Source organism: Oryzias latipes, chromosome 24 (genome assembly GCF_053564925.1).
Source record: "Oryzias latipes strain Hd-rR chromosome 24, Olatipes_Hd-rR_3.1".
NCBI lineage: Eukaryota > Metazoa > Chordata > Actinopteri > Beloniformes > Adrianichthyidae > Oryzias > Oryzias latipes.
Genome location: NC_136260.1, coordinates 18,959,607 through 19,100,041, shown reverse-complemented (window position 1 = coordinate 19,100,041; position 140,435 = coordinate 18,959,607). Strand labels below are relative to the sequence as shown.

The 140,435-nt window shown below is 38.7% G+C and overlaps 9 protein-coding genes and 3 long non-coding RNA genes across 29 annotated transcripts in view; 6 read left to right on the top strand and 6 right to left on the bottom strand.

Annotated features, from left to right (window-relative positions):
- Positions 1-226, bottom strand: part of slc35b2 (solute carrier family 35 member B2) — a 5,032-nt gene extending 4,806 nt beyond the window's left edge. Inside the window, exon 1 of the mRNA XM_004083432.5 lies at positions 1-226. This exon is cut by the window's left edge and continues 87 nt beyond it. The gene's annotated coding sequence lies outside the window, so the exon portion shown is untranslated.
- Positions 227-2,765: 2,539 nt separating this feature from the next.
- On the bottom strand, positions 2,766-9,926 carry nfkbie (nuclear factor of kappa light polypeptide gene enhancer in B-cells inhibitor, epsilon). The gene is made up of 6 exons (XM_023952786.2): positions 9,116-9,926; positions 7,149-7,251; positions 6,219-6,429; positions 5,906-5,994; positions 5,098-5,346; positions 2,766-3,431 (listed from the first exon to the last, which is right to left on the bottom strand). Exons 1-6 carry the CDS (start codon positions 9,433-9,435, stop codon positions 3,369-3,371), a joined length of 1,035 nt encoding a protein of 344 aa, XP_023808554.1. The 5' UTR covers positions 9,436-9,926; the 3' UTR covers positions 2,766-3,368.
- Positions 9,927-12,117: 2,191 nt separating this feature from the next.
- tmem151ba (transmembrane protein 151Ba) lies at positions 12,118-20,302 on the top strand. Its single transcript, XM_004083553.5, has 2 exons — positions 12,118-12,665; positions 15,708-20,302. The coding sequence occupies exons 1-2, from the start codon at positions 12,582-12,584 to the stop codon at positions 17,142-17,144; spliced, it is 1,521 nt and encodes a 506-aa protein (XP_004083601.1). The 5' UTR covers positions 12,118-12,581; the 3' UTR covers positions 17,145-20,302.
- On the bottom strand, positions 17,764-24,043 carry drc5 (dynein regulatory complex subunit 5). 3 transcript variants are annotated; one of them, XR_013654021.1, is made up of 7 exons: positions 23,702-24,043; positions 23,336-23,480; positions 22,696-23,258; positions 22,045-22,494; positions 20,923-21,135; positions 20,100-20,154; positions 17,764-17,926 (listed from the first exon to the last, which is right to left on the bottom strand). XR_013654021.1 is itself a non-coding variant. In XM_020714587.3 (6 exons), the coding sequence occupies exons 2-5, from the start codon at positions 23,433-23,435 to the stop codon at positions 20,947-20,949; spliced, it is 1,302 nt and encodes a 433-aa protein (XP_020570246.1). In that variant the 5' UTR covers positions 23,436-23,480; positions 23,702-24,043; the 3' UTR covers positions 19,994-20,154; positions 20,923-20,946. The 3 variants fall into 3 exon arrangements, 2 of the variants coding, with proteins under 2 accessions (XP_020570246.1, XP_004083482.1); XM_020714587.3 differs by lacking the exon at positions 17,764-17,926 and having other exon boundaries at positions 19,994-20,154; XM_004083434.5 differs by lacking the exons at positions 17,764-17,926; positions 20,100-20,154 and having other exon boundaries at positions 20,829-21,135.
- Positions 24,044-26,475: 2,432 nt separating this feature from the next.
- rnf8 (ring finger protein 8, E3 ubiquitin protein ligase) lies at positions 26,476-35,877 on the bottom strand. 5 transcript variants are annotated; one of them, XM_023953061.2, is made up of 10 exons: positions 35,744-35,877; positions 32,580-32,708; positions 31,380-31,822; positions 29,551-29,755; positions 29,406-29,465; positions 29,217-29,306; positions 29,012-29,119; positions 28,714-28,918; positions 28,588-28,620; positions 26,476-26,860 (listed from the first exon to the last, which is right to left on the bottom strand). In XM_023953061.2, exons 2-10 carry the CDS (start codon positions 32,646-32,648, stop codon positions 26,673-26,675), a joined length of 1,401 nt encoding a protein of 466 aa, XP_023808829.1. In that variant the 5' UTR covers positions 32,649-32,708; positions 35,744-35,877; the 3' UTR covers positions 26,476-26,672. The 5 variants fall into 5 exon arrangements, with proteins under 5 accessions (XP_023808829.1, XP_011489850.1, XP_004083483.1 ...); XM_011491548.4 differs by lacking the exon at positions 35,744-35,877 and adding an exon at positions 32,832-33,086 and having other exon boundaries at positions 28,707-28,918; XM_004083435.4 differs by lacking the exon at positions 35,744-35,877 and adding an exon at positions 32,832-33,086.
- On the top strand, positions 33,802-41,605 carry aida (axin interactor, dorsalization associated). 3 transcript variants are annotated; one of them, XM_011491549.4, is made up of 11 exons: positions 33,802-34,113; positions 36,427-36,493; positions 36,578-36,631; positions 37,073-37,127; positions 37,217-37,280; positions 37,356-37,453; positions 37,612-37,620; positions 37,945-38,067; positions 38,152-38,274; positions 39,781-39,898; positions 39,983-41,605. In XM_011491549.4, the coding sequence occupies exons 1-11, from the start codon at positions 34,007-34,009 to the stop codon at positions 40,080-40,082; spliced, it is 918 nt and encodes a 305-aa protein (XP_011489851.1). In that variant the 5' UTR covers positions 33,802-34,006; the 3' UTR covers positions 40,083-41,605. The 3 variants fall into 3 exon arrangements, with proteins under 3 accessions (XP_011489851.1, XP_004083602.1, XP_078798770.1); XM_004083554.5 differs by lacking the exon at positions 37,612-37,620; XM_078942644.1 differs by lacking the exons at positions 33,802-34,113; positions 37,612-37,620 and adding an exon at positions 35,949-36,061 and having other exon boundaries at positions 36,131-36,493.
- A 168-nt stretch (positions 41,606-41,773) lies between these two features.
- mia3 (MIA SH3 domain ER export factor 3) lies at positions 41,774-57,792 on the bottom strand. Of its 6 annotated transcripts, XM_023953058.2 has the most exons (29): positions 57,446-57,579; positions 56,307-56,440; positions 56,135-56,221; positions 54,033-56,049; positions 53,362-53,480; positions 52,836-53,301; positions 52,289-52,422; positions 49,959-50,090; positions 49,785-49,806; positions 49,608-49,696; positions 49,449-49,526; positions 49,260-49,370; positions 49,088-49,159; positions 48,902-49,006; positions 48,687-48,809; positions 48,522-48,609; positions 48,361-48,413; positions 48,197-48,287; positions 47,967-48,105; positions 47,662-47,824; positions 46,785-46,820; positions 46,635-46,702; positions 46,343-46,428; positions 46,026-46,139; positions 44,310-44,372; positions 44,192-44,238; positions 44,042-44,110; positions 43,021-43,399; positions 41,774-42,482 (listed from the first exon to the last, which is right to left on the bottom strand). In XM_023953058.2, exons 1-29 carry the CDS (start codon positions 57,567-57,569, stop codon positions 42,268-42,270), a joined length of 5,424 nt encoding a protein of 1,807 aa, XP_023808826.1. In that variant the 5' UTR covers positions 57,570-57,579; the 3' UTR covers positions 41,774-42,267. The 6 variants fall into 6 exon arrangements, with proteins under 6 accessions (XP_023808826.1, XP_078798767.1, XP_023808825.1 ...); XM_078942641.1 differs by lacking the exon at positions 57,446-57,579 and adding an exon at positions 57,715-57,792 and having other exon boundaries at positions 52,836-53,480; XM_023953057.2 differs by having other exon boundaries at positions 52,836-53,480.
- On the top strand, positions 57,570-65,242 carry taf1a (TATA box binding protein (TBP)-associated factor, RNA polymerase I, A). Of its 2 annotated transcripts, none has more exons than XM_078942643.1 (11): positions 57,570-57,710; positions 60,387-60,553; positions 60,853-61,016; positions 61,089-61,202; positions 61,284-61,482; positions 61,594-61,712; positions 61,900-62,058; positions 63,170-63,236; positions 63,348-63,471; positions 63,546-63,700; positions 64,456-65,242. In XM_078942643.1, the coding sequence occupies exons 2-11, from the start codon at positions 60,415-60,417 to the stop codon at positions 64,500-64,502; spliced, it is 1,287 nt and encodes a 428-aa protein (XP_078798769.1). In that variant the 5' UTR covers positions 57,570-57,710; positions 60,387-60,414; the 3' UTR covers positions 64,503-65,242. The 2 variants fall into 2 exon arrangements, with proteins under 2 accessions (XP_078798769.1, XP_004083604.1); XM_004083556.5 differs by lacking the exon at positions 57,570-57,710 and adding an exon at positions 58,528-58,774.
- Positions 65,243-84,393: 19,151 nt separating this feature from the next.
- Positions 84,394-85,838, top strand: LOC144990080 (uncharacterized). Its single transcript, XR_013654017.1, has 3 exons — positions 84,394-84,819; positions 85,251-85,365; positions 85,447-85,838. It is a non-coding gene; the product is annotated as an uncharacterized LOC144990080 (long non-coding RNA).
- A 61-nt stretch (positions 85,839-85,899) lies between these two features.
- Positions 85,900-87,515, bottom strand: LOC144990081 (uncharacterized). 2 transcript variants are annotated; one of them, XR_013654019.1, is made up of 2 exons: positions 86,627-87,515; positions 85,900-86,193 (listed from the first exon to the last, which is right to left on the bottom strand). It is a non-coding gene; the product is annotated as an uncharacterized LOC144990081 (long non-coding RNA). The 2 variants fall into 2 exon arrangements; XR_013654018.1 differs by having other exon boundaries at positions 86,820-87,515.
- Positions 87,516-92,560: 5,045 nt separating this feature from the next.
- On the top strand, positions 92,561-101,554 carry dusp10 (dual specificity phosphatase 10). The gene is made up of 4 exons (XM_004083436.5): positions 92,561-92,727; positions 93,466-94,295; positions 97,226-97,594; positions 98,230-101,554. The coding sequence occupies exons 2-4, from the start codon at positions 93,512-93,514 to the stop codon at positions 98,493-98,495; spliced, it is 1,419 nt and encodes a 472-aa protein (XP_004083484.1). The 5' UTR covers positions 92,561-92,727; positions 93,466-93,511; the 3' UTR covers positions 98,496-101,554.
- Positions 101,555-109,907: 8,353 nt separating this feature from the next.
- Positions 109,908-116,908, top strand: LOC144990059 (uncharacterized). 3 transcript variants are annotated; one of them, XR_013653990.1, is made up of 4 exons: positions 109,913-110,274; positions 110,536-111,384; positions 112,818-113,001; positions 113,937-116,908. It is a non-coding gene; the product is annotated as an uncharacterized LOC144990059 (long non-coding RNA). The 3 variants fall into 3 exon arrangements; XR_013653991.1 differs by having other exon boundaries at positions 109,936-110,274; positions 110,536-110,822; XR_013653989.1 differs by having other exon boundaries at positions 109,908-110,274; positions 110,536-113,001.
- Positions 116,909-140,435: the final 23,527 nt, after the last annotated feature.

Sequence of the window (140,435 nt, the reverse complement as noted above, 5' to 3'; positions counted from 1 at the left end):
GACACAGCATGAAGCCGCGCGGGTCCGGCAGGTAGGCAGATTCCGGCACGCGCTCGCGTCTTGCTTCTGAACAGAACTTCTTTTATCCTCGATATTCTCCACTCTAAGCTAACAACCGATGTGTTCACTAGTAAAAGAGAGTCCTCCTCCTTTTTTTTTTTTTTTTTTTTTTTTGAAGGATGCCAGAGAGTGGAAACGTGATTCGCTCCTGAGACACCGCCACCGAGCGGTGTGGAGGTGTAACTGTAAGAAGTTCAAAGTCAGTACAAAATAATGATAATAACAATAATAATAATAATAATAATAATACATTTTATTTGTTAAGACGCCTTTCAAGGAACCCAGGGTTGCCGTACATAAAAGTGAAAATAAAATTAAAAGCAATAGAATATATAATAAAATATACATTTAAGATGGGCAGGAATAACAAGTAATGGGGGGAAATAGGCAAGTTGGAAAAGGTGAGTTTTTAGTTTCTTGGTGAATTGTGAGAGAAAGCCAATGTTTCTGAGGTCAGGATGTAGTGAGTTCCAGAGCCGGGGGGCGGAGCAGCTGAAAGCTCTGCTCCCCATAGTGACAAGGCGGGCAGTGGGGACATCCAGATGAAGGGAGGAGGAGGATCTGAGGGTCTTTGGTACAAGAAGTCTTTTGTGTTTGTTTGCACATTGGAAAGAATTGATTGGGGGGGGGGGGGGCAGGTTAAAAAAAATAGAAGTAATTTATCAATAGTATTCTTTTTAACTGAAAATTGTTGAATTGCATACATATAAAACAAGTATACATGTGATAGTATGTGATTTATGGTCCGAGAGAGATGCATATTTTAGAGGGCATATCTTTTCTAAACCGAATGCTAACATTTCATATAACTAGGAAAGTCAAACACATACTGAAACATATCAGAAGGTAACATCTCAAGAAGATTATTTCCTCTAACTGCACTTTGGTTGTTCTATAGATTTACGGTCAGTTTGCAGGACCAGACTGAAAATTATTAGGTTCAGCCATGAGCCCAGACTCTATTTACACCAGCAAATAAAGCTGAATCATACCATCAGGGTGGAGAACTGTAGAAAATGACATCTCTTTTTTGTTCACATCAAATTTCACAATAAATGCTTGGTTTGTTTTTCTCAAATTGTTTCTTGCAAATGTGTCGCCACTCACAAGGGAAATAAACAGGTTTGCCAACATTTTATGATTTATTTCCATGAACATTCTTTAAAAACCAAGTAATAATATACTAAACATTAATGGCTTTACAATTTGTATGTTTATTGGTATAAAGAATAAAAAGCCTACCCTTAGGTAAGCTCCACTATGTCATAATGTTGCATAAAACTAGTTTTTAAGCAACAAACATTCATTATATCTTAAAAAAAAAAGTAAAAGTACAAAAAAAAATGGAGAGTTGACTGATAGTGTTTATTTTTTTAAATATTCTTAAGAATACATAATGCTTTAACTGAATTGCGGTGTAACAACACTATTTTTCTTCATCTTGCATCTATCATTGACAATACAGAACAGCACATTTTATTTAATCATTCTGAAAACATTTTTATTTTACAATCTAATGCTCTTAGAAAAAGTTTTAATGAAACTTTTTATTCAATACTTTATTGGATGAGAAAGGGGGAAAAAACGTGAATATAATATTTTATTCTTCTATTGTTGTCTTTAAAATAGAATCTGCTCCAGAATGCCTTCCACCACAACTCAGACTCAATTTGTTGCATCTTCTCTTGATCAAAAATTATCGAAACAAAAATCGCAGCCTAATTAATCTTGATAGTTTTGTTAGACAACTAAACAACCAACACGTGTGTTAATGAGGCTTCTTGTTTGGAAAATGCACTGTACCTTTAACAGTCTCTACTTCATTAAAGTGCGTTAAGCCACCTTTTTTCAATCAAATTACTTTAAAAGAAAACCGGTTTTTTAATGCATTACAGTGAACTTTTTGAAATTATTTGTAGGATTTCCTTTTAACTCAAAATCCACAGAAAAGTATTTTTATCCACAAATTTAACATCAATTTACTGAATGTTCTAGAATTTTTATACTTTATACTATATATTTTAATTTCTACTGAAAAGGAGAAATAATATTTCATACACATTTTAAATGTGTATAAAGTAAAAGAATTCCTTGAATGTAGTAATGAAGCATTCCCCGCTAACCATCAATTGAACAATACAGGTTTTCTCTAGAGGCAAATAACACATCTGATTGCTCTTTGGCAGCCGTGCACAGCAGGAGACAGAAGTCACTGCAGAGTTTCCCAGGCCACACTTGAATAGAGAAGTGGGAACAGTTTTGCAACGGTGTGCTCAACTTGTTGGCTGCATGTTTTTTTTTTTTCCTAGAATAATCTCGTTTCTGCATCCAAACTTGCCATTATCACAAAATGAATAAATGAAAAAAATCCACTCTGCCCACATGAAAGCATTATTTAACCTTTACCTTAAAGGATGCAGGTAATAAACCCTGAACCAGTTTTACAGAGACTGTTCACAAGCCATCAATCAAGGTGGAATTCCCAGCAGCCCCGGGGCTCCTATTGTGAAGTGATAAGAAGGAAGACGCAGGAAAAAAAAAGATGCACCAAAATAAAAGCAGAACCGATTAAATCAAAAGCAGGATGTTGTCGTGAGAAAGCTAACTTCAAGGTTGGTTCACATGTGTGCAGGTTAAACCTGAAAACTTCAAACATGCTTTTCAAAATGTTATCAAACCCTTTTGTCCCAGAAGAGAACACAACATGCAATGAGCTTTTTATTATCACAAAATAAACAAACTGCCAGTGTAATTACAAAAAAAGAAGACATTTTTGCAGATGGATAACATAGTAACATTAGTAAAGCAACAACAAAAAAAAAGAAATGACACGTGAAGCTGAAAAACTACTTTCTAACAAAGCAGGGAGAATATTTGCAGACAAATGATAAAAAATATACATATTTTCCTATATTTGCATTTATTAATCTTTTAAGGCAACAAGAATGTTTCCAGGAAAAAGCATTAATAATAAAAACTGAGACGATGCAGTTTGAAACTTTCAAAATAAATTCAATAAAAGAGGTAGAATTTTGATGGGGGGGGGTTGGCACTCGATCAGGTGGGCTTTGTGGTTCATATAATTTCCACAGCATGCACCCACAAACACACACGCACGCACGCACACCAGTGTGTGCGTTCAATCAAGCTAAATTGACAGATTCATCCAATGCACATATTTCTTTGAATATTAGAGTCAACTAAATATAAAGGCGCTATCGATCTATAAGGTGGTTATTTCTATCTGGTGTAACTGTTCAAATAAAAGGTGTCAGAGGCAGCGAGGTTCCACGCTCTGAAGGTCTGATTCAGCTCAAAACCACAGACCTCCCGGAGATCTGGATGTCATCAAAGGGGAACACTGCCAGAATCTGAACACAAAGGGCACAGAAAAGTCACATTTTACCTCAACTTTCCACCAACAGGTCTCTCCAAACAGCAAAAGGAAAAACATTTGTCAGACAGAAGCTGCTTTAGAAGCTATTCCTGTAAAAAATCAAACAGTGAAGAAAGATTTGTTTGCTCTGATTTTTTACTTTTGTCGTTTGTATGATGGAGTATTAGGGCCACCATAAAAAAAAACAATTTTATAGGAATAAAATGAGAATAAAAAGTCAAACATTTACAATAATAAACTCAAAATGAGGAAAAAAAGTTAAAATAAACTTGTAGAATTTAGAATTTATAAATTGAGAATTTATGCGATTAAAACAATAAATTTATAGGAAAAATATAAAAAAAACAAAGAGCCAGTATGAGGGACAGAATGCATTGTAAGCAGTTACTTCAGCATTCATTTCACAAATAATGAAACACTAATACATTGTTTTAATATAAATATAAGAACATTAAAAAAAGTTTGCAGGAAACTGGGCTCTTTCAGAAGAAGATTCTTGACCCACAATGAGTGGATTTCGGGCGGGCGTACCGTTTACGTCATTGGTAGTATAGCTGCAGCGGTCCAAATGCATTATGGCCCACAGATTTCAATGATGAACGCCTGAACACCCCCATAAATGGCTGCATTGATGATCGTAATGTTAATGGAGGCTTACACAACTGACTTTATTTTGGTAAAAGCATGGCGTTACCACTTCACCCTCATTTATTTGTTATTTTAAATGGTGGCTCTAATACTGCATTGTAGGAAATTGTCTCTTCTCATTCAGTCTTTTTCACTAAATACTATTGAGTTTGTTGAATAATCAAATTCATTTAACATTTTTGTGCCGCGATAACGGAAAGAAGGAGTCAACTTGATCTTTCTCAATGAAATAAAGTGGGAAACTGAGCTGGCTTTGACCATGAATAGAGCAGAAAAATGATGCGTTTGATAAATGTTTGTGTTGTAAACCTTTAAAAGTTGTAATGAGGAGAAAAGTGGGGTGATCTGTGAGAACAAAGTTAAAAGAAAAATGTATTTTGCAACAGTAACATGTTTTTTAAAAAGGTAGGAAATGAAATCACCCAAACAATATTGCAATAAGAAGGATAAATTAAAGAATAATAGGTTTAATTCTTCTTATTATAACCACAGATTTGTGATTTTATTGCAAACTGCACCAATTGGATCTCTCCAAAGAAGTTTTCCAGCCATTTAAATACCTAAAAAAATATATATAAAACTTTATCAATTTATTCATTTTGGATTTTAATTGAATTATCTTTGGATATTTTTTGGCCATAAAATTACTTTTTTTTTAATTCAAAGATAACTTCATTTCTTGAAACAAAGGCAAGTAAAAAAACTAGCTAGGCTGCCAGATTCTAAAAAATCTTCTTTGTTTTCATTCTACATTACTGGACCTATTTGTCTATTAGGTTTCAAACGTTGAGAGTAGAAACAAAAACAGAGAAAAGTGATCAAATGTTCATGTCTATCTGAGAGAAGTGAACAAAGAGTGCGGCGCAGAGTTTACAGCTTTAATGGAACATAACTTCCACGATAAACGAAGGACCCCTGTAGTTTTAGAAGCAGTTCCAATAATTTTGTAACAGCTAGACAAAATCATTCCCGTTAGAAAATGAACTGCTTACATCATCGTTGCCGTCAGCCAGATCCAGCGCCGTCTCGTCCTCCATGTTCCGCAGCATCGTGTCGGCGCCGGCCTGGAACAGGAGGTTGGCGATGGCGATGTCTTGCCTCCCCACTGCCAGATGCAGGGGCGTGCAGCCGTTAAACATGGCAGCATCCACATTGGCCCCCCTGTTGAGCAGAAGTCTCACTGATGCGATGTCGTGCATCTCCACCGCCAGGTGAAGGGCCGTTTTGCCACTCGTTCCTTCCTGCAAGAAAACGGACGTTCATGTCATAATTATGCCAGATCACTGAGCTGCACTGACAGGCATCAAAATAGCAGGGTGATAATTACAAAAATGATTCATGGCTGCAGACGCAGACTGATATGTTGGGACGGTGATTCAAACAGAGAGGAATGTCTGGGGTAGTTAGGGGAATGACCGCAGCGTTCCCTTCCATCTATAGAAAGTTAAGACAGACCGGCTGACCGGCCTAATCATATCTCATATCTAATTATGTCTCCATGAATTCTGCGGGAAATCCAAAGCTCAGCCTGTGTCAATATCAGCGTCGCGCAGGTGCAGGACGCTTTAAACGGGAACCAAAGATGCTGCAAACGGCACTTGAAGGGAACAAAAGTGGTAAATATATACTCAGATTATTTGTTTTTTGAGAAAATACATCATTATTTTTGTACGTTTATGCAGGAATTGGTTTCATGGAGCTCCAGACTAAAAATAGTGTCCGGTTTTGGAGGGGGTAAATTTCATTTGGTTTTATCAGCTGTGTTATAAAAATGAACCGTAGAGGAGGCGTTGGACTAACCTGAATGTTCAGATCTGCTCCTTTTTTCACCAGGAGGTTCATAATTTGGTGTTTCCTGTTAAGTGCAGCCAGGTGAAGACAAGCGAGACCTGCAAGCACAATCATCTTTATTTAAAGGTTTGGAAAAATAAATATATATATATATATATATATCTAGATCTATATAGATATATATCACATATGTATCACATTTTACCCTAAAGTGTTAACACAACAGAAAATGTTGCATTTCAGACAAAAAAAAAAAAACTTCTTTTAGATACAGAAACTGAGATAGAACGAAGGCTATTTTTTTGACGGGCATTCTTCTGACCTCTCCAGTTTTGAATCTTGAGGACCGGCTCTAGCGTGCTGGGACAAAAGTCCTGGGTCATCTCCGAGGCGCACTCCTTCTGCCCGTGCTGGCAGGCCACGTGGAGCGCCGTGTTCCCGTCCTGGTCCTGCAGCTCCAGGCTGGCCCCTTTCCTTGTCAGGTCCCTCACCACGTCTGTCAGGTTTAGGTAGGTGGCAAGGTGGAGAGGACTCTGCAGAACACCAGCAGGGTTCAAACAAAGCAGCGAAAACATACGTGTAATCAGACACAAGCAAGAAGAGAGAGTGAAAAGGAAAAAAACAGATCGGAGAAACTGAAAGTTGAACTATCGAAGCAAACGGCTGCTCTGACCGGGCTGCAGATGCAGAGCGTGACGCCTCTGCTACTTTCCTTTCGTAATTACTTTTTTTATTTTTTTTTAAATATCAGTTTTGCGTAAGACACATGATGAGAAGCATTGAGTCTTTACAAGATTCTTAAGCAATAAAAGAAAAATTCTTAGTAAGGAGAGATCTAAGAATGACTGAAAGGAAATGTGAGGCAACCGAGAGCTGAGTCAGTGCACAAAGTGCTGACTCCACACTTCAGATGTTTCCAAATGACAGCTCCGTCCGTCACTTCAACTGAAGCCTTCGTCGAGCTTCTTGAAGGACTGGAACGACTCCTGTGCCCGCATCCCCACCATGTCGCAGCTCCCTGCCATTCTATTTTCTACACCAGCTAGAAGAGGGAGTTTCCAGTGTCAGTCCCTCGTGAGCTAACTCAAAAACCAGCCACAGTGACAGCCGTCGGGGAGGACGGACTGCAAATAAAGAGGAACAACACTTCTGTGGAACTGCACAGACACGGGCAAACGCCACTGCTCACACAACCAAGACATCAGTAATGAGGAAGTCCTCCAGGCTGAAAAATTCCCAGCTCGGAGCTCACCTGGTATAAATTGTTCTGGATGTCCAGGACTTCTTTGGGGAAGAGCTGTATCAGCTCCTGAGCGATGTGCGTGTCTTCATGGATGATTGCGAGGTGCAAGAGTCTGCATGAGGAATGGAAGAAAAAAAAAAAGCCCAACTGTCACAGTTTGCATAATCCCGCAGCTTTAACTTAAAAGTGTTAAGAGGGGATGTGTGAACGTATGCACAAACCTGCAGACCCACTTTACATTGAGGAAGTACAAAATGAACGGGGTAAAACCACTTTTGCATCAGAAGTTCTCATCTAAAGGAGATTGACTGGTAAACCTGGGCGGTCGGGCTACTGCAAATGACAAAACTAAAGCGGATATAAAAGGTTACGATAAAAATGGGGCCCTTTTAGGTTTTTTTCCCCCTCCTTCCTCAGTCTAAATTAAGCACCGATCCTGAGCTTCATTTCCTGCTTCGTGCAAACATTTAATTGTTACAAGTTCCCACTACGGTTTTGAGGTTAGTTTGTTTTTGCTTCACATTAAACCTCCAAATCATGTTATCATTCCAGAGAATGAATTTCCCACAAACAGCTGGACATTACAGTTAAACCCTGAAAAGTTTGAATCAAATCCCTCCCAAAAAAACCCTCATGCTTTTATGAATAAACAGTGAAACCAGAAGTGATCCGTCTGCTACCAACGGTTCCCACAAAAATCACAATGAAAACCTTTAATCTAACCTGCTAAAATGTCAAATGTCTCATGTTTCTGAAGACAACACAACAAAAATCCTCATTTTTAAATATTCTTCCAAAATGAATCAAAAGCTTTCCTGAATAGCTGCAGTGAAATGCATTAACTAATTTCATCTAAATTCAAAGAAAAAACCCCTTTAAACTAAGTAATTCCTGACATTTTCTGACCTGGCCACCTTAAATATATCAGTATTAAAATATGTGATCAAACCAATAAGTATTTGTGGTCGAAATGCACAAACACTATTTATTAAACCTGCTCCATCAGAGAGAAGGGATTTAAATGCCTGCAGGCTCAGATGAACCAAAGTCATGGCTGGAAGCAAATATTCTGGCATGCAAGTAACTTCCTTTGAGTTTGAGACGGCCTTAAATGAATAAGACCAAAAAAGAAAGGGAGAAAGAAAAAAAGAAAACTCCCACGGGGGAGAATGAGTGTTTGGAGTGATGTGTTGAAGGTGTTTTTTTTCCCCCTCTTTCTGAGCAGGTATCTATAGTTCTGGTGTGAGAATGAAACCATGTGGTTCTACCAACGGAAATGAAAAGAGGTCAGACACACAGCAAAACTTCTGCCATGCTCCGTTTCTGGCTGCAAGAGTCGAATTTTTTTTTTATCAGAACGGCGTGGCGGGACAAGGTGAGGCAGACCTTACAGAGAAAAGAAAAAGAAAAAAAACAAAGAAAAAGCTGCATCATTTAGTCAAACGGAGAAGGAAGAAGCTGCAAAAATCCACTGACATTTGATCTGTTTTTTTTTTTTTTTTTGGGAAATTCACAGGCTTGTGTTTGACTTGGTGGCGAGGGAAATGCAGACTTGAGTTGTCCTGATCAACAAGTTTCTTGGATGAAAAGCAAACTATCCAGCTACCTCACAGCATGTGCTTTGTCTGAACTGCAGGGGAAGTCCAGGCCTATCTGTTTCACTTCTGTTTTCTTACTGAGTAACGCCTTACAGCAGACCATCCACATTCATAATATGGAGCAGAGTTTTTTTTATAATAATAGAAAAAGAAGAGAAAATCTTCTATTGGTGCTGAATTTCATGGGAAAACGGACTGACAAGTCCCCTCAATGTATGCATCTCCATAAACATCTGTGTGAAACTTCTTTGATGCATTCACCTAAAATAATCCAGATTATAATAAAAGGTATAACAGCTGTAAAGTGAAGGAGCCTCCAAAGTCATTGGAGGATGCTTTTTATTTTTATATTTACATTTAACAAAATAAAAGCCTTACGTGTCTCCATCTTCCGTGATGGACGTGAGAATGTTCTCCTCTGAGAGTTCATCAGGACTTTGCGGCTGCTGCTCCTCGCCGTCTCTAAGACTCCAGTCGTGCACCATCTCTGACAGGCTGTCCGTGGTCATGGACGAGGATCCGTAAGCCGAGTCCACGCGCTCATCCGCGGTGGAAAACTTGTCCCTCGGGCCGCCGAAGTCCACGCTCGGCTCGCGGCGCTCCTCTGAGTGTAGCGTGGCGCGGTACGACGAGTCGATGCCCGAGTCTATGCGCGTGTCCTCCAGCGAGTCATCTTTGCAACGGTCGACGCGCGACATGGCAAAAGCTGCTGGCCTTGTCGGGGCTCCCCCCCCCTCCAGCCGTTTACCAGAGGAGTTAACTAGCGCGTGCCGCCGCCGATAGCTCGGTGTCCGGGCAGCCCGCTACTGCTGCAGCTGCGAGAGGAAACCACCGCTCTTTTGTGAAGCCGGAGGAATGAGCCGCTACGTCTCATAACACAAACCCACCGCGCTTCAGCTCGTAACAGTAACACCGGGCCCGACGGACACTCGTCAACTTTCCGAGGCTTTTTTTTTTTTTAAGAGGAGTTCGGGAAACTTAATCCACTCGGAGGAAAGGACGCGAAAACAAGCGAACACCAGCGGGGAGATATCCGGTTACGGCGCGAGCTCGAAGCAGAGTGCACCGAGCGACGAAAGACGAGAAGGGAAGAACTTTTGAGGGGGGAATCCCCCCTGCGCACAAATCACACACATACGCACGCATGCCCACAAACGCGCGTACATATAAAGTTCAAAAAAAGAACGTCAACAGGCTGACGTCATCACGGCGGATGTGCCACCGTTTCATAATAAAAGTTCTCATACAGCGACAGGAAGTCAAAGAATAGATGTATTTTACTTTTGTAATACATAAATACATTTTCATTGATTTGATAGTAAACCTTAATTTTTTTCATATATGTCCTCCATCATCAGAAAAATGCCAAGAACATGTTATAAAACACCAAAAACACAATTTTCTTTAAAGTGAGTTTGAGTTCAAACAATCTAAAACCAAATGTCTGAAACGAAATTGTTGCCCTTTAACGTTTTTTTCTTGTGTTTTCTTTCTATTTGTCAAAAGCAGTTCCACGTCATATGTGACACAAAAACTTTGTCCTATATTTAGTTATTTTTACAGACCTTTAAAATAAACACATGGGTCATTTAGTAAGTCTTTGTACCTGAAAGTTCAATTTAGCTGGCCGCTTTGGACAAACACAAAAATCTGCAAGGTTTCAGAAAATGCATTAACTGAATAATCTTATTTTCACTCATATATGTATTCCTAAAATTCCATAGAAGGTACTTATTTTTATGGGACTAAAGTGTTTTTTGAGTTCTTGAGAAATGTGATCCATGTAGGTTTTGTATTCACACGATACAAATGATACAAATTATGCAATGAGCGGGTTGATCATCACCTCAACATGGATCATTCATTTCAGTTATCCTTTGTAGTTTCATATAAAGTAGACTTTTTTGTGCATATTTGGCACAATCGTATAATATACTCATAAGTACTGCCATGTAAAAAAGCTAGTATGTAGGTAATGACTGTAAATGTAAGGAGATTTAAATATTGGTGTCTTTTTTCATGTGTAGTAACACTTTTTCTTACATTTTAATAAAAGCATCTTTTGTTTTGCCTTTCAAAGCTGATGTTTTTCTTTTAAGAGGTTGCATTAATCTATAAATACTAACCTCGTTAAACTGTGTGCACATCTTTTTTGCCTTTCTGCAACACAATACCTGACTTTTTAAAAATAATGCAATCCGAATGAGCCCGGGTCTCAAGAGGATAAATAAAATATAGAAGACATATTGTGGAAAAATTAGTGTTTCCAAGTGTATATTGCTCCTAACCCACTGCTTTTAACGCTGTTATGCTTTCTCAGTCCACTTTATTCAAGTCAACAATCGATACTATATTAAAAAAAAAAACATGCATTCTGTGCAGGATTATGGAGACACAAACACAGTGAGGCACAAATCGAGAATGAAAAATGTTATTTCATACATGCTAAACATTTCTTTATCTTTTTTAGAGCTTATTACTCAACTTGTGCTTTCTTTTAACACCGTCACTGAATGACCAATTCCTTTTTTTTGTTTAAATTTCTGTTTCACAGGATTGTAAAAGGGTTACATTTTTTGAGTGTTTGTAAAGCCTAATAATCCAAAACTTCTATTTTCTAATCAAAAGCATAATCCGTAATATATCAGTAACATAATGAAATACAATATTAGGGAAAATGCATAAAAACAATGTTTATAACCCTTGTGCTATCTTAGATGACCCCACCCTTGCATTGACGTGTTCTCCCTACCATGACAAAGGTGGATAAAGGTGGAAAGATTTCATGTAATCCATGGACACCAGTGAAGATCACAAATCATTGAAGAAAAAAGGTTCAGCGCACTGTCTAGTGGGTCTAGATGACCCAACTCCCAATGTTAAAGTGCATAGCACAAGGGTTAATATTAAAAATACAGACATTCTCTGGAATAATAATAATAATAATAATAATAATAATAATAATAATAATAATAATAATAATAATAATAATAATAAATCATTGGCAGCAGTTAGAACATGGTGAAAATACATCTTTATATTGGAATTTCATGTACTATAATGCAACCAAACAAAGGGAAATATTTTTGAGGACGAGGTACACTGATTTGAGTTTGATTATTTGTGGTTAATTGGTGAATTTCAAGCATTACAAATAATGGAATAATGCAACAAAAATTACAAAGCACAAAAAACCATGTCAGATATTAAATACCAAATACACTGATTAGAAATAAAAAGGAAAAAATAACGAAGATGATAGGATTCCATCTTTTTGACAGTGTTTTTCATTTATTATCATAAATTTTCAGCCATAATGAAGTCGCTCTGACATGTTCTCTAAAGGGAATGTCATTATCTTTGCAACAGAGGCCTTCCTTTGTGTAATAATCTGCATGCAAACTTCAGGGGGAGCTCATGTCTGCATGTCTGGGCTCCAGACTCGGTTGCTTGGATGCAGAGGGCGGTTTCCCGCAGCAGCAGAGCAGCGCCGCTCTGCGTTGCTGTCATTTCCGTGAACAATGAGCGCGTCTTGTTTACGCGGAGGTGTCGGAGCGGAGCGCACGTGTCTCCATCTGGATTCTTTGTCCTGCTCCACCGTCTGCTGGGAGAGGAGCAGACCGCTTTTCTCCGCATCTTCTGCAGCCTTCATCTTCATTTGAGCCTGCTCATCCCGGGAGGGGGCTCAGGTTTGGGTTCCAGTCGTCTCCAGATGCAACATGATCGGAGGTCTGCGCACCTGAGCTGAAGGAGCTGCTTTCTTCTGGATGATGCTAAATGGGGGTTTAGATCTCCAGCTCCCATCCCTAAAGGAGACCCATGCACGCCTGTTTGAGTCTTCACCATGTCCCCAGCATCAGCAGCACCAGCCAGTGAAAGCTGCACCACCACAGTCCCAGAGGTGGAGGTTGACAGCCCCAGGGAGGAGGTAAGGAGCATGGATGCCAGATAAAACATGAAGAATTTCTTGGTTGGCATGGAACAAAGAAATGACTTTAAAGCAATCAGATTTGACCTGATTGAAACACCATTTGATTTTCTGCATCCTCTTAAGACAAAGAATGAGGTTTATGCACCATTTAAGATAAGATAAAAGCTTTATTGTCATTTTACAGTCACACTTGGTACAACAGTACAACGAAATTGCAAACTGCCCCAAATTGGTGCAAAGAGAAAGAAGAAAACAACATAATGATAAAAAAATAATAAAAAATTTGGGTCCAACCAAAAACACAGAATGACACATATATAAAATGAATCAACAAAGATTTGTTTTCTCACTGAAAAATGTCTGCTTGTATGTTCAAGATCCAGACATTTTGAGGACAGAAATATTAAATCCCATTAAAACCCACAACTTCTTTTACTTTTCTCCTTAATATGCATGTTTTTTTTCTTCATCACATGTAATTACTCCAGTTTTTGACACTGTCAAACACTCTATAGCTGGAAAAGTTGCTCATCCTTACACAAGAGCCATTTTTATGTAACCCAGCTGGTCTTATTATGTCAAACTATATTACTTGTGAGTATAACAGGGAATTCTTCAGCCTCTCCATCCTCTTACAGCTTCATATGTCATGAGGAAGCTGTCTGAAGATTTTAAAATCTGACATAGTTTTTTCTCATCTATTTATTTACTAATTTGCTCGTTTGTTTGGATATTTGGTGATCTGTAATTAGCTTTTTTTTGTTTTGAGCTGCCATAAAGGGTGAATTTCTCCTCTGTAAGATCAATTAAGTTCTATTCAAATTTTTTAAAAATAATTTTGAATTGCAAAACTGGAAAATTAGCTAGTCCAGAAAGTTTTTTTTAAGGTTATTTTCAATAGATTTTAAGCAAGTTTGCCCCTGCAAAAATAAGGTGCCTAAACTAATTTTTTATATTTAAACAAATGGTGTTTTGTACCCAAAGTTAAACCCCTTTCCTGCTTTAGAAAAGAAAGCAGACTTTTATTTGTGAAATGTATCACTAATTATTCATAGTGGTGAGTCACTTTTATTGTGAAAAGCTCTCTAAATGATGTCGGAGAGGGAAAGCTTTAGATATTTCTTTTAAGTTGATATTGAAGCAGTCTTTTCACAGCAGAAGCTGTTGTCTTAAGTTTGTTTTTAAAGCTGCAGACTGAACACGCAAAAGCTTCTGTTGCTGCTAAAACACAGCAAGTGGAACATGAGGCACAAAGTATGTCAGGTTGCATCGATTCTAGCTGTGGAGCAGGCGGAGGGTGCTGCTGGTTAAATGTTTCTCCTGCAGGATCTCAGAGGGGACTACGCTCCTCCAAACTCCCTCAGGGGGGCACCTCAGAACCATGCATCTCATGTGGGGTTTTTTTTATGAAGAAGGAGTATCTATTATGCATGTTTGTTAGGGAGTACTGACATGTTGGATCAATGCGGCGATGGGGTTTGTCCAACTGCTGAGTCTGGCGCCAAATGAAGAAGGGATGTGGTGGTTACTCCAAGGCACACTCTGCAGCATTTATGGCAAATTACTATTTTATGATCCATCTTTGGGTTTTTGCAGATCACTGTTTCTGCAGGGCGTGACCAGCTCTTGAGCTGCTGATGCATCCATTGGGGCATGCAGCGCCCTGAGGTGATAAACAATAGCATCGGCTTTATGCTGCCAGAGTTTAATGCCTGTTTTTTCTGGCTCACTTGGCATTAATTCAGGAGAGAATCCCTACTTGTCATTTCTGCAGAAAAAGAAAAGTAAACCTAAAAAAGTTGAAGCACCAGATTGCTTTGTCCTATAAATGTAACAAAATTATGCAATTAAAATGTTTACATAATAAAAATAAAAGTAAAATATTAAAAAAAGGATTTTTTTACAAGACAGATAGTGAAGATTTAACGCTCTTGTATTTTAGCTTCTGAATAACCAGAACAAAAACGTACTAAAAGTTAAAAAATTGCCCTTCACTTTTTAATTATTTTACATTAAAAACAGATTCCTAAAGACTATTGCTTGACATTTTCTCCTCTTGTTGTTGTGATGCAAATTTACTTGCCAGAAATGTTTAACCATTAAAGTTTTCCTGCTTTTCAGAGCTAAAGTAAATGCTTTCTTTGTCAGATGGTGCTTACAGAAAACATCTATGTCTGTAGTTTCATAAACTAAAATATTCCTTTCTGATCTTTTTTTTGTTTTTTTTGCAAGTGTGCTTGAGTCTTTTACATGAAGAAACAGCCTACAGCTCATACATAAAAAATGAAAATACATTTACAAAGCAGAAATCTCTTTAAATTATTCAAATGTACGAGCAGCTCTTTTTTATATGTCTATCACTTCTGGTTGTCCACTTATGAACTTTATTTCAATTCTAAAAATGCCACATTATGTCAATTTAGATGCATTATAGATGAAAAGGCATTGAAAGATGGTTGACAGCTATTGACCAGACTTTTATTTTTTGGCACTTTTCATGCTACAAAAGTGCTTTTCCCAATGCAAGTTTTGTACAATTATTCTTTACCAAACATTTGTTGTTGTTTATTTTAATTTAACATGTCTTACAACAGCCTTAATAAAATCAATACGTTACACAGAAAAAAACAAAATTTGTGTGTATCAGTTCTGCCAAATCTAGCACTGAAGAGAAAAATACAAAACAAATAATCAAAAGTTTTCCCATGGGGCACCGTATAGCCATGAGGTCTAACTACTGTTTTTGAAATAGTTGCCAGGATGTTTCTGATGCTCAGGTCTGTCCAACTGTCTGCCTTGCTGCTGCTAACATGCTTTTTGGAAGTTGTCCCAGTTGCAGACTAATGCTACAGTATCTTGGCGATAAACTATTGTAAAGTCACATTTAGAGACTCGGATTTAAATCTGAAGACAACGTGCTTTTTCTGAAATATGACATTATAATTAAGATTTAATAAACGTGAAAATTACACCAAATTTTGACCTGAAATGGTTTTTATTTTTACTGACTAGCTGCTTTATTTCTCATCTTGTTTGCAGCAAAAACCTCAAAAACAGTCTCTGACCAAATCCTTGTGTCAAGAAACCCACTGGAAATGCCTTCTGCTGTCCCTGCTGATGTACAGCTGTGTCGGGGTCACAGTGTGGTGCCAGGTGACCAAGGTAACCCACCTTTCCTTTGACAGCGCTTACAAAGGAAAGTCCATGATGTACAGCGACAGTCCCTGCACCAGTGGCTACATCTACATCCCCCTGGCCTTTCTGGTCATGCTGTATGTGGTCTACTTGGTGGAGTGCTGGCACTGCTACGCCAGGAACGAGCTGCAGTACAAAGTGGACTTGGAGAGTGTGGCGGAGCGCATTCAGCGAATGCAGCAGGCGACGCCCTGCATCTGGTGGAAGGCCATAAGCTACCACTACGTCAGGAGGACACGGCACGTGACGCGGTATCGCAACGGAGATGCCTACACCTCTACTCAGGTCTACCACGAGAGAGTGAACACGCATGTGGCCGAGGCGGAGTTTGACTATGGGAATTGCGGTGTTAAGGATGTCTCAAAAATCCTGTTAGGCCTGGAGGGCTTCCCAATCACCAGGGTGAGGTTCACTAAGTGCTTCAGCTTTGCCAATGTGGAGTCCGAAAACTCCTATCTTACCCAGCGAGCCAGGTTCTTCACGGAAAACGAAGGTCTAGATGATTACATGGAGGCCCGTGAGGGGATGCACCTAAAGAATGTAGACTTTAAGGAGTATATGGTTGTCTTCTCGGATCCCAATCACCCTCCTTGGTATGCGTCCAACTCCATTTTCTGGGTGGCAGCTGCTTTCACCCTCTCCTGGCCTTTGCGGGTGCTGACGGAGTACTGCACCGCCTGTGTGCACTACCACGTGGAGAAGCTGTTTGGTTTTGACTATGTGCCAGTAACACCATCTGAGGAGCGTCCACACTGCAGCCACATCCCTCGAGTTAACACCATTGACAGTACTGAGCTTGAGTGGCACATCCGCTCCAACCAGCAGCTGGTGCCCAGCTACTCGGAGGCGGTTCTTATGGATTTGGCTCAGCTCTCAGGGGGCTGCAACAGCTACTCCATGAGTGGAAGTTATGGTAGCTACAGGCAGAACTGTGAACGTTGCCATCGGGCCATCAGCAGCTCCTCCATCTTCTCCCGCAGCGCCCTCAGCATCTGCAACAGCCCCCGCATCCCCTTCAGCAGCAGCCGCTTCTCCCTGAGCCGGCTGTACGGCTCCAGGCGGAGCTGCCTGTGGAGGAGCAGCGGGAGCCTGAACGAGCAGTCGGGCCCCAGCGAGAGCACCCGCTGCCTGTCAGGCCAGCAGAGCAGCGAGGAGAACCCTCCTGGCTATCAGGACGCTCTGTGCTTCCCGGTTCTTATCGTACATCGCAACGAGGGATGCCTGAATCATGACCACCGCTCGCTGCACAGAAATGGCTCCTGTGTGGAGACTTCACTGTAAGCCAGAACCACAACACTCCATGAAATTAACTTCTTTATGAGCTACTACAATTGAATCAAACCAACCTATCCAACCAAGTTATGAGGTAAATATAATAACAAGAACTTTAAAAACATTACACTGCTATGAAGAACTGTTCTGCCTGAGTGTCAAACCCCTTAAAGGCTCCAATCGTCTTTTGATCCATTTTAGCGTTCCCAGTGGTGTTTTAACGATAATTATGCAGTTTTTAGCCAAAAACTTAAATGCCTGTGTCCTTTTCCTAGGACACAGTTTCTGCAGAGCAGCAGTAGTTCATTAGAAATCCACCTTTGAGGTGTGGGTGGGACTGTTGGTGAGAGCTTACAGCCTCTCACAACCAACCAAACAGACTTCAGATTTCAGCTCGGACGAGGAAAACCAAGATGTACATGGACCTAGTCCTCTACAAGTAGGGAGCCTCAGGCCTGCCCAGCGTATTTTCTATGTCACAAATATGCTCTTTTAAAGCATTTTTTTCATCTGCTCCTGATTCACGTTGATTTGAATAAGGGGAAACTCAGAAATGCTGTGTTAAGATTAATTTTCTTTATATATCTTGTCCATCATTACAAAAAGTAAAAACAACATGATAAAAACCTGATTTTCATAGGAGAGGGTCTTTAATCATCTTTTTACTGTAGGACAGACCAAGAAAACGGGACGAGTCACTCAGTGAGCCTTCAGTTTTTACAGTTCGGTGTCAGCTTGACTCAGCAGCAATCTGAGAAGCAGCCAACTCCCCGAAGAACAACAAAAAACAGCTGCAAATAATTAAATTAGTTACTGTTAAACGTGTGGACATGACAAGTCACGAAACTCATTAAAAAAAGCAAAATAAACACGATTCAAAATTGAATTTATCGAATAAAGTCTTGTTGAAACTGGCTTAAGTAAAAAAAAGTGCTGTAAATGTCATGTGTTGATAAAATATTCAGTCTGTCTGTTTGCACAGAGATTTTACTGCCTTCCTTGTTAAATATAGCACAGGGGAGTGTGAATAATTTAGCACGAGAGGGCTAAAGGACACCAGAACTTAAACACAATTATAAACTCACCTCTACAAGCTGAAAAAAACATCATGTCATTTAGCTGATTAGATCTTTTTCAAATTGTCTTCAATATTTTGATTTAGTCTACCTCTTTCTTTAAGTGCCTTCTCTTCTTAACAAGCAGAACTAGTAAAAAAAAAAAAGGATTCTGTTTGATGTCTTTGGGGTTGCATCTGCTTTTGAAAATAAAGATATACATTTTGGTTCAGATGATTCTCCTGTGAGCTCGAAGCTGGTCGGATCTGATTTTCCTCAGAATGTATCTCAGATCTTGTGCAGTCGGTTCTGTGCAGCTGCTGCACATCAAAGCCACTCAGAAATGGGTGGAGGCCTGGACTCACTGCTTATAGTGTCACATTTGATAACATGACTGGAACTAAATAAGGGACTTCCTGTCATTTGAGCAAATGCAGTCTCGTCCTGTAATTGAAGATTCAAATTGTAGTTGAAACTAATAAAATTAGGTTAACGTAAGTTTGTTTTTTGAGGGGTAAAGTAAATCTTATTTGATCATGTTTTAGTTTATCTAATTTTTCAATCACTCATCTGTTGTGATCAGATTTTCAGTATTTAGATATCCTAATTTGTGATGCATTTTGCTGTTTTTGGTATTAAAAGTAGTGCTCAATCATTTTGTCTGTGAATTCAAAATACTGTATATGAACTTTTGAGAACACAATAAGCCATACTTCCACATTCCAGGTTAGTGTCAGGTTTGAACTAAGCTACGCTTGTACCGCTGTATTATGTCTCATCAAATGGCCGATTATATGATTATAAAATGGATTTCTTAAAATAATTAAATTATCAGTCAGCTCCTATGCAAGCCCCAAACTCAGGACACAATCTGACTGCAACATTTCATTTCTTACACTAGAATGGAGGGTTTCTAAGTACAAGATTGAATGAAACAGATCTTTTTTGAAACAAGAGTTTGTTTCCTGCCAAAATAAGATGCATGGAAAAATCACAAAATCTCTTAAAAAGTAAGTTAAAGCCAATTACTCATAATTGTAAGGGATAAAATATTCTCTGGTCTCATTTGTTTCCTAATAAAAGTGTTTCTTTTCTGTGTTTTTGCGGTGAATAGCAACTGTTTTGTAATTACACTGGCCTAAAACGTTTTAGAATTTATTAGGTTTTAGTATTTCATTTATTTATAAAGGGAAAATGTTGTGTTTCCTGATATTTGTCAGCTAGAAATCATTTCATGAAGTTTATGGTGCTGGATGTACAAAACATGTAAATTATAATTAATTATAGGAAGATCAAAACCAGAAAGTCAATCAAATTGTTTTCAGTGTAGAAACAGCAGTAATATTTAATTGAAGGTTAAAGAAAAATTACGTTTTTTATTTTTTGAGATGGCAGGTGGTGGATTATGGGGGGGGGGCGTGGACTGCTCAGAAACCGAAGACTCTAGAGGGTCCGGACGGGACGGAGGACACTAAAAACAAAACCTTTAAAACTTTTTCTTTTAGTCACTTTCTGTTGAGTCTTTTTCAGAAGCGGATGTGCAAATGGGAGGTTTTCTCTGTAGTTGACTGTCAGAGTAAATGATTTTGTCATGACTTCCTATTTAGTCAAATAGATTAGTTCATCATAGATATTTGTGCTCATTTCTTTCGATCTATTGGCTCGTGTTTGTGAGGCCACAAAAGTTTAGTGCTGTAAATAATTGAAGGTTTTGGGTGAATTTTGATGAATGTCTTTTCTTCTGTCACACACAAACAAGCAGGCAACATGTTGAAGATCTCAAATGAAAAGCTTAAAGATGTCTTGTTGGCCTTCTTCAGAACACATTTCAAGGTTTTTAATGGTTTATTTTACTGTCAAAATGTTTTTTTTTGAAGTAGAAATAGATATAGACAGTTTTTTTTTTTACCTGTTATGATCTGCAACAGCTTTTTCTGAGAAACATTAAGGGTTGAGAGCAAAATCTGCAAAGACATGACAAAAATGACTGATACTAAATGTGATCAAATGTCTGTATGCGTTCCAGTTCCATCACAATGCTGCCTTTATGAGGACTCATTACCAAATATCTTCAGATTAAAAGCACTCAATAAACAGAAATGCTCACTAAAATGTCTGATTCCATGTAAAAAAAAGAGAAAAATGTTCTTATTTGAAGCCAAAGGTTTGCAAATCGATGTATTTGTTCATTTTTCTCAACAGTAACATCTCTTTTTTTTTAGCATTTATAAAGATTAAAGTTTGATGATGCTTACAAAACACTGGGATGTGACAGTAGGGAGGTCATGAGTCTCAGACAGAGTATTAAAATGTTTTCTTTGTTTCCAATACCAGCCATAAATCATCAACAGCTTGATCCTCTCTCAAGAGGAAAGCTCCCAAAGGAAAGTTAAGAACTCCAACAGGCTTATTTTATCCACAGATATGCATCAGAATATTTATTAAAATATGGAAATGATAAAATTTCATAGAGTGTCAGATGATTGTTTATTATTCTAGAGTTGAATCAGCACTAGAATTAGCTTATATCTTATATGCTTATATTTTTTCATTATTAGAAAACTGCTGACTTAGAATTTAAAAAATATGTTCATAAGATGAATTTGTGGTTATCTTTTAACAGCAAAACACTGTTAGATTGTGAAGCAGTTTTTTTTGTTTATTAGGAATAAATCAAAAGAGGGCCTTGAAGAGGAATGGGTGGGAATAAAGAAAACAAAGTCATGTCTAACCTTAGATCTTGGTGTTCAAAAACTTCAGTTAAGAGCAAAGGTTTTTTTGGGGGCGTCCCCCTTTCGTTGTGTTTTTAACTGTGACATCTGGTTGGCCCAAAGCAGCTTGTTGATGAGGAAAGATCTCTGATCATCAACTTGGGTCAGGTGGACGTCACATTCTTTTATAGTGGAGTTCTGTGACAACGCAGCCACCAAAGCCTCACCTCCAACCTGCAGACATGGGGTTAGAATACAAAAATATAAAACATAAGAAGACTAAAATTCACCTTTTGGTCATTTTTTCAGCTTAGTAAGTTTTAAAACTCGTCAACAGAACTTGTTTTTCTTTAAGCTGGAGTGGACCGAGGTCAGAAGTATTGATGGTTTCATTTCTGCTGTGTGAATGATTTTTGATCCACCAGATCACTTCAGTCACAGATACCACGAACTGTGGCAGCAGAGCTGCAGGGGATAGTTGTAAATCTATTTTTATGGGGGGAAAAAAACCCACTTCCTACTCTTTCCATTACTGCCTGTGTTCTGCAGACATCGATAAATAATTGAGAATCCTTGCAGCAACCCTGACTGTGTCAACAAAGGGAGCAGCAGAGTTTTGGGATGAACAAATTGAATCGTTTAGTTCAAAAGGGGTCCAAGTCCACAATTTTTCATAATAGAGATATTATATGTTCTACGGGCTTCAAAGAAAAAGTTATCTGAATTTTGTGCAAAAAAGTCCCAAGTCTGTTGTAATGTATGCTTGACATTTAAAATGCATTAAGTGCAAAATTCCTGGACTTGGGCCTCTCCTGCATGGGTTTTGTTTTATCCCATAGATGGCAGCACTAGTTATCCAATATGGCAGCGCCCCTGTTTAATTCAAGAAGAGCCAAAGTCCAGAGACTTTAGTTTGCTAGTCTTCTGAAATTATAAAAGTGAGGTGCTTCATATTATAGCATTTGAAGCTATGAACTGGTGCTTAATCTGGGTAAAATGTTAATCATTTGGTGTAGCCCCCCTTTAAGATATGCAATTCAAATCATTTCCTGGAAAAACAAACCTCTTGGACTTGGGCCCCTTTTGAACTAACCGATTCATTTATGTTCCAGTTAAAAGAAACAAACGTGGACATGTCCTTACCTCACAGAGCTGGTTGCAGGACAGATTAAGGCTTTGCAGAGTTGTATTCTCTGTGAGCACTTTAGACACAGCCTCAGCAGTGACTGAAGTCAGATAATTTCCTCCCAGGTTCAGATTGTGTAGAGTTGTGTTGTTCAGCAAAGCTTCGGCAATGGCCTGACCCCCTTCATCCTTTATCATATTCAGAAGCAGATTAAGGGACTCAAGAGTGCAGTTCTTAGATAAGGCCAGAGCTATGGCTTTGGCCCCCTGGCAGCTAATAAGGTTGTTGCACAAGTTAAGAGTCTGCAGTTTATTCCTGGTGAGCAGCTTGCTGATGGCCCTGGCTCCAACGTCTCCAATCTTGTTGTGACAAAAGTCGAGTTCTTCCAGGGAAGGGTGGTCCATGAGGTGTTTCACCAGCAGCTGACACTTTCTGTCATCCATGTGGCTTTGGTGGAGCCTGAAAAGCTTAATATTGAGGATAAATGACGACGGAATACAGAGGGAAACTTTTAGAGCCATCAAAATAAAAGCTTTAAAGTTAAGGATAAAAAGGATAATGACCAGATTTAAAGGATTAACACATTAAATCATTCAACTACGCAACAAGTTCATTCCAACAAACCTTTAAGATAGTAAAATTTGTAAAACACAAAGAATAACTGATACCTTCAGTGTCTTACAGGACTGAAGAGCCTTGGCGAGGGTCTCACAGTCTCTGTATGTCATCTCAAACATATTCCATGCAAAGTTCATGCCACATTGTTTGATTCTATAAACCAGGTGGAGCTCTTCCAGGTTTGTCAGCCTCTGAAGCAGGATGTTAAAGTCAAAGTGGTCCATGGGAGGCACATACCTCTTCCAATGAAAGTCATGATCATTCTCCTTGCTCTTCTTCTGAGGCTCCACGACAGGAACCAGGAGCTGTGAGATGTCCAGACGCTTGACGTATTTTTCACAAACTGATACGACATCAAGAACGGTCTGCGGGTCGGTTACATTTGGGATGAAAAGTTCAATGATCTTCTCCAAGTGCTTCTCCAAAAACATTCGTTTCCAGCTGTGGCCGTGAACAGAGACATCACAGAAGGCCAACTTCTGCTGGCAACAGCGCCTCCAGTAGGGCCCCTCAGGGAGCACGCTGGCTGTGACTTGGACAGGAAGGGAAAGGGACAGTCTCTCCTGCAGGAACTCCTTCTGGGCAGCTGTGAGCATCTCAAATATTGGGTTTCCTGTAACAAAGAGGAACTGTGCAGTCAAGTGGCTCCACTTTTTGCAAAAACCGAAGCTGCAGGAAAATTATACATACTTTCAAAGTTGTTCACAATGATTTGCAGGCAGAGAATGGATAAACTGGGCACTGTGGTGATAGACCAGTCTGGATCTTCAGCAATGATCCTCCTCCTCATGTTTATCTTTTATTTTTGTAGCTTTCAAACTGTCTCATACAAATCCTGTTAACAAACAATAAACATTTAAGAAGTAAACATCTTGGAAACTGGAGAAAGTAGCTAGCTAACGCTAAATAAATGGTCTATTGAATACTTCAGTTCAAAGAAGTAATTTGCGTAAATATGTCAAAAAGTATATTGACAAAAACCGCAAAGAATTATCTGAAGTGCATTTCAGTAAGATTAAAAAGATATTTAATCAAAAAGAAGACAAATAAACTCACGTTTACGAACGTAAACAAAGCCCCCCGTGTCCTGTTATGGAAACTTCCAGTCGTTGCCATGGAAATCGAATCATTCGTGTGTAGTTTGAGGCTTCAAGGAAATCTTAGCTTCAGCGTCACTAACTACAAACATAAAAATAATTCCCGTCGCTACTTTAAAATTATCAAGCAATTTACACAAAACATACCTTAAACGAGTCTATTAGCTGAAGATAATGAGAGTAGACTGAGATCATTCGAACTAGACTCACAACATTCGTTGTTATGGGATTTAAAAGTCGAATATGAACACCACAAACTAAAAGAAAAAGAACAACTCCGCCATACTTGAGGGTTCTCAAACCTCTGACGCGAGAACAGTAACTTCAAGTACTGCTGCTACAAGTGCTTTTAGCGTTATTGTTTTTCCTTTAAAATACACCAATTATTTTCTAATTCATTAATGGATTTAATTGATAAATATAGATTCACTTAAATATGTCAATTATACTTTGCACGGAATTGGCTCTTGGTTGATTAAAAATGTTTAAATATAATTCTGAAAGTTTTGAATTATTTTATATAATGTATTTTTGCTCAGAAAGAATAATTGCATAATCATTGTGCATCATTTTGTGTTCTTCAAACTGATGGCATGTTGTTTGGACTAAAACAGGTATGAAATATATAATAATAATAAAATATAAAAATGATCAAATATCAAATGTTGCCATTTAAATAAAAAAACAGCTACAACATTTATTCAGTTTTGAATGTTACACAAAATGATTTTAACTTTGTTTTAATCGTAAGAAGCACTTTAAATAATATAAATTGCATATGTATAGGAAAAAATATGTATTAACACATTATGTTCATATGAATCAAGTCGTGCACAAATTGATTAAATTTCAAATAATTACTGAATTCAGTTTTTATTTATAGATGTAATAAAACTAAAATAAATAAATTATGTACATAAATGAATCCTTAGTCATTTGAAAAGCAAAAACTGGTAATATTGACAATAGGGAGGGCTTGCATTAGGCCAAAATGAGATGATCTCAGAGAAAAGCACAGACTAATAAACTACCAGATGGGCCTTGGAAATGGATCATGTGCCTTTTGGATGAGAAATCACTTGAGTGAATCCATCTGTCATGTAAACAACAACATGAAGCAGGTGCTTAGCTCCATTTCAGGCGGGGAAAAATGCATACATGCTGAGTTTGTTCATAGAAAATACAGCTTTTTTTCTCATAAGAATTATTTATACACATAAACAAAGTTGGCAAAAAATGTTTTTGTTGTAGTCAAACAGTTCGAGAAAAGAGAATAACATTTGTAATTGCGAGAAATTATCCGGATAAAAATCAGGGGAAATTAAGGGTTAAGAAAAGAATGAAAATATCCACAAACATTAAAAGTTATCGTAAATAAACATTTTCTTAAAAATATAAAATTTCTTAAAACCTAATGGAAGATTTTTGGCTTTAGCACCCAAAGTTTCTTTTACAATAAAACTAGGGATGCCTTTTTAAATACAGACTGCTTTTCAAAGCGGAGAGAAATGAGGTGAATGCAGGATGCATCATGTGTATTTCTCATATTCAGGCACAGCAGTTGAGCCTGTTATTGGCATCATGAGCGCATGCAGAACTGATGCTGGGTCAGACGGAGTAATGAAGGGCTCCAACTGTAGCCTTGAGGCAGTCCATCACTGTCCTCCATGGGATATCAGGGGGGGCAGGAACGGCCTCCCCAGCACTGCAGCTTTAATGGCAGGGCATGACATCAAGAGGCAAACTCACACGGTGACGGCCGTCTTTGTGCGCTCAAATCAGTGAGTGGACTCACGTTTGTGTATCATTTTGTAACTTTAAAATTTGATTTATTTTTTCTGCTAGAATACATAAAAAATTAACCATTTTCGTATCAAGAACTGTTCTGAAAAATCTACTTTAGCGTAAATAGTGGGGTTTAAAATATGAGTCCCCCCCCCCACCATTCTGGCAATAAAATCTACTTTTCTAAATTCAGAAATGCACCACTTTAATATATATATATATATGTTTTTTTTCTTTATTTACTTTTTAAGCCTAGAAACGGAACCAGCTTGATTATAATAAAATAAATATAAATTAAAGATCTTGTTAAAGGACTAAAATATAAAAACTGTGTTTTTAAGCTATGTTTAAAGTTAAAATGAAAGCATTAAGTGGAATTAAAAACATGCCCATATGGAGGGATTATAATGCCATTATTGTGAGCGCAACAGCCACTGTTTTGATCATAAAATTTAAAAGTTTTGTGTGCTCAAAACAATAGTTTGCAATTGAAACAGAAAAATACACTTGAAACTTTAAACTATGTTCCAAATGTGCCACAAAAGCCAGCCAATCACAGACATGGGCGTGAAAGGGTGATGTCTGTGATTGGCTGGCTTTTGTGGCACGTATGTCAGACGGTGCTCTGGATTGAGAATTGTCCCCCCCCCATATTTTTGAGTTTCTAGTTCGTTTTTCTGTTTCAAGTGCGAAATATTTTTTTTTTAGCACAATTTTTTTTAAGTTTTACGCTAAAAAATGTGAAAGTTACAGTTGGAATAATGGCACAAAAACCACTCCATACGCCCATGCTGTGTCTGTTAGTTGGGAACATTTCTAGTAGAAAAATCACAAAGTCTGTGTGTTTGAATACTTTAAGCTACTAATCGAAGCGAAGATTTTAAATATCAACCCAGAACACGTAGAAAAAAGCAACATGAAAGAGTTGAAAACTTGTAAAGATAATGGTAAAAGTAATCAGGAAGAAACTTTAATCTTTTCACTGAAAAACAAGTACACTACACAAATAATAACTTTACAAAAAGAAAACATAAGGAAGTTTTCCTCATGATGAGACCAAAGTGTTCTTAGTGTAAACTAAAGATCCCGAGGGCTTTTCTTGTTGGAGGGCTTTGCGAGTCCGTTTTTTGCCTTCCGATTGAGAGTTAATCTTCAAGGTCATCTGAGATCTCAAACTCTAAATGGTCGCTGCTTTCTGTGTCCACAGTGAACACAGAGCTGAGGCTGCTAAAAATGGACAGCATGCTTCCATCGCTCTCGACGGTGCTGCTGCTGCTGCCGTCGCTGCTGCTGTCGTCATCGTGGATCACCATCACCTCTGCGGCGTTGGCGGCTGGAAAACAGAAACGCAGAGTGAGCCGCCCTTTCTTCCTGGAGAAACTCCACTGACATACGCAGCACTAATACGCCCGGCTAACAGAACAGAAGATGAAACATATTGTATTGTCATCTTGTGTAACGGAGGGTCTCTCGGCAGATCCCCTCTGGTGACACCATGACATGTTATTAGAAAGCCTCCCAGCAGCTTCCCAGCATTCCCTGAGGTTTGGACCCTTCAGCACTTTCTGCTGCTTTTGAGCAAAGGGTCACTGAATGGACTCTAGTCACAAAAGTTGATATTTTTAGACATTAAACCCTAAAACCAGGAGATAGTCCACTCGTGACAGAATGAAGGGAATGATTTCCAAGTTGTTTCAGGAACTTGTGCTCTTTAACACATCTGAATAGATCAATACATTTGAGTTTCTACCTGGGATGCACTCCGGTGAAAATCATGTTTGTAGTGTTTTTAACATGTTATTGAGGCATTTTTCTCATGAGGGAGGACATACACTAAGAAAATCAATTTTGAGCTGGCATTGGTTCTAAACTGTACGGCTGGGTAGCTCCGATATTGCTGCAAGGTACCAGGAGAGTGTGTTAACAGATGAAAGTGCGGGCGGGGTTACTCTGCGCTGATGGTCCCTCCCACATCTCTAATTTCTAATGAAAACAACAGATTTATTTTTTTATTTGGCTAAAAATGACCGTCATGATTAAAGACCAATAGGAATTCTTTGAAACTAGATGAAAAGATGATCAAAGCCTAAGTCACATGACCCGTACGGGTGCTGCAGGTCTTTGGGTTGTCTGGGCCCGTGGGGGGTCGTAGAGAGGCGTGGCTGCCTCTTAAGGGGGGGGTACAGGTGTGGGTTGTAGTTCCCTTAAAACTCATAGGGTCCCCTCAAGAGACGTCATGAAAATGGAACGTACCAATGTCGTGCTTGTGGTAAGTGTTTTGTGGGAATAATGTAGTGTAAGATGAACACTTGTATTTTTAGGATTTGACCAAATCTCTTCTCACGATGAGCTATTTTCCTTCATGGCGTCATAAGGAAAGGCTCCATTCACACAACGCTGTTACTGTGACCCCGCCCACCTATATCAGTACTGTCACTTTTCCACTTGGTGATGGCACAGTTGTTGAAGAGGATATTTCAAATTGGCTTTTCTCGTCATAAAGGTTGCTGTCCCCTACTGTAGTCCTTAGTAATAATAATACATTTTATTTATATGGTGCCTTTCTAGACACTCAAGGTCGCCTCACAGTACAAAATTATGTAAAATCATAAAAATATAACAACAAAACGCCACAAAACACAAAATAAGTTAACAGTTAAATCAGCAGTTTAAATATTATGAATCCAAGGCAAAAAGGTGAGTTTTGAGATGTTTGGAAAACAGAGAGATGGTCCATATTTTGTAGATCAGAGGGGAGGGAGTTCCAGAATTGCGGGGCTGAGCTGTTAGCAAGGATCGAGGACTGGCTCCTTACTGAGCGTGTGCAAATGTTGCACGGATGAGATGTGCATATGATACACAAGTGCCCGTTAGATGTCCACACAAACTACGCTCTGACGGTTTAATTTCCTCATTTCTAACAGTCAGGATCCGTGCGAGGAGCGCGCATTTATCACTTAACAGCACTAACGAACCTCTTGTGCAAAAATCTGAACGAAACGCACAAATTCCTCTCCTGATCATGTGACATTGAAAGATCAGTCCAATTTCCCCACTTACCTGATTGGACACTGCTTTCACAGACCTGCTCACCTGAAGACAGCAAAAATAAAAGTCTTTTAACAGCTCTGGGTTAACACTCGAAAGCTTTTCGGTCCAGTCGAGCATCACAAACGCACCTCTCACCTTTCCTCTCGTTGATGACGCTTTGCCTCTTCTCCTTGACGTCCAGGCTCAGGTTCTCCATCATGCGCTCGATGAAGTTGTCCAGGGCCAGGCAGCGGCTTTGGGACGTGATGGCCTGTCGGCAGATGGGACACTCTTCTTTCTTTTTGCGCCACTGGGTGATGCAGTAGGAGCAGAAGCTGTGAGCGCAGTTCAGGGTGACTGCCTGCAGAAGACGACCATAAGACGATCCAAAAAATGTCACTCTAACGGTCGGTGGTTCTCATTTGCAGGTGAAGCTAATCTGATAAGAGCCCACCTCGATGAAGAGTTCTGAGCAGATGATGCACTGAAGCTCGTTCTCCAGAACTTCAGTCATTTGTGTAACCACTTCATCTTTCTGGGCACGGGCCCTTTCCTTTTCCTCCTGAGGATTTATTGTGATTATTATTAATTATATATATTGTGATTTATTGTGGCATTCAGGGGCAGAAGATGAATAAAACTAAGGATTTTGAACAGACCTTCGTGGCTTCCAGCTCTTTGTTTTTGGCTGAGAGAATCTTTTCGAAGGCTTGTCGAGAGAGGGCGTGTTCAACGATCACTTTCTTTTGCTGAGAATAGATAAAAACAATACTTATCCTCAATAATGTCACTTCATAATCTCATAAATGCTGTCCGTCTACGGAAAGAAAACTCCTTTATTTTCTTACTTCTTGCAAGGCATCGTTCAACTGCTTTCTCATTTGCTCTTCCTGCTGTGTTTTCTGATGCTAAACACACACACAAAAATGCTTCTTTATCCCCACAAAACTCACTTCACATCCTGCTTGTAAAACAGACTGAAGCCACCCTCACCTCTGGCCACCTCCGTTCACTGAAGGACTTCTTTAAGGTCTCCATCTGGTGCATTTTGCCTCGGAGAGTCCCCAGCTGACTCTGCAGCTCCTGGACCCGCTCCCGGACCAGCGGGTCACCCTGCTGATCTTCTCCCTCCAGAGATGCTACCCGTCTCTGGGTGTCATCCACCTGCTCCCGCAGCAACAGAATGTTCTGACTGTACCTGCAAACGGTTTTGGGAAAGAAAAATGATGACGCACCAACACAAGCATCATGTTGAGCTGAAGTCACTGCAAAAACATAAATAAATAAAAAAGGCAGATTCAGATGAACACAGTCTATCAACATATTTCTAGATACAGGAGATAAATGCAACTGAATCTGAATGAAATAAAAGATCAGGACAAACTTGTTATTAGAGCTCCACAGCAGCTTTTTCAGAGGACAGAAGATTATATAACAATGTAAGATGTAATAGAGGAGGAATCATTATCATATAAGTTTGATTCTCCCGACTTCCTTTCAAGCAATTGATCAAAAATATATTTGACAATCATCATATTTAATTAATAAATAGAGCATTTTTCCTGTTGTAAAACACCTTAAGAGTGCTTTACATAAAATAAAAATAGTGATTAGGAAAGCCCCCAATACACATACGCATTATGCAATACACAAAAACAGTCCATAAAAATCAAATGAAAACACTAGGAAATGTAAGAGTTAATTAAAAGCTAAGCAAAAAAGACGATTTATACGATTTTTTCTTAAAAACCTCCAGGGTGGATGAAGCCCTCACGTCCTCAGCCAAGCGGTTCCACAGGTGAGGCCCCTAATACTGGAAGGTGGCTTTTGTTCTGAATGTGTCTATGTTTTATAATGTCAAGAAGATGGTATCGCTTTATGTTATTTATTTTCTAATCAATTGATGATTTAGTATCTTAAATAGATTTGATTAATCTGTTTCCTTTTATTATTTAATATGTTTAAAATGAAAGAAACAAATCAGTCTGAGGAGCCACTCCTACCTAGTTGAATTCATGCTCACAGTGGGGCAGGACAGTGAGCAGAGTCCTCTCTGAGACCCTGCATGATTAGAGAACAGTACTGGGAAAAGCCACTTCCGTCTGGGAGGGGGTTTGACGCAGGCCTTATTGATGGAATGGCATCAATATTACATCTGTGGTGCTTGTAGTTTGGTCTTTTCCTAAGCTTATTGTAGTCGGTCTATGATATTTCTAAAATAAAAGGTGGTGTTGTGGGGAACTATTTTAGTTTGATGTGAAACACAGATGTTTGAAGGCTCAGCCTGATGTATTTCTTCTGGGTTTCTAGTGAAATACAGTGGTCCCTCATTTATCGCCTGGAGATCCGTTCTAAAAAAACAAAACAACCTTGCAATCTGTTGAATCTGCGACGTTTCAAGGGTGTAAACTCCATTGCTACACACTTTTCTCAGACAGACATGAACATTTGTACACTTTTCTCTCTTGTTTAAACTTTCAAAGTTCAAACCTTTTAAGAAAAGATCGTCCAGTGTTATAGAATGAAAACAAGGTGTGACCGCGATGGAAGATTCATGCAGGTTTGCCAAACTGAACGCATTCAGTGCAGAAGACATGGCACGGAGTCTGAAGTCTGACAATCTCTACAAGATGCAGAACAGTGTGCTGCGTATGTACATTTTTAAATTCAAAATAATTGAACATAGTCAAATTAATAAATAAAAACATGCAAAATTGCACTAAAAAACAGAAAAAGGTGAACTGCAAATAAAGTTTATTTGAACTTTTTCCCTTTTGCGTGTTCACTTGTGTATTCTACAATGGAAGTGAAAGTTGGCTTACATCTGTAGGTTGTCACAGGGAGGTTGGGAGCCATCAGAACGTTGCCTCGACTCCTGGACACGTCTGCCGGATGCGGTCTCCTCCGGCTGGGAGCGACTCTGTTGCAGCTGGCATTTCTTTAGAGGCGGAGGGCAGGCTTTTGCTAAAGACTTGTCCGAGGAAGAGCGGCGGTACAGCTTCGGCTTTGAGGTAGAAGGCTCATCTTCTTCCATGGTCATCTTCCTCTTGGAACTCTCAGTGATGGCGGCTGCTGTGGCTCCCTCTTTATGCGTTTTTGCCAGGTGGAGTTTAATGTCTTTCAGGGGCTGCTGGACCAGGACGTAGTCGAACTCCACTTTGGACCCCATTACAGGAACTCCCAGCTGTATGGAGTCTCCAGGCCTGAGGAGATGGGCTTCATCAGCCGGTATACGGTTTCCGTTGACCCAGACACCATTGAGACTCTGTATAAGAAATCAGCTGTTACTTTCATATTTATGTACATTTTTTAATTGAAAATCATCAAACCATTTAGGATTTTTAGGCCATTCACAGGCTGCACGCAAAGAGTGCACAATTGAACTTGAACAGCACTAAGGGGCCCCTTGTGCAGGATACCAGAGATACAACCTGTCGCTGTCAGCAGAAAAGTATAAGCATGAACGTTTTTCTCTAACTGGTCTCACCATGACTAAAGCAAAAACATGAATGGTTACCAAGGAGCACTGTGACTATTTCAAGGGCAGCTACTTTAATTAAGCCACAGATATTATTTTTTTTAATAGCAAAATAAATAAACGCAGCCAAGAAAGAAAGTATAGCCACACATATTTGAAAAATTACGTGCGAATAGTCATTTTTTAAATTTAAATAGCCAGAATTCTAATTTTTATGCAACATTTCAAATGGAAAACTTGCCTTTAAAGCAAACAATGAAGCACACAAATATAATAAGGGGTACGATAACATAAAATCGCTTCCTCCCACCCCCTTTTGAAAATATTAATTAAACTTCATTTGACAAAATTAATATTTAATGGACTCCATGTCTTGTATTGTATGTATTACTGTGCATGTCTATCCAATTAAGTAATTAAATGACCTCCTAGAAAGTGCATGTATATCTTTATGTGCTTATGTCTTCTTTTACGTTTTAATTTTCCAATCATTTCATAAATAATTATCCTAAGTCTGACATATCTATGGTGAACGTCATTTCACCTTCTTGTCCGTCACCGTCCACTGTCCGTCTTCTTTTCTCTTGAAGGTGCAGTGCAGCCTGGAGATCATCAGAGGACAACTCGCTGACAGGAGCTGGTACGTCACGTTCACCCCGCGTCCAACGGTGACCTGCAGTCGAAACCAATTTAACCACAGTTCAAACTGCTGAAAACACAGGGGGGGAAATGGACCAGAAACACAGAAAAGTATGCGATTATTTAGCTAATTTAGCTAGTTAGCGAACATTAGCACCTCTGTGTTTCCGAACAAGCGAAGCCACTCGGATTTTTTCCCCACTCTCATGAGACACGCCACCTCCGAGTCCGAGCTGTCCTCCTCTTCTGCCGAACAAGATTCCGTGGTTGTACTCTCCATATTATCTCATTTTTTAAAGGTATAGAAACGATATAACGCCGCCGCAACAGTTACTTTGCTCAGTCACATAACGCTCCCATGCTAGCTCTGGGATAATTTTACTAGACCGGAAATCACCGGAAGTGTTCATGTGATGTTTCAAAATAAGGCACCCAACGGTGCTTTCTTACCAAAGAGACTATAATTATATTTTTTATAATAATAAAAATAAAATACATATATATTAAATTGAACGATGATTACATTACACTCTGAAGAGGCTTTTTTTTACTTTAATTGTTGTAAAGTGGTTAAAATGGTTTAAATATATTCTAAAGAACAATTAATGGCTGAACTTATTGCTAACATTTATACTATTTATTAAGTTTAAAACAGCTTGTTTGAAAATATGTCTATACTTTAGTTAAATTGTTTTTTAATAACTCAATAAAGTAATATCAAGCACCACTCTAAAAAATAATGAGTTTGATTGTAAAACACGTGAGAGTTCAAAATATTCCCGATGTATTAAAAGGAAACAACTACAAGGTGCATGTGATTGTTATGTAAGTTACGTTAAAGACTGGAACCTATGTTTGTTTACTTGTTTTTTTTGTGTTATAAACAGGATGAATATTTTTGTTTTGTTTGTTTTGTGTGTGAATTTTCTCATTTTAACAATTATTATTATTATTATTATTATTATTATTATTATTATTATTATTATTATTATTATTAATAATAATAATAATAATAATAATAATAATAATAATAATAATAATAATAATAATAATAATAATAATAATGTAATAGTAACACGAGGCTTCAGATCTTCCGGGCGACCCCGCGCTTCAAATCGAGCAAACCCAAGGCTTTCGGGCGGGACTTCCTTTCGCCCGCGGATGTCACATCAGGGTCGGCCAGGCTGAAAGGGCTTGGTCGGGGTGTCACCGGTTTGTGCGCCAAACTCTGGACCGGACGAGCAGGCAAACTGGCCGACGCTGGAGCCCCGCAGATGAGCCTCCTCCTCGGATATGCTGTCCTGAGAGCGCCGCACGAATCCTCCCGACAAAATGTCTGATGTAAACAAGACTATCCAGAAATGGCACGCCAGTTTTAGGAAAGGCTCAGACTTTGACTCGTGGGGGCAGTTGGTGGAGGCGATAGATGAATACCAAATGTAAGTCTACAACATGCGTGTTTGCTCCGCCTGTGGTAAAAGCTGCGGGGATAAGGACCGTGGGAGACAGAAGTTGCCCCGGCAGCTGTCAGCAGTAAATACATCCCTGCCCTCCATGATGACGGGATGTGGCAGCAGAGCTCCGTGCGGTTGCTGCATCCCGGTTTCAGTTTCGTCTTGGGTGTTGTGTTGTGTTTGTGTGCGTGTGTGTGTGTTTTCTGCTCTAAAGGAGCCAGCAGCTGCTCCGCGGAGAATTGAGAAACAGTCAGCCACACCCTCTCGTTGTTCTGGGCGGGTTCTTTGTGTTCAGAGAGAAACGCCATTTTTTAACTTTTCAAAAATCACATTTTTCATGAAGTGATCTGCTTTATTACTTAATTATTATGATTATCTGCTGTAATTGTCTTTATTATATTAATATCGGGTTTACCTGGTAGTGCTTTTGTTGGCCACAAGAGGGCGTGAATACACAGACTGCAATTTAATATGTACAAACTTCAAATGTATGGAACGCCGTTAGGGACATTTTCTGCAATATTTCTGCATAAAATGGGTGACCACATGCATTTCCCCCCAAAAAAGAAATAATATCTGGGTTAAAACTGACATTTAAATTGAAAGTTCCCACTCAGATGAATTTTTAACATGCTTTTGTGGCATTTTTCTCACGATGAAGGACAAACATTAAGAACATAAAGTTAACATTTTCCTCTCTAATTTCTTTTTTCCTTATTCAAGAGCAGAAGAAAAAAAATCTGTTTGTAAAAGATTGTATTTGTGACGTAGAAAACAAGCTCCCTGTTCCATTCTTATGCATCCATTTGTAGACAACTAGACTGGACAGCTCGCCATTTTTGTTGCATAATCATAACTAAAAGAGCACTGGGAACACTTTGACAAAAGATCAAAAGATGATCGGAAGGGGACTTTTAAAAATAATTTCAGTTGTGATGGAAACATTTTAACATGTCCTTCATAAAAGCATTTTATTTTCAGTTTTTTTAAGTAAACGATAAGAACTTAACATGTCTGTGAAGAAACTGGATTTTCTAGAAAGGACTGTATTGTATTAATTCGTAACCCCGTCAGTTTCTTGCACACAGAAATAATGAATAATGACTCAGAGACAGTTACTTATCTTTGTTTTATAAGGAGTCATTACTCAAAGCGAGCACACACCACAGGGGCCGTCGAAAAAGGGCAAACTCAGACACAGACAGAGAGATATAAAAAGCGTTACACACACATAGTTTCCCCGGAGCTCCGTTTCGTCTCAAAAGTCACACTCAGCCTCCCAAGGCTCTATTTCTTCGGCTCACTCGCCGCGGCTGCTCCTACACTTATGCCTACACTTCCATCCCTACACTGCCATTCCCACCGAGGAGGGAAGGCGCCTACACTAGCAGCCTCGCGCGCCGCCCACACTTTTCCCGTCCGCGCAGGATGACTCGTGCACGCGCAGCACCTTGCCTGCAAGCGGTGCTCTGTTCAGCGTGCTCGCGCAGCGGACTGCAGCCGTTTCTCTATTCTTCCCCCAACGTTGATGCACGCACACACAAGGACACAGACACAGTCAACATAAAGCCCTAATAAGTAAAGAGAGGACAGACTTTCTGTGTGGCGTACTCACTTCAAGCAATGAACCTCGCCATTTGATGAGGGTCCGAAGTCGCCGAGGGCACCACCGGATCCAAGGGCAAGGGCCGCCGATCCTGAAGGCGGATGTTTCAATGCTGAGGATGTGGCTAGCGGTTTTCGGGCAACCCCCCCCAGGGGTTCCAGCGATGTCCAGGGCGTGCCGGCCGGCTCAGAAGGAGCAAATGTGAAGAAACTGGATTTGTCGACAGTTACTTATCTTTTGTGGAGGTTTTACTTCGTACAAACACGAAGGGGACAGACAGATGAACATGGTGCATTCAAAGTCCGAACCAACGAGCTCAGGGATGGGGTTGGTATAAATGCATTTGCATATTCAGAAGATCGTCCGATGGACCCCGTGTGAAAAACACGCCCACAGGTTACTGCTGGAGAGCAGTTCCAAGGCTAAAGTGAAGATAAGTCTGAGGCCTGCTCAGGAGATCACACATGCACAGAAAAAGGGAGTATGAGAAGAAACTGTTAGAACAATAGCTTGGCTGTGCTGTCTTCAAATGTAATACAATTTTGAGATGACAATACATGCTCAGTGAATTAAGTTTAAACCATTAGTGTAATAAAAGTTAAAGGCAGTTTCTAACTATTCTTCACAATGTCTGATTTATTGTGTTTTGTAAGAACTAACGATGTTCTGTGTTTATTTGTGGTTTTATTTAGTCTAGCGAGGCAAATGCAAAAAGAGATCCACACAACAAGTTCCACAGATTTCACAGAAGAGCAGAAGGTGATCTTATTGATTTACTGCAAATTTATGCAGCGCTCCTATCCTTTTCTGCAGCTAAAAACAACGTTTCTTTTTTCTGTCCAGAAAACTTTAGGGAAGATTGCAACATGCCTGGAGATGAGAAGTGCGAGTCTGCAGGTTTGTGTCACTTTTATTGTCTTTGTGTTTGTGTGTGTAAGGGCAGACATAAAGAAAGTCCACTTGGATGTCACTTTTGGATGTATTTGTGTCAGTTTTGTTGTCCGTTTGCATCTGTAAAATGTTTTTGGTACTTTAAGTCATTTGTATTTCTGTTTCAAATTTTTGGTTTTTGTTGTTGCCTTTTGCTAATTCTGTTAAACATTAATGGTTTTACTTGCATTTTTTGTTCAAGTTTTTTGCTTCCTTTAGGATTTATTTAAGTATTTGTTTAGCTTTTTTGGTTGCTGGGACTGACTTTAAAATTGATCTGTTCCATTTTTTTCTATTATTTTGGCATTTTAAAAATGTTTCTGTGTCTTTGAATAAATAAACCAGTTTATTAGAAAGATCCTGATTTAATTATCTGAGCTCAAATGTCCCTTAAATGCATTTCCTCAGTGCACACAGTCAATGGAAGAATTCAAATTAGAGGACCTGAAAAAATTAGAAACCAGTAAGTAAACAACAAAACATTTGTATGAATTATTGGAACCTTTGGGTTTTTTTAACAATATCTTTTCTCTTATTTGTTTTTGTTTGCAGTAATAGAGAATATCCTCACCTATAATAAAGAATTTCCTTTTGATGTCCAGCCCGTTCCCTCGAGGTAAAGAATTGAGTTTGTTTATTGTACGGGAGTAAGCATTGCTTTAGTTTTAAAGCTCTTCTTCTTGTTGGTCAGAAAAATCCTGGCTCCAGGAGAGGAGGAGGATCTCGATCTGGACGATGATGAGGATGCGGGGGCGTGTGCGTCTGAGGCTTTCGCGTCGCGAGCTCCTGGTACGGTAAACCCCACCCGCCCGGCCGCCGTTTCGTTGATCCGTTTCGTTCACGTCTCCTCATCTGTGAGGGCCATTTGACCATGCACGTCTTTGCTCTCTTTGTCGGAGTCATGCATGTCTTCATCGCTCATCCCTGCCTGCCCGATTCATTTCCAGCTTCTCAAGGTACGGCGTTTTGTCTTTTAGTGCCCGTTTTTCTCATCAGAGCTTCTTTTGTTTCGTTCCCTCAAAAGTGACATTATGTTTTGAGGAACTCCTTAGGTTTTCTGTTAAACATTCAACAAAGACGTGTCAGTCTGCAGGTAACCTCAGAGATGGTTTGAAATAATTAACTATCTGGTATGCGGCTTCAAAACACTTCAGGGAGATGAATAAATCCGTAATTCTGCAAATATTTTCATTTATGTTTAACCTTAAAGTGAAGAATGTCCTTAAATAAAAACTGAATCTGATCACAAGGCACTGATGGTAATGTCAAACTTTCCACAGGCACCTTGTTACCACGGTTACCCTCTGAGCCTGGAATAACACTACTCACAGTAAGAATTGAGAAAATCGGGTTAAAGGATGCTGGGCAGTGCATCGACCCCTACATAACCGTCAGCGTTAAAGGTACGGAGACGACGCAACGGAGAGGTTAAAAAAAGCTTCTTTCTCGAGTCTCGATGATGGCGTTCGATGTTCCTCCACCTACAGATGTGAACGGCGTTGACCTGAATCCGGTGCAGGAAACGCCCGTAGCCACCAGAAAGGAGGACAACTACATTCACTTCTGCGTGGATGTGGAGATCCAGAGACACGTGGAGAAACTACCAAAAGGTAACAGCCATCATTGGCCTCCAGCTTTCAGCCGACAAAAGCTGGGCACAAATATGTAAGAGCTCTTTAGATGCTGTTTTCTAATGTCAAGCAGGGGGGTGGGAGTATCATGTTCGGTACTGCTGAGAAGGAAATGATGACAATTTATAGGGAAACAAAAGGTTTTTTGTGAGCAGTTGGAGTCACAAAATGGCAAGGAAACAGGCAAGTTGAGGAAAAAAAATCAGAAATTGGGGAGGTGGAATGAGAATTCAACCAAAAACATAAAGTAAAATAAAAAAACAAGAGCATTTTAAGCTGGCTCAAGACACCTAAAAGGGATTTTCCCTGTAAAAGAAATCTAAAGGAGGGGTTGGAAATATGAGAACGGACAGGAGCTGAGGCACTAAGAGGCTGAATGAGGCCCTAAAACCAGAGGTAACCTTAGCATTTTGAACACAATTCTCGTTTGTTTGTCTCTCTTGGGACATATTTCAAGTTTGAAACTGTCATCATCTCCTTTTGTAGTTTATATCAGTTAGAATTTATAAAAAAAAAAGTTGTCATTGTTGAATGTTTTAGGCTGAACCTGTTGGTGAAAATGCAAAAGCAGTTTGCATTCTGCTAAAATAGCTGAAGAAAAGCATAAAAAGAAAATGGACAAACTCAAGGAAGAAGCTGATACCTTCATGTTTCTTGATAAATTAGTTGTTCCCATTCAGTCTATCCAGCCACCTGATGGAATTAATGGGAAACAAAAGTTTCTCCAAAATATACTTTATCTGTGAAGTTAAAGCAAAGGTTCTTTAGATATCTTGAACAGCACTGGAACCTTCATCTGGGTCAAGCCTGCGGACTCTCCAGCTGTTAATTAAAGACCCACTATGATGAAAATCATGATGTTCTTGTGGCATTTTTCTGATGATGGAGGCCAAATATAAAGAAAATGAAGCTCAAAATTGCATTTCTGAGTTTTTTTTAAAATTCATAATTGTTGTGAATCAAAAGCAGGTGGAAAAAATTGCTGTGTGAAAATCAACAGCTTAAACAGAGATCTCTCAGTATCGGGAAGAGGGGGCGGGGTTGCTCTGCAATTCACTTAAAGAGGTGAATTTCTAATGAACTACTGCCGTTTTTTTTATTATTATGGCTAATCATAATTAAGAGACCACATGGAATAGTTTTAAAAAGCATCAAAAGATAATCGGAGTGGAACTTTACAGACAAGCAGGTAGGAGGAAGAGGAGAGAAATCTGCACTTTCTGATGGTGGAGATGAAGATTCTGTTAACATCTGATGGGGAAGCATTGGAGAATTCAATGCCTCTGTTCAGTTTACGCCTCAATTATCCAAAATCTGAAGAGCGAGGCTCAGAAACTGAAGTTTTCAAACCTACACAGACTATTTAGACACCTTTAAATTCTCATCATGAACGATGGAAGACGGTTCATCTCTCTTTTTATCTCACATTTCTTTTAACAAGCTCTAAATCATTTTAAAAGAATGATCTGTCTTCACATATTCCAGGAGCAGCTATCTTCTTTGAATTCAAACACTACAAGCCTAAAAAGAAGTTCACCAGCACGAAATGTTACGCTTTCCTGGAGATGGACGAGATCAAACCCGGACCGCTTGTGATTGAGCTGTGAGTGTTTTTCACCGCTGACTTTTCTGTTCCTTCCTCTCTGTGATCTGAAGGTAAAACCCCGCTGCTCTTTTTGAATTTCAGGTACAAGAAGCCTACGGACTTTAAGAGGAAGAAGCTGCAGCTCCTCACCAAGAAACCACTTTTCCTCCACCTTCATCAGACGTTACACAAAGACAGCTAAGCCTCGGCTGGAAGGACGCCGAGATCGCGTCTCATCATCACGTCCAGCAATATCCAAGAGGTCCAGCGTTTTCCATGAATGTGAAGACAGAAACAGAGCCGGTTGTTAAATCAGCTCCTATTTTTTGCATTCTTAATTTGTTTTGAAGTGAAGTGCATTTTCTTTATTTTCTTCTGCTGAAAATCTCAAAAAAATGGGAGATTTTTATTGCAAAAAATGCATTTTCTTTATAGTTTGAAAACATCCTGACACTTTCAAGTAAATGTGCTGCAGAGGAGCTCAGAAAATTTTGGTTGCACTTAAATAATCACCAAACTTGTGTTTGCAGTTATTTGAAACGGTAAGGAGCACAACAACAAATGTTTGATTCCAACGTTCGGAACCGAAGTCCAAAAGTGACGTTATTTTGAAATAAAGTTAGAAGCAAAAGTGAATCAACCACAAACCCATGTTTCCCACCTGTTTTCCAAAACTTTAGGACTTGAACGTCATTTTGGTTCATGAGTACGATAGCAAAAAGTCCTGAAAGCAACATTTTTATGTATATTCTCTATTGTTTCTGTTTATTTCCTGGAACATTTGAGGCCAGTGAAATTCATCCGCGATGCCAGAAGGAGCCTCACGATGGCGTTCTTTGACATCCCACACAAAACCAAGGATAAAAGGTTGAATGGCGTCCCTGTCTGTGCTTCATAGTCGACAAAGTGTAAATAAATTTGACAGCGGATGGAATCTCCTAGCCTGACAGTGTGAAGTGAGTTTCTGTGTTTAGAGAGTAAGTTTACAGAAAAAGAAAACATTTTTGGAGATGTTGGAGCATAATTTGTCAAAATAAAAGGTTTATATGTCTTGTATTTTATTATTTTTTTTATTATTTGGCTTTTCTGTAAAAGAAGTTCAATAAATCTGGAGAAAAGTTTATTTTTTATTAAATTACGAGGTTGGAAGAAAGCTGCAGCAAACAGTAACAGTGCTTCCAACTTTACTTTTTATTAAAATAACATTTAAAATTCACTAAAATGAAAACTTTTTTCCCCCCAGTTATTTTGTTGCTTTAATTCCAGATGAAGTATTTAATCTTCAGTTTCATCAGAATAAAATGTGAACCTGTGTAATCACATTACCTAAACTGATCAACTTTTCTGTCACAGAAATATCTTTGTAAGATTTGCTTTGAGATTTTATTTTTGTAACAAACTGTGAGCCGCACTAACGGACGAACTAACCGGGATGGATGAAGCAGGAAAAAGCATCAGGACTGAAATGTTTTTGTTGACATGCTGAAGGGAAGTTGATCATTCATCCGTTTTATTTGTAATAAACCAAAAAATGTTTTTTTTTTGAGTCATAGAATGCATTGTTTTTAAATGTGTTTTCGGTGCAGATTATACCTTAAATGTTTGAAAACACAAACTGAAATGTGATTTTATTTTATTGTCCCATCATCCTTTGAGCTATTTTAAAAGTACAACAGCATCTTTGCTCCTGATTCACAGTAATCTGAATAAAGAAATATTCAGAAATGCTATTTTTAAGGGGAATTTTCCTAATATATGCTCTCCATCATGAGAAAAATGTTTTTAAAAAAAACAGTTTTCATTGACGCAGGACAAATGTAGCATTTCCTCCTAAAACTAAAAAGATGCCCCTAAAGAATCCAGAAAAACCAAACTGCTTTCAGAACAGAACACTGAGAGATCTGACATTCTTTATTAAAATTTCTACCAAAGTAGTAAAATATGTGATACATTTTCCTTTAAAACGACACGTTTGCTGTTTACACTGATGGAATCATTTTTGGAAACTGGTTTTCCTGAAATGTTAGAAGCTGGACCCCCCCTTCCCCACCCACCCAATACTGGTTTTCTCCTTAAAAACAAAAACAAAACAAAAAAATCAACAGAAAACTAAAAAGGAATGCCCCGTAAAGATCATCACATTCAAGGACAGATTCTACGTTATTGCACAGAAGGTTCCAAGTGGCAAACTTCAAGTCATGAATTTAGACGCCGATTTTTCTTCATCCTAAAGACGTTGTTTTAATAAAGAAATGTAAAGTCTAACAGAAACATGAAAATCACCATGTTGGACTGCACCTTGGATGCATTTCAGAGTTTTTTCTTTATTGGGGGGGGGGGTGATGAGTTTAAATCCTCTCCTGGGGCGTTTTTTTTCAAGGTTTTTCTCAAGGTTGGACCGATGCTGGCCTCGAGTCCTGAGGGGGCTCCTGCTTCCCCTGCTGGCCCGGTCCAGGGCCTCCCTGAGCCCCCGCCGAGTTCTGGGGGGGGTAAGAGTCACCAACAGGGGCAGAGTGGGGAGGCAGGTCCATCGGGGGGCCGTACGCGTCTCGGGGACCTGGGAACCGCAGGTCAGGACGAGGTCCCAGCGGGCCGCGGAGAACTGGAAAAATAATTTTAGAGGGAAAGTCATGAGTTCAGCTCGTCGTTTCATCATGTCTGAAGCAGAAGCTGAAGGATGGAAAGCTGCTTTTACGCCCATGGGGCTCACATCAGACCGTCCATCCTAGCGCACGTCCACCACCTACAGTAGGAAGAGGCTTGATGCCAAAGCAGAGCAAGTCTTTTTCTTTTTCAGACTTTTTCTTTCACAGCTCTATTCCGATGTATGAAAAAACACTTTGTGCCATAATTCCGGTCGAGGAAATGATTCATTTCTTCCCCATGATCAATTTTCAACAACGGTTGGCATTTCTACGAGGGAATGACGTCCATACAATCAGTCTAATTGGACGCTCTTTTCGTAAGTAGAGATCAAAAAGGCTCCTAAAAATAAGCATAGAGATGCATGAACGTGCATTTATAGGCGTTTACACAGACTTTTCATTGAAAGTAGATGGTTATATGCGCGTTTCTGAAGGTGGTGTAAAGGTTTACCAACCCCTCAAAATGAAAGCACACAAGTTAAAACCTTGGTTTACCGTGTGGTGGGGGCATTGGTCCAAACGGGTGGTGTGGTGGTGGAGGACGGAAGTGTGGAGGTGGAGGACCCCGTGGATCCATCACAGGCCCGTGGCCCGTTCTGGGCATGTATGCGTGTCCATTGGCAGGCGGAGGTCCAAAATCTCCCCCTATAGGTCCAGGCAGGGGTTTTCCTGGGTGCCCATTGGCTGGGGGAGGAAGACCGCGCACATTTGGCGGGAAAGGCCCCGGTGGGAACTGGTACGGGCCCGGTCGTGGCGGCCTGTAAGGCCCTGGTGGAGGGAGACGTGGATCATAGGGTCCGGGGCCGGGCGGCGGTCCTGGAACCATGGGACCGGGCGAGTCTCTGATGGGTGATACCATGAAGGAGCCAGGCCCCTAAAAAGGAAGACAGACAGATCAAAATCAACCTTTTTCCACCGTTTGGGATGGATTCAAATGGTAATTTGGTGGTTAATTAACCCTTTAACACCGGAGCGTTGGCGCCACCCGACATTTTTTTCAACTACTGTAACTCTTCCACTTCAACTCTTCTTTTACGCAATTCCAGTGGATTCTGAAGCGGACAACAGTTGATGCAACTTATGTAAACTAGGCGATTCCGATGGCTAAGCTGCTTTTCTCCACATCAGAGTCGCCTAATTTATGCGTAAACGGTCGGAGAGTTACAGAACGTCAAGGAGCCAGTGTCATGTTCAAGTCGCCGGTGTTAAAGGGTTAAGAAAACGAATCCCCAAAACCAGTTTTCAGCCAGAGCTACAGATCACACCAACCACAGACCGGCATTTGGTTTAAAGATAAGTGACACAAACCCAGACACTTTGCAGGTCAAAGCTTTGTTTCTGTGTGAGTAAACCAAACCAAACAAACACCACACCAGCCCACAGAGGCCCATTATTGTGCCGTGTCGCCGGCAGGGGTGAGGGGGGGGGGGGGGGGGGGGGGGGGTAGTGGTGAGGGACAGAGTGCTTCTAGATGCCTCCACACCAAGTATCGGGAGCAGGCAGCCTGCATACTCACTGGCTCTGGACTCTCTGTGGAAGCCACAGCCTGACTGTCTGTTTCTACCTGAGCTTCTACTGGCTGTGTCTGCGTCAGAGCAAGGACACACAGCTGAGGCGAGGAACAGTCGGAGTCTACAATCAGAGAGAGCGGAGGACGGAGACTTACGGATGAGTCCAGCTGTGCTGGTGATGAGCTGCGAGGGCCCACCATGTCTGAAAGAAGAGAAGCAACGATTGAGAGGGAAGTTTGAAGACCTGAGAGGCGAGGAGCGCAGGAGACGTACCCATCCCAGGAGCGGGTCTGCTCTCCGAGAAACGACCGTGTGGATCCGATGGAGGACGAGGACCTAGAAAAAGAAGGAAAGGGAAAATTCATTTCAAGACAGAGACTTTTTAGAAACAAACTTAAAGACAATAAGTGGGAAAAGAACAAGTGAAAACATACAGATTACTCAGAAAAAAGGTTACGCCATTCACGCCATTCAGAAAACAATATTTTGTCAGCAAACAAAAACTAGCATGAAATAAAACAATACAAACAAATAGGGATGCCGCAATCAGATATTTTTGGCTCCAATCAATTCAGTCATTTGATTTTGAGAATTGGCTAAAAAAAGAGTCCTGATCCCATATTTGGTACAACTTAAAAAAATGAACACATTTAATAAACAGATCCAGGTTGTGCCCTATTTTTATTTTTTTATTTTATCATTTAACACTTAAAATTACATTTTTTCTCATTTATTCCCACATGATGCCATTTTTAGCCAAAAACTTTTTTTTTCTGTAGTTTTCTTGGACATAGTTTCAGCTGAGCGGCAGGAAATCAATCGAAATTCACCTCTGAGTTGTGGGCGGGACCGTTTGCGAAGAGCAAGCCCGCCCTACTTCTCGTTACCCATTTGTTTACATGCTCTCCTGCAAACTTACAGCCCCTCACACCTCCAACCTAACATTCGCGGTGCAGCATGAATGGCCACCAACATTGGTCGAGGAAAGCGACGGCAGCTTGGATCTATTTATCTGCAAGTGGAGAAGGGAGCTGGTGGCGTTTGTCCCTAAGAACTACAAGCTTTTTTCCAAACTGCATTTTGACATCTGCTCCTGATTCAGCACAATTTGAGTAAAAAAAACCTCAAACGCAGCTTTTATCTTCATTTTCTTTACATATTTCCTCCATCATCAGAAAAATGCTGCAAGAACATGTTAAAAACATCAAAAACACATTTTTTGGAGCAGGTCTGTAAAAATTAAAAATTAAAAATGATTTTCTTCCAAAATAACAGTTGTAGCATGAAAACGATGATGAGTATTCATGACCAGCTCACATCAATGTAACCATTTAGAGGTTTCAGCTGTTTTTGAGTCATTATTGATTTTATTTTTTCACTCTTCCTCAGAGCTTGAAATTTGTAGACGATCCCTTGGCAGCTGCGTCTCTCCCTCCCTGTTTAATTCTATTTAAAAAGAAACAAAAACCTAATATTTTCTCTATTAAAATGCATTTGAATGTCTTATTTAAGAGTAGATCCCGGAGGTCTGAATCTATGAATATCTTGCTGACTTATCCAAACTGTTTTTGAGCGTTTCCTGCTCCCACTAGTGCCGTACAACAATAAAATGTGGCCATCTGTTCATGAGATACAGACTAACAGAACAGCTGTAATAGTCTACAACTACGTGATTGGGCAGAATTTATGCTCACGAGCAGATCGGGGCATCCCTAAAAACTAACTTTTGTCTTCATACGCAAACAGGAGTCTTCTGCCACAAGGACATCTGCTGATGGGCAAACGCAAAAAAAACGAAAGGTTCCAGGAAGAAAACAAGAGCGGGAATCAAACACCAGCACAAAGAAAAGGAGGGAATCGAGGTGAAAAGAGCTGAAAAGAAAAATAAATAAAGTCAGGAGTGAAAGAGGAGAAATTAAAAGAGATGGAAGTTGTGCAGAACAGATGAAGTCCAGATGAAAGTAGGTGAACGGATCCACGTGGACTCACCGTACGGATCAATTCTTCGCCCCACTGGGGCAGAAGGAGGGCGCCTGGGGCCCTCGATCATTATAGGAGGGGATGGAGCACCCCCACTCACAGGAGAGGGCCCATAAGAATCACCTGTTACAACCAAACCAACACCTCAGTGCAGGAACAACACCCCCCCCCCTCATTTCCAGGCTGTCCATGCAGAAAAGGCCCGTAAACACAACGACATGCATTCACGCAAACACCAGCAGAGATCCTCTCCTGCTGTTCACTGGAACCCAAATGTCCTAAAAGAAGAAAAAGGAGGCGCATATGGGATTTTTTTTTTTTTTTACCTTGGCGGGGGCCTGCAGCCTGACCCGAGTTTGGCCTGAAGAGAGGAGCGCGGCGTTCGTTAAGCTGGGAGGTGATAACAGCAAGTCTGTGGACAAACAGTCATAAGTTACACAACTCAAACATTCAGGAAACGGAAGTCTGATTAGGTTCATCAGCTAAATATTTTTTTCAATGAGGAATCGTTTCGATTTTAAATCACAAGAATGTCCTAAAATGCACAACAAGTGGCCAGAAAACAACATAAAAATGTTTCTGAGGAAAATAAACTGCAATAATTCTGCAAGGACTCACTTTTCTCGCAATTTGGATGATTCGATCTTCTCCTGACTTAGAGCACGCTCTGCATTCCGAGCGTTCACCTAGAAAATAACAACATTTACATATTTCAGGCAGCTGGATTTCATGGAATAAAGCCTAAAAACCTTAAAAAAGCAAACATACCCAGTTGGAATGAGTCTTGTTTTCCTGTTCTTTTATCTACAAACAAAAATACATTCAAAGTTTAAACTTCAGCAACATTTTTCCCCCGTTTGTTTACTACGAGCAAACTTAACGAGTATCAGAATACTCGAATATTTAGGAACAGATCGCAAATATTCGAGTATTCTGATACAAATTGCTGTGACGTCCGTTTCAGTGATTGCGTATTCTATGAAAATAATAAAGTGTTTTTTGTGGTTGAAAAAATTGAGACTGAGGTTCAGAGAACTGAAAGCTATGAAAAAACGATTGTTTTAAATATAGTCGACAGTTTGAATTAAAAAATATAATGAATATGAAATTAAAAGCAGGAAAATGCTGTGATCAAGGGATGAAGGGGTCTGCTAGCATAGCAGAGGAGTCGTACTGGAACGCGTCTGTCCCTAAAGTCTGGGAGTTCTTTGGTTTTTACCACAAAAGATGAAAGAAGTCCGTTTCTAAAAAATGCCTGTTGGAAACACTGTTAATTTAGATTAAAAGGCTCCGAGTGTTTCCCAGTTGTTCCATTTAATTGTTGATTTACTATCTTCTTGTCATCCATCATTAGGAACTGTAGTCAGAAAAATCGAATGAAAAAGTTGTAAAATAATCCAAGACAACATTTGTTTGTTTTCTTTCCTCCTGAGAAAACTAACAAATACACCTTTGACATTGGTTTAAGTGACATATTCCATTTTTTCCTTTAAAATCTTTTTTATCCATCATGTTGTCGAGTCCCATTCATGATAATAATGATGGTGATTAAATAGGTGTTATTATAATTTTATCCATCCAGTAAAGTGTGGTTTGATGTGTGACTCGCTGAAGTACCGATCCGTGGCCTTACAGGAGACCCTACCTGCTCCTTGTAGACGTGCTCCGTCTTCTTCATCTGCTCCTCCATCTCGCTGATCCGCTGTCTTAAGACTTTGACCTGCTCCTCTGCTTCCAGGGCTTTATCTCCCACCTCCGTTAGCAGATTCTCTTTGCTGCGGCGCTCCAGTTCCTCCTTTGTTAACCTCCTGTAACACAGAACAAAAAAAGCAACAGCCTCCTTACACCTCAATTCAGCTGAAAACTTCTACCATTCGACCTAAAAATGATGAAACATCAGAAAGGAGACATGATGTTGAGGTTCCTGATGAGCCAGAAGGCCTCACTTACTGCTGTAGAGCGTTTTCTTTCTGCTGGTACATCTCAACCATGATTTCATTTTTCTGCTTAAGGATCTTAAGCTGGTTTTCAATGTGGCTCTTATCGCTTTTTAGGGCTCCGATGGTGTGTTCCAGCTCCTGGTGCTTTTCTGATAAAACAAAACATTACCGTGACATTAATCAATCAGTGATGAGACTCTCATTTACCATCCTCGCTATATTCCTTTTTGTCTGACGGACCTTCCAGCTCCTTCCTGGACTTTTCTTCATTCAGGAGTTTTGCCATGAAGCGATCTCGCTCCTCTTCAATGACGGTGAGAGTGGTCTGGACCTGGGAGGAAACACCAAAATAAAAGCTTCGCTCCACAGCAACTCTTCTGAGCTTTTAAACTGAAAAATCTTACCCTGGAAACATCCAACATTTGTTTGATTCTGTTTTTTATAACTGTCTTCTTATCTGTAATTAAAAGTAAACACAAAACCATGATTTTAGTAAGTTTAAAAAATGATTTATTTTGATTTTTTTTTTTATTGGATGTTGCATGTTCTTAAATGTTGGACTGACCAGCTGTCATCTCCCCATTGGCTAAAACAGAAATCTCCCCTTTTTGTGGATCACAAGCATCTAGATCTGCCAGAAGCTGGGACAGAACCTGAAAGGAGACGGTTTGGATCCGTTATTAACCCAAACTTTAACATCTAACTTCACAGACAACATGATGAGACCGACCTCTACGTTATGATCTTTGAGCACTACAGAGTCTTCCAGTTCTTTTTGGGACTTTTGGTAGACTTTGATCTTCTCATTCAGCTCCTTGTGTTTGTCCTCCCAGTTTTTAATAGTAGCCTTGAGCTGAAAAGGAGAGCAGAAATAAGACCGGGAAACCCATCCAGTCATTGATTTATGGTGGTAAAAACCCCCAGAGAAAACCACTTTTATCTTACAGTTTTGTTCTCTTCCTTCAATGCTGCATATTCTTTCTGCACACATTTGTGCTGAGCGCTTCGTGCATCTTCTCGAATCTTAACTTCATCCAGGAGGACGGTAGTCTAATGGACAGAAACGGTTCAGCACAAACCCAAAACTGAAGGCCGGGTAAAAACCATCATGTGCACAAAAAAGGAAAGTACCTTAGCGAGCGCTTCTTGAATCTTCTTCCTGCTAATTTGCAACTTCTCGTTTGACTTCTCCAATTTTTCAATCTTTAAAAAAACAAAAAAAAAATAATCAAATGAAATGATTAGGCACAGTCAGAAACACAAAGGGAGATTAAAAAAAAGCAACTCTGAAGAGTTCAGTTACCCTGGTTTCATTTTGCAGACTGGTTGTCCGTTCTTCCTGGAGGAGTTCTGCATATTTCTTTCTTTCTTCTGCAAGTCTTTCATTACGTTTTTCCATTTCTGAAACCTTGCCCTGTAAAAAAAATAAAAATCTAATAAATAAAAGCATTTTTTTTTTAAAAAAAGGTAAAAAAACTTTCCATTTACTCACCTCCAAGTCCTGCACTTTTTTTTTCGTGCAACTAGAAGTTTCTTTAGTCTGTTTCTGTTGTTCTTTAAATTCTTTGGCCTTATTAAAACAAAGAAACATACATTTCTAACACTTCAATGCTAATCCTAATTAAATATTAGCATTTGTGTTGTGACTTACTTGCTTCTGGAGCTCAGATATTTTAGCCAGAGCATCCGTCTTCTCTTTTTTGAGAGCCTGAATTTGATCTTTGAGCTTCTGTTCATCCACTTTCATTTAAAAACATAAATGACTGCTTTAGAAACGACTTATATATTTAGATTTTGTGATAAATGTGGGGAAAAAAGGGAAACTTACATAGATATTCTCTTTTCTTCACCTAAAAAGAAAAAAGAAAAACAAACATTTTAATACCTTGTGCGAATTTATAATAAGCGTCACGGGACTTTATAAGCTGTAAAACTCCTGAGTCAAAACCCCAACAAATAAAAACGATGCCATCCCATATTTCGGCAGCTGTATCACACTCACTGCTAGTATGGTTCTCCAGAAGAAGATCGTGAAGGTCAGCACTCCAACCAAAGCTGTGATAACAACAGCCTGCCAGGGACAGCCAAACAGCGTTTCCCCCGGCTTCCACTCTTCTGGTAGTAATGAGATGATCTGAAAAATGAGCACAAATTAAAATGGAGCAAAAGCAAACAAACATTTGACCGAAAACCCAGTTTTTAATCATGCAGCAACAACAAACTCCGCTCAACAAAATGAGAATTTAATGGTCCCCCCATTATCATACACCTAAAGCATTCGCACACAATAAAACAACCATGTGCTTTACCGTTCTGTAAAGAAAAAAATGCAGAAAAAAATGACAGGATCTAGACCAGAGGTCTGCAACATCCATGATAAACACCAGCAAGAGCTGCAAAATCCCACCTCACCGTTAAGAAAGTTTAGAAGTGCTTTATTTTTTCCATATAAAACCATTTTCCTACTTTTGACAGCAACAAATACAGATTTGTTTCAAAATAAAACACACCCCATTACAAATTAGATCCTCCTGCTACAGCAGATTTACTTGAATTAAAACTGAACACTGATGTAGAATCCACATTTATTTTAATCTATCATGTAAAAGCAATTATTTTCTTATAGAACTGTAACTCTGGAGAGTAACTGTGCAGGAGAAGATAAGAATATGTGCTTTACGCTTTTTCTAATAAAACACTGACAGTCGATTAAACCTTTCCCATCATTTTGCTCAGCCGTTTGACATGTTAAAAATCTAAAAATAAAGGACAAAATGCAATTAACTAAAACATTAACTCAGACTGCAAACCTAATATTCATTTAAAACAAAGGGCCACAATGCAGTGATAAAAAAGCCACATGTTGCAGAAATGAAGTCAACTTATCAAATCCATCCTATTTAGCTTGATTGGTTTCAGGCAAAACAAAAAATCTAGAAGTTTAATGCAACAGTCTCTTAATGAAAGATATACCTTTAAATCACTAGTTATGTGCAAAGTTTCACATAACCAAACAAAATGAAGTAAAAGTTATTTTGACTTTAATTTGTGCAACATCTAAATCAAAATAAAAACATAACCCTAAAATCTGATGATCATATCTAGACAGCTTCAGCCTATATATTCTTGCTAAAAATAACGTTCAGTTTAGGTTATCTGCATGTGCAATGGCTAAAAAGATCAGAATTTCTAAAATAGTAACTTAGGACAGTTATTGGCTCACAAGGAGAGCAGTTCTCTTTGTTTCAACCACAAACAAACCTTTGAACTATAGTAGCAGGACTAAATACACACGACAGTTCTGATGAAATCAGACACTTTCAACACATTTCCAGCTAAATGCACCATCGTTTTGTTCATTCATCTGCATGTTAAGGGGCTGATCGTCTAGTCTGAGACAGGCGGAGAATAAACCTCGTCAACAGTCAATAACATTAATGCCAGCGATAAATGGTCCTTTTCTTTTCCTTTCCTTTAAACAATGGTTTTACTCACCCGTTGTAATGCATTTACAAACAAAACATACATGTGATCTGGTTCCGCTACAGGTTGCTGGGAAAAAGTATCCGCGGCCATGATCTTTTTTTTTTAAACAAAAAAAAAAATAATAAAAAATTAAGAGCTTATAGGTGCTGTCAAATAATGAGGCCGACTTGCTAGCAGGTTAGCGAACCAAAATAATACAGAGAGTTATGCTAACGTCAGCCACTACACCAACACTACTCAGAAAGTGGCAGAGATCGTTGAATGTTAGCTGACAGGTGGTAAACAAGATTTGATTACAGAAATCTGCTAACGGTCGATGATGATCCGACATTCAATACCGATATCAAAACAAAATGGATTTTAGCGTCGTTTTTAGCTTGAAGATGGCTAACCGCTGCTATAATGAATATTATTATAAAAACATGTTGAAAAAGAAATTATAGCTCAGACTCGGCTATTTGATGGTCTGTCAAAATGAGGCCCGCTGTGTAGCAGCTAGAGCCAGCTCAGCACCGGCTGTGTTGGTTGAACTTTAGCCTTCACCGTGAAAGCACACGCAACAAAGGGGAGGGGCGTGGGGCGTTCACGAAAAAACAGACATTTCACTGACAACGTTTGATGAGAGACGTGATGCTTTCAAGGAAATAGGACATTATCCCACGCTATGTTTAATACAGTACAGCCACGTAATTTCTACTTATGACATTCATAAAGTCTGAAGAAACCTGGAGTCATCATATTAAAAGTTTTTGAAGAAATTAAATTGAGACATAGAAAAAATAAAGCTGGAAAACGTGTGTATATAGTGGATTTATTATTATGTTAATTTAATACTACTAGACTCACCACAGTGGTCCACTCTTCAGTTTTATTCCGGATTACTGAGACAACGACACCTACAAAAACAACTCCAGTGGTGAATGATCCCACTCCTTCCTCTTGTTTTTCTGCTTTTGGCTCTTCTGTCTCCATGGATCCCTCTGAAACAACATTTATAATTTATTTACACTTTTATCTTTTATGAATAGAGACAGTAATAGTAAAACGCTGAATTTCTTTAGAAATTGAAACAACCCAAGAATAATAAAACTCAACTACCTGGTACTGTTAAAATACTTAACTATGGACATTACAGCATGACTGTAGATTAGTTTTACATTGTGTAGCAACACAACTATCGTATTAAAAGTGAATTTTAAGCAAACGTTTATGTTTTGCTTGTTTATGCAAGTTGTTAAGTTTATGTTTAATTCATTTGGACTTAAAAATGAAGATAGCGTGGGGTTCATCATTGTGCTTAAAGACGCGACAATCAACCCAAACAGAGATGAACCCCTGACCAACGGACATCGCAAAATGAGCATTTTTCATCTAATGTTTTAGGAGAACCAACCTGTAAATGAAGGCTCAAGCTCAGGTATGAGGCTCACGTCTGGAGGACTTTCCAGAGTGTTTTGAGAGGCCCTCTGCATCTTATCCGTCGGACTGAAACTCTGCAGATCGCCTTTGGTTTCATTGTAGTGTTCGCTGTCCTCCTTTGAGCTAATGTCTGACACAACCATCACCTCCTCCACAAAGACCTCCTTCTCTTCAGCCTTTATTGGAGTGTCCTTCTCTCTAACCTCTTCTGGGATGTCCTTCTTTTCATCCTTTACTGGAGAGTCCTCCTTCTCTTCATCCTTTACTGAGATGTCTTCCTTCTCTTCAGCCTCTTCTGGGATATTCTCCTTCTCTTCAGCCTCTTCTGGGATGTTCTCCTTCTCTTCAGCCTCTTCTGGGATGTTTTCCTTCTCTTCAGCCTCTTCTGGGATCTCCTCCTTCTCTTCAGCCTCTTCTGGGATGTCCTCCTTCTCTTCAGCCTCTTCTGGGATGTTTTCCTTCTCTTCAGCCTCTTCTGGGATCTCCTCCTTCTCTTCAGCCTTTACCAGGACACCCTCTTGATGGGCGCCTGTTGGGTCTCGATAGCTCTCTGACATGGTTTCAGGTTTTTTCTCCTCAACATAGACTATAGGTTCTTCAGTATTTACCAGTGGTTCATCTGTAACGCAAACATACGTATACATGATACACCTGCAACATGAGAAAATGTTGGACAACTATTGCTTTGCCAAAAAACTGGACCAACAACTAAAACTTTATTTTTCTTACACCTGATCCTAATGCAGCAATGGCCATGTGGTTCTTTGGTCTTCTGATAAATATCTCAATAGCTAACATGGAATTAAATTTAAGAGGCTTTCTATGAATGAATATCCTATTTTGTGAGTCTGCACACAAGGTTTCAGACAAATAAAAGTGGATTACACTTGAAAGGACGAATGAGAACTAAACATTGCTGACAGAGAAGAGCCAAATCCAGCAGGTCATTTCAGGAACAAAACAATTCTCAGCATATTTCTAGAAACTAAACATCATTCTGAATTAAAATCGACATTCCCTTTACATTTTCATTAGAATTAAATGCAATATTTTGCACTTTTCTGTGAAACCAGTAATGATTGAACTTCAGATTAAATCCTATTGAGCAAAGTGGACAACATCAAGACACTGATAACATTTTAATTAAAAAAATAAAATAAATAAATCTTACCCCGATTGTTGGCTGGTGGCTTTTCGTCCGCTAAAGGCGTGCTGTCACTCACTGTTGAGTACTTTTGTCGCAGGCTAAAAGCAAGCTCCTGAAAATCATCCAACAGCTCAGCCTCCTCATCGAAACTGTCTGGGTCCACGTGGATGTTCTGGTCTCGCTCTTTGTCTCGGTTATCCATCATCTTCTCAATCTCATCCAAGATGGAATTCTCAGATGCTTCCAGGATGTTCTCCAGGACATTTTCGATGTCCTGTGTGGTGCCACCGTCGGACAAGCGGGTCGCCTGCAACTCTGTGTCCAGATCAGAGAACATGGCTTCCACTTTGAAGAGATTTTTAAGACCCAGAAGTTTGTGTAGGCGCTCCAATTTGTCCTCAGTGAAGTGTTCTCTCAGCAACGTAAGTCTCATGATGCTTTCACTGTATTCTGGTTCTGGAGTTGACACAAGGGACTCTGTTGTTTCAGGTGACGGTTCGTCTGAGGGTCCTCCGTTCATGTGTGAGAAGGAAAGTGCATTTTCGTCCTCGAGTAGCTGTTCCTCCTCAGTTTCTTCAGTCTCTGGTTGGTTTTTATCTTCATCTTGCTGCTTGTGGGTCTCTGGTTTTTCTGCAGCTAATTCTGCAGAACTGCTATTAATTTCCTCATCCATCACTGACTGATCTTCTCTGCGATCAGGTGATGTGTCACTAACGACATTGTGACCTTGAACATTGGAGTCGTTATATTCCCCTCCGTCAGTAGGAACTTCTAGATCCTTCTCGTGTTTTGGGTCGACTGACTCTTGATCATTCACAGTGTTGCTTTCGATTGAAGTACCAAGTGGAACCTGGTCTGTAACACGGTCTTGAACATTTGATTCGTTCTCTGGATGCGTTGAAACTTCATTTTCGTCTTCAATCGGTTTAGTAAGCTCAATATTATGCTTTTCAACATCTGTGCTGCTGAAAACATCTTCTCCCAACACTTGATTGACCATTTGATGATGTGCAGGTTCCTCTGGTGGTTCTTCTACTTCAGCCCGTCTCTCCTCATCCTTCTCAGACAATAGATTATTAGAATCGCTGCTAATTTCGCCCAGATTCAACAGTTTGGACTCAGGAAAAGAATCAGGCATTGGCTCCATGTGCTCTGGATTGTTTTGGGATTCTGGTGAAGGTGGTTCTTTTTCCTTAAAACTTTGTAGGGTTTCTACAGCCTCTTCCTCATCATCTTCTTCCTCTGAATCCACATCTTCAGATGTAGTTTCCACACCAGTGACAGCTGAAAACACAGCATCTCCAAGTGATGTCCACATGTTTTTCTCCGGTGTTGGAGTTGGGTCATCTATCTGGGCTGTAGGCTCCGTAACAGTCTCTGGGGCTGGAGTGGCCACCGTCTCCTCTGAGAAAGACAGCAGAGGGGTTTCTTTTTGATCTTCTATGACCTCTTCTGGAGGATCATCAACATCTTCAGTGTCCTCCTCTACATGAGGGGTAACCTTATTGGTGGTCTCGTCATCAGAAGTCACTGCGTCAAAAGTTGTACCGAGGGTAGTTTTTAACTCAGGGATCTGCACCGTTTCGGACACAGATGCTGGTTTGTCAACAACTTCCTCTTCAGGCACAGACTCCACTTCTGCTTTAGTGGACAAATCTTTGGTTTCATTTTCTTGAGAAGGCTCAAGGGCAAAGTTGTTCCTTTCAGTAGCATTTGGCACCAACTCTGAATTAGACTCTACATCAGCCCTTAACGTGGACTCAGTAAATGTGTCCAGTTGTGGTAAAGACGTCAATACTTCTTGTGGTACTTCTGTGTTTCTGATGACTTCTGTGGTGCTGTGGTGCTCTGGCTCCTTTTTGATTTCCACCAAGTCTTCTGAAGGCTGCATTTCCTTCTGAGCAACATCTTCTTCGTGGATTTGATCAGAAGTTGCATTATATTCAACATTCTTTATTTCTGCAGAGAAACCTAACAATTTATCTATGTCATAGGTTTCAAACTTATCATATCCTGTTTCAAAACAGACAAAATCTGTTTCCTAAAAAAAACCACAAGACATGAAGAAAATCATAAATATTGTTAGCTACTATAATTATAATTTTGGAGGCTCTATTTCACCATACCTCTGTGGGAACTTCAAGTTCTTTATCAGTGTAAAGGTGGTTTACTGCAAGAAGGTCTTTTGGAAAATAGCCAAAGTTGCTTCCAATCTAGGACAAGAAATCAATTTGAGAATTAGACAGAAACAAAAAATCCAAAACCGATTGTTTTGCATGTAACCTCAAGCATACTTACACTTCCTGCCCAAAGGTCAGCCCTCCTTCCTGATAACTTGTAATAAACAAATACAGTTTCTGATTTTTTGAAGGAAAGGAACCGACAATCAGGTCCTGAGAAATCTGTAACCGCTTTCCCCCGACAGAGAAGCACTGAGAGAGAAAAACAGAAATTTATTTTTTTCACTACATAAATCTTAAAATCATCTAATCAGAAATCTGTCTTTTCATTAAAAAATGTGGACAATTGATTTTCCTATTTGAATAAATTGTAAAACAGTGATTGTTGTCTTTCAGAAGTGGGGAAAATAGTTTAAAAACACTTTCAAGATAAAAGTGCGCACAAAAACAAGAAAATTAGTAAAATGTTGATGATAAACAACAGAAATAAATTGTTGATATCAATTTGCTTATTTTTCCTATTCAAATAAATACTAAAACAGTAATTGTCAGTCATTTAGAAGTGGAAAAAGGTAAGTATAAAATACCTTCAAAATAAATTCCACAACAAAACAAGAAAATGAATAAAATGTAATTGATAAATAACAAAACGAATGCCTTTATTGTTGATAGCTGCAGGTTGTATTTTACTGATAAGTAAGTATGCATTTCAGTCAATAATCACAGATTTGTGGGTTGAAGATGCTTAAAAAAAAGATACATAATTTCTTGCCTGGAGAGTCACTAAAATCCTGTATCTGCTAAGCTAATAACATAAACAAGGAATGTTTGTAACAAAAGACGCAGAAAACCAGATAAGATTTAGATAAGAGAACAAAAGTAAATTGATTTTGATCATTTTTGTGTTGGTTTTTTTTATTATTATCTTTTCTTTCACCACTGTCTTGTCTGGTCAGACCGGTAGCTAACTTTCTTTTAGCTATCAATAGCTTTCGCCTTTCCCTCCATAGGCAGGCCGGGGCTGCCGGGCAGTTTGGCCCTGCTATTCCCCCGTTTAGCTGAGGTTAGCATCGACTACCCCGCTGTATCTGAGCATCCTTCCACCATAACAAGACCAGAGTCAAGGTCGCGAGTATCGACGGGCAACAGGTCAAGAGATAAGCCGTGGTTTATGGCTAGCTCCCGTATCAGGATCAACGGAAGGGAACGCCGCATCCATGAAGCCGCGTCCCTCCCCAGCTCTGCAGGCAAACTTACTGCTGCACTCCTCGTCTGCGCATCTTTTAAAGTCAGAGAATCTCCTCTCCAAGGCTGCAGTTGGTATTAAATAAAATAAAACTAATAATAAAAAGCCTAGACGGTAAAAATGTTTTGCTGCCATGTTGGCAGTTAGTGTAGCCGGACTTGACTCCGCCGCCGCCGGAGCATGAGCAGTGGGACGCAGGAGCTGACACGTCAGCAGTTAAGATCCGGCTGGGTGGAGGCCCGGACGGGTTCGCATCGATGGATGAGGCGGATTCAGGTACCTGAGAATCAGCCTCAGGTCCACACCAGAATAAACACGAAGACTGGAAAGCACGACCTCATTCTCTAATGTGTTTGTGTGTGTGGCCACATTCAAATTACTCACTTAGCTCCAATAACAAACCACTGAACATTATTTTCTGAGCAAAAGTAACGCAATTACGAGGAAATAGTAAAATAACTCACTGAAAAACATTGTAGAAGACTTCCTTATATTGAAAGTAAAGATAAATAATTACTACTAGGTTTAAAAAATGACATGGTTAAAAATAAGCTTCATACCGTGACATTGTAAAAATATCAACTCAAAATAATTTTTACGTGTTCTATTAATATTAGTTTTATTTATTTTTTTTTAGAAAACTTACATGTATATGTTTCTTCAATTTCAAAATAATAAAAATTTCAGTAAAACAAAACATTGACTAAAATAAAAAATAGGTTTTGAGAGAATAAATAAATCTTGCTAACACTGTAGCTTTCTTACTTTGTGATTTAAAATGCATTTTTTGCTCTTAGCACAAGTAGTGGATACATTTACAAATACTGTCAACAAGTACACACTACTGTATTTCCGAAGAGAGAAGAGGGAAAAAGAGATCGAAGCCCATTTACTTCTTCAAAAAAAATATTTGGCAAATCTTTTTGCAGTAGTTACAATTTTGGCTCTTTCTTTGCCTTATATTTTAGTAAGTAGTTTATTATTATTGATTAAGTAAGGAACTCTGAGACCGTGAAAAGTCACGTGGAGGAAACCCCCTGCTCCGCCCCGCCTCCTTGGGTTGATTCAGCCAATAGCAAGACAGATTCACAATCTACTTCCTGAGCTGCACCGGAAGTGTGGTGGCTACAAACATCTCACATGTGTAGCAAGAATTACGTTTTTTTTTGTTATTTAAATCAGAAATATCAATTTAGTGCCAAGCATACTCTTTTATTTAGACACCATTTAGGTAAAACCTATTTCCGTAAGATAAGACCTTAATTTCATCCTAATTTGACGCTTATTTTCGAGTAGGGTAACTTCAACACAGTGAGCCTCAGTGGGGCTAGTCTGGCCAGGTAAGCAAATCAAATGTCAGCTACTAGTTCAGGGCTCGACATAGCCATTTGTCCGCTGGCCCGGTCCTGTTTTTCGAGCAGTGCGGACCACAAGACTTTACTTTTCACTTGTCCGCTCGGGCCACTAAAATATCTAACTGTTTATATATTCTTCACCTTTTTCAATAAAGTAAATTTTGCGAAAACGTGTAGATTTACCTCGTCTTCATAATTTAGTTTTTCTGCTAGTCCTGTGTTCAGACTTCAAAGGTTTCTATGGGAAACCTTTGATCACTTCTCCTTCTCTCCCGCCTGCGCGCGCGCGGCTTTCACTGCGGAGCACCACGCGGCACGCGCTCACTACTTTTTTTTTCAAACTTTATTGAATGTAACAATTCAATACAAAACAATGTTAAACAGCAACAACGAAGGCACAAGCCAGTGGGTTATTATTACATTTGATTATAAATCCGACACCGTCACTGAAGAGAGACTGAAGCATGTCAGAGATGTGGAAGACATGGCAGGAATAGATAGGAATATGTTAGATGGAGTAATGGGTGGAATTAGTACTATGGACAGCAAGATATTTAATGAATGCATTGAAGATGAAACTGTATGCACTAAGCTTTAAGCTGAATGTCAAAGAATCAAAGGCAACTCCAAATACCTGAATCTCAGACTCAAATGCAGTAGAATGTTAAACTACTTAATTTTACTTAAAGTAGAAATACTTACTGTAAGCAGTAAGTATTTCTAGTTAGCTGAATGATCTCAGTTAGACCTGCACAATATGAGGAAAACTCGCGATATGCGATATCAGAGATTAAAATTGCGATAACGATATAATTTGCGGTATATAAACAAACAGAAAAATAACCAAATAACCATTCCCAGTTTAAAAATTATACTCCAAATGACCCACGTTGACATAGGTTACAAACATCTAACATAACAGGGCTCCATCTGATTGGTCAACAATGTGAAGGCGTCCATCCGATTGGTCAAATGCATTAAGGGATTTACTTGATTCGTTAAATGGTTCAAGCTGCCATTAGATTGTTTTAACACATTTAAGGTTTATGATTTATTGTGATATTTGCCGTTAGAAGCACCATGAAAACTTCTGAACTAGTGTTACCTACTACACTGCAGTGCTCTCTTCAAAACATCTGAAACAGACTAGAGCAGATTTAAGTTTGATATGGTCTATTTTCAGTCATTGAAAAGTGTAGAAATAAGTGATGTCACCAGAATGCACCAAATTGCACCATATTAAAAGTTTCCGGGGGGGCATGCCCCCGGACCCCCCTAAAGTTGCAAGCACCTGCGGAGCGGCGGGTCCCGCTATGCGCGGTGTCGGGCCAGTAACTTTCAGGCAGGGCCAGTAAGTTTCAAAAACTACTGGCCCTGTGGGCCAGTGCAAATTTCTGGGCTATGTCAACCCCTGTAGTTATGATTGTGTTGTACACCTAAAAATCTGCAGACAGTTGGTCATAAGTGACACGTTATTTAGTTCTAGAAGAGCATCTTTGTGATTTTTAAAATGTTCATAAAACAGAAAAATTGTAATGTCAAAGGACCTGTTTGCTACTTTTTGCTTTACTGTCTCTCATTGTTTTTCTCCTCGTAGGTTGAAGAGCCATAACTTTTAGCCAAACATGGACGACCTGGAGAAAGAACTGAACCCTCGTGAAGACATGGAGAATGATGATGATGATGCTGATGACTCCTGTGACAACAGCTCTAGAAAAGAAGGAAGCTCATTCAAGTTAGATTTGATCCAACCAATTTGTCAAAGTAAGACACACTTTATATTCCATAAAAGTGCGTTTTCCCCTCTAATTCTCTTTAAAAAAATATGGGTTTATGAGCATATGTCAGATAACACCATACAGATTGTCATTAAAACGGTATTTTTTAAGTAAACATCTTCAGAAATCACTGAAAAGATTATACTTATCATGAAAACATATGTCATCTACATTTTATTGCAATAATAAACAAACCCTAATTGGCTGAATTATTCTACATTAGCCAAAAAATGATATTTTTGTTTGGAACTCATTAATTTGTAAGTTTTACTTAAATAATTTCAGAGACTCTGCACGAAAATGGATTTCACCAGAGCGTCAGACTGTGCCTGGAGTACATCAGAGAAGCCATGCTTCATCACAGGTGGCTGGAGGCAGCAGAGTACATGGCCAGCTATGCACAAATATTAGAGGACAGAGTTAATCTCACAGCACAGCAATACAAAGAGGCAAGTTTGCTTTTGCGTCTTCACCAAATGTGTGTATCTTAAAAAGAAGGTAAATTTAATATCTTCTTGTAGCTTGTTTGGAGAATCAGCACTGAGATCCTTCACCATCATCCCAAATCTACGATGGATGACTACAATGTCATATATGAACGGATGAAGCATTCAGGATTTAAACATTATCTAAAGGTGTGTTAAAACGAGCCCTTGTCCTCTTTTGAACATAATTTTTCCTCTAAATTCTGCAATTTTCTTCTTCTTTTTTTTTAGATTTCTCTGGAACATTCATTCCACTTAATGCTTCATGGTCAGATAGAAGCTGCTAAACAGAAACTGTCTGAAGCTGAAAGCTGGAGGCATGGGAAGGAGACCACATCCCAGTATCAGATGACTAAACTGATTCAGGCCTACAGGAGTTTGTTGGATTACATCATCTGGAATGAGAAAAAATCCATGCTGTCAGGAAACGGTGAGGCTGCAAGAACCCTTTTTTTGGTGTTATACTGACACCTACAGGCAAATCGGGGACACTGCAGCAATGCCAACGTTATCACTTAGTTTTTGCTTTTATTCTCTTTAGATTCCTTTGAATCTGACAGCCAAGGCATGCAGAATTACTATCGACAAGCCTCGATTAATCTTAAGGAGATTTTAAGTAACCCAGGTGTTTGGGATCCTTTCATCTTGAGTTATGTTACGGTAAGTACTCCTTTATTTTTAGATGAATCGATTAAAAAAATCCAGGAGCCCTTCTGCCGCTCTCCTTCTTCCTTCTGCCACACACCAAAGAAGCTGGCTTTAATGTGAAGCCAGTGACCTGCTCTGCTTTGTCTTAATCAAAGAGCATCAATTAACCAAAGAGTCTTTTGATCTTTTTTCGATGCAGATGCTGGAGTTCAAAGAGGATCAAGAGGAGGCTCTGGAAGTCCTAAATAAATACGCGTATGACGACAGCTTCCCACCCAATCCTAATGCGCACGTCTTTTTGTATCAATATTTGAAGCGGCACGATGCTTCGCAAAAGAAACTGAAAAGAGTGTTAAAGGTAACGCTGAGAGTGACCAGTCTAGTTGACATAGTCATTGCCTTTGACTGTACTGTACATCCTTTATGGCAGGTTATAGAGCTTAATAGAAATAACCATTTTTAATAATAAAGATTTTTATGATAATATTTTACAGTTCAGAAATGATCAATTCTGTCTTTCTTTTAAATTATATTTTACAAATATTTTTTAGTATTAACCAACAAGAACCAAACCCATTTAACAAATATATATGTTAGGGCTGCACGATATGAGGAAAACTCGCGATATGCAATATTGGTGATTAATATTGCGATAACGATATAATTTGCGGTATATAAACAAATAGCAAAACAACCAAAAACATAATTTCCATTTCACTGCAACAGTTTAAAAATTCTACTCCAAATGACCCTTGTCGACATAGGAGGCAAACATCAAACATAAAAGGGCTCATCTGATTGATCAACAACGTAAACGGGTCCTTCCGATTGGTTAAATGCATAAAGGGATTTATTTCAATTGTTCAATATTTCAAGCTGCCATGAGTTTGTTTTAGCAAACTTAAGGTAATCATTTATTGCGATTTTTGCCGTCTTTTGCGGTATGCATATTGCACAGCTTGATGTTGCGATAACGATAAATTTGCGGTATATTGTGCAGGTCTAATATATGTGTATTTTACCACAAACCAAGTCAGCCACAGAATCCATTTTCCATCCATTTTCATGAAATTACAACAGGATTTTTGAAACACAACACATTTTTGAACACCTTTTCCTTGTAAAAGCACAACTTTTCAGATTAATGATTTTATTCTCGTAAAATGTAGACTTGTTCCCCCAAATGTTACGACTTTATAATACGCCGTCTTACACTTCTCTGTTAAATTTAAATTTAAAAACTTTGCCACATTCTTGTTTTTCCACAAGTTACTTTATTATTTCGTATTGTTTTAAATTATTATTGCACTTGGTCTTATTTGAATGTTGCTTTACTACTAATATTTTTTAACAGTACTTTTTGGATTTATTTTTTGTTTAAGCCATAGAGAACTTTAGAAGGTGTTCTCTGCTTCTATTGCGCTCGATCATTTTGTCTTAATCTAAAAGCAGTTTTAAAAATTCCATAGACCCTACATTTTTTGGTTCCAAGCCACGAGTTGATGTTGGAGTACTTCTCTCTTCTGCTTCAGTCAGGTAATAACGGTATTTTTTCTTCAGTTTTAGCCAAATAAAATGCTAACTACTCTGAATATTTTTGTCATTTTATTTTGCCATAGCTTAAGTTATCAATGTGTTTGATTCGAGGGAGTAAGAAAGATCACCAGAAAGCTGTGGAGGTCGTTTTGGACATGCTGGACTTTGCCTGCTGGAGGAGCAACCTGGATGTGTGGAAATGTTTGCAGAACAGCATCCAGAATCTGCAGACGGGGTATGTGTGACGTGGGGGGATAATTCAGATGCGTTTCTGATTTAAAGCTTCTGTTGGTACGTTTGTTGTGACAGAGAAGACTGGAAAAGCTTCATCGAGGAGAAGATGGCTGTGAGAAAGGAATGGTGGCCTGCGCTGCACTACACAAAATTCCATGCCATGAAGGACTCTGAGGAGAACCCAGAACTTCTGAAAGTAAAGGCATCTCTGATTTCAGTCCTTTGTCCAGGTATGTGTTTTTAAAGGATCAACTGATAATACACTTTTGCAGCACTGCACCGTTTGTTTTGTCAGTAAGAGCAGCTTTTTTGCATTTTGTTTTTAATAGTTTGTAGACTTTCAGAACAAATCCAATTCCCACTTTTAGAAAGCTGACTACCTTCAAAACGCAAAAGGCCCAAGAAAATAAATGTCTGTCTTACAATCAAATTAAAATAAAAGCTGCAGCTGTTTACACATCTGTACTAGAAAGTCCCACTCCAAACATCTTTTGATCTAATTTCAAAGTATTCCCAGTGGTCTTTTAATTACAATGATGCTATTTTTTAGCTAAAATAAAAAAACCTGTGTTGTTTTCCAGGACATAGTTTCTACAGAGCGGCAGGAGTTCATTAGAAAATTGCCTCTGAGTTGTGGGTGGGACATTTGGTGTTAAGCCCCCCGCCCCCCTTCCCCTCCCCATTGCAGAGAGCTCTCTGTTTTACACTCACGCAAGCATCACAATGATTTGAATAAAGAAATACTCAGAATTGTAAATTTGACCTTCATTTTGTTTATACACGTCCTCCATCATCAGAAAAATGTTAAAAACACTAAAAACACAATTTTTGTCCAAAGAAAGCCCAACAAATAAATAATAAGTCTGTCTTACAACAAAACTCCAAAATGAAAGGTGCAACTGTTGACGTGTTTGGATTTTAAAGAGTAAAAAGTTAATGCTGTTGAGCTTATTTTGTAATATTTTGCTTTTCTTTTTCTTTTTAGACCGAACTCTCAAGTACTCTGTGGAGCTGGAAAGCTGTCAAGAATAATCTAAAATAAAGACTACCTGAAAAGCCTGAAAATATCCATAAATGATGCTTTTCTTTGGCACGTTTATTACAGTAATAAAGCAGGGGGATTGGGAACCATTTGTGCCGTCAGTTTTCACCACTATGTGGAGATCTTGCTTCATGTTTTATTGGGACTTTGCAGCCAGAAAAGCCTGTTCATGACTTCAGTCAACATTTTAATGAAAGCTGATACCCACAGACAAACCTTACTGATTATTGGAATGTTTTTTTAAATTAAACTGCCTCTGGTGCAGAATCACTTTAGAAAAAAAAAGATCTTTTTCTGTTTGCTTATTAAAACATGATGTAAGAATATTTTTCCTTGCAAAGCACAGTCCTGACTTCCAAACACTTCAATCCTGTCTTTTTCTCATCCAGCTGCTTCCCAGTTTGATAAGTGAACATGTCGGTGCTGCTTGAGCTGCCCTGCAGTTATTGCATAAACCAGAGCCCAAAGCTTGTCCTGTCACAGGAGCAGCTGGCGGAGATGGGGGCTGGGGCCGCACAACACATGTTTGAAAATGTAAAATGCGGGGACATGAAGGGATGGAGCAGCCAGGAGCTGGTTTATTGCGTTTAACAGTCCTGTGTGTCCTGCTTGTGATGTTTTAGGTATTTTATTTGCTTTGCATCCTCCTTAGGTTTAAGCCATCAATGCAGCTAAATGGTTTTCATTCTACAAATTAAAATTCTTTTTAAATAAAGCTTGTTGAGGAAGAGACGCGGCTCATTTTGGCTTTCATTTTCCTCCTTGCAATTTTCCTCTGTCTTTAGGAGGTTAAATAATCGCCTGTTTAGATCTCAGGGAGTCAGAAACAATAGAAAGTGTCCACAGAGCCTTTTGCTGCTTCCTGAAGCAGCTGTCGACGTCTGCGGCGGTACCCTAATTATAGAGTTTAAAATCAAAGTGCAGGTTTGATCTTAGCTGTGAGAAGCAGGAAGCAGCAGACTTTCAGCCATCTACCCTAAGCATTTCTATTATGGAGGATATATTATATAAAAATCATTTATTTACATATAATGTGGATTTGTGTTTAGTGACACTTGTGTTTTTATTCTCTAAAAAGTCAAATCGTCTAAAAAAAAAGTAAAAAACAAACAAACAGGAAATGTAGTTTTATTTAGCACTGGAACGCCTCACTGTTGCACAGATGGAATTACAAAATTGTTAAAGTTTAGTTGTATTCATGGATAAAAGTCTTCACAAAAGTAGAATAAAAGTTTGATTATAGAGATAAATAAAAAAATATATATATGAGTGCATTCATTTTAAAACAATTATACCACAGACATAACTAAAAATAACACTAAAGATAAGTGTTTCAAATCAAGTTAACTAAAAGTACCATCTTTGGATGTGCTTCCTGCTGAAAAGCAGCTTTTCTGCTTCTTCCAGAAACGTTTAATCACCAGGACGTCCACCGGAGATGTAAAATCTGCAGATAAAAAACAAAAACAAAAGAAGGTTCATCTAAAGACTTTAACAGGCCCCTGAAAACCACATCCAGCCCACAGAGACATCCATACATTTAACCTGACATCAGAGTGGCAGGCATGATAATTGTTGGTGTTTAATCTTTGATGCAGGTTGCTGACGCTGTAAACGGCAGAAGGACGAAGGTTTATGCCTGACGAGGGATGGTCTTAGATATCTTCGTCATGTAAGATTGATGTTAATTGAGTGTCCCCCTCACTACAAGCACTGGTGCACCGTGCAGTTTTTGGCTCAGGGTCTCGCTTGGCTGGGTCTGCAGGGCTCCTAGGTTTTGTAACCTAAACTGCAGCGTTGTGTAAAACTTCAGTAGTTCTGCAAGACATTTGATGTGTGGGGTTTCAGAGAGAAGCAAAAGAAGCCATGCTATTAAACTTCTGCCCTACAATTTGTATTTTAGGTGTTCCGCAACGCTGCATTCCTAAAGCAAAAGAGGTTGGAGCCAAAGCTGCAGCTCAGAATTTGACTGAGAATCAAACTTGGAAGAAAAAAAAAAGGAAGGCTTTCATTAAAATCTCATGCGAGTCAGCTTATCATAATTAACTGTCTTTTTTGGAGCAGCCTGTGTAAAATGGGTGTATTCCAGGCCAGTGATGGCCTGTTTGAACAGCAACAACAAGAGGCTTTCCACACACTTGTGCTGCTGACAGCTGCTGGGAGGAAAAAATTGCTTTAGGGGAGTCGATTCTTGTAAAACTTCTATAAGACTAAGGAGAAAAAAAGGGCTCCTAAAATATCCTTTCTTTTCTGTCTCTGAAGTTGAAAGTGACAACTGCAGTCCCTTTGTTCTCAGAGTGAGAGCAGTTGCAAAAATAGCTTTTAATAATGTATTAGGAGAATAAAGACTGTGAGCTGATTTCTGCAGCTGGACCTGGAGACTTCTGTGCTGTACACTAACTGGGAGAAGATATCTGGACTTTCACACCAGAAATGAACCTCTTAATCAATGCATCATACAACTAAAGATGAAAAGTTTTACTCTTCAAAATAAAACTATCATCACCTATATAAAAAAGCATTTTATCTCTTAACTTACCTGGATAGCTTAGGATTTGTAAGCACTGAAGCACCAAGTGTGAAGAAAAACCATATATTCTTGGAAAAAAGGTATCAGGGCTAAATTCTCAGCCGGGCATAATTTTAGGATGAAAGCGACGTCTTTCACAATAAGAGTTTGTACAGTTCTTCAGAAAGGAGATAAATAATTTATCAAAAGCAGCTGACATCCTTTCAATGTACTTTGAGAGTAAACAGTGTGCTTGCATTAAAGCAACCATTCTGAAAAACAATCATTTGGATGAGCAACTAATTTCAATACAAACACTTCCTATCAGATGTTAAGCATGGTGGTGGAGTAGTGATGATTTGGGGCACTTCACGGTCATTTATTTGATCACAACACTCCGTGGGTATCAAAGCCCTAGAGGGTCACTCTTCTGACAGCATTTGGTCATCTCTTGAGTTACTTTTGTTTTCTTTCATATTCAGAGATTTAAGATTTTCCTATCAAGAATCAAAATAGCTTATTCAGAATTTAAATTTTTAGAATATATGGGCAGTAGTTTTATTTACTCATTTTTAATGCCTTAAACATGAGTCATTAAATGAGGCAATAAAAACAGCTACATCATGAGTAATTTAGTATGAAATGCACACTTTAATAATCAGTTATAGTTTGCCTCTTGTGAGACTAAACTGAGTCTCAAACCCGCAACTTATAAGACGAGTTCACTTCACTGTTAGCATGATTGCAGTTTTCTTCAAGTTGTATATTTAGCTGTAATGGTAAAGCTAGATGTCAAACATCTTCTAAAGGTCAAATTCTGTGTCAGTTGCTCTCCCATCTCCCTGAAATGACCTTAGACTGAGATGAGCTCAACATGCCACAGGGGGGCGGTACAATATCAAGCAAAGGTGTTTTTTTTTTTTTTTTTAGCAATCATGGTGAAATGAACAAGTGCGTCTGCTGTGCTGCTTTAAAATGTCTCCATGATTGTTTCTGGCGAAAGCTAGCATCAAGAATTTCAATAAAAGCAAAGGTATAGGAAGTTTATGCCCAAAATCACACATGTAGGCACAACCATTTTTAATAACTTTTCTGTTGTGACTAAGGGAAGTAATAAATTAGTTTAAAGTTTTATTAGTTGAAAGTTTCATAGTTTGAGAAAAACTGAAGATAAAACAGCTCTTTTATCCCTATACTGCAGCTCTTTTGCTTTGAAGAAAAATGCTAACGATTTGAAAAAATAATGGCTTTACAGTTTGAGTTAATTTGTTTTATCTTTTACGTTGAGATTGTAACATGTCGGATGACAGAGCACAGTGATGGGAAAAAGTTTATTCTATTGTCAGAGTAGTTTATTATTAGAATAAGAGCCCTAATTCTGACCTCATGCTGCACAACAGTGTGAAGGCACTATTTGGAGGTAAAGTTCTTAATAAATTGATAAAATTAATAATTAATAAATTAATAAATTGATAAATTGGATTCTACGTCAATGTTGTCATATTTATATTCAATAGTCAAAGGACAAAAGGATGAAGGAAAATGAAAATCATATTGATAGAAAATGTCATGTTTTACTTGATTCTATCACAATTTTATTTTAAGTAAACTTGCTGAAGCAGGAGGATCTTATTTAAAATTGGGTGTATTTTATTTTGAAAGGAACAGGTGAACTTGCCAGGTCATTATTGTAAATGAGAAACTGTTTTCAACTAATCCTCTTAGTTAAATAAAGGTTAAATAAAATAAAATAAAATAAAATGTGATGGTGTCAAAAGTAAAAGAAATTTGTCATGTATATAAAAATAAAACACTTTTCAATATGAATTATTGTAGAAAAATTAAAAAGCTACATTTTATAAATGAAAGGCTTAATGGCTGCAAAAAGATAAAGTGTATTTAAAATCGTGAAGTAGGGTTCACATCACTGAGAAACTGGCCTTAATTGCTCTTTTAGAATTAAAAGTTAAACAGAACAGCAACAAATTTAAATCACAACTGTAAGTGAGTAAAAAAGTGTCAAAATAGCCATTTAGGGGATCAGTTTGTGATCCTCGCAAAAGTGTACGAATCTGTGAGAAAACTGTTCTCCTTCGATTCTCTTTTATTTAAAGTTTGAGAAAAAAATGCAATATAATCTTCAACTGTTAGAGGTTAAGATAATTTCATGCAGTAGCTCGTTCACACCTTTGTGTTTTGCGTATTTCCTGTGTTTTTGGAAAGCAATGAGACATTTTTAAAACCCTTCATAAGAATTGTCAGATTAGTTGTATAAATTACGCAAGCGTGCGCTGGAAGCGCTGTGTGACTCATGTCATCCACCTGTAATTCTCTGCAATGTCCATCAAACCACGTGAAAGTTCAGCCTGACCCAGAGGGGATTTGTTCTTCTGCATACGTGGCCGAATGTTGGAAAATACAACAAAGCCTGGCGCATTTAAATGAATGTGAGAACTGGAGAGCATGAGCCATCTGTTTGTCTGTCTGTGTCTGTTCTCCTACTGTTACTCATTTCTCTCATGATGAGCATCTCCTCTTTGCCCTCCAGTATGTCTGCGTACTGCTAATGGAAAAAAAAAACGCCTTTCGGTGTGACTCCACTTTGACATCAGAGGTACTGAATGTTACAGAGGTTTATGGTTTCCAAGAAAGTATTCAATCCTCTATAGAAGAATCTCAGAAACCACATTAGTCAAAACTAATCTTTTCTAGCAACAGATTGAAGTCTATGCTTTTGTGTTTATAGATCAAAAACTTTGCATGAAGTGCACAAGTGTAGAGAGGAAAACAAAAATGTTTCATTGGTCTTACTGTGTGCAGCAGTAACCTTCGTCAGTACCAAACTGGTTACCTCTCTGGATGAATCATCGCTCCACAGAATCTGGTTTCTGAACATATTTTCATTCCAAACCAATCGGTTAGTCAGAAGTCCTTCATATTTCGATGGGTACCACTGCTGCTTTTTTTTTAGCTTCTTTCTTTGGCAGGATTTGAAAAATCCTCATTTAAAAAGAACTGGAAGAAATGATTTGAAATGCTTTGACCAAATCTGTCTTTCAAAAACTAGAACTGTTTTATACCAAAATTTGCCTTGTTGAAATACTGTAAATACTTAAAATTACCATTTTAAATACTTAAAAATAAGTTGTGGATGAGGTAAAAACTGAGTGGATGTCGTAAACACAGCGTTTGTCTCACTTCACAGATTTTCAGGATGGGGAGGCTATTTTAGACTTCATTTTGTGTTTTCCACATAATGGTCTCACTGTTTTCAGTGTGTCTTACTTATTGGGGCAAAAAACAAAAACAATTCTAAAGAAAAAACATTTTTCTCCCTGTGGCATTAACTTCAACATTCTATGTGAATAGAAAGCTGATTTTTTTCCAGCAACTCATCCGAAGTTCATCATTCAAACTGCCATGAACACACAACGCTGCTTTAACAGACGAGCAGCGCCAGCTGGCGATGCGCGCCCTCAGGTTGGTAGTACGCAGTCAGATGTTGCAGGTGAACTTGTCTCAAAGTGTCATCAGCTAACTTGCATCAAGACAAAGAACTACTAGCAGAATTTGTGACAGGAGGGACCACAACCATGATCAGTAGCTAAGGATCTCTGCACTCAGACCTGGTTTAGCAAATGCCGCACGGCTGCAGACCGTTTATCAGATGTGAAGTTTATTAAGGTTTCCAAAAAAAAAACATTCACAACAAATTCCACCGCTTTGCAGGTGACTCCATTGACACCAAGACACCTCCGTGAACATTTGCAGTGGGCGCAAGACCATGTGATCTGGACAATGCAGCAATGGTCTACCACTCTGCTCACTGATGAGTCATGTTGCACAGAAATCCTGGCGGTCAGCATGAGAAGGTGAGGTGAGCCAGGGTTGGCTTTGGTGCAGGAGGTGGAACAGTCTGGACAGGCTTCCCCAGTCAGAGCAAAACAGATTTGGTTATAAGACGGCCCAGTCACTGGGCGTTCTTACCTCAGAGACATCAGAGAACCCATCATCATCCCCAGATTCCACCTGCACATTCCCAACTTTCTGTTCATGGACGATGATGCTCCACCGCACGGTGCCGGAATGGTCACAGCTGGACTTCAGGAAGTGAGACTCAATCTTGTGGTATAAAATAAATATCAAACTAATGAAAATGGTGTTTTAAGGTGTTTTGAGGATTTTTTAAATTATAATTCAGACCAAACAGGAAAATCACTCATGTAAAAAACAACATCCCTAACTTGTTGTGAGTAAACATGTTCTTTGGGTGAATTTGCCCGTTTGGACCATGTGACTTTTATACCTCACAGAACTTATCAGGACTCTCTAAAGCCAGAGACTTGCCAAACACTATTAGGATGTTTCTGAAACTTGTTCTTGTATTCATGCAGTAAGTCTGAATGCAGCCCAGAGGAAAATGGTATTAGCAATTTTTCAGTGGTGAAGGAATCCTCGCTTCAACCAAACTCCTATGTTAGTTATAGCATAATTTGTTTTAACATTTGATACATTCATTGTTTGCAGAGGATAAATTCTCCTAATTGGCGTTAAGTTGTTTCAAATGAACAAAAGAAAGTCATTTTTATGTGAATACAGACATGTATTTTAAATATTTCCCACCAGGGTTTCCACTACAATAGAATAAGAAAGATTGGTTTTTAAATGTCTTGTCAGCAAATAATATGAGGTAAGCACAACAAACAATGGGTCATTCTGTAAAATATTCTGATCAGGTCGTAAAACCTCAATCTATTTGTTCTTTGAATATTTTTCCAAGAAAGCTGCTTCACGATGCAGCTCAGATGGGAGTAAATACTACATTTTCTGCTTAAATAAACATGTGGGTCACTGTTGGTTTGAGTCACACTGAACCACAGTGCCCCTGCCAAGGATGAAGGAGGAATTTGCTATCCACAAAAACAGTGCATACACATTATATATATATATAAAATATATATGCATTTTTAAGGATGATTGAGAATTTTGTTTTATCTAATATTGTTAATTTTTCTGCCAAACTAAAGTGTGCGATAAAATGTAGCTTCGCCAGGTGATTTTCACCTGAGTAAAACTATTTACATGAATTTCAGTATGTTGCATGTCAAAGAGTCTGTGCCTTCAGCAGGGAAGTCTCACATGTCCTGATAATGGTTGGACGAAAAGACCAAGTTTCCAGTATGATATTTTTTTTTCTCAAATTCCTAATTTTTCAGTAATTCTTGAGCATGTTTTTAGGAACTTCCTAGGTTTGTTTTTTTCAGTTTGTTACACACACAACAGTTGAAAATAAATGACCCCCCCCCCGCAAATTTATCATGTGTCGTTCATATTTTGATCTAGTTTTTGTCACAGGGCTTTTTGTTGGGTATATTATATCGGTTAAAAATGACCCGGCAGAAATTGATGGTGTAACTTTTCATAGCAAAAGTGTTCTAGGGGTTAACCTTCATTGCTTGACCTAAAAAAAAAGCTTTTTAGATTCAAACTCTGGTGGTGGTGTGTTAAACGCTGACCTGATGCCGTTCTCTTTAAATTTGCTGTTTTCCGTGTCTTTGTGTAGTGTTTAACGTTGTGTTAGGTCAGATTAACTAATAGTGAGGCTGGTGGCAGCCTGAATAACGGCATTAACCAGCGAACAATGAGAACGTGGGACTAAGCCCTTTCACAACCTGTCTGACAGCTTGTGCCGTTGATGTCACCCTCTGACTCAGGCCGTTACCACAGCCGCTGTCACCCTGGGCATTTGTAAGCATGACATCAACAAATGACACGTATCACTACTCTGCTTTCAATTGTTTGCCTTTGTCAGTCTGCATTCTCATCAGCTTATCTGCTCTGTGAGCGTTGACTCTATCAGACTGAACACAAGAGAGAAGAACATGAGAGGAGGTCATTAGTTACTCAAGGAGACTTGGATAAAGAAAACAAAAGAGGATGGGTCATAAAATCCCACTTCTATCAGTCTTCAAAGAGAAGAGAGCTAAGCCCAGAGATGAATAGCAAGAGTTATAACATCACACCATGAGAACCTCTTAAGCCAAGTCTTCACAACACCAACAATCTAAAACTGAAAATGTAATGTGGTTTAATTAGTGGTAGGGCTTTTATTAACTGCCAAAACCAAAATAAACTCAATTTGGTTACATATGTTCATCATCAAATTGGTAATGCTTGGCTTACAATAAGAAAAATACAATTAAATATAAAATTATTTCACAAATTGCTGTTCTAGCACCAGTTTCATTTGAGACCCCTTTTTGTTGCATCAGTTTTTTGCTAGCAGGAGAAGGTTTAAACAGACTAAAAATAGGGTGGACCTGTCTTTGATAAAATGGTCAATTCTAGCAATAAAAGTTCACAGAAAAGCAGATTTTATACTTGATGTGAATTTGTAAAGTTGCTTTAAAGGAAAATTGCTGAGTGGACACCCTGAGTTGATGTCACATTTTATTTGATCAATTCAAATTGTTGATTTATTAAACCCTACCCTAACTCCAAACACTGAAACAACACTTGATCCATGGATGGGCCTCCTCACTGATCCTTAAATGATCAATGGGGCGTCTCTAACATTGCAAAACATATGCTCTTCAAAAAATGTATTTAAGTGCATCAGACCAAATATCTACCAAAAACACAAAGAAAGCAGCAAGCAGAAGAGATTTGTTTGGGATAAACAAGACAAGGAATAGACATTAGACCAGTGGAAATCTGTGCTTCTGTGATTTTTGGTTCCAACCACCGTGTCTTTGTGTGACGCAGAAAAGGTGAACAGATGGACTCTGTATGCCTACATTCCCACCAAGAAGCATGGAGGAGGAGGTGTGATGGTGTGGGGGTGTTTTGCCAGTGGCACTGTTGGGGATTCATTCAAAACTGAAGGCATACTGAACCAGCATGGCTACCACAGTATCTTGCAGCGGCATGCTATTCCGTCTGGTTTGCGTTTAGTTGGACCATTGAAGGGCGGCAGTGGCTCAGGCGGTTGAGCGGGTCGTCCAATGATCAAAGGGTCAGTGGTTCAATCCCCGCTCCCCCCAGCCAACTGTCATTGTGTCCTTGGGCAAGACACTTCACCCTCCTTGCCTCCAGTGTGGCTCCACTGGTGCATGAATGTCCCGGTGATGGTCAGAGGGGCCGTAGGCGTGAACTGGCAGCCACGCCTCTGTCAGTCTGCCCCAGGGCAGCTGTGGCTACATCAGTAGCTTACCATCACCAAGCATGAATGAGGAGTGAATGAATAATGGACACACTGTAAGCGCTTTGAGTGACTTGAAAAGCGCAGATAAATCCAATCCATTATTATTATTATTATTATTATTTTTCACCAGGACAATGACCCCAAACACCCCTCCAGGCTGTGTAAGGGCTATTTGACCAAGAAGGAGAGTGATGGGGTGCTGCTCCAGATGACCTGGCCTCCACAGTCATTGGACCTGAACCCAATCGAGATGGTTTGGGGTGAGCTGGACCGCGGCGTGAAGCCAAAGGGGCCAACAAGTGCTTAGCATCTCTGGGAACTCCTTCAAGACTGTTGGAAGACCATTTCAGGTGACTACCTCTTGAAGCCCATCAAGAGAATGCCAAGAGTGTGCAAAGCAGTAACCAAAGCAAAAGGTGGCTACTACAAAGAACCTTGAATATGACATATTTTCAGTTGTTTCACACTCCTTTGTTCTGTATATAATTCCACATGTGTTACTTTATAGTTTTGATGCCTTCAGTGTGAATCTACAATTTTTATAGTCATGAAAATAAAGAAATCTCTTTGAATGAGAAGGTGTGTCCAAACTTTTGGTCTGTACTGTACATGCAGAATAAATAAGCAAAACTCTGAGTTGACTCATTCTATGTTAGGTGTTTTATGTAAAATGCCTCTGCTGCCTGAAATGTCAAGGACAAGTTAGTGAGGTCTTTTGTTGGTGTATTTACATTGTGTGAAAGATCAGATTTAGCATCTATTTGAATACTGGTGGAGCAGGGACTGCTGTGCGTGCAGAGTTTGGTGGTTGTTTCAACCGTAGTGGGCTCTCAGAGCTGAAGAGCTTTTGATCTTTTCTGAGTGATGTCTGGACCACCAGTCGCTGTTTGTCTGCATAGAACTGAGAAAGGCCTATAGACGCTGATGAAGGTGGTATGAAGGTGCTTTAGAGTTGATCACTCAGTAGGGGTTTTATCTGGTGCACAAATCCACCAGAAACCAGGGCAGTGAGCAGTGGTGTGACACGTGTCCTTCTGTGGTTATTTAAAATAAGATCCGTAGCTGCACTTTAGAACAGGAGGTTTGATTGTTTGAAATTATCTGGTACAAGTGCATTGCAGTATTTGCTGATGAAAAGTGGCTACAGGTCATTTCAAAGTAAAAGACAATAAAATGAGGAAAAAAAGAACTAACACCAACAACAAAATATAATAACAAAAACAAACAATATCAATACTTTTGTATTGACATGGACGGGAAGAGGGCAGAGATTAGAACCCTGTGGAACACCAAGATATCTTAGACAGTTTGTCATTAATTGAATCAAAACAACATATTTGGCATGTCAATACATCAGCGCTGTAAACAAATATGTCAGAAGGAAATATTAGAAAACATGTTAATCTGCTGGTGTGCTTGTAACTATATCATTGCATTGGTCATCTTTGTATGAATTCAAGAGATGATGTAGAAGGGATCATGGTCAATGCTCACTTCCTGCAACCCCTGTTTGGTTTACTGCTAGTCTGCTGTGTGCAAACAAGTAGATAAAACCGGCCTGCAGTGTGATAAATGCTCTAAGACTACTCAGTCAAACAACAATAGCTTAAATAGACTGAGGAATAAAAGAGAGACTTCTAGGTGTGATTGTGAAACCTGAGATTTAGGGGGAGAAACACAAAACCCAAAAAGAGAATATAGTAAGAATCAAAGAAAATAACATTTGACCCTTTAACAACCCAAACAAGACCAAAAAAATAAACTAAAAAACTTTTTTTTTCTATTTCCTTTTGGCTTGAGAGGCAATACATACAATCGTTTTTTTATAATAACGTATTTTCTAAATGCACTCCACCATTTGGTTGAGCAGGGTGTTCATGAAACAGGAGATACACTCAAGAACTATCTAAATAAATGAAAAGCAAGAAAAAATTATTTCTGTTTTACACATAAAACAGACAGAAAGCTTGCAATAAAATGGGTATTTTCAAACTTTTATGCAACAAAAAACAAAAACAAAATTTGGACAAACCCTTTACCTGAAATGTTATCAATATGAGGGGATACGACACTAAAAGATCAATAAAAACGTCTGTTTTTCAATAAAACTCATCTGATTACATCATTTTGCTTGGCTGGTAATAATTAATTTAGTAGAACACAGGAGGTAAACATTACAAATTCACAACTGAGTTAGAAACTTTAGAAAAGTTGCAGAATCCCAGCTTTTTTTCAGATATAAATCGAATGCATTGACTACTTATTTTCTATATTTCATTGATAGACAATGCTTCTATATTAATCATCTATTGCGGTCCATTTCCAAAGCAGGAAGGCAGCTGCAATCTTGGGCTTACAGCTCATCCTCCACTGGGAGGAACTATTCAGACCTCCCCCTTTATAGCCATGTAGCAGGTGACCCCGTCCCTACATTGTAGAAACGGTTGCTATTTAGACATGATGACCAGCCAGAGCAGAGCAAGTCAATGTTATTTATATTTTATTATGCTTCTCTGGTTTAGATGTTAAGGGCAGTAAGTGCATCCTAAAACCTGCTCGACGAGGGGCAGATGTTTGGTTTGTGACCAGATGCAAATGTTAAGGACATAGACACTCACTGGAGGTCAGGGGTGATGTTACTTCCATGTGTTCTTTACTATGAGTCAGTGTTGCAACAAAGTTAAATTCACCCTAAATTTAAGAGTGTGTTTTCAAGATCATCATCCTATTCATGAAACCTAAAGCTAAAATTAAAGTTCTCTTTTTAGCACAACAGTAATGCTTCCCCGCTCACTTTGAGTAACTGAAAGTAAATGTTTAAATCTTTTAATCATCAGCTAAAAAATATTTTTGTTGTTGCCAAGTAACCACGAACACAGGTCGCCACTCTTCAGGCGAGGGGACATGCCAGCTTGAATGGCTGACACTGAACAGACCAGCTGAACTCAGAAAATAGTGCTGCTCAGAGTTTAGCAATGGAGCTGTTATTGTTAGGAATAAACTGTACCTGAACCACACACACCCACACATACACACACACACCTCACTGAATGGTCTCCCCACGCAAACCCTGCAGGAATCTTTGGAAATTTAGCAGTTTTTTTTTTGTTTCACTTCCCTACAATGATCTTTGCATCTCAGAATCATGGCATCAGACTGAACTCCCTTTAGGAATATGAGAGAAATCGTGGCATATTTTTCACATTTTTATCATATTGAGTTCTAAAAGCTTATCAGGGACCAATGATGGGGAACCCAAATGCAGTAGACTGAGCTTGAAAGCAGAAACTTAAAAAAAACAAACACTTAAACTCAACAGAAGTTCAATAACCAATGGGAAGGAACAAAAGCATGGCAGGGCAGAGGAAGAGAATGTACTGAAAACCAGACAATTAAATACACTAAAGATGATTATCTTAAATGAAGACAGCTGTGGATAATTATCAAATGAAACCAGGTGAGACCGTGAGAGGGGAAAAAACAAGCATGAGGACAGAACATTAAGCACAATCCTCACATATACCTTGAAAGAACCAAAATCCCATGTTATATTGACATATTTCTCTGTTTGTTTCGAAAAATACTTTTTTTTTTTCAAAACGTTTTTTCACAAGTGGAACGCTTTTAAGGCAGGAAACATTTCACCCACAACTGGACTTCCTCGTTGACAAATAAATCAAGTCATGCCATTCTAAAGGCCTAGACACATAACAGAATGAAAAAGCTATTGTAGAAGGAGGTGAAAGAATGAACAACCTATTATGGTCAATGAGTATCACCTTATATACCAGTGAAGTTGTGATTTGGTTGGATGATATACCTGAATTCTATTAAGATCAGGGGTTGGCAAACTTTTTTGATTCAAGGGCCAGACCAGGGGGGTATTCCAGGAAGCATGTTTAAACTAGCCTGACTTTAAGCCTGAACTCTGGCTGAAATCCGCCTGAACTTGCTTACTCTGGGTATGTCGGTTCCAAAAGACCGGATATGAGTTGGCGTAATTACGCTCGACTTGGTAACCCTGGGTTAACGCACGGTACATAAAGACATTGTCAATAGATCGCCGATTTCTCGAGTCACCATGGAAACGCGTGGAGAAAAAAAAAAAAAAAAGGGCGACACTTGAGACGGAAGTGAGATGGAGTCCGATATTTTAATGACGGCGGATAGAAATGATAAGTCCATCAAAAAAGTAACACGGCTGAAAGATAATTTAGTTTAATTTATTCAAACTCAATAATTGTTAATACAACTGAAATTTACATATTTATCTAACTAAATGTCACATTACTTCATTAATCTTTTTTCCATCTTAATTACTTATATTTCTTGAACTTTCATATGTCTAAGTTTGAGCCGGCAGATATGCTCATTTTTATAACAATAAAAAGAACGGAAAAAAAATGCACGGAGTGCAAAAATTCATTATAGAATGTTCCATCACTGTCATAAGAGGTTTGGGTGGTAGAGGTGCTATATAAACTCATTATCCTCTACTTTACTCTCACTCATGGTGCAGAGACGTAAGCATAGCAGGACAAAATATCTCGGCAAAACACGGTGAAACACAGTAAAACAGCTATACAATTAAACACATTTTGTAAAAAACCCACACTTAAACCCAAATCCGTCCAGACAGGCAAAGGGAATGATATCCCAGAATCCCTTGCGGTGCCAATCTAACGGCAGCATCAAAGTTACGCCTACTTAATTGAATTAATTTGAACGAAAGGAAAATAATTGTCTGAAAACCACGTGTTATTTTTAAGGTGACCTAACAAAAAAATGATTTATCTTAACTGAAGCAAATAATTAAGTTAGATCAAAGTAAAAAAGTTTATCTATACAACATCCATACGTGGTCTCAACATCCTCTCATGGTGGAAAAAGTATTATCTGAGCTTTTTCATCCACTAAATCATCTTCAAATGGACACGCCATGCTGCTTCACCTCTCTGTAAACAAACTAATCTTCAACTAAACCTGCTCCGAACCAGGTTATGTTCAGAGCATGAGTTGCCATGGTAACTTGACCTACCCTGAGACATACCTCCATTTCTGGAACCAAAAGCTGAGGTTATCAACTTCCTTAGCCTCAAACTTATCGTGGGAGCTAGCATAACCTGCTTTCTGGAATACCCCCCTGGAACAGATGTGTGAAATGTTTTGTTATTCCACCTCATAAGAGAAAGAAATGACATGGAGTCAGGGTGAAATTGTGCTTCAATTTTGATTGACTGAGAAATGCTGCATTCATGTGTTGTTGGAATGATGGTAAAAAAGGTTAAAAACACACACGAATTTCTGAAAAACAACAAATTTTCAGACACCGCATGAATCCAGCACAACTTTCTGCACCAAAAACAAAGGTCAATTTATTCGAAGAATGCTATCTTTGGGGAGACACCAGAATTACAGAAAAAACAAAACGTTACTCAGGATTGTCAACAAAATTTATTCCAGTTTGGTGGCCAGATTAAATAGATTAACGGGCTACAAATGGCCTCCGGGCCGTAGTTTGCCCCACCCCTGTTTTAGATCGTCTACTGTGGCTGAATCACATGAATTTGGTTTTTCTTTGAGAAAAAGGGGGACTTTCAAAATAAAATGCAAAAACTGAATTTAACCTTTGGGTAAACTTGTAATCTCCGTTATTATAGATGGCACTCTGCAGACCAAACAATCTAACTCTAGTTCACCTGAAAACATGGGTAATATTTGATATGCAAGTAAACTAAAACATGACAAATTTTGGAATTTTTCATCTCAAGGATCTGACCTTATGATGGCCAGATGACTGTCGGGACTGTCTGGCTTTGAGCCTTTTTTTCTGCCTAGGCACTGTTGTAACTGTGTGATGCATTCTGGGAGTTTGGTCTACTCTGAACAGTGCTGTGTGTCATAGCAAAACAAGGTGTGAAATTGGTTGGAATTACCCACTCACTCATTGAACATGGAGACATAATAGTAGTATAAAACAAAACAAAAAAACTGTCAGTTGGCGCCAGTACATTTAGAAAACTATGAAACTATGTTTAAAAAAAGCCTCTCTGTGAGTCTTTTATGTTAACAACACTGTAAAATTTCCATTATGAAAATTAGTATTAAAGCAAACTAAAAGCTGTTAAATGTAATAAAATTTTCTATTTTGAAGTAAAAATAGAAAAGCTTGACTATGGTTTAAACAAACGTGCGTAATCAACTCTTAAACTTAAGTATTGAAGTGAAATCTAAACAATATCAAAGTGGGGAGGTAGAAAAATGTAGAAGTAGCTGCATTAACTGGAGTCAAATATAAGGTCCTTTGCTCAACAGCTGTAGCTTTGCTAAGAAACTACCAGTAACTGAAATACAATTGGTTTTCTTTGAGAGGGGTACAAAGTAACCACTTTCAATAACCTAAAGGCTGTCAACTTCTGTCAAAAATCACATGACTGTAACAAGGCTCTTTAACTGGAGAACAGTTGTCCTCATCCTTGTAAAACTCAATCTTATGTTATGTGTCACTTTATGAATCAATTACTTTATTTGTAGAGCACCTTTCACAAGGTGCTTGACATAAAAGACATCTATAAATATAGGTTAAATCAATAAAAAGATTTTTATTTTTGATATGGGGCAGAAATGACTTAAGAATTTCATTCTCCTCACAACTCCTTTCCAGTCACGACAATGTGTACTGAATGCTTATGTTGTTGTGTATTGATTATGCTAATGTATTCAAGAAAAGGACAAACAAACAGAACAGAAATTCAGTTCAAATGAGCAGATTTTAATTTTGGCTGACTTTAGAATGGACCAATTAGAGGAAATATTGACTTTCTGCCTCCGAATCCTAACAACCCTTGAGAACAATGGTACAAACCTGATGGTGTCTTTGAGAAAACAATTGCTTGAAGTTATTACTCCTACCGCTGATTCTGCAAGCTTTCAAGACCCGATGGGGGATTGGATTGTACCATTTTTAAGTGACTGATGAGTCTTTCTGTAAAGTGTCTTTTTTGATACACACAACTGAGACTATATGATTAAAAAAGCTAAATTACTGTGACTATAAAACAGTTTTTTTTGTTTAGATACAACAGAAAAACAACTAAATCAGTTTCAATGAAAACAAGAAATTAGGCAAAGTTGGACTAATTGAATACAAGAGCCAGGTCTAAATGTCAGTTTAAATGTCACTTACTAAAGAAAATGAAACTGAGTAAGAAAATAATTAGGGCTCATTTGAGTGGGAACTGTGGTGACGATATAAGCCAGATAAGCGATGACTTTAGAGGGCTTTTGTCTCACAAGGAAAAAAATAATTAAGAGTCTATTTTAATTAAATTACAGTTAGCTTTCCATATTTTTTTTATTTTAAGTGAAAACTGGATTGAGTGAAATGAAAACAATTAATCCCCTTAGACAAACATTACTTCTATCATCAAAATGGATTGATTTATAACAAAAGGGTTGATAAAATATCTTCTGAGCTATTTCATTTTATTGTTTATTTAATTTTAATTCTTGATTATACCGTTTTTTTTGCCAAAATCCAAAAACCTGTTTCGTTTTCTAGGACATAGATTCCACAGAGTGGGCTAATTGGTTGTGGGTGAGACAGTTGGCAACCCCGCCCCCCTCCCCATCATTGGGTGTTTTTTGTTTATGCTCTCTCCTGGTAATTTAAAGCCCCTCACTCCCCCAACCTAAATTACTGGTGCAACTAAAATGGCAAGCAATATTGGAGCTATCCAGCTGTACAGTTTTGAGCCAGATGCCAGCTCGGACAGGGAAAACAAATACATACATACCTTACATACAAAGTTGTCTACAAGTAGATGATCAGAACAAAGTGGAACAGGCAGCTTGTGGCCCGCACAGTATATTTTCTACATAACAAATACGCTCTTTTCCAAACGGCATTTTTTTCTCTACTCCAGACTTACAATGATTTGAACACAGAAATACTCAGAAATGCAATTTCAAGCTTATTTTTCTTAATCTATGTCCTCCATCATGAGAAAATGCAATAAGAACATATTAAAAACACGATTTTCTTTTGAGTGAGTCTTTAGAATTAAATACTCATCATCTTATTGAGACTTTAGAATCCCCTAAATTCTGCAGTTTTTTGTAAAATATGCAGAAAGTGAAGAAGCATAGGTTGACAGGCTGTTGAATCCTTGGCAGTGTCCTTCTTTGCCATCACTGGACATGTTGCTTTTCAAGCTGTTGAGTCTGCAGTTAGCCCATCTGTGCCATTCCCTCTCAGGAGCCATTGGCAGGAACAACCTTCTCTCATTTATTGAATCTTCATCTTTAAGAGGAATGACTCTGAATACCAGATGGGAGAAAATACTGGAGGGAAGAAGAGAACTGCATATTTAAGGTTCATAACTGCAATTAGTTAATGGGCTCATTTGTAATTTTAACTGTCTCTTTGACCTTGCTTAATGAACACGATGACTTGTTTTCAAGGTTAACTTAGGTTGATGCATTTGTGCTGCTGCTCATGTGACGCTGCATTTGCACCTTGCTGAAGACAGGAAGTGGTTATGGTCTTTCATCTGCACACCACCCCACGATTGCTAACATTTTCCATGCACCAAAAAAAGCCTGGGCACTTAACTTTGTTTTACATCAAGGTTTGACATTATCTCATAACAGACACAGAAAGCCACACGTTGTCATGTTTTCCACGACCTGACATTTTTAAAAGGGGACGCGGTCTTCTCGACACACCAGAAGATCTCACAGAAGAGAAACTTTCTGAAGTGTTGGTTTCCTGCTGAGAAACAAAACTGAAATCAGAAATGTCTGAACAAGTGCCAGTCATAATTAATATTCACTGTGTGAGTCTTCTTTGAGTCAGAAAACAAGCAGAAAGGAAAAGAACGAGCCATTTAGTCCCTAAAATTGATTTGGGCTACAAATTCCCTCACCCTAACCCCTACTAGACTGGACAGTGCAGGACTATTCAGTTCCTTGGAATTTGATGAAATTTGAACACATGCTTACAATTTTTCTTTGGACTGATGTTATTCCCACATATTTACTCATGACCAAGAAGAAAAACTGATGGAAATTCATTTAAGATGAACATTACTGCATTGCCTTCACGCATTTTCAGGGGTCCAATGCTAAATGTTGTTGTTGGTCACACATATTTAAAGTTAAAGTTAAAGTCCCACTAGCTGTCATGCAAATGAAATTTGTTCTTTGTATTTGACCCCTTCCCTGGGGGGGCGGTGAGCTGCAGACATGGCTGCGCTCAGGCACCATTTGTTGTATTGACCCCAACCCTAACCATTATCCTAACCTTAGCCCAGCTCTGGGTCCGTGCGGCCATGAAAAAAGTTCAGCGTATTACATATTACGTGCGAATGATTTATTTTTGTTTTTTAAATGCCAAATAGGATGTCACCCCTTTTTTTTCAAATAAAAACCTAGTAAATATGAATATTTTACAAAGACTAGTTATGAATCAACTGTGTTCTGAGAACAAACAGATTAGAAGATGAATTAATTTTTAAATGACAAATCGTTCAAACCCAATTCAGCTCTAAGGTTTTTGAGTAACTTTTACCCAATTACAGTTTAGGCAACATTTATTTTGAAATCCAATCTGCTGAAAACACAAAAGAGAACCAAAAAGGGTGTTTTGCAGGAGGATTAAGCTTGAGAAATATGATTTTTTTAGTTTATTTTTTCAGTTTTTCTAATGGGAAGAGTCCTTATCTTAAGTTATGTAAAAAAGCCCAAATTAATACCATTCCTCTACCATGCAAGCCCTTTAAAATATTGTTGGTTTTTACTCAATCTTTTTTATTCCTGCTGTTTTACCTCCAGTAAACTACGGTGGCCCTGAAGTGCAAAGCATTCAACAAATCACTCGATACAAAAACATTTTTAAGATCACAACAATTTAAAAAAAAAATTTTTTTAAAAAGCAGCATTACATTTTAGAAAACAAAACAAAATTTCAGAAACCAAAACTTGAAAAACAAAAATGACAAAAAAAAAAACATTTCAGAAAACAAAATGAATTTCCAGAAAAAAAAAGAAATATTAAAAAATGAAAACATTTCAGAAAAAAAAAATTCCAGAAAAAAAATGAAATATTAAAAAATGAAAAACATTTCAGAAAAAAAATTCCAGAAAAAAAGTGAAATATTAAAAAATGAAAAACATTTCAGAAAAAAAAAATGAAATATTAAAAAATGAAAAACATTTCAGAACACAGAATGAATTTCCAGAAAACAAAACGAAATCTTCAAAAATGAAAAACATTTCCAAACCGGAAGAGGCAGGTAATATGGGACAACGCTGATTGGATGATGATTTTTGTCAATCATTTGAACTGAAAAGTATTTTAAATGAAGCGATGACGGATTTTATCGTCCAAACAACAATGTACCATAATAATCCACGTATTTCCCATTTATATATCAAATAAAAAATGCAGCAAACTGTTAATGAACTTTAAAATTATTTTTTTAACATTTCGCCTGACACACGGTCACCCGGAAGTAGTTTGTGAGCACTTTTACCACGAACGCTGTGCGCTAATGTCTACGGCTGCGAGGTTCACGCTGTCAATCATCTTTAGGTAAGAATCAATTCTGTGATCTTTTCTTTTGTCAGTCACATGTCTCTAAGGATGTTAATTTTAGGATGTTAAAGTGCTGCTTTGAAAAGATAATTTCTTTTTATCTTGCGCATGCGCAAAAAGAACCCGATGGAGACGAACCGTCTTCACATGATAGCCGTGCCCGTTTTCGGTGACAACATGAGAGAAAAAGCTCCGAGCCAGCCTGATTCTGTGATTTATACAGTAATTACAGTAATTATACGGCACCAGTGTTGCTAAAAATCGACTTTAAGACTGAAATCAGTAAACAAGTTATTATGGGAAATAATATTTAAGTGCATTGTATATTTTTGAACCATGCATATACATATACACATATACTGAAACTTAAAAATGAACTTTAAAGTTTATAAAATACTTAATTGAATTAACATGTGATATTTCTGCAGGTGAAGTTTCTCAAAGCGAAGTTCCAGAAAGGTTTGTGCTGCAGAAGAACAGATGGCAGCTCTACATGGGAATTCAAAAAGACTAAAGTCATTCATATCATTGTGCAGTGTACAGGCAAGTCACCATGATTTATGTGAAATGTAATCAATAAATATTATTTAACCTTAATATCTAATTTTTTTTTTTAAATTGCAGGTCCTTTAAAAAAACGTCTTTAACCTGCTGCATAAGCCTGATTAGTTGTAAATGATGCAGTGGGGAGTGAAAGACGAAGCACAATTCCTGGCTTTAGCGTCGGGCTTATGATCTGGAAATCGCATCTATGAGGAACCGCATCAAACACTTGTTCAACTCCAAACAACTTAATGTTCCTTTAAGCAAAACTCCAGTTTAAAATGTTCATATTAGGCTTGCTTCATTTAGGAGTTTTTCCATGTTTACCATTTTAGGTTTTAAAGCTTTATTAACAAAGATGATGTTTGATTTTCAAAGCTGTTGTTTAGAAATGTTTCTTTGTCAATGAAAAAACTGAATGCTGATGTGAGGATTGTAATAATGGATATGAAAATAAACAAATTTGTTTCATAGCAATGCAGTATATTTATTGAAAACTTAACATGAATACGTTATTCAGTAACAGAAATAAAGAAACAGTTGTGGATTTTCCTTTATGGGCTTCTTCATGCAGTCAATCAAATGTTACGTTTACATTCAGCATTTAATCAGCGTACCTGTCAGTCACATTTATTAGAGGAAAAAATGCATCTGGGAAAGTCTGTTTGTGCTTAACAACTATATCAAAAAGAGTTATGTCAGGGAAGGTTTGTCCACATTGCTGCTCAGCATCACATCCAGAGGAAGATGCACAGGTAAGAGACGCCAGTTCCTGCTCGTACATGCTTGCAGCTTCCTCTGCACTGGACTCCAGCTCCATTGAAATCCCTGACAGAGATAAATTAATAAATTAAAAATCCCTGACAGAAAAACATCAGCTACTGTTCATCTTTCATTCAGGAAAAAGTTGAGTTCATCAAAATGAGGAGAAAATGGGTTAAACCAGAAATTCATTAGGGAGGGGTCAAAACACCAAACTCAGAATAAAATACATTATTTCCGTCTTATAAAAAATACATTCTAAAACAATTTGGTATTCCTCCTCTGCCTGAAAGACTAAAACGTTTTTTTTAAAGATTTCTTTTACACTACAGACTTTGCCACCTTTAGTTACACACCTGGACGTGTCTGATGATGTGCAAATCCAGTCATTTACTGTCATGTTTCTGTGCACTGACACACTCTAAAGTCACAGATCTTAATAGTGTGAATAAGAAGCATTCATAAATGTTATTCTGAGACACAAACTGCTGCAGTTTACCTGACAGCTTTGCTGATTTATGCTGCTGGTACACCTGTCTGAGAATCCTGCCCACGTGACCCCCCCCTCTCCAGCTGATGAGGTAACCTGTCATTAACGTATGACTGAAGGATCTTGGATCTGTCTGTAAACACCCACCTAGAAATCACGTTTAACGCTACATTTATTAGATCAAACAAATGTGCCTCCATACCTTATCAGTGGATGGCGGGACTGCATTTCCTGATGTGCTCCGTCTTTAACACCCGTTTCTTCGCAGCTGCTGCTTCAGACAGAATCCTCTCACGACATTTCGAAACATTTGTAAACCTGGTTGGTGTTGATATTTCTGCGTGCGTTCCGTCATCACATCCACTAAATATTCAAAGATTAACGTTTATGTTAACGTTTTACCGTCCCTTTCTTTGTTTACCTGCAGAACGGACGTCATCTACACAAACTACTTCTGGGTGACCGTTCTGCTTCAGACGAAATATTCAAAAAATAATTTAAACCTTCATTATCTGTTTGCTGCATTTTTGATTTAATATGTAAATGGGAAATACGTGGATTATTATAGTACATTGTTGTTTGGACGATAAAATCCGTCATCGCTTCATTTAAAATACTTTTCAGTTCAAATGATTGACAAACATCATCATCCAATCAGCGTTGTCCCATAGTACCTGCTTCTTCCGGTTTGGAAATGTTTTTCATTTTTGAAGATTTCGTTTTGTTTTCTGGAAATTAATTCTGTGTTCTGAAATGATTTTCTTTTTTTAATATTTCATTTTTTTTCTGAAATGTTTTTCATTTTTTAATATTTCATTTTGTTTTTCTGAAATGTTTTCATTTTTTTTATTTCATTTTGTTTTCTGGAAATTCATTCTGTGTTCTGAAATGATTTTCTTTTTTTAATATTTCATTTTTTTTCTGAAATGTTTTTCATTTTTTAATATTTCATTTTGTTTTTCTGAAATGTTTTCATTTTTTTTATTTCATTTTGTTTTCTGGAAATTCATTCTGTGTTCTGAAATGATTTTCTTTTTTTAATATTTCATTTTTTTTCTGAAATGTTTTTCATTTTTTAATATTTCATTTTGTTTTTCTGAAATGTTTTCATTTTTTTTTATTTCATTTTGTTTTCTGGAAATTAATTTTTTTTCTGAAATGTTTTCACTTTGTAATATTTCTTTTTTTTTCTGGAAATTAATTTTGTTTTCTGAAATCTTTTTTTCTTTTTTTTCTTTTTTATGTTTTGGTTTCTGAAATTTTGTTTTGTTTTCTAAAATGTAATACGCTTTTTAAATTGTTGCTGTGATCTTAAAAATGTTTTTGTATCGAGTGATTTGTTGAATAGTTTGCACTTCAGGGCCACCGTAGTAAACAGATGATCCACCTTTTCCTCCTAAAAACGATCAAATTCACTGGAAATGTACATTTACTGGGGCAGTTTCATTGACAAATAAAGCTGGTTGATTCATATAAGTCTTCCTCACTGATATATCATGAAAAGCGCCAAATTATGGCTCACAAAGCCAAAATCTATCCAAATTGCACAATTTCTGTGTTTATTTGTATGACTTTGGTTCAGTTGATGTATTCTAGTGTTCTTTGTGTACGGGAAAAAAGATCTCCTTTTTCCTGTAGGTAAATATACTCTGTCACAGGCTGACAGCGCTGACAATAAATGAGGCTGACGAAATCTGGCACACTGGCTGAACTGGCTGGATTTACATAAGTGCTTGGATGGTGGACTGGAGTTCAAGGTGAACCGCTCTAACAAATCCAATTAGCTTTTTTACTTAAAATCCTCAGCCTGTCAGATGATTTGCTTTTTTCTTTTTTATAAAGGGTTTGACACTGTTGAATGGAAACCTTTTTATTGATCTCCTTTATCTTGTTTACAACAGGGAAGTATTCCTGAAGTCGTTGTCAGACTTCAAAATAAAATTGAAATTGATTGACTAAAAATGTGTGTGTTACAACCAATCCAATTCCAGATAAATTTTTAAGGTATTAAACAAATATATTTACTTGAACTTCTTTCTTACTAACGTAATCATGCTGCAGTACTAGAAATAAACATGTAAAATGCACCCTCTCTAATCTCTCCCAATGCTGATTCATAAGCAAGATGACATTTAACACAAGTTTTGCCTGCAACTACACAGCATTGTGTTCCAGAGATAATTACTTGTTCACAATTGTCTTTTATATAATCTCTCTAGTAGCTGGTTTTTAGGCGGCCTCCATAGAAGATGTTATTGCTGTTTACTACTGAAGTTTGTTGTGTCCACAAGTAAATATGAAAAATTGAATCAAAATGTGATTTGTGTGTCTCTGATGGTGCAACACGTGTTCGTTTACCCTTTAAGAGTGAAACTGGAGTTGCTGGGAATTCAACTTCGATCAGCTGTGACCGTTTAAAAATAATTGCAAAGAGCTAAAAATAGTAGCAGTAACGCACGCCATGCATTGTTTCGGGTTGCCAGTGAGGATAAACTGAGTGCTAGGATTATATTTGGGGACTGCAGCCAGTGCAGTCCAGTGGGACCCTTTTTGCTGAAGCGATGAGGCAGTGCTGTCAGCCAACTTGGCAACTTGAGCTTCATTACACCTGCCAGAAAACACCCGCCTGTTACCACCAGGACATTTGTGTTGTTTGACATGAGGGAGACACCTTTTCTACCTTAATTATGTTTAGTACTTTATCAAAGCCAATTAATACACATCTTTAAATTGTCCTTGAGTAGAAATAACACTGGTATTACACAAGTCAAGGACTCATCCGTTCAGCAAGAATCTAAAAAGAAAAAAAACCCACAAAAAATGTAAATAAGAAGCACATTTGTAAATCCATCCAAGGTTTCTTATCAACTTTAATTTAAGTTTGAACATAAATGAATTGAGAAAAGAACCGACTCTTTTAAAACGGCTTAGGATAGTGAAATTAATTCATTTTCATCTCTTTTTTGGGCTTTGATTTGTCTTAAAACTTTCAGAAACATTTTCCTATTAGTTATACCAGATTAAAAAAAACCTAAATGAACAGTGACCGATACGTTTGTTCCTATGCATTATTTTATTTTAAAACAGCTTTCCGTCAAGGGACTAGACAAGAAAAGAAAAAAGGATCACACAAATAAACCCACAGAGTGCCAAAGGAGAAGTTTGCGTAACCTTTACTGAAATACATCATTCTGTCTTGCTTATTTTATCTTTTTCCAGTTCCACCTGACAGGACGACTTTTAAAAATAGGCAAATACTAGAACAGAAGAAGTTTGTTGTACAAGACAACCTTTTGGAATTAAAATGTTGGTAGAACAATAGTTTATGAAATTGGAATGCTGAAAGCAATCCAAAAACTCCTCAAACCATCTAAGTCTGCTCTGGTAGCGAGGATAATGTCCTAAAAGAGAATTAAGAATGGTAAAGATCCACATCCGGGTGAAGAAGAACCCAATTTAGAACGCTGAAATAGTTTGGACAAAGAGTAGGAAGAATGTATAATGTGCAAGAACACCAAGCTTATCTTTTAATGTAATGCACATGTGGATAAAAGTGTGTGCTTCTCCTATTCAAGCTGAGTGTCAAATCCAAATCCATAATACTCAAAAGAGGAATTGTCAATGGAAAAACGAATTATTTTTTTTAACAATATTTCCCTGTAAATCTTGACTTAATTCATGAATAGTAACGCCGTGTAGCTCGGAGTGAATGATGGAAGAAGAGTAACAAATAACTACACAATCATAACAAATGAAAAGTGTGTTATTAATCCTTTTTTTCCAATAATTCCTGTTTTAACACAGTGAGATCTCAACCTTGAAATGATGCCTTCATGAGATGTTTTTTCCAATGCTCAGTGGAGTTTAAAAAAGTGCTCTGAGCAACGGTCAGGGGGTTATTGGAGCGGGTTAACATATCTGTTCATGAGTCAACCGTGGACAACTGAGAGAACTGACATTGTTTTGAACAAGACAACACAAAGGAGTTTTTCTTTAGTTTCTCTTTCTGTTTGCTCAACGGCATTTCAAGGAGAGGTTTTATTGAGTGGCAAAAGTAAAAGTGTAACTCTACTTCACTAAAAGTCAGGACAGTTCTGCGAAACAGCATAGGTATAAAGCAATTCTCTGAAATTAAATCATGGGATGACATGATGAATATCAGTTTACTGTTTTTTGATGAAGAAAAGGTTTTGATTCTGAGCCTGAATCCAGTGAACCAACTACAGCCTGCATCTGCACCAGATACAGGTCTGACCAGAACAATTACACATGCTAAAGATTTGAAAAGAGTGCATGGAAACACAATAAAGTCACCAACCTAATGCTGTAAAACTTGTTCACATGACCACTAAATCTGATAACTGGGAGTAACCAGGTAACACTCTTGGATCAAAACAAAATAAAGCAGAACGTGTCTGTAGAAAGACAACATAATACAGGAAGAAAACAGAGTGTTAATCAAATTTCTCCCTTTTAAATGAGTGCCATTATCAGAGAAAGGACATTCGATTAACCCGTTTACTTGAAATACCTTGGAGTTTTAAAAAATCTGTCTTTTGTTGTGCATGTTCACTGGTTCCTCTTTTGGAAAAGGTCAGGATTCAGTGACATTTCACCAAAGTGGTTCTGACTGCCCAGCTGGAAAACTGACATCAAATTACTCTAATCATGTTGCCTCTTGGCCACTACTTTCTGTAGCAGTTTTCAAGAACCAACTCACAAGTACCAAATCTTGCAGTTCCTCAAATGACCACTTGAAGCCACCGGTAGTTTCAGAAAAAAGGGATCTCCCATGATCTCCATTTCTTACATGCATCTGAAAACAAACAAACAAAAAACGTGTGTTTGCAAATGGGCGCCATTTTGGAATTTTTCTTATGGCTAATGTGCTTTTCAAAATAGGGGATCCTACAGTACATCAATGCCTATGTCTGAATTCCCACCCGAACCCCCAAATTTTGTTCTATATTTACAGATCATTGATGATCTTTTGCAGAGACTTCTGGGAAATTTCTAGGCTACTTGATTTTGGATTTATAGATTTGGATAGCACTACAAAACGGTAAACGTACTATATACAGTGCTCTAGGGGTTAGGGTGGGAATTCGGACATAGCCCAAATTTGGCACTTGGACCACATAATGCAGAATTCTTCTCTAATATCACCCTTACTGGCTCAGCTAATATGAGAACTAAACTGAGTGAGTGCGACATCACCCATAGAAAATGGTTAGCGACGCCAACGAAATTAAGTCAATTTAGTTGCCTTTATTTTTTGCAATGTTGACGCTACCATGTTGGAGCCAGGCGTCAACAACAAGCTGGCATTGGTCCAGATCGGTCCTAGTTGTTGTTTCAATTACAACCTTTTTCTTTTTTTTTACCAATCAGAAGTGAGCTGGTTGGAAGGCCACACCCCTACCACTTGAAAGCAAGCTTAGGAGAAACTGCCAATCAAATGTTTTGAAAGTTTGATGTGTGACCACCTTCTAATGGCCAGTTTATAACTTGAATAACTACAGAAAAAAATATAATAAAAAACAACATTTATTTACTTTTATCCTACTCAATCGAAAAGGTATTGTTATAAATGACTATTGAAAAGCCAACTACATGCTTGCCACACACTGTTAAATGCAATTCTGACTACTTTGGTTTCATTGATACAACTGATTAGGATTGTGACGTCGTATTTTCTGTGGACAGGTGTTATTTTTTTGTGTTTTATTGTTTTTCATGAATGTTTTCACTCAAATAGTCAAGTTTACAAGCAGTCCTTGAACACACCTCGCCTCCTGCAGAGACATTTGATTGGTTTCCAGTGACGTCACCCATCTGCCTCCATCCCTCCTCCCCCGCGGGCCCCTCCTTCTGCGGGGCGGGGCTAGTGTGCGCGCAGAGGACAGCATTTAATATTAATGAAGTCGCGCATTGGGCCGACCCCACGTCAATCCCGCTGCGTGACTTCTGTAGGCTGGCAGGCTGCCGTTGATATTATTTCTGGGGAGCGGGGTAAAAGTAGCAAAAATGTTGCCGATACACAACAGCGGAACGGACTAAATGGAGGCCACGCTGCCTGCGGGAGGACCAAATAAACCCCAAACTCATCGGTAAGACAAAATTAAAAGCAAGTTTGAGAATTAATTTCAAACTCTCGGAGAAATACGGCGGGGTCCTGTCAGTAATGGAGATGAATAAAAATGCTGCAGTTAATAAACGTAATTGATTTTATTTGATTTTATTTATTTGAGTTGCATCCTTTTATTCCGACACAGAGATAAACATTATTCTGTCTACAGCTCATCTGATGACTTCCTCTTGTTTGACATTCTCAGCACGTTCTCATGCCGGTTTCCTCAATGAATTTTTTTTTTGTCATGAATGATTTTGGATTTTTTTATTTTAATTTTATTTGCTGCTGAAGGCGCAGTCAGTGCGCGGGTGCGTTTGCACTAAACACCGGGACCAGACGCTCCCAAAGCCCGTCTGATCAGGAGCAAGTGCCACCCTGATTTCAGACACTGACTTTCCATCCCGGAGACAAAACTGCAGCGTGGCGCTGATGCAGTACTACACATCTTTTTCTTTTTTTTTATTAAATGCTCACTCTCCTTGGTGGATCAGAGCTGGGATGTAAAAAAAAAGCTACCTCACACACAGAAATTGGAAGATGATTCATTAATAATTACTCAGTGACACAGATATGAGATGATTTCATCGTTTATTACTACTGCTGTCATTTCTAAATTTCACCCACCACCTTGGGTGTAGCCCTGGGGGGGGTTCAGCTGTTTTCTAGTTTGGCCATCTAGAGCTGTCTGCTTGATCGCTTTTCTGTGTCCCCACAGAGCCGCTTGTTGAGTTCTCTGGAAACGTCCAGCCATCGGCCTCCCCATGCCTCCATCTCCCCTTGACGACAGAATTGTGGTGGCGCTGCCAAGGCCGATTCGACCTCAGGAACTCCAACTGCGCCTGGACACCAGCTACCTGGACTCCATCGCCACCAGCAGCTGCAGCAACACCGTCATCAGCACCACTGTGGTGAAGATCAGGGCGACGGCCAATCTTGTAACGTATATGCCCTCATCCAAGGGTTCCACGCGATCGCTGTCGTGTGGATGTAGCAGTGCGAGCTGTTGCTCTGTGACTACATATGAGAAGGACAGCCAGAGCCTCAGTCATAGCCAGGTGAGCGCCAGCAGCCCCAACCTTAGCTATGCCGGGCCCCCCACTCCTATGGTCAGCAACCATGGTGCTTTAAGTGTTCCCAGTCTCACCTCAGGCACAGTGAAGACCCTGCCCACCGTCAGGGTCATCCACCCCAATGAGCTGGCTAAGCGGATAACATACTGCCCCATGGGTCACCCTATAGGGCCGGTGCCGGTCATCATCGACTGCCGGCCCTTCTTGGAGTACAACAAGAGCCACATCCGTGGAGCCGTGCACATCAACTGCTCCGACAAGATCAGCCGGCGGCGGCTGCAGCAGGGCAAGATCACTGTGCTGGACCTCATCTCCTGCCGCGAGGGCAAGGACTCCTTCAAGGGCATCTTCTCCAAAGAGATTGTGGTTTATGACGAGAGCACCGTGGACCCGAACCGGCTGACATCCAACCAGCCCCTGCATGCGGTTCTGGAATCACTGAGGAGAGAGGGAAAGGACCCCATTATCCTCAAAGGTAACACTCAAGTAGTGAAGTTTGCAGGATAAGAAGGACATCTTAAAGATTATCTCTTGATCTTTTTGTTGAAAAGCATTCCCAGTGGTCTCTTAATGTTTTTTCTTGGAGATAGTATCTGCAGAGGGAAGGTGGTTCATTAGAAATTCACCTCCGAGTTGTGGGCGGGACCACTTTCCCTCTCTGTTTACTTTCTCTCCCGCTAGCTTACAGCCTCTCAACCTAACATAACCGGTGCCAGAAAATGGTGAGCAACATTGGAGCTATCCAGCTATACAGGAAAATGAAATCTATCATGGATCTAGGGCGTCTCCCAGAATGGAGCAGAGCAGGACCCGCCCTGTGTTTTTTCTACATCACAAATACAATCTTTTTCCAACTGCATTTTTTCATTTGCTTCGGATTCAAAACAATTTGAGTAAAGACATACTCAGAAATGCAATTTTAAGCCTAATTTTCTTTATATATGTCCTCCATCATTAGACAATGTTAGAATAACATGCTATTAACACCAAAAACACAATTTTCATCAAGTCTTTAAAAACTCTTCAGAGTCTGAGATTAACACAGGCTAAGGGCTAACCGATATGAAACTAGAGAGATGGAATAGTTGTGTACAATGTGGGCAAGTCGCTTTAAACTTTGACCTTCATTGTTCTGGTCAGCTGATACTGTTTGTCAACACTGTGGTTGCATTTTCCCCCTGTGCATGCTCTGTTTGCATCCCCCTCATACTTGAGCGCATGCTAACCCTGCTTTGCTGCCTTCTTGATGAGCATTTTGCAGTGGAGTCCACAGCAGTTGTTGGTAAATAAGGCTGCCTGTTGAGGCTGCAGGCTTTGGGTTGCTGCCATCTTTTTTTTCTATCTTTGGTTTTGAAGCTGGAGCACCGTGTCGTGTCGGAGGGGTGCTGGGCTTTTTTATATGAGATAGCAGCACCTTGATCCTCCTTTCTTCACATCTGTTCTCCTCTCATTCCCCTGGTCCTCCGTGTGCTTTGATGGACGAGGCGACTTTCCAGTTTTTCATCCCCGTGCCGGCGTCTCTCTGAAGCTCGCCTCAAACGGAGGAATGAGCAGACCGTCTCGCTCTTGCCTCATCTGGTTTGATTCTTGCAAAATGCGAGAAACCATCTTTGCAGAAGGATCAAAAAGGCTTTTTTTTTTTTAAAGACACTTATCTCAATCTCTGAAACAGACAATTTCTCCCATTGTGCACATCCATAAGCACTAGATGATGTGCTCTGGCTTCACTCAGTTGTAAAAGTGACATATCTGGAGCATGAATGCGTACAAGCTGCTGAATAATTTACTCGTACTCCATTATTTGTTCAGTTACCATTACACCTCAGCCACAGTTTACTGTAAACACACTTGAGTCAGGATATTTCATCAAAATATGCCTTCGCTTCTGCAAGAAGAGGTAACAGATTACATGTAATCCATCAGAATTACTATAAACAGAGGGTTTTCTAGCTTTGGCAACAGCAGGCTGGTTGGGGACGGGTCTGAAAGGCAGAAGTGGTCGTTTCTAAACAGGAACTGAAGCTTGTTCTCATAAAAATAACAGAGAGGCTCTCAAGTTCCAGCTCCAGCGAGTTTAGTCAGGGATTATGACAGCTGGCCACACCAAAACACTCTTTAAAAGGAGAATTTAAATTCCCACAAGCTTTACTAAACAGATATTTGCAAAAGTATTTAATAAATACCATTGCAAATGCCATCTTTCAGGAGAAAAAAATACAAACGTTTCATTATTGATTTTGCTGCACAGGCTGGAAATGAAACAGAAAAAATAGGTTTAAGTGGAATCCCCCTTTCTCCCTAACTTTTGTTGAGTTTTCCATGACATGGCTGTGAAGAACTTCCCCTTTTTCTCTATTTACTGATGTGTAATCAAGATCTATTCACTACAATAGTAGTCGTGTGTTTGTAAATGGAGGCGTTTTTATGGTGATGGGCGACAGTTGGTCAGAACTTTCCCAGCTGCTTCCCTCCATGGGGAAGTGGTGTGATGACCTCACATGTAATGATGTCAACTATTGCTTTGTGAGCGCTAAGCCAACTGCGACTTGGACCCCTCCCTGGAAGCTGTCTTTCTGAGGGTACCTTTGTTGCAAACAGGTGTAGAAGGTTCTTTTTAGAAGTGCAAACTTCCAAAAAAAAAATCCTAATGTCCCACTGCAATCATTTGATCTATTTTAAAAGCATTCCTGGTGGGCTTTTAATTATGTTTATGCAGTTTTTAGCCAAAATAAAATTAAAAAAAAACATGTCGTTTTCTAGGTCATAGTATCTGCAGAGCGGCGGTAGTTCATTAGGCAGGACCATTGGCCCAGAGCAACCCCGTCCCCTTTTCCATCCCCGTTACTAAGAGCTCCCTGTTTACACAAATACGCTCTTTTTCTAACAACATTTTTTTCTTCTGCTCCTGATTTACAAAGATTTGAATAAAGAAAATACTCAGAAAAACAGTTTTAAGCTTAATTTTCTTTATATGTGTCCAGCATAGTCAGAAAAATGCCACCAACACATGCTAAAAACACCAAAAACACGATTTTCATCGGAGTGGGTCTTTAAGTAATTGAATTTTTAATGATTGACTAAAAGTTAAAGTCGATCAGGGACGTAAGGACTTTACACCGGTTTGCGGATCCAGGATGCCGACCGCAAGTTTAATGTTTTAGATTGTGCCTACTTTCTATACGGTACTAATGAAAACATGTGGTTTGCAGATAGAATGTAGCCAAGTGACTGGAGGCTTCTTTGAATGCTTGCTTTTGATGCGTGCATGTGAGGTTAATGATCTGCTTGGGGTAACAGGTGGTCCGAGGCTTGACTGCATGTAATTTTAGCACACAAGGCTCCTTTTTGAGCCTAAATGTGTTTATTATATCACTTATCACATTCGTTCTCACTTTGCATCCACAGGAGGCCTTAGCTACTTCAGACAGAGCCACGAAAACCTTTGTGAGCACTCGCTGCACCTTCACGAGGGCTTGGATCCGGGCGCAGCCGCCGGCCTGACCGGGCCGCTACCTCACTCCCTGCCCTCCACCCCAGACATCGAGAACGCAGAGCTGACTCCCATCTTGCCCTTCCTGTACCTGGGGAACGAGCAGGACGCTCAGGACGCCAACCTGCTGCAGCGCTTGAACATCGGCTACATCTTAAACGTCACCACCCACCTGCCGCTTTACCACTATGATACGGGCCTCTTCATCTACAAGCGACTTCCCGCCACAGACAGCAACAAGCAGAACCTGCGGCAGTACTTTGAGGAGGCGTTTGAATTCATAGGTGCACATTTTTCCTGCAAGGCTTTACTTCAGAACGGTTCTTTAAAGCTGCAGCAACAAAACTGGACAATTATCAAACCAAGAAAAGTTCAATACAATCTAAAAGTAGGACTTTTGTTTAGTTTTTGTCTTATTATTTTTAAGAACTTCTTAATAATCTATTTTAAACTCCTAATTCCCTTCAGAATCATGGAGATGCTGTAAAACAACAGAAGCAAAGATTTTTTTGAAGGCAGAAAATGCATTTGCTGGGGATCAGTTATGCTGCCGGTATCGACTCAAATATTGATCTGCTGAGTTATCATTGCTGCGATCCCCGGTTTCACTCTCATTCCTGCTTAGGATTCATTGCATTGAAGAAAATTGGGACATTTTTACAGCATTTTAAACAGGAATTACCTTTGTTTTTAACTTGATTCCACAATTGGGAACCATACACATTAAAAAAAAAGAAGACGTTCTTTACAAAATGGAATATTTGGTGTTTCCATCTAGATTTTCTAATAGAGGGCATAAATGGACATGAAGGATTTTAGAGGTTTTATTTTATCCATGAACAAGTTGGGAGGTTTGTGTGATATTTAAGCCCCCTCACAGGGAAATAACATTGTGCTGATTTCCTCTTCCTGTCTGCAGAGGAAGCACACCAGGCAGGTATGGGCCTCCTTATCCACTGTCAGGCCGGTGTTTCCCGATCAGCCACCATCGTCATCGCCTACCTGATGAAGCACACCTGGATGACCATGACAGACGCCTACAAGTTTGTCAAAACCCGGAGGCCGATCATCTCCCCAAACCTTAACTTCATGGGCCAGCTGTTGGAGTTTGAGGAGGACCTCAACAACGGAATAACGCCACGAATCCTCACGCCAAAGCTGACCGGTGTGGAAACAGTTGTTTAAAAGAACCGCTCCCACTTGGAGTGTTATGAGTGAAATGCAGATCCTCCTTTTGAACTCTCACAAGTTCCAAAGCAGGTTAGAGTTGAAGAGTAATGCCAAAAATCCCTACGGTCTGAAGCCCCGGAGGAAAGCTCGGTTGGGGAAAGGCGTGGTCCAGTTTTCTGCTCGTTAGCGGATAGCAGCTTTTTTCGAGAAGAAGTTGGAAACCAGCTTTGGGGACAGCGACTGACTATAGGGACGACACTGACACTGTGGCGTGCAGTTTGTGTTTGCAGACTCAGGCAGGGTTGGCCACAGCAGTGCCTGTCTAAATTTAAAAAAACAAAAGAGGAAAAAAAACAGTTGAAAACTTGTTTGGTGTGTTCTATTTTTATAACTGGGTTTGAGGAGACGACCATGACGAGCCCCCAGCGGCCTACTGTGCAATAATTTCAGATAAGGATGCAACTGAAACCTTGATCTTATATGTTTATATAGAGGTAATTATGAAACATTTCCAGCTCCGTTGCTGACGAACTATTACGATGTATTTACCGTTGTTCAGCTTTATGGTGCAAAGAGTCATGCTGTAATATTTGGCGCTGATTTGTACAAGAATCCGAAAAACACATTTGTTTGGCATTCGCTGCAGTATCTTGCATATTTTTTCAGCAATACACATCTTACCAGCCAGCCATAAGAGATCTTTTTCTGCATTGTAGACGGTGGAGGGAGGAACACTTTGGATTGTCATGCGAGTTTTGTTAAACTGGGTAATGTTTAATGTAAGACAGCTGAGGATTTTCACTGCCTGCTTCTGTCTCCTCTGTTTGTTTTTGCTCCACTTCCCCCATTAGCTGGCTCCGTTCGGCTGTACTCTTCCCATCGACGCTCTGATCTTTGATTAAGCCTCTTCGAAAGTAGCAGCATCGATTCGCGTATTTGCCACAATGTCAGTTTAGCTGTGTCACCCTTTTTTTGTGTGTCAACGATTCCACAGTGAAAGCGAGCTCTCCTGCCTCGCTAATTATGCTGCTCCAGTGCCTCTATCAATGCCTTAACTCCTGTGTCACAACTGAGCTAGCACACGGCATTGCCCGCAGATGGACAGCATGGACGGGCGTCCACATTAAGCGAAGCTGTGTGTTGTCTCAGGAAGACTTTGGCTTGGCAGATTAAAATCTGACTCAACAGTGTTTCATATTTTCTTGAGACAAATTTACTCAGACATAATTAATTTTTGCCTGATTGAGGATTACAACCTGAACCCGACTCTTGAGGATGTCCTAAAATGAACTCTGCTTTAGAGGCCGCAGTTTACAATCTTTGTCGCCAAATTTCAAGAATGATCAATTTCGCAGAAACAAGTCTTTGAATTTACTTAAAAGTAATCTTGTGGTGGCGCGTGAAGGAGAAGCTGAGCAAACTTTGTTCTACCATCCAACCCACACATACCAAACGAGATGCAACAAAGACGGGTGTAGCAGGACAAAAAGAGGAAAAAAGTCATTCAGATAATTGCTTTGAAAAAATACGTAGCTACGATTCTTTAAAAAAAATTCAGATCTTTTTTTTTTTTGTATCGGTTACATCAACAAGGAGAAACAGCCGACTCAGCACTGATGCATCTTTGAAAAAACTCAGCTCACCGAGAAGTAACCGTTTTCCTCAACCACTAAACTGAGTCACAGCCTTTCTGGCGATAAAATATGTGATGAATCAACTTTTAAATTGCGTCAATCAAGTGTTCTCTACCGAATTTAAAAACACAAACATTTAACGGTCTGGTTTTGGCATGCCGATCACATATCCAATGTATTTTTACTGATAAATAATTAGATATTTGTTGGTGTGAATGAACGTTTCTGTGTTTTTGAATGGAATGAGGGGAAAAACAGGTAAAAAGAGCTGTTAACGTTTTGTGAACAACAAAAATAAGTTCAGACCAAAAAAAAAAATCTGATTCTTAGTTTTGTCACAGATGATCCCAGCTTTTTGTATCTTTTTATTTTTAACATTAAGCATAAAAACGAAGCACAGGGCTAACTAAGTATTTGTCTGATCACCTCTGTTTTGCAGCAAACCCACTGCAGATCTGCAAATCATTGTTATTTGAACAAAAGTTCACCTGTTTCTGTTGATGGGATGAAGAGCAATGCATGCACCAAGGAGATAACAAAGAAAATAGTCTGCTATGCAAAATGAATCTGTGGAAGGTTTTCTCCAACTGTTGTAAAACTGTTTTCAAGGTCTGTGTGAACATTTTGAGCATGAAAAAAAACACAAAATGAAAGTGTGATATTTACAGTTTTGACAAGTAAAAAAAAGAAAAAGGAACATTTTTCCTTTTTTTTTTTAAAATTTTCCACTCAGCTGTCTACTTCACCAAAATATTGGCATGTCAATCACCATTTACTGCACATTTGCAGCTCATCCATTTGTATTCACTGCAACAAAAACGCGCTCATCATCTGAGCTTGAACCTTTCCTCCAACCGGCTGGTTCCTGCGGTTTCTGATTGGAGATGAAGCATGCCGTGTGCTCCTGGGCTGTAAGGGACACTGGCACTCATTATGGTGCTCTCCGTTTTTCCTTCTGGAGGCGTCATATATTGACTGACAGCTCCGAAAGGCGTCTGCTCCCCTTGACTTTTTTTGAGACCCGGTTCTGGATTAGACCAATGCTAAACTGTCGTGTTGGATGTGCAAGAGTCTCTGCCTTGGGGTCAGCGGCTTCTCTCTTAAAGTCTCTGTAACTTCTTTTTGTCAGTAGTCAGTCACATATTTACAGTCAACGAATATATAAATACATTTTTTTTGTTCTTTTTCTTTTTATGCATATATCAAGTACTATTTTTGCACTGACCTATGGACAGATCGATTTATTTTTTTCCACAAAGGGTGCTACGATATTTGTGGCCTTTTCCACACCTTTTTGCATGACTTGCTCAAAAACTATTTCTCAACTGGTGTGTCATTTCTCCATTTCCCCCCTTACTACTCCTTAAACTGTTGCAGTTGAAGCACTGTAATTTTGTAATCCTTACTTGTGAGTTTTGAAATAAACAGGGGTGGGTTTCAGTTTGGAGCCTTGGTGACTCATTTAGATGCTATTTTTTGCAAAGTTTAGTTACATAATTTATCTCTGAGTTGAAAAGCTTGCTTCTAGTCAAAGTTTCTTCAACTATTTTTGGTTACGATGCAAAAAACAAAACAAAAAGCTGTGAAACATCATTGTTTTTGGCCATGTAGGATCCAGATGTTTCTTCTGGCACAATATCAGACCTGAGAGTCAAACTATTCAATAAATTTAAACAGAACGCAAAGACATGGAAACCCTCAACAAAAACAAAAGGTAATGAGCAAAAAATACAAAACGATTTGGGATAAAACTCTTACCAAAAAAGTGGGACACAATTGCAGAAAACTACCCAAAAGGAAAATAACCAAAAGTATTTGCAGATGTTTAGAAGTATGTACACCAAATGCTCCAAAATTTCAAAGTTATTTTGTTTTCTCTTCTCATATATTTTTGCAATATTTTTTAGTAGATGCATTTCAGCTTTCCTCCAAAAATTCAAATATTTTGCAAATTGAATCCAAGATGGCATGGTATGTTTAATAATCAACTAAAAAACAAATTTAGTAATCTAACATCATATAGGAAATTTTTTTTGTTTGTTTTCATGACAATTTGAAAATTCAAGAATTTTTTCACTAATTAATTGACTCTTTTTTTCATAAATCCAGAAATGCAATCGTCCCATTAACCAAAAGTAAAACCAGGAAAGAATAGAAGCTCGCAAAATCCTAATTATTGGACTGTACAATAATAAAACCTTCCAGTATAACTTTAAAGAGATTGCCACTGTCAATATCTTGACCTTCCTGCAACCAGAGTGCACGGATGGAGTTGTTAATTATCTTCGCTCGCCTCCATTCAGCCATGTGTCACATAGCTGCAGGAGTTACGAGCCTATATTTACTCCACCTTTTCAGCCGTCTGCTGCCTCGCGGCCCGAGAAGAAGGCCTGAGGGTCAAGATCTCTCCATAGGAACAAGAGCAAAAATAGTTTTTAGCGTTGTTTCTAATTACGAGCGATGAGTACCCCCACATCATTAATCCTTTCCTATCAGCACCAGGCAAGCTGGTGGCACCAGAATAGCATGCTCTCCAGTGATCCTTGCATGGACGTATTAGGTAAAGAGGCCTCAGAGGACGACCTCCCTTCTCTAAACATGCGCATGTGTGCTCACACAGTCAAGTGCATGTGTCCAACTTGGAGCAGGCAATGCAATAAAGCAGCAAGGATGTGTTCATACATACTCTTCTTCTGTTTACCATCAAACCTGTGATGGTTCTCACTGAAAGATTCATCAAGGAAAAGGTGAAGTTTCACCAAAATAGCACAAGGTGGTGCTTCTTCTTTCATTGAATTACAGAACATTTGAGAAGGTGGAAATGAAGGTGTGCATTTTTTTAAAGCCAGATTTCCGGTCTATCTTCAAATTCTCCAGAATTCCTGGTTCTGATGGTGTTTAAACTACCCTGACTTTAACTCTGAACTCTGGTTGAAATCCGCCTGAACTTGCTTACTCTGGGTATGTCTGTTCCAAAAGACCAGATATGAGTTAGCGTCATTACTTGGCAATACACAGTAAAACAGCTAAACAACTAAACACATTTGGACAAAAACCCACACTTAAACCCAAATCCGTCCAGACAGGCAAAGGGAATGGTATCCCACAATTCCTTGCGGTGCCGTTCTAACAGCAGCACCAAAGTTACACCTACTTAATTGAATTAATTTGAATGAAAGTAAAATAACTGTCTGAAAACTATGTGTTGTTTTTAAGCTGACTTAACTAAAAAATGATTTATCTTAACTGAAGCAAATAATTAAGTTAGATCAAAGTAAAAAAGTTTATTTTTCCAACATCCATATGTGGTCTTATCACCCTCTCACGGTGGAAAAAGTATTATCTGCGCTTCTTCATCCACTAAATCATCTTCAAATGGACACACCATGCTGCTTCACCTCTCTGAAAACAAACTAAGCTTCAACTAAACCTGCGCCAGACCAGGTTATGTTCAGAGCAAGAGTTGCTATGGCAACTTGACCTACCCATTTTTGGAACCGAAAGCTGATGTTATCCGCTTCCTTAGCCTCAAACTTAACCATGGTAACTAGCATAACCTGCTTTCTGGAACACCCCCTTGATCTTTCATTGCAGTATTTGAGATTAGCAAAGACAGCAATCTCTTTTGTTTCTTTTGTGTGCTACTGTGTCCCCTGTTTCTGTCCTGATTCTCAATGTTTTATCTTCATTAGTTCTCTAGCTTCTCTTTTATTTGACAGAAATCCAATTCCGCAGATGTATGTGCCAGGTTTTTATTTTCCTCTATCCTGCTATTGAAAGTCAGTTTCGAGTTTACGTAAACTTAACCTAGAGAGCAAATTTTTAAATGTACACATGTGAAAACGCCCCTGATGGTGGTGTTTCAGCTTGACCAGCTTTGGGTCTTTTTGCAGTTTCTTGGACATTTTTTAATTTTAGTGACAATTTCCCAAAAAACAAACAAACAAAAAACCCTCTTATTACTGTTACAAAACCTTGGGGGCAACAGCGAAAAAATAGAAAAAGGAGAGGGCGACTGAGCACTTTCCACAAAGGATCACTGTTTTGACATAAAACACACAGTAATGTATGTGCAAATGAAGTAGGGCACACATAACTAGAGATTACAGATATATGACATCAATGGAAAAAATTTGTTCCTTATTTAAAGATGAAAATGTCATCAAGCAACAATGCTGACAGTGGACAGTGAGGAGATAAAACTGCTGTCATCTCCAGCTGCTGAGTCCACAAAAACTGCAAAGTGAACTGCAGAGCTGCAGCCTGTTATTGCTTGTGGCACATGCTGAACCCTTCCATGTGCATGTCATGTGATGCTACATATTGGTCGCACACTCACCCAAGAACACAGCCAGAGCTTAATGCGGTAACACAAAGACAAACGTTACCGCTGACGTCAAGCTCATCCTGTGGCCTAACATGACCCTTCCACTTCATCAGAAAATAGCAGGCAGGATAAAAATGAATTGCCACTTTAAATACACTCAGATGTGACTAATTTAGCAGATGTAATGTCAAATCAAGTGATAGTTGGTCCATGATGTGAGTTACTTCTGTTAGTCCATTACCTAAGGGTTTATGTCAGGTCTTTTTTTATAAAAAAAAAAAAAAACAGTCACAATTTCTGAAGGATGTCAACAGATTCGGAAAAATTTTTTTTGGAAATGATCTAAATATAGAGGATTATTTTTTTTTAGGGGCTAAATCCAAAATTCTAGGCTGGTCCCAACTGCAGCAGTTTTTATTAGCTCAGCTAAAAGTCTATAAAGCTAAATCATGGGAGCATCAGAGAAGAGACTGTGGTAGTCAGGTTTCAGGCAAGATTCGGGGCAGATGGCAAGCAAACAGAATCAGAGACAAAACAGGGTCTGGAAAGGAAAGAAAGAAATAAAACAAAAAGGCTCAGGTCTGGCTGTAATGCAGGCAAAGTGGCACAAACAATGCTTCACACTGAGTGAAGTTCGGTACAGTGCTCAAGTGTACTGAGAGTGATTGCAAATGAAAGTCAGGTGTGTGGCATCCAGAAACTGGGCTGCTGGTTGATGAAGAGCATTAAGAACTCTGAAGATGGTTCTTGCTGGTGACCAGAGGGGGAGACAGAGCTCTGACTTCTGACAATATAATGTAAATCTGGCACATATTCTCATAGCACAAGTCTAAAATTTTGTTTCCAAAATAATGACAATAAGTGCTAGCCTAACATTTAAATGATTTATGAAAAACAGTTCTTAAAATTGAACCATAAGTTTTTCTATTGTTACGAGTTTGGACTGTTTGAAGCTAAAGGAATTTGACTTATTTTAATAATAATTTCCTCATTTCTAGATCCTAGAATTCCTATGAGATAAAAAAAAAATCTCAACTGTGCGGATTTTGAGAAAAGTTTGGAAAGGTTTAGAGCAAAGAGAAGTAAAAAAACAACTTAAAACTTAAAGTATCTTTAATGTCTAAACACAAAGTTTTAAATCTATGCAAATATCACATAGTTTGCAATGTGAAAGCCTGATGTCCTCGTGTGCCCTGGTTTGAAATTGCTCATTTACTATAAAATGAAAACTATTTATTTGATAGTTTGCAAGATTAAACTGAAAAGCAGAACTCTCCTCCTACATTTAAACCACTCCAAACATCTTCAGACCTACATTCCATGTAGTGTCAAATACGCAGAACTAAAAAGTTACTCAGAAATGTGTTTGGTGCAAAACTGAACTTAAACCTTGTAAAAACACAAGATAAGATCTCATCTATTTTGATAATCTCCCCTGCAGATCTGCACAGCGGTGAAGTATTTTTCTTTTATCTGAAGTGCAACCACAAAAACACTTCAGTGTTTTTTCTTTTTCTTTATAGAAAAGATAAAATCCAGATTACTGCTGCAAAAAAGCAGAGAACCCCCAAACTCCTGAACCACAACAATGAAACACACAAAAAAGGGATCTGATGCTTTCAATCACTTTTTTTTGTAAAGCAAACCCCGAATTGTTGTTTTTATTATTAAAAAAATCACCTTTTAAATCAACCAGATGAGTGTAATTGTACTTTCAGATCAACCCTTGCGTGGTTTCACCTGGGAAGTGAACTTAGCAGCAACTGGAAACTTTCTTGTCTGAACAGTTGGCATCGGGAGAGCCCTCTGATCCTCCTTTACCACCACCGCAGCGACAAATCACCCTCCTTCCTTCCGCCTCATCTTTCCATCTGCTTTTTTACCCTGGGAAACCCCCCACCACAGGTATAGTGACACATTCAACCCATTCAACCTACCTATTATGTAGCACTGTTGGTGGTGGGGGGGCAGCTGGCAAGCCAAAACAGTAATTTAGACCCCATTTTTACAGGAACACTTATCTGCCAGGAGCTCACCCAAGTAGTCAAAACCACACATTGTTCTGGCTCTGACCAGTTTTTGATTGATGATCACGTCTCACATTTAAATTTAACGGTTAAAGGTAAATGTCTGAGCATGAGTTACTGAACACAATGCGCCCAGAGCAAGATCTTGAACGATACCCCAATATTATTAGCAAAGCCTTGATGATATTTTTCCTTCTACTTGTTTTATTCCTAAGCATTCAAGAAGTCCAACGCTCTCTGCCTTTAGTAAATATCCTTCATGGAGTCATAAACTCAGACGTATCAATAACTCACACCACGCCATAGTAACCTGCCTGGTTCTGTTTGTAGACGGTGAGCTCAGGCGAGGAGTGGAGCTTGAATTAGTATCCTTGACTTTCTCGTCATGGAGGTTTCATGTGCAGCCACATGTAACTCAATAGCTCCATCAATTACCTCTGTTTCCTTGGTGCCTTCAAAAACAACAGCTGCAGAGTTTAATAAACTGCAATTCAATCACTCAAGCTGAAATATCACCAAGCCTGAAAACCATCGGGATGATGAAAGTAGGTTAGTTGTCATGACCTCAGTCCGTCCGTCTGTCTGTCTGTCTGTCTGTCTGTCTGTGATGTTGGTGCGGGTCTTCATGAAGGAACTTGTTGGCATCCACATATGAAGTCTGCGTCTTGGGTTTCTGCAGGTTTCATTTTTGGTAGTTTGGAATTTTTTTTAGAGTAACTTGAGACTCCTTCACACCTCCAACCTTGAGCAGATGCAAGAACTACGGTATCTTTTTTTTTTTTGACCGACTTTGAGTCCCTTTTCTTCTAATTATCCTGCACAGGATCTGCTGGAGCTGGAGCCTATCCCAGCTATATAAGGGCGAAGGTGCGGTGCGTCCTATACCGACCACCCACTACATCGCAGGGTAACATATTCATTCACACATGTCAAACAATCAGGGTGTGAAGGTCAGAGAAAACCTATACATGCACTAGGCAGGGGCTTCACTTTGAGGCCCTGGAGCCCATGTGCCCCCCCGTGACTTTATAATAAAATAAAACTTAAAAGGTTTTTCGGTTTTGAAAGTAGCTGTATAAGTAAAAAGTAAGTAAGTGGTAAAGAACAAAAAAGGTAGACTGACTCAAACTTTATTCAAGTCATTCAAAAACAGTAACAGGCACCTGACTACAATACCCACAATTCTTCAAGAAACATTCGTAGTTGGCAGAAGTCACACTTTGACAGATTTCTGTGACTGTGTTCCATGGAAAATTATTTTGAGGTCATTAGGCACAACCAACATCAGATTATAAAACAGATTTTCCATTTTTTTTAAACAAGTTCAAGATTTTTAGTGCGCCTCAAGGTAAAAAAAACTGGAAAAAGTCATTTCATTGGCTCTAAATTAATTCTTATTTAAGTAGATTTAAAAATTTCTGGTTGAGAGACACCACAAACAGTAAAATAAACAATTTTCTTAAAATTATTGCTGCTGACATGACACTTTCAACTACTAATTTTCTGGATTGAGACAATACTATGTGACATAGGGTGTCTTTTATTTTGAAAGGAAGTCAAGTGAACCTCTGCCAAAAGTTAATAATTATGTCATATTTAAAAAAAAGCCAATTTTTTTCTTAATGAGATGTTTAATTTATGGCAAAAAAACACATTTATATTTATCATAATAATAACAATAACATACATGCAAATCAATGTCTTATTATTCTAAAGGGCTAAATGAAAATAAGACGTTGTGGCCCGAATGTGTTGCAGAACCCCACACTAGGAGAAAATGCAAACTCCACACAGAGTGCACCCAGCCGGGATTTTTGAGAAGGAACTTTAACATCAAGAGCAGATGTTATTGGCAAATAAAAGCTTTCTCTGAGGGTTCATTATGTGTCCTTTTGTCCCCACATCACAACGGCTGATCTGTTTGGAACTCAAAGAGAAATGGACATTTGAGTTGTGGTTCATCTGACATGAACAGGAGAAAGACTTCAACCTGAATTTGAGATCAGGTTCGTCTCGCACCCCCAGCTCGCCCCCCTACTCATCTGGATTAAGCCCATCTGCTGGACTATTTAAATATGTAGTTTTAGAGTTAGATAAGCCAATTATTCTCTAAGAGTTCTGGTACATCGCCTGTCTGTCCTGGGGGAGGATCCCTCCTTCATGTGGACACCCGTGAGGTTTCTTCTTTTTGTCCGGAATCAGTTTTTCCTTACCATGAAGGAGGGTCCAAGGGCAGGAATGTCCAGTTTAGATTAGTCTGTTTAGTTTATTTTAGCAATCAGCTATTAAATTCTGTGACTTTATGTTCTTTACGATTCATGAAGCCCATAGAAATGACTATTGTTGTAAATATTGGGCTATATACACCGGTTGGTAAAACTGACTTGAGCTGAATTGAATAGTTGTAATTACCCACAGAAAGTATAAACAAGATTCCTTTTCTGTTAACCACCAAATTTAAAGTCCCAATCCGATCATCTGTTTTCATAGCATTCACACTGGTGCTTTAATTAGGATTATGCAGTTTTACCGAAAACCTGTGTCGTTTTTCAAGGGCACAGTTTCTGCAGAGCAACAGGAGTTCATTAGTTCAAATTCTAGCTGTGACAAGGACCAAATAATAATAGTGACAAAAAAAGTAATAATAAACAAATCAATAAATAAATGAAATTTAAAATAAAATAATTCAATTACATTCAAACATTCAATTGTAAAAGATGAAAAAAGCAACAGTCTTTTCCAACCATATCAAAAGGCACTCCACTTTGCTTCCCAATATGTGTTTAGATTTATGATGTTTATCAGTTTTTTCATTTGTTACAACAAGTTCTTCAAAAAAATATAAAACAAAGATTATGCACCTTTTCTTTTAAATACCTGATCTGGATAGACTGTAATGATTTCTGAAATAATAGGATGGCTGCTTACATAAGTAGTGTGTACTTCATCTTTGTCACTTGATTTATGGATTTTTTATTACCTAAATCTGTGTTGGTAAAGTATAACTGAATATAAGTTAAATATCTGATATTGATAATTTACGCAAAATAAAAAAAGGTTTAGTGAAACAAAACAGGGGATAGGACTGAATAAATGTACTTCCTCTTACTCCATTCAAAGCAATTAATTAATCTCTTTTTGACTAAATTAATATTGAATCGCCTCATTGTGTCATGAGTCAATGTGTCTATTTATGATGTAGATTGAATCATTTATAAATGTATGTATATGTGTTTTTTGTAATCAATGTCACAACATATGTTTGTATCGATGTGTATTTCTGTTGTTTGTCTTTCTATAGAGTTTTTTTGATTGCATGAAATAAATAATTTACAAAATAAAATAAAACAAAAATTCTTTGCTGGTATAAACCAAGTAAATAGAACTGATGCAACGAAATGTGGAGAACAGAAGAACTGGAAGGCGAAAGGCGCTGAAATCAAAACCAAGTGAACAACAGGCGGCATTTGGCTTCTGAGTGCTCAAATCAAGGCCCTGTGCAGACAGAGGCCTTTTCACCTCACTCTGACTCATTCACAGCCGGAGCTCAGCATCAAGACAAGTAAACACCACATTGCTCTGCAGATGCATGTGGAGGACATTTGTGCTTCTGCAGAGTGGAGCGAGATCATTTCTAGGTGGAAACGGTGGCTTTGAACGTCTTTGTTCTTTTCTGTTTTCTTGAGAAACAGAAGTGGAGCTGAGTCAGGGCTGTTATAAATAGCACTGAGGGTGGTAAGTCAGGCTGCTGAAGCTCCATGCAGATGGGACACAAACGTGAAAGTGGACGCTGCTGCACTCTGGGGGTAAGACAGAAGAATACACGCTCTTTACTCTTTTAGGCAAAACCTCTTATTCTCTAATGTGGAGTTTCAATGCTCCACACAACTGAAAACAAGAGTTCTGCCTCTTGTGGGTTTGGTGGGCTCACAGATACCTCAGCTGCCCCCCTTGCTCTAATTGATGTATGTTTATAATGTAACGCATTAAAGCTGTCATTGTCCAGAGTTTCTCTCCTGCTGGTTTTCTGTGTATACATTTTCTTCTCCATCTCATTTTTCTTCCAGAAGTCTTCCACCAACATGACAGGAAAAGTCGAAGCAGGCAGGGGCCATGGCGGGACACAGGGATGCTGCATCAGGCAATAAAAGTGTCATTTTTCCTCCTCATTTATAAACAGGCCGTAATGTTGAGATGAGCCATTGCCTATTATGGACTCCTCTCAGCCCGTGACATAGGTAAACAGTTGAAGCGTTTTCTGAAAGCGGTGCAGTCCTGAGCCAAAGAGGACAGTGTTTTAACTGCTGCTGAGGGCTGCTGGGTGTCTGGACTAGCTCGGCCCGGACTGACCCAGGTATGTTTTTGTTATCTTTGAACTTGGGAACACACTCAGGTCTAACACTTATCAAGCTGTCAGGTGAGGCACAAACTTTGGATCATGAATATTGCAGAGGTTATGGGACAGCTTTATTGCTCTGACAAACACCATATGTCAGGGAAACTTAGCCGGAAGGACAGGTCAACCAAATGCCTGCTTATTTTTGGCTTTAAAAAACAGCCTACTGAACTTTTTAACTCTGCGTTGTGACTCCTCGGTCACCTTTTTGTGTGCTGTTTGACCCATGATGCTGCTGCACACCGGCAGCTATCTTTAGATGCAGTTGTTCAGCGCTCAGTGTCAGATCGCTGCAGGAGGGAGCCTAAAAGTCCAACGCAATCTGAGGAAATGAGAGTCTGGAGGGCTGTCTTTGTGGAACGGGCATCCTGTGTTTATCTGAACAACCTTTTTATTCCTTCTGAACACACATCTCTGAAGCTGAAACTCTTGCAGGACCTACTTTGTCCTTAGAAGATGCAGATTCCTGTCATAATGCAGGTGGCTGCCTTAAAAAAAAACACAAGGACACACAGAGCAGGTAAGTCAGAAGGGAAAGGAGCCTCCCCTCCGTATGCTCACCCCATCCATATGCATTTAACTTCAGCTCTGTCCTCTGTGCATCACATCATCCAAAGATGTAGTGACTTGTAAAAGAAAATTCAGTTGGTAGCTGGAAAAGAATTACAGTGCCCTCTTGTGGTCAAGAAAAGTATTACACACATGGAGGATGTCGCTTCGGAAAGTAATTCAATTCAATTCGATTCAATTTCTTTATTGTAGAAAAAAGAATAAAAGAAAGAGGAATCACTTTTTCCAACAAATCTATATATAATATATATAGTAGATTTTCATATTAAGCCAAGTTTTTTGAAATGATTAAAAAGATGTTAGCGTTGCCTTTGATAAATTCTCCCAAAACTTAAATATATTCCATAATCAGGTTTAAAAGTTTTAAAAAACATATTTAACCGAAATTCTTGAACGTTTTTAGGAAAATTAACAACTAAAATAATTGGAAAAACGTAGAAAAAATGTAAAGAGAAAGTAATATTAAGGAGCTAGAAGTTCGATTTTTCTGCCATAGAACATTTTAAAACTTGTTAACAATTTAATTGAATTCTGTTTCATTTCATATCTGGAAATGTTTTCTTATTATCAGCATTTTAGCCCCACTGGACTAGGATGTAAAACTACAAATGTCTTATTTACAATACATATTTTACCTTAATAATCTCTCATTTTTTGTAAATATTAGTCTTCTCAATTGAATCTTGTTAAAATAAATTTACTGTAATTGAGTGTTTCTTGATTATTTTAACAAGTTTTCAAAGAAAAAGAGAAAGTTGTTACAATTGTTCTTCTTGTACCTTCTTTAAACTTAGTCAATAAGAAAAAAAAATTATGATTTTATTAAAAAAAAAATTAAAAATCTTTACTAGAAAAAATAAGTTTCCTGTCTGCTTTTGTGGATTTTGACAGAAGCATCCTTTATATAGGCGCTATTACAAAGCCCAAAAATATGTCTCTTTAAATGAAAAAAACCCCCCAAAAAAACTCAAAAATAAATAAAAACACTAAAAAAATGTATTATGTTTTACTTGTTTGGTTCTGAAAACCTCCATGAACACTAACTCCTCTGTGACTTACGGAAGAGGATTAGGGCCATGCAGAAAGAAAAAGAAAACACACTTACTGTGCAGTAGTTAATTTTTGTCTGGTTTGTATTAAAAAGTGGTGACAGTCAGAAAACTTTTACAGTCAGAGACCACATGTTGGAGCTTTTCCACCGCTGGAACAGTGAACTAAATTCCGCCTCATACTACTTCAAGCAAAAGTGATTTAGTTCCACTTTGATGGGTCTGTTTCTTTTGCAGTCATTAAACCATTTGTTCTTCACCCGTTTAATTTTTTCATCCCGCCTGCCTGTGTGTCCCTCTCTCTGCCTCTCTACATCTCGGTGGGCTTGTAAAGCTGCTTTAATAGAGAGGAACATAAATCTGCACGTGACAGAGTCCAGTCTCAGCAGAGAGTGAGCTGGTGCGAACCGCCATGCTGTAAAACCAGGACCTCCGAGGCTTCTGTGACCCCCGGAAGATTCCCAGTGGCCCCTGCAGACGCTCACAAGTTTACATCTTGAAGCACAACAAGACTGGAGGTAAGCACCTTTTTGTTTTATATGAACTTTAAATCTACAAAAACCTGCAGAGCAGAAACCCAGAGTAACTTTTACACTGCAATAGAAATAAGCAAAAAAATCTTAAAATTTCTTTAAGTAAAAAAGCAAAAATTAAGAATTCTTAATTTAAGAAAAAATTCTATTCACCAAGACATGTTTTCTGAAACTAAGAGTATTTTTCTTGCAAGACAGAAAATAATATTAAAGCAAGCGTTTTATTAATTTCTTATGATTCAGTGTTTTTACATAGAATAAAAACGTTAAGATACATTTAGAAAAAGCAGAATCAGATTAACGTCATAATTCAAAATCTGCTTTTTCTGTCAAGTGTCTAGCACTGCACTGCAAGCACCTCCCGGGTTTAAAATGGAGAAATAAACTCTTTATGCTGCAAACAAAAACAAACAAACAAACAAACAAACAGATAAGGCTCACTGGCTGCTGAACTACTAAATATCTTTTGGATTCCTGTTAGAATAATGGACTGATAGATTTAACAGACCCACTTCCCATATTAATAACACTGCTCCACGTTGTAGAGCGTATCAAATCTGTCAGATAGTTTGAAGAGCTCCACCTTTTTTTTCCCCTGACAGTTTTCCATTTTCCAGCAGCTGCGTTTTGAGTCATTTGCAGCTCAGCTGACATTACTGTGCTAAATAATGGATTGAATGACAATGGTATCATTTTGTGAGACATGTTTGAAGGATATTCGTGCATTTGGTGCGTTTAAAATCTGTAAAAATCTTTTGAAAAAAAGCTTGGAAATTTGTATTTTTTTGTCATTTATTGCACTCAATTGACTGTCAAATTAACCATTTAACAACAAGACAAAATCCATTAAAACAAGTTTTTCTGTTGTTTTTTTCTTGGGGGAAATAATACTTTTAATATATATTTTTTGTCCCTTTCAGTGTCAAGGGGAGTGCCACTCGTGGGCAAAGGCAGATGACATCTTGGACAGGTCGCCAGTCTGTCGCAGGGCCACAAATCACACACCCACTCACATTCACACCTAGGGACAATTTAGAGTAACCTATGGAGCATGTTTTTGGATGGTGGGAAAAAGTCAGAGTCCCTGGAGAAAATCCACGCATGCACAGGGAGAACATGCAAACTCCACGCAGAAAGTTTTTAATAATTGGTTTATCTAAATGTGCACTACCGATTGTTTTAGCAGGCAGTTAAAAGGTTAAATATTTGTCTTATGAGTTACCTCTGCTTCCTCCTTGGAGCAACTTAGCATTGGGGCATCGTAGTCAACAGTTGTTTTATTATCTGCCGTCAGCAGCTTCAGTGTAAAATCCTCCAGGAAATATTCACCCGCTGTGAAATTATTGGATCTCCATGCTTGAACACACTGGGTGGCACGGCTGGCACTGCACTGGAAAACATTACCTCTGCTCAGCGTTAATGGTCTTACTTTCTTTTTGGATCCTGACTTGTGTTTTACGATGAATTAAAGTGTCAAAAAAGCCACAAATCTACGTCTAGGAAGGGACATCTGTGACGATTATCCCACACTCTGCTTAAAGGTTTATTTCTCAAAGCCATGAGACTAATTTGTTATTTACGCCCTACTCCCATTATCTTTTGATCTATTCTAAAAGCGTTTCTTCTTATAATTATAACTATTCTTTTCTAGCAAAAACCTGTGTTATTTTCTAGAACATAATTTCTGCAGAGCAGCAGGAGTTAAGTAGAAATTTGTCTCTGAGTTGTGATTTGTAGTGAGCCTGACCTCACTTCCCATCATCCCTGTGTGTGTGCATTTTCTCCCGCTAGCTTGCAGCCCCTCACATCCCCCAACCTAACATTACCGGTGTAACAAAAACGGTGAGCAATATTGGCGCTATCCAGCTGTGCAGCTTTGAACCAGATACCAACTTGGACGAGGAAAACGAAGACGTACATGGATCTGTTCATCTACTAGTGGATGCATCAGAACGGAGTGGAGTTTTTGCCCCGCCAACTTTAGCACCTACGTCACCGCCACAAGCTTTTTCAAATGGCATTGGACATTTTTTGTCTAATTATGATTCACGATTTTGATTAAAAAATACTTAATGAGTTTAATTTCCTTTGTATATGTCCTCCATTAGGAGAAAAAATGCCACTAAGAAATGCTGAAAACAGCAAAAACACAATTTACGTGGGAGTGGGTCATTAAGTCCTTCTCACTGCCTCCATCTTTGCTGAAGATAGAAGTGCTTTCACACGCACAAAGACACATCTCGTCCCCTGCTCACTTTGGGAGACCAGAAACATTTACTTTCCTAATTGAATTAAGTAATCATGCTATCCCGCAGCCTCTGCATTACAGAGGAATTTCCATATTACAGCATCTGATACTCCCTGTTCACGGCTCTCCTACGCCGCTAATGCAAGGCCCCGGCCAGGCGGGCTGTAACTGGATAGCTGATGGTTCCTGGTGCAGCAGATGCAGTGAAGCACACTGAGTGAGTGTGAAGGAGAAAAGGTAGTGGAAGCAATGCTGGGGATGCAGACTATATGAGTCCTGCGTTTTTTATTAGAGCTCATTAGGACAGCAAATAAATCACTGCTCCGTTTTCATTTGAGCAGCAGGCCTTTCGAGGCTGCGGCTTGATGTGATTTAGAATAGCTGTGTGGACTCTTTGGCAGAGAAAAACGCAGCTAAAGTTACTGTGGCTTTACTTTTTAACAGGATCATTAAAAGTTGTAATCCATAGAAGGGCACTCCATCAATCTGGCTTGACTCACGATGGACAAGAGTATCAATATCTGCAAAGCAAGTTCAGAAACTTGTTTTTACTCCGAGCATTCCTCGATTTTTTTAACACAATGCCTGCAGTACCCACAATGCAATTTGATATTCAGTAGTTTAGATGTCAGCATGGAAAGTTAAACAAGTTTTTTTATATAGTTCTGTGACTATATATCGACCAAGTAAGACAAGACTAAAGCCAGTCATCCTGTTTGATTGTTTTTTTTTTGTTTTGTTTGTTTGTCCATTTTAATGGCAAAACATTGAAGGCTCTAGTTTGAAGCTCAGTTGAAAACAAAGGTGCAGTTCATCTGACAACCACTGGGGGCTTATTCTACTACAACTACAGTCCAATGACCCCAAATAAAAAATATCTCCAACAAAAGTAGACAAATTTAAAGTCTGCTACTGTACTAACCTGTTTTTAAGGTGCATTTTTATGAAATATCTTTTTTTTTACCTTGTAATTGTGGAGAAAGAGTGTTGTCTTTTGTTTGACATATTCTGCTTAAGGAATGGCTTCATAAAACATGTGCAGATTTGTTCCTGCCCGTTTTCCTGTTTTGGAAAAGACACAAAAAACTAGTAAAGTCTCTAAAACAACACCTTCACTGTCTCCTTTTATGGACCACACCTGCTAACACTAAAAGTACATTGTAGAGTTCTGCTCCAAATTTGAGATATTTTACCTTTAAACTTACATTAACAGCAAACTGTTAGGTTCATGTTAATTGATATTGAAGTCAGAGTGTTGTTTTGTATTTTGCTGTGTTTGACCTGCATTAATGTGCTGTTTTTGCTGCCGCCTTTGGGCGTGATTTGGAGCGCTGTACAGTCTCTTGACATCAAGCTGAGGAGCCACAGGCAGTCTCTTTGAATTATTAACTAAAACAAATTGTTTTCTTTAGGGGCTCAGCACACGGACAGAGAGCTAAGAGGATCATTTTTTTCACGTTGTTGTCTTTTTCAGGTATTTCTATTATCTTAATTGATGTATTTTATTTTCCCTATTTAATTTCACTACCCTGTTCTCTTTTGTCCATCTATTAGATGTTATAATTTATGATTTGTCTAAAAATGTAAAGATATTTTTATGTCATTTTTATGTCTTTTACCAGTAATAAAAAACAGGGAATGATCTTTTGTTGTCCCATTATCCCCACCTTTACACTCCAGGTACACTAAAGCCCAGTATTTCGAACATATTCTTATAGGATAAAATCCTCAGGATTAGATCCTGATCTGAAATTGGATATTTCAAACCAAATTTGATCCTAAAGAAGCGACAGTCTCATGATGAATACTAATTAAGAAAATATAATGAATCACTTTGCCAGATTAAAAAAATTATCTTTCTAGATCAAAATATTATTCATGTTTGGACTCTTCCTGTTTGCGGGAGAAAGCTCCGCCTTTTCCAGGTTGTCGTCTCTGATTCTGTGGGCGGGATGGATCTGAAAATCCCCATCCGAGCGGATCTGTGCGAATCTGATCTGATCAGTTTTGAAAAACTGGTAAAAAGAACTGTGATCTATGGAATCAGATCAGAGGATTTTGTAATCCGGGCCACTTTAATCCTGATCCAAAGTTTTGAAATACTTGGCCTAAATGTTTAGAAAATCGACTAAATTATGATTTGAGTTGCAAAAGTTCTACACCATGGAATTTTAAAGTGGCAGCACATGCAGCAAAAACGAACATGACACATGCTGTGACCCAAATATAAAATAGAAGTTAGTCAATTTATCCAATTTGGTCAAAAATAATATTAGTACTTTAAATGTATCTAAATAAATGTATTAATGGTCTAAAAAACATCAGCGAAGTATCAACAGAATTCCTCTAACTTATCATTACATCAGGCAACAGCACATTAAAGCAACTGAAACCAGATCAGTTCACATCCTTTCCCTATTTCTTTTAAAGTACAACAGCCCAACTTTACAGTATAAATAAAATGTATTTTAATTTGAAATTTTGCCCAAAAAGGGGCAGTCTTTTGAAAACTACTCTGTTTTTTTTTTGGCATGTTAAGTTTATTTGTTTTGTTTTAATGCTTAATCAAAATATAACATCATCCTTTGTTAAATTGTTTTCTAAGATTTACCTAATTGTATGAAAATCTTTTAAAATGATGAATTTTCATTTAAACCATGTCAGTGAAAACGAAAACATAAAGTTGTGGTTACACGTGTGCAACGACTATATTTCATGTCCAATCTAATTATAAATAAGCTTATATTATATAATGCAATGGATTACAACCAATTGCTGTATTGTATAGCCTTTTTTTCTTTTCTTGTTTGTCTTGAGCCCAAGAGGAAGGATAATTAAAAAATAAACTCTGCAAAGATGCAAAGCCACACCCAGCTGCCCTTATACTTTAGCATGGGGGCATTTGGCTCTGCCAGTCTCACACTTTTAGACAATTCCAAGTACAAGGTATAAAAGATTGACTCAGTTTAATCGAGTTGGTTTTAAAGAAGTGCTTCTGGCACGCAGAAGCATTTGCATCTGCAGAATATTCACGAATGCAGAGGAAGAATGGCCGTTATATTTTCACATGCCTTCTCACGTATGTCTGGCATTCCTAAAGCACACGGGGGACACTCACTTCATGCAACACTTAAACTGCAAAACAGCTTTTTCTTTTTCTAAACATCCCTGCAAAAAAGTTTAGGAACCATCAGCCAGCACAGCAGTCAGGTGTGTGGAGGTGCTGTTCAGAAAGAGAGCAAAAAGTCACTCAGTCAGCACACGCTTTCACTCACCCTGCAAATCTCACTCAACCTCTCTGTGCTGCTCCTGGAGTCGAGTTTCAACAGCTTTCTGCGATAACCATCAAATGTGTTTTCACATTTCTGCCTTTTTTTTCCTTCACAGAAAACTAGCTACACACAGTGTCAATGACATACAATAGGGCAAAAAGTATTTGTCAGTCACTGATTTACCTTAAAGGATTAGAGGATCTATAATGCTCAAAATAAGTTAAATAAAATCTAAATTAAAAATCACATTTTTAAAGAGTTTATTTGCAAATTGGTACAGAAAATAAGTATTTGATCAATGACAAAAGCTCACTTCAATACTTCGTAATGTATCTTTGCAATGACAAAGGTTAACATTTCCAGTAGGTCTTCAGCGATTTCCACTCTAGCTGCAATTTTGGTCCATTCTCCCACGCAGATCTTCTCAAGAGCTGAGATATTTTGGGGCTGTTGCTGGAAATCACAGACCTTCAGCTCCCTCCACAGATTCTCTATTGGATGTAGGTGTAGAGGCGAGCTATGCTTCTCCAGAACCTTGAAAAGCTTTTTATCCCAGCTACTTCTTTGTTGCCTGGTCGATCTGTTTGGGATCATTTTCCTACTGGACAATCCAGCCATGTTTCCTCCTCAACGCTCTCACTAATGGATGGAGGTTGGTACCCAACATCTCACTATTCAACCTTTAATACGGATCAGTTATCCTGTCACCTTTACAGAAAAGCAGCCCCAAAGCATGATCTTTACACCCCCATGCTTTACAGTGGGTATGTTGTTCTCACCATTCTCCCCTTTCTAAACTCAGCAAGTGATTTTTATACCCAAAAGTTTCATTTTGGTCTCATCTCACCTCAGGGCACTTTCCCAATCCTCTCCTGGATCATCCAGATGGTCTCTGGAAAACTTTAGACTGACATGTGCCGGTTTAAGCAGGGGGACCTTGGAGCACTTCAGGATTTGAATCCATGACGACATAGTGACAGTGGCCCTAGCTCTTTTCAGGTCATTGACCAGTTCCTCTTATGCGGTTCTAGGCTGTGTCCTCACTGTTCTCTAGATAATTTGTTCCATCAGGTGAGGTCTGGCATGGAGCCCCAGAGGGAGTGCATTTATTACATTTTCTAATATTTGCTCCAACAGCTGATCTCTTCTCTCCAATGTAGATTGGTTCTTTCAAGTCTTGTTGAGGTGAACAATCTTGTCCTTGGTGTCCTTAGACACCTCTTTGGTTGTGGTCATGGTGGAGAGGTTGGAGTCTGATGGTTTAATGGTGTAGACAGGTGTATTTTATACAGATACGTAGTTCAAACAGGTGCCACTGATACAGGTAATGAGTGGAGGACAGAAGAGCCTCCTAAAATGGAAGTCGCAATTTGTAAGAGACAGAAATATTGCTTGTTCGTTGGAGCTAAATACTTATTTTCTGCACCATTATCCAAATAAATTCTTTAAAAATCAAACACTGTTTTCCTGGATTCTTTTTTACACTCTGCTTCTTTCAATCTAAAATGAACATTACATAGCTTTCATATTTTTAAGTGGGTCAACATTTGAATCTACTCCATCAGAAAAGTTCATCTTCAAATGTAGCTGGTTTAGATTAGTATTCCTTATATATCAGCAGTTAAGTATCGTATAAAAATAGTTTTATTCTGACGAAGGTGTCAGGGATGTCTTTTCCAAGAACTAGATGCAGTTTCACTAAAATTCCACTAGTGGTCAGATTTTTTCCAAACAACAGCTTAATCAGTGATGTACAGTAGGGCATGACCCCATAATGATGCTCCAGCGCAGAGAATCAGAAAAAGTTATTATTTACTTTAAATCAGGGCTTTTGGCTGGAAGCTGGACAAACAAATCAGAAGCCTTAAACAAAAGATTTCCTGCTCAAAAACAACCACCAAAAACATCTGACTAATTACAAGAAATGAAAATCCACAATGATGGAGCAATAATGTAAGAAAAAATACCAATTATTTTTGCAGCTTGATGGTGGCATTGAGTCAATTATTAAGACTAATGAACTATTAATACAAAATCTTACGACACTTCCACTTTGAAAAACAGATTCTCTGTTTTGCAGGAGTCATTTGGGCACAAAATCCAACCTGAAAGAATGCACAACATGCTGGGAAACACGTAAAATATAGAGAGCACTAGAGATTTCAGATACATTGTATTTTAAAGCTAAACTTAGCAACTGAAGATTAATTAGTATACACACAGGGGGCTGATTTGCTCAAAATAGCCATTCCTGTACCTCTTTTTTAGCTGTATGTCAGATCCATGAAAAATGTAATGACAAAATTATGCAATCAAAATGACCGTTTCTTTTTGTTCAATTTTTTATTTATTTTTAACAAAAAAATGATCATAAACAAATCCAAAAAGCTGAAGTTTAACCCTGATCTGGGCGTATTTGACTTTCGAACTAGCTAATATAAACACAAATAGGCTGTTTTCATCCTCCTAGGTGAGAGGAAACAAATAAGAGCACATTAGCACAAGCTGCGGTCACACAAAAAGAGCACACAAAGGTGGTTGGATTGTTTTGGCAAAGGGCGAGTTTATTATTTTGTTTTATGGGGCCGGGAGGCGGGGGAGCTTGTTTTGCAGTGCTGCCTGTGATACGGCGGCCCTGTTTGTGAGCTTGTGAGAAAGGAAGCGCCAGTAAGATCAATACATCCTCTACGCAGATTTCCAGCAGAGAGTGACGTGCGTGTGGGGAAATGAGCTCGGCCGAGGATACTTTGCTTGTTATGGATTTGACATGAACTTGGCCCCGGGCCCCTCAGAATGTGATGAATGTATTATTTAATCTTCCTGTCTTTGTTAACCTCCTTATGGGCGACGGCACAGTGATTCTCCATGTGAGTGAATGAAACAACATCTCCAATTTGGCCTTTAAACTTTTGAAAAAACATAATAATGGCTGCAGCGCAAAAGGTCCTCACCTACAGCAGGAACTTTAATAAGAGTTTTATCTAAAGGACACAAGTTAATTATGACTGTTAATTACCATTAAAGAATGTTTGGTTAATGGCAAAAGCATCAACAAAAGGGGATTTAGTTCTCAAGGCCAAACCCCTTTTTGTTCTCATCCTTTGGACACCAAAAGAAGGTTATGTCCTCAATGACGGATCTTCTCTACAAAACAAGATTAGAAAAGACAAAACAAACTTGAAAATTACAGAAACACAAAAAATTAAGCTTTTATATTAAAATTCATTCCTTCGCGAATAATTGCAAGCATTTTTGCAAAAACAATCAAATTTGTGATTGCAGTTGTTGTTGTGCATATTTTTTATACAAATTTGCCAAAATTCGTTTTATGTTTAAATTACAGTATACGAGTAAATCAAATTTTCTTTTGTTTGTGACAAGGACAAAAAGTAAAATAGTATGAAACGAACCATTAAATCAAATCTTAAACATTTACAACATTTCACAAAGTTAAAGTCCCACTCTGATCACCTTTTGATCCGTTTTTTAAAGCGTTCCCAGTGGTCTTTTAATTATGATTATGCTGTTTCAGCCAAAATTTTAAAAACTGTGTTGATTTGTAGGACAAAGCTTTTGCAGAAGAACATTAGCTCATCTGAAATTGGTGCTTTTGGTGCAGAGAAACCCTGACCCCTTTACCCCCCTTTGATGCTTAAAAACTGCAACCCAGTGTGAGAGTGAGTGTGTGGATGTGCGTGCCCTTGTGTCTCCGCTTAAAATAAATATCTTACCAGCTGCCCCAGACAATGACAGGGCAATATTTTTTGGCGGTCGCACACGTCACAGACTTTGGAATGAATTCAGACTCGAAGACAAAGAGGACGCTTTTAGACTTTTGGTTTGTTGTCTGAGTGGGATGTTCATCACATCTGTGTCTAAGATATTTCAGGAAAGACAGAGAAAGCGTGAAGGAAAGTGAGGCAAAAATAAGTCAGAAAAAGAACTTTCTTCCTGCTTATTCAGATGCACTTTTGAAGACTTTCTTACCTCGCACTAATTCCATTTCACACTTAAAGCCAATTTTTGATTGCAGCACTTAACACCAGCCTGTAAAAGATGCTCCATAAGCAGAGAAGTGAAGCTCCTCCAACGTGAGGTGAAGCCAGTGAAACAGCTCTTTCTTTCTCTGTGATCCGGCAATAACATCCTTCCTTGGAGGAGACGCGTGAGTGAGAAGCACCGAGGTAAGAAAGTATTCCAAAACTGTTTACAGTATGACACTAAAAATACTAAGCGGACTTGTGTGCTATTAACAAGAGACTCGATCACCAACTCCGTCATCTGAAAAGAGATGGAGGCCCTGCAGTCAGCTGTGGGGAGCAATCAAACAAATATAGTGCAAGATTTGTTATGATACTTCACAAATAGGCAGTCGCCAACGTGTAGATTTCCTTTATGGAGCACACTTTTATTTACCATGGCATCTGATTCGGTTAAGCTGTAATTCAGAACCACAAAAAAGGATAAAACTCTTTTTTTGAAAATATTTTCTCTCATAAAGTAGTTTTTTTTTAGCTCTGTTTTGAACTGGGGTTAGGCTTTAAGCCCGTGATGAGAGTAAGATTACAGTTAAGGTCAGCGTTACCCTAAAAAACAACTAGCTAGGTGAACATTATGCCAAAATCCAGGCCTGCAGTCTGACCAGAGAGGATCAAGCCTCTAAATCCGGAGCCTTGCCCCCACAATCTGCTGCTCTCAACCGACCGCAAGCCAGGGACAAGGCAGCATTTGCAGGACGGAACAGAGAAATCAACAGCACAAAGCTCAGTTGACCCATATTTCTGCTCAACAAACTGTCAGAGTTAAAAAGGCATTGGTTGGAGAAAATTATCATCTGTGTTTCTGGGAAATCAATAAATTTCAATACATGCAACAGCTTTTCTTGGGTTTTTCTTGCCCCAAATGATGCATGATATGACAGTGAATCAGGAGCCTGGAGCTTGGTGGTCTCTAAAGCCTCTTTACATGCATACCTCAACAACAGTGGCCCCCTTCTGCACAGGATGCAGGAGATTTGACTGTGCAGAACTATTGCTCAGCCCCTGATTTCAAAGATGACTCAATCCAGAGGCTTATACCACCTAAAACAATGCTGGGGATCCAACACAAAGAGAAAGAGCTGGAGGAATCTGCCACACCAGACTAGACAAATCAAAAATCACATTTTCATCAACACACTGTCTCTTTTCAGCCAGAGAACTTTCCTTTTTCTAAAACCCACTCGAGTTGGCCCTCATTGCAAGGCTCCCACGGGAAGCTAAGATTAGCTAGAATGTGATGAGATGGTGACAAATACCCCCCTCTCCCCAAAATCTCAGATGGAACCACAATGGCTCCGATTGGGCTGCAAAACAAAACAAAACAAAAAAGGAGATGTGACCAGGAAGCGAGGTATCCATTTCATGCCCCCCCCTTGTTTGCCTGCCACCTGTTGGACATGATCATTACCACGGAGCAAGGGCGTAGGGGGCTAAGCCAGCCACATTTATATCAACAAGCTGGGATAAAACTGTCTAATTATCCCCCACGGCCCCTCTCCCAGCCCCCCCGACTCTCCTCAAGCAGCCGATCCCATTTGCCAGCCAAACTCCATAGGCTGGTATGTGAAGGCCCATTCTAATGACAGCTTTCTTTCAATCCCAAGTCTTTGTAATTGCCCCGGGTAGCTTATATACATTATGAGGCACTGGTCCAACTTAACAGTTAGAAGGTCAGGACAAGGTTTAATGGACTACACATTTATTGATGTACCTGGTCTTCATGTGTTCAGGATCTTGATGACAGCTTTGCTCCACGCCGGGAACCAAATGTTAAACCCAAATCTAGTGAAACGGGATGGTTGTATTGATCAAAGCAAACTTTTTGTTCTAAACTTTAATTTGTGCCATTTGTGAGCAAATGCTCCAACCCAGGCAGCGTCAAGCTTCGATAGTTGGTGTTCACTCAGAGAAATGTAGACCGAATGTAAGCATTTTGCACCTGTGCAAAGCTGACCATTACCATAACAGTTTTGAGGGAATGTGGTGGGTGGGAGCGGGATGTCCAGATCCCCCCATGGGAGGTAGCATTAACGTCTTAATTAGGGCGCAGGGGGGACGATTCAAAGTACTCTGAGATGACAAGGGACGCAGCGATGAGAAACCAGAGATGATCGTCTTTCCTAGTTCAAGGCTAATTGCTGAAAGGGATCTGACATGGATGTGCAGGAAAACACAGAAGGCATGTAACAAGGCGATGTGAGGTCATTTCTAAAGCTGCTTGACCAAAGCTGCGTGGAGGCCCTTTAGAAAATGAAGCTCCGGATGTGAACAGGATAAATATACCAGCTTCAATACAGCTAAACATAGTTCATTACATGCTGGTTTGTGAGGAGTAAATCACTTCTGCTTGCCTTTTTGGCATCTATATGGATGTGAATGCTTCATGTGGCCTGTGTAAATGCCCCTTAAACCACGAGTGAATTAATTATCACTCAGCAGAAGCTGTTGCACTGGCCTGTTTATTTCTTGGAATGTGTTTTTCCTCCACATCATTGAAAATGTGGCAGCTGTGGCAGATTTAATTACTACAACTGGGTGGAACCTCAAAGCCGGCATGCGGCTCTGCTGAGCTGAAAGTGAATGTTGCTCAAGTCCAACGACTCGAAATAGAGGATATCCTTCAAAATGCTTTAGAAATACTTTAATATTTGGGTTATCCTGCAGGATTTACCATCATTGCAACATGTTCTCTGTTGCGTCTATGCAGAATTATTTAGAGGAATACGTCATTTGGAGGTTTTCTGATAACAGTCTATCATTTTGTTCGGCGGAATAAGATACAATAAACTGACTTCCGTGATGTAGCTCAGTTCAGCATTATTAAATGCACTTCAGCTGCATTTAGGACAACTTAATTTTGATTTAATCTCTATCCAGTGGAGTTTAAGATTGTAGTTTTTGCCAGATGAGACAACATTTATAACGATATCAGCTTTATTCACTAAAATTAGACTTGGTTGAATTTTTATCAGTACTTTTTTTAATATGGGCGCTTTAAAAAGTTAATAAATCTAATTTGAACCCAGTTTTACTCATTTAACTGTGATCAAATTCCATCTAAACAAATTAGTCAAACAATGTGATGGAGTCTAAATCTTAGAAATTTGTTTTGAAATTGTCTTTTTTACAAAAAAAAGGGGTTAAACTGTGCTTTTTGAAAATGGAATATAATAGAATAGACAGAATAGAATGCCTTTATTGTCACTACACACATGTACAATCTGCATCACACGCGCATTCAGTAAAATGAGAGCCGATCACAGTTCAGTACAGACATGCATGAGAATCATACCTAAGTGAAAAATAATACTAAAAAAGAAATCTCTCCGGACTGGAAATATGTAAAAAGGCTTATGCCGGCATAAAATGTGTGACAGTAAATTTATACAGACAGTCACAGCTGATAAGAATCAAAAGTTCTCTGGGCCAAACCTTGAGATCCCCTGGGAAATGCTTGGGGTCATTTTTGACCCCACTTATGGAAAGGCTATGCAAAAGCTGCAATTATATATATAAATGCAGAAGCCTCATGTAACAAATATGTTTTTTTTTATGAGGAATAGCTGGAACATGAAAATATAAAAACTTTTGTCATCTGAGTTTTTAAAGAATAACTACCCATCGGGTCACTTTTGACCCCACTTATCAAAAGGTAAAAAAGAAAAATCACACGTTTGCATGGAAGCATTCAAACATAATATAGGGAACAGGATATTTAAGTCAAAGATTTAATTTAATATTTATGTGAGAGTTCACATGCTAACTTTGCTTTTTATTGTATTAATTCTATTCCATTATAATGCGAACGTGAGTATTCCAAGTAGGTTTTATCAATACCACAAACAGACAGATTTATTTTCAAATTGCAATTGTTTAAAGCAGCAGCTATCTGGTGAATTTCCTTCCCTTGGTTTCAAAAGAAACTGCCACTTTCCTTCAGAGGCACCAGAGCTAGCATCATACTAGAACCCCCCACCCCACCTCACACACACCTTAATTGCCCTATCAAATGAATCCTTGTCACTGACATCATTTTTAAGCAATTCTTCCGGACACAAGTCTTTAGGGTCAGATTAGTGTGAAGAATGGCTCACTGCTGTTCAAAAGATCAACACAAATGATCCCCATGGTGGTATCTAAACTTTATAGAGTAGTATAAGGCAAGCCTTCCCTAATAAAAATACAGGTGCTTTTCTTCCTCCTCCAAAGACTTTTGCAGACCTCGAAAAGTTACACAGTGATACATCATTTATTTATTCTTTGACTGATCTGATGCGAATAAAAAGGTCGTGTTAAAACGCTCCAGCTGTTTGCGCATCCTCTAAAAACATTTAAATGCAAGCTTGCACATTTCCTTGTTCGAAAAACAAAAAAAAGTAGAATTAAAAGAGGTCTTTAGAAGCCACTGCAGAGCAGAGGAACGAAAACTTGATACAATTTCCACATGAAATAGGAACACAGGGGTCCGCAGGGGGACACTAAATTGAAACTAAGGCTGTGCCTGATAGACCACAGGATATGCCTGCAAAATTTAGACGTATCAAAATGGCAAAAAAGTCTGTTAGTGCCCATTCATATAAACTGAATGGCTTGTTATGTTCTCGGGCCCTCTGAGGATACTTGCAAGCTTGAGGAAAGGCTACAGGAAGAGAAGAATGGTTTTGACATAACTTTATTTTAGAGCTCTACGGGTTCTCTCTCCTCCCTGCGGTTTAATGTTGTATTCCACTGGGTCTGCAGAGGAAGCAGCCCAGTAAATCCCTACTGCTGGACTTTAAAAGCAAAGGGTATCTGAAGACAGGTGAAAAACTGAAAGATAAACACACGCAGGCCTCTCTCCTGTAGTTCTTCTCTCCAGAGTCTCATCCTCCAACCATACAATAAAACAGTATAGCGTTTAAATTTAGCTTTAGAGGAAGCCGTAACGACAAAATAGCATTGCGTTCTTTTTGTTGAACGTATTTCAATTTGATTAAAGGCTTGGAAAACATGTTAGAAACACTTTTCACCTGAAATGCTTCAGACATTTCAGAATCTAGCAGCGACAGAGTAAACGGGAACATTTAAAACCACACAGGAGTGACTCTAGGGGATAGCTGGGTGGTATGTGGAAAAGGAAGTCTTCACTTAGTCGGGCATAATGAACTGAGCCGATGTGTGCCCTTGAAAGATTTAACATTTTACCTTTTTATTTGCAGGAAGGAGCTTTGGGGGGGTTGAAAGGTAAACAATGAGGAGTTCTGCAGCCGGCCTCAGCTGCTCCCAGCGCGCTTCAAAGGGCCCCCATATGTTTTCAAGATTCAAACCAAACGCTGGTATTGCCATTTAAAGGCAATCAAGTGAGCATGTTGTGCCTTTTTTAGGCTTGCTCAGTTTAATAGGGTGCCGCATCAAACAATCAAATCCAGAACCTTATTTAGAACTTGAAAAGAAAAAGGTATAAATTCTTCACATTTGACTATTTAAGAGCTGCAAAACCTGCACCACCTGCTGCATCATGTAAGGATAATAACACTCAGGTTATAATAAGCTGGAAAAATTATCTCGTTTTGATATGCTTCTTTTAATAAAAGAAGCATATCAAAGGTAATAAAAAACAAAAATACAGACTCACAAGGAAAAATAATTCACGATAAAATACATATTTTTACATTTTCTGCAGCTTATTTTTCAAAGTGGGGAATGCATCACAGCAGCTGGATGAAAACTAAAAAATGAAATGTTGTTGAAACCTCCAATACAGTGAGCTGAGTTAATTATTCTTTACTTAAAGGTAATCAGTGGGGCTCCCTGCTGCAAGCATTCCTCCTCACAGTATTTACATATATGCTTTAATCACTGCGGTTCATTTATTTTTACCCAATTAAAATAAACATGCTGGAGTATTACCAGCTGGATAAAAGAATGAAAATGAAAAAAAAAAAGATTGCTTTGGTATGAGGAATTTCTACTTTTATTCACGAGGGGCCGAAGAAAGGAGAATGATGTTCTGTATCGGCGGTTTAGCAGGGTCAACAGTGGATTATTATTACATTTTCACTAATATGTTTGACATCCTGAAAGAAAAGTGGCAGTCGGTCATGATCTCTGAGCAAGATGTCAAACAAATGTGCAGAGAAGCATTAAAGAACCATGAAACTTGAATGCTTCAGTATCATGCCATGACTGTAGACCATCTGTTTTTCCATTGTTTCATTGGGAAACCAATGAAGAGGTCCACAGTGATGCGTAACCTCAATAAATATTGCAGGACCTCTGGGAATTTGTTGAATTAGTCCGCTGGTGATTCATCTGGGAACTAATAGTGGAAGACAATAAGCAGCAAGAGGAACCATGTGAAAGACATCGGTAAACATGTCTATAAATCACACTGACCCGAAACCAGGATAGGAAAAGTCTTTTTCCGCAGAATCGTTCACAGTTGGAGGAATACAGAGCTATGGGTTGACTGATGTTAAGGCCATTACCAGATATGCGATGATTGGCTGCATGAATGATGACTTCTTCTCCTTTTAGTGACCTTGAAAGTAATTTTCCATTAAAAAGTGGATCATAGCACCTTGAGCTGCTGCCAATCTGATCTTAAAATGCAGCATTTCTTCATTGAAATTCCACTTCAGATAGAAATGTGACAAAACTCCATGTCAGGCTTCTTCAAACTCCCACATTCCACTTTTCATTCACAACTACTGAGGTTTAAATTATTTATAGTAAGAGTCCATTGAAACTTCACATCCAAATATGGTTTAATGATAGGTCCTGATGGTAGCTCCCCCATTAGAAATCACTGACTGTCATAACTTTTCCAACCACAGCGGTTCAAGCTTGCTGACAGTTGGAAAACATGTAGAAAAATTAGAAAGTTTTAAGAGAAGTTGCAAAAGAATTTTTCTATAAAAATATTTGTAATAATTGTGTCGGGGAAAAAAAAAGTTTTACTTTGCCTTTTACATTTTTTTTTTAAATGGGAAGTGCTTGGGCAATCAATGTAAATCAGCTGCCATTGTGCAGCACTTTGCGTTTTATGCCATTTTTAGCCCAAAAAAAAAAGATTGTTTCGTAGAACATAGTTTCTGCAGAGTGGCAGGAATTTATTAAAACATTGACTGAGTTTGGGGTATTGGCATGGAGTAACCCCGGCCCCCCTTCCCCTCCCCTTTGTGAAGCAGAGAGGAGCATGGAGCTTGTGGCCCACCCAGCATATTTTCGACATCACAAAAAACTTTTTTTAAATGGCTAGTTTTGGGTATTTTTCTGATTCACAACGATTAGAATAAAGAAATGCTCAGAAATGCAATTTTGTGCGTAATTTGTATACAGATGTCCTCCATCGTCAGAAAGAACATGTTAAAAACACCAAATACACTATTTTCACTGGAGTAGGTCTTTTGAAGAGTTTACCACCATCAGCGTCTGGGTTTGGGGGTTTATTCATCTTTGATATGAGCATGTTCCATGCATGGAAGACGACCCAGAACCTCACCGTCAAAGTTTATGGACTTCTTTCATGCGCATCTTTCTGTACCACAAATAAATCTCCACTTACGTTTCCAAGATCTTTTACTCCTCATTGAAATTTCTTATACCACTTATCTAATAAAACCATCCAATACTTAGTGAGAAGTTTGGCTTTAGTATGATTAGCCAAGTTGAGTAAACAGAAGAGGCAAAAGCTGCTTGTGTTTACCAGAAACAGACAGAAGTATAAGCGTTTGGAACATCAGATTTTCTTCTACGAAGCTTTTTGGGATTAATATTCGACAGCTATAAACACATGGCCTCCTTCAAATCACTTGTTTTTCTACCCAATCAAAGCAACAGTTTGTGGATTTAATTTTAGTTTTTTTCCAAAATTGTCTACATTTTAACTTATAATTCCTAATTTTCAGTTAGCTGTTGGAAAGTTGGAAACAGCAGGAGCAAACTATTAAGTTTAGGAATATAATTTTGATCAACAACCTTGAAAAATGAGCGTATTAAGTTTTCAGCGCCCGCTGGAGCGATTCCTTTGAGGCAGGTTTTCAGTAAACTGCTATATTTGTATGTAAATCCTTACAGCTCCGCTCAGTTTGTCATCGAAATGTGAATGAGCAGCATTTAAACCTCACAGCACCTCAAAGGAGGCCACTGTTTGTTGAACTCGTGATTAACACCATGGATTTATTCTCACCCTCCGTTTCTCTTTCGGCGGCAGAAATATTAACACTCAGCTGTAAACACCTGAAAACATCGCACTCGTATATCAACATCCATCTAATCCATATGCAGTGACAATTTTATTGTGCTCATAAAACGCTCACAACTGCCCTCAGGCACATTGTATTTTCAGAAGGCGTTTTAAAAAGGCTTAAATTACACTCAAACAGCACCAAGATGAATGGATTGGCATGACTAATATGAGAGAGCTTTTTTCTTTTTTTTCTTATAAAGACAGGGAATTTTTTCTCCGCTCAGCCGTGCCAAGAGCAGGAGGGGAAAATCAACTCCATTCAACTATTTGTCAACTCCCTTTAGAAACATTTAATAGTAATAGAATTTATGGCTCCAGTTTCCAAAGGATATTGCCAGCGTGGTTCATCTCTTCCAGAGAGATTTTAAATGCTACCATTGTTTCACATTTTGATTCATGATTCAGCCGTTCACTGAGGTTTGATTGGGTAAACATTGTAGCTTGTAGATGGGGTATGAATATAATGCATGCATGCGTTTAGGAATTGCTTTCGCCATTCTGCTGTCTGTTCAGTCAGCGCTAAGCTGTCCATAAGGATGATGGACTCTCCTGTCTGCAGCGCGGACAATGACATTTCCAGACAGCTATCAGGAATTTATTGTATCAGCGCTTGAAATGAGTCACCATATGGCCTGGAAGCACTTATAGTTTGATGGAAATTTGTCACGTCGGATAGGTTTTAGGAGATTAACATTAAAAAGAGATGTGATTAGTGAGTAAGTCTGTGTGATTTCCTCATTCTGATGAAACCTTTTGGATTTTTCACTTCTTCCATTGCTGTAGGAGTTATAAAAATATGTTAGTCATACTGTGGACTATGGTTCAAAATGTAAGTTTTTTATTGTACAACCTAGGATTGACTATAATAAGGTCATTAAATATGGCATAGAAGACGGGGCATGAAAGTAAAAAAAAAAGCCATGGTCAGAGTGAGTTATGGACCATTAAGGAGCAGTCAAAGCCTATGATGAATAGGTATGCATTTCTATTTTTTCTTTTCCTCTCTTTCATCCTGACATAAGGAGGAAAATGTTGTTTGTTTTCTTACAGATGTGCAATTTTCCTTCTTTCATTTCTATCAAATCCTCTTTGACGAGCCCTCGAACCATCAAACAGAAGATTTAGAAGCTTTCTGGCTCTCTGCTGAAGCTCCTTCATGGTGCAGAGTGGCAACTCCAGAGGGCCAAGGGTTGGAAAACCGATTTGTGGGCAAAAAAAGAGAATATACTTTAGAAAACAGATTTTCTGAACCAAGTACATAAATAAATCTTTGCAGACGATAGTGAGTCATGATTTTCTAAAGCTCCACTTTGAAACAGATTATCTAAGAATAATTTATTCATGGGACATAAAACAAATACATAAAACAAAAACAAAAAATACAACTTCTAAAAGGCTTAATAAAATGTCCAGATTTAGTTTGACTGAAAAACAATGTGCGCCAACAAAATTCCACATGTGCAGATTAGATTGTCCTCTGCCACAAAAAGAATTTATTAGCAAATAAATCTTTCCCTCTCTTGACAAATAAAGCCCAACTCGAAGGGGTGGCACAGTTGAAAAGGAGCCTTGGCCGTGCCTTTAATCACTCTGACCTTTCTCCACAGCCTTTGCTGGTATTATTGAGCACTGAGTGGAGAACAGGCATAACTCTGCAAGGGACAAATATGTATTCAGCGTCAACATTAGAGCATGCATCTGTCGTATCCCCAGCGAATGAACGGGTTATTTGTGAGCAAAGCTGAGATGCTCACGGTGCTCAGCTGACAGATGGCTGAAGTGATGAGAGAGCTGGGAAAGCCACATGCAAAACTTCGGCTGCATTGTGAACGGCTTTTGCGATGGCTCCCAGTTTCCCAACAACATTCTGGAGAGCACGTTGGCTACAGATCAGGAGTTAAAATTCACGGACATTCGTCTTATCATTACAAGCAAAGTGGAGCTTCGATTGCTTAATTTGAACCACTAAGCGTTAGAGCGTCTGATGCTCTTCCTCTGATCAACAGCTGGTGACAGTAATGAGCAAAGGAAAACTAACGATCCTAACCCCTACTGGTCTCTGCACTCAGCGCCGTGTTCACCAATGACATTGGCTGTTTGCATTGGCGCTTTCAATCAAGTTTTAATTCAAAACGAGTTTAAAAAAGCTATTAGCTTTGAAACTTTAGGTTTAAAACAAACAAAAGAAGAATTATGACCAGTTTAGAGGAGCTTCGCCTGGTTTTTTAAACATTTTTCACATAGTTTTGACCTTGTCTATGTTTTTTTTTAATTTACAAATTTTTTTATTCCATCCATACACTATATCTTTGTCATGAAACATAAAAACAGATTGATCACAACTTTTGACATGTCTTGCAGCAAAGACAAACAGACAAAATTTACCACTCAGAAATTGAGGTTTTGTACAGTTTTAGGTTAATTGTGGAATTAATGTGTAAAATAATGAACAATTCTTTGGAAAACAATGAAGCTGACATTGTAAGAAATAGATGGATATCAAATATTGCCATAAAAAATCATTTTATAGGTAAATTATTAGTAAAGTAGTAAAAAAAAAGTTCAGAAAGGCCCCAAACAAGGGTTAATAGATCATTTATATTTCATATCTTAAAACGTTTTTTTTCATCAACTATTTGCTTCCTGAAGTAACATAGTTGTTGGCTCCATTTTAGATTGTAATTCTTTGCAATGTTGTGGCGCCCTTGCAGCTGCATGTGCATGTTCATACCACTCCGTGTGTTTGTCAGAGCAATCCTCTCCTCAGTTTTTCTTCCACTGAATAAACCACATTCTTGAAGTGAAAAAACTCCCACCAAGAGGGGAGCAGGATTTAATGCCAAATTGGCCAGTTTTATCCGCGATAGAGGGGATTTATGAGCTGTTCGAAAGGCTGCTCATTGGATTTCACCTTCGGTTCTTGGCCGTGTTTGTTTTGGTCTGAAGTTCTGCTGCTCAAGTGGCACACCCGGTAGTTTTGATCGTGTATTACTACTGCGGATGAACTTTTCACTGAAAGTAGTTAGAACCTTTGCAAAACCATCACTATTGTTTAGAAGTATACTGTCAGAAAACAATTATTAGTATTATTTTGCCAAAAAAACAATCACATTTTAGGTTTTTCTGAAATACTTTTAAACAGGAGATTAAAACTCAAACCACCTTTTCTTTGTTAAACACCCCTTTTACTAATAGCCAAACATGCTAAAGAGAAGCCGAAAGCCACACAAAGGTCTAATCTCTATGGGCTGCAATAGAATTGCATTTAAACGACATTTTCAACACCAGTGACGCAAGTGTCCACCAGAGGACATTTCTAAACCTGAATATCTCCCAACCACTGCATCCTGCTGAACGACCTTTTTTCTGTATCTCCAGAAGATGTTAAGGGGCTTTTAAGTGATACCAAATGTAAAGAGGTGGAGCTCTGGGATTTATAGTTTTTTGTGGACTGACTCCTAAGGAATAAGTAAAAAATAGATAAGGAATAAGTAAAAAATTATTATCGTACTGGCAGATTTTATTCAAATAACCAAACAAATCTGCCAATGGAGTAAGAAAATTTGGTCTTACCAATAATACTAGTACTTATATTTTGAAAAAAATTCTAGTCACTAAAACATGTTTTCTTAATCCGAGATTATATTGCTATAGAAAAACTTTGATTAAAAAAATAAGACATTTTTTCTTGAAACACGTTTTTGTTTTTACTATCTTAAAATTCAATTTTTGCAGTGTAGTCAGGTGTATATCTTGTAAAATTTGCCAGGAAATTCTACACGTTTGTGCAAGTCCTACCTAGCTTCTGGGTCTCAAACATTATCATCAAGTAAAAAAGAAAAAACATACAGCATCAGAATCTGTTGCAAATCTACTTGAAACTGTTCAAGATTAACTTAGCAAAAGTCAGAAGATTTCAGCGAAAACTATACGAGGTGCTGGCTACCTTAAAAACTTTACCATGAGTGTTTGGAGACAAAAAAGAGAATAGTGTGCTACGGTCACACTGGGCATGTGACACACATTCTTGAACGAGTGTTCAGCCTTTGGTGTTCACATTGGACTAGTGGGGAGGGGCTTTTTCTTCTTTTGCTACTGTCTACCAACGCATGTCCACCATTTGCAGTTTGAGAAGGCTTTGTGCAAAAAATCAAAGACTTGGTGTCGTATAATTCCAGCCGGGCACAAACCGCAGTTATTAATTTGCCAATGGTTAGAGTATTGGCACTTCCGTGAATAAAAAGGGATCCCATCAGTGCATCACTATCAAATCCAAGTCCCTGATTGGTCAAAGTTCAACCTGGTTTAACCTGCATGGTCATAGCCCAAAAACGGTCAACGCATGAACATGTGAGTTCGGAACGCGGAAGCCCGAAAGATGCATTTACTTAGACTTTTCATTGCAAGTGACTTGAATGCACACTGTTGAGGGCGGTGACGGTACTATACTTAAGGCAATGTTGCCCAAACAATTGTTTTTCTAACAATGTGGTGTCCACCAGACACTTGCTGTCACAGAGTCAATCCTAAAATTTCACTTTTTCTCCAGAATGCCTTCAGGTTAAGCAGCACAAGTTGTGATTGACAAAGAAGACAAGGGTCAACAATTCAGTTTCTCTGCTGACTTCTTTTCCTGAAATTAAGTCATTACATCCAATGGAGCTGATGAGGCCACACCTGACAGGAAAGCCTGGGGCCACTGGCTGCAGAGAAAGTAGAGAAAACAAAAGGTCAGGAGTTGGAATCCAGAAAACCTGCTTTGGGTATTTCAATCTGAAAGGGACATCTAGCACCAGGCACATCCCATTTAAACAACAGTTTTGTATAAATAGTATTTTATTTTGGACTCTTTGAAATGGAAGTGGGACAACAACAATCCACGTTTCCCTCAGATGCATGCAGTTGAAAACCCCATTGTTTTCTGACCCAGGCTTAAATGTGAAGGAAATGTGTCTCATTGACAAGTTGTCACTTTGAACAGCTTGTCAGTAGAAAAATGGATTTGCTCCGATTCGCTTTAAATTTGACTTTGCCAAAACAACAGATTTATGGACTTATGGAATTCCCACCGTGAATCTTGCGTCTCAGAATCCAAACAGGCAGAAAGGTGTTACTCCTGGCCAGCAGAAGTTCACTTACTTAGCAGCAAATGAATCTCTAATCCTGTGTAACATCAGGTCCTTGCAGACAGTTCAGTTGCTCAAACTTTCAGCCAAACATCCAAGCTGTTTCTAAAGCTGGAGACAAGGTCAAGGAAATAAGGTTTGTTCTCCTCTGGTACTGTTAGAATTCTTTTGACCCTGGAGGAGGACCTTTTCTTTGGCTTGGCTACTGCTCTCTAATATTTTAGGCTTAGATGTGAAAGCCATATTCCTACATGTGGTGTAAAATACACTTGGATTAAAAAAACCACGATGGGTGCAGAGTATAACCCTCATTTCTGTTTATTGAAAAGATATTAAGCCAATGGGAATGCACTTCATTTTTTTTAATTCAGGTATTTAGCGTTTTTTTAAAAAAATGTTCATTTATTTTTTCTTTTGCTTGAATAACAGGTTTGCATATCTGTTAATAGATTTTTTTGATTACTGCATTGTTTTAATGTTTCTTTAATCTTACCAAAATAACATTTTTACTGTTTACCTTACAGAAAATAGGAAACTAAACAAGTGAATTAGTCATTTTCTCAATTTTTTTAATTCAAAAAACAATTTATTCAAAATTTGAAATATTCTTAGCTGTGACATTAACAGTATAAATGTAAAAGCACTGACAAACACCACACGTGTTCGTAAAAGTAAAACCAAATTACTTCATTTCATAAATCTCTGACAAAGGCAAAGTTCTGATGCAGTGAACCTGAGTATCGCTTTCCTAGTGAGGACTTATACGAGGGTTCACCTGGTCTTTGTGGCGTCCTTGGCGGGAAGAGCAATTGTAAGTGTCAGTGTGAATAGGACGAAGGTCGGGGGAGTCATCGATGAATGAATACAGCAGAACGTCAGAATGGCAGCTTTACAGGGAAAGAAAGGATGGTTAAAGAGCCAGGCCCAAAAATCATTTGGAGGAAAAAGATCCCAGAAACGCTTTCTATGAACTGAGTGACTCCTAAATGTGATAAATGTCTAATTTCTCACATAAGTGTCTTTGCAAGCAGGAATTGCAGCTTATGGATGATATTACTTTTTAAAATCTCAAGTCAAAAGCACAAGTTTTAATAATTATTTTTAATTCTTTATGGCAGTCAAGATTTTTCAGACACTTATACATACATCACTGCCTTTATTTAAGGCAGTTTATTAACATTATACTAATCTTAGTCCTTTCAGATAGGTCAATTTAAAGTTTGATCACCTTTTAAACTATTTTCAAAGTCTTTTAAGTATGTTTATGCCGTTTTTATTCAATATCAAAAAACGGTTTCGTTTACATGGACACAGTTTTTGCAAAGTAGCAGGAGTTCATTAGAATTTAGCCTCTGAGTTGTGGGTGGAGCAAACAAATTCTCAAATGGTGTTTTTAACATGTTCTTGGGGCATTTTTCTGATGTTGAGGATACATTTTTAAGATGCATCTTGTCAAAGAACATACTTTCTATCCATAAATGATGCAGAAAAGGAACTTTTTGCACGTTATGTTCAGCAGCGTGCAAAACTATCTTTTTCCTTGGAGGCTCCACCACAGGACCGAGCTCTGAGCCAGCATTTTTTATCATTGACGAGTCACTGCCTTTCGTGTTTAACAAAACCGTCTTACCATAGGCCGAAAGCCGATATGCAGCATCTGCTGAACCAAAGAAGGACCAACCCTTCCAGAGAAGTGGACTCTGGTTTGTTTCATCAACAGCCACAATGCCGTTTGTGTGTTTCCCAGCTCTTCACGAATCACAATCTTTGTGATCAGGTTTTAATAAACTGTCTGCACGACCGATGCATGACTCACGTTTCAACGCTCAGAGCTGCACAGAACCGGGTCACACAGGACATCCGAACACTGTGACTGTGGAGTCTACCATCAGTCAGCACAAACGCTGCACTGTTTCTTTTTTGTTCTTCTCTTTTTGTCTTTTCCTCCAGGTTCTTGAATGCCGTGCATTCTTTTTTTGTTTGCTCACTCTTGGGCCTCCCTGTGGATCCTGGGTTCGACTTTCCCAAAGCAGATTATTAATATCACAAGCCATTGTAATGGAGTTATTTTCATGGAAGCCCCGGAGGAAGTCACGTGGCTGTGATTAGTCCCCTGGGGGCCCGGGGCCTCCATTAAGCTCGTTCTAACTCACATAAGCATCAATGACGTGGAAAAGTTGAGGAAGTACCCATCATTCAGAGCTGGCTGCTGTGTTTTTCAGAGCACCTATTTGGTAAATGGAGCCAGAAGATTTTCCCCCTCTCTTGTTTTAGGGGAATTATTCTTAAACTGCGGCTTGCAGAAAGAACCTACACATGTGTGCGTTTACATTGACCCACCACATTAAGATTGATAGCAATGGGATCTGGTGGTTAACTCGCTGTTTAAACTTGGAGAAAAAAATGGGGGAAAAAACAACACAGGGAGAAGCACGAGGACTCACACACACTCAGCAAGTACACGCAAGGGTGAGCGCCAATGCATCTGCCATAAGGACGACAACTTGAGTTAAGATGGAAAAAAAAAGAGCCCCGGAATACTCAGGCAGCTTACTGCTTAAACACACGACTGAAGAAAGCACACACTGCCACATGCATGCTTCCTCTCATAACTCTGCTCACCTCTCTTTTGACCTTAAAGCCACTGGGCCGCTTTACCACTGGGCCACTTCCAAGGAAACAGGAAGAAACTGGGCAAGAAAGCCGCTGACAGCTTTCAGATGGACTATTGGTGATATCCACCGTGTTCAAAGGCTCACTGTGAGGAAGTGCAGCCTGTTCTCACTCCACACATATAATTATCCGGACCGGAGTCTCAGGATTGTCAAACTGAATTTTCGTGCTGTCAGGTAGTGGTGGAAAAACAAAGACCGGGGTCAAATAAAGGAATAAAAACGCAAGTTACTAAAATTATAACAAATTTGCCAAAGACACAGAAGTTGTTTAAATGAAAATTTTAGACCTTGAAATTAGTGGAGCCCCTATTGAGGCCAAGAGTTCAGCGCTTACACTTCCACTATAACTATATTTAACTTTTTTTTAGGTTTTTCAAAAGACAGTGATAGAAATCTCAGCAACTGGATTTAGGTTATTTCAAGCAATCAAAAGAAAATAAAACAAAAGAATTCAAATAACAGAAATATACACTTACCGGCCACTTTATTAGGTACACCTTGCTTTTACCAGGTTGGACCCTTTTCCTTCAGAACTGTCATAATCTTTGGTGGCATAGATTCAACGAGGTACTGGAAACATTCCTCAGAGTTTGGTCCATATCGACATGACAGCATCACACAGTTGCTGCAGATTTGTTGGCTGCACATCCATGATGCCAATCTCCCGTTCCACCACATCCCAAAGGTTCTTTGTTGGGTTGAGATCTGGTGACTGTGGAGGCCATTTGAGTCCAGTAAACTCATGTTCAAGAAATCAGTCTGAGATTTTTCCAGCCTTATGACATAGCGCCTTAAGCTATGGCGTTGTAACCATGCACAATTAGTGTGAAGGGGCAAGAAGTGTGTCAAGAAAATATCCCCCACACAATGACACCACCACCACCAGCCTGAGCCGTTGATACAAGGCAGGATGGATCGATCGATCTATCTATCTATCTATCTATCTATCTATCTATCTATCTATCTATCTATCTATCTATCTATCTATCTATCTATCTATCTATCTATCTATCTATCTATCTATCTATCTATCTATCTATCTATCTATCTATCTATCTATCTATCTATCTATCTATCTATCTATCTATCTATCTATCTATCTATCTATCTATCTATCTATCTATCTATCTATCTATCTATCTATCTATCTATCTATCTATCTATCTATCTATCTATCTATCTATCTATCTATCTATCTATCTATCTATCTATCTATCTATCTATCTATCTATCTATCTATCTATCTATCTATCTATCTATCTATCTATCTATCTATCTATCTATCTATCTATCTGCAAAGTCATAGTAAAAAAAAGTAAACCAACAGCAACAATGAATATTTTATTTTAATCCCAAAGAAAATAACTCAACTGACATAACACATGTTTAGCCAAAATAGGATCATATCCATGTTCAAGGTTTAGGGGATCTTCATTTAACGATTTGAATGAGGGTAAATTGGAACTAAAAAGGTACGTAGCATAATATAAACTAGAGAGTGATCTGGAGTTTTCTGCTAGAAACAATGCATCACTTGATAGTTCTATAACATTTTTCACAAAATGCTAAAGATAATCAGAACATGATGCCTGTAAACAACTGAAATTGGAGAGAAAAATGAATAAAAATCAACCAGAAAAAAAATCCGGTTCAAGTTATTGCTTCCAAAGCTGTTTAATGTAAGAATACATGTTTTTGCCCACTTTTTTCTATATGTTTGTCAGTTAATACAACAGCAAAAAATGAACGATGTGTTGTTGTTTACCTCAGAATCACTCTTTGACAAATGGGAAATCCAGTGCACACTAAAAGCCCAGAGGGTTTAAAG

What these genes read in the sequence shown, in the direction of transcription:
- nfkbie (XM_023952786.2), bottom strand. Translation starts at nt 9,435, where the DNA reads ATGTCGCGCGTCGACCGTTGCAAAGATGACTCGCTGGAGGACACGCGC. An exon ending in TCCAGAACAATTTATACCAG is followed by an intron (nt 6,430 to 7,148) that starts GTGAGCTCCGAG and finishes GGTGTTCTGCAG; the next exon opens with AGTCCTCTCCACCTTGCCAC. An exon ending in CAAGATTCAAAACTGGAGAG is followed by an intron (nt 5,995 to 6,218) that starts GTCAGAAGAATG and finishes TTGTGCTTGCAG; the next exon opens with GTCTCGCTTGTCTTCACCTG.
- tmem151ba (XM_004083553.5), top strand. Translation starts at nt 12,582, where the DNA reads ATGTCCCCAGCATCAGCAGCACCAGCCAGTGAAAGCTGCACCACCACA. An exon ending in TTGACAGCCCCAGGGAGGAG is followed by an intron (nt 12,666 to 15,707) that starts GTAAGGAGCATG and finishes TCTTGTTTGCAG; the next exon opens with CAAAAACCTCAAAAACAGTC.
- drc5 (XM_020714587.3), bottom strand. Translation starts at nt 23,435, where the DNA reads ATGAGGAGGAGGATCATTGCTGAAGATCCAGACTGGTCTATCACCACA. An exon ending in AGTCCTGTAAGACACTGAAG is followed by an intron (nt 22,495 to 22,695) that starts GTATCAGTTATT and finishes CTCAATATTAAG; the next exon opens with CTTTTCAGGCTCCACCAAAG. An exon ending in CCTGCAACCAGCTCTGTGAG is followed by an intron (nt 21,136 to 22,044) that starts GTAAGGACATGT and finishes CCATGTCTGCAG; the next exon opens with GTTGGAGGTGAGGCTTTGGT.
- rnf8 (XM_004083435.4), bottom strand. Translation starts at nt 32,954, where the DNA reads ATGGAGAGTACAACCACGGAATCTTGTTCGGCAGAAGAGGAGGACAGC. An exon ending in CCCTGTGACAACCTACAGAT is followed by an intron (nt 29,756 to 31,379) that starts GTAAGCCAACTT and finishes AACCGTTTGCAG; the next exon opens with GTACAGTCAGAACATTCTGT. An exon ending in GCTCAGAACTCTTCATCGAG is followed by an intron (nt 28,919 to 29,011) that starts GTGGGCTCTTAT and finishes CGTCTTCTGCAG; the next exon opens with GCAGTCACCCTGAACTGCGC.
- aida (XM_011491549.4), top strand. Translation starts at nt 34,007, where the DNA reads ATGTCTGATGTAAACAAGACTATCCAGAAATGGCACGCCAGTTTTAGG. An exon ending in GCGATAGATGAATACCAAAT is followed by an intron (nt 34,114 to 36,426) that starts GTAAGTCTACAA and finishes GGTTTTATTTAG; the next exon opens with TCTAGCGAGGCAAATGCAAA. An exon ending in GGACCGCTTGTGATTGAGCT is followed by an intron (nt 39,899 to 39,982) that starts GTGAGTGTTTTT and finishes TTTGAATTTCAG; the next exon opens with GTACAAGAAGCCTACGGACT.
- mia3 (XM_023953057.2), bottom strand. Translation starts at nt 57,569, where the DNA reads ATGGCAGCAAAACATTTTTACCGTCTAGGCTTTTTATTATTAGTTTTA. An exon ending in CGCAGACGAGGAGTGCAGCA is followed by an intron (nt 56,441 to 57,445) that starts GTAAGTTTGCCT and finishes TTTCTCTCTCAG; the next exon opens with TGCTTCTCTGTCGGGGGAAA. An exon ending in GTCTGCAAAATGAAACCAGG is followed by an intron (nt 49,160 to 49,259) that starts GTAACTGAACTC and finishes GTTTTTTTAAAG; the next exon opens with ATTGAAAAATTGGAGAAGTC.
- taf1a (XM_078942643.1), top strand. Translation starts at nt 60,415, where the DNA reads ATGGACGACCTGGAGAAAGAACTGAACCCTCGTGAAGACATGGAGAAT. An exon ending in GATTTAAACATTATCTAAAG is followed by an intron (nt 61,203 to 61,283) that starts GTGTGTTAAAAC and finishes CTTTTTTTTTAG; the next exon opens with ATTTCTCTGGAACATTCATT. An exon ending in ATCCAGAATCTGCAGACGGG is followed by an intron (nt 63,472 to 63,545) that starts GTATGTGTGACG and finishes TTGTTGTGACAG; the next exon opens with AGAAGACTGGAAAAGCTTCA.
- dusp10 (XM_004083436.5), top strand. Translation starts at nt 93,512, where the DNA reads ATGCCTCCATCTCCCCTTGACGACAGAATTGTGGTGGCGCTGCCAAGG. An exon ending in GGACCCCATTATCCTCAAAG is followed by an intron (nt 94,296 to 97,225) that starts GTAACACTCAAG and finishes TTGCATCCACAG; the next exon opens with GAGGCCTTAGCTACTTCAGA. An exon ending in GGAGGCGTTTGAATTCATAG is followed by an intron (nt 97,595 to 98,229) that starts GTGCACATTTTT and finishes TCCTGTCTGCAG; the next exon opens with AGGAAGCACACCAGGCAGGT.